The 144179-nt window shown below is 39.5% G+C and overlaps 1 protein-coding gene across 6 annotated transcripts; it reads right to left on the bottom strand.

Moving 5' to 3' along the window:
- Positions 1–38257: 38257 nt before the first annotated feature.
- Positions 38258–97457, bottom strand: CPEB2 (cytoplasmic polyadenylation element binding protein 2). 6 transcript variants are annotated; one of them, XM_054581944.1, is made up of 12 exons: positions 95826–97457; positions 92842–93123; positions 91977–92066; positions 85499–85589; positions 71818–71868; positions 64323–64346; positions 57654–57824; positions 56800–56889; positions 49561–49679; positions 49165–49279; positions 45770–45951; positions 38258–42174 (listed from the first exon to the last, which is right to left on the bottom strand). In XM_054581944.1, exons 1-12 carry the CDS (start codon positions 97455–97457, stop codon positions 41947–41949), a joined length of 3075 nt encoding a protein of 1024 aa, XP_054437919.1. In that variant the 3' UTR covers positions 38258–41946. The 6 variants fall into 6 exon arrangements, with proteins under 6 accessions (XP_054437919.1, XP_054437921.1, XP_054437920.1 ...); XM_054581946.1 differs by lacking the exon at positions 91977–92066 and having other exon boundaries at positions 92833–93123; XM_054581945.1 differs by lacking the exon at positions 64323–64346.
- Between the last annotated feature and the right edge of the window lie 46722 nt (positions 97458–144179).

The raw sequence follows: 144179 nt of genomic DNA, 5'->3' as shown, positions 1-144179 counted from the left end.
CTCAGGAGCGGAGTCCTCTTGGGCCAGTTACTTCAACTCTCCAAACCTTTGTTCAGGAAGCGCAGGGGTAGTAAGGCAGAGGTGCTCTGTGAGTGAAATGAGATTTTTATTCATCTGTCTATTGATCTAGCCATACATATTATACACACAGCCCCCCCGTTTTTTACTCCCACAGCAGTTCCGATGGCGTCATCCACGCCCGCGGAAGTCTGTAAAGGCTTTGTAGGAGAGCCATGTGTTGCTTCCTCTAGCAGACAGGAGGGCAAAGGGAAGCTCTAGTGCTGGAGATCCATGTACAAAGTCAGGGTCAGAGGCAGGGAGAGAACCAAGCCTGCTCCTGGAATGGCATGTGCACCTGGAGCCCAGGTTTCCAGGGGGGCTGGGGGAGAGCTGGTGGAAGATGACCCTAGACACAACGTCGGTGGCCAGGTCAACACCGGCCAAGGCCCCCGCCCCCTCATTTGGCAGGCTGCTCCCCAGCTGCGCCTGCCCCGCGTTCCCGGTGCTGTATGATTTCCTCTCTGCCTCTCTGTGCAGCTCAGACTCACCTTTTGCATGTTGCTTCACCTGCGTAAACGTTCAGTACAGCTGCAGCGCCTCTCAGGGCTGGTCAAATGCCGCCTGTCACCTTGTCTGCCTCCGGCTTGTCAAGTCCTCTAGCATGGGAACCTCATAGAAGACCAACCTTGTAGCCACATCTCAACTACCGCGGCATCCAGAGGGAGTTCCCTCAATGCTTCGACAGGTTGACTTAATCAGCAGATGGGGAGCAGGGCTGGGAGGCAAACTCGGTGACAGGACAGCCGAACCCAGGCAGGGATCTGACACGCTTTTTCTGATGACTTCAAATGAGTCATCAATCCTTTGATCCTATCTTTTTTGTTTCATTGGTACCAGAGCCACCTGTTTCCAAGTAGGTTCCGAGAAGTAGGGAGAAGGCCCAGGGACATTGGGAGAAGGGAGCAGCCTAAAGGGAGCCTTTATTTGCCTGACTGGGGCTGAGAAAGAGCCTGTCAGGCTCATACTGGATTTCTGCCCCGAGGGCTCAGAGTTCCCCTCCTTCACTAGCCAGCAGAGCCCCAGGTGGGCTTGCTTTCAGCAGCCAGGGTGTGTTGATGTCAGACCTTGGGCCCCTGCATCAGGAGGTGGTTTGTGCAGTGGTCACTGGCATAGCTCTTGTGGGGACTGTCACAGGACCCTCGAAGGATGGAGTCTGGGCTCACAGGAATTGGAACCTGCCGTGTCTCATAAGTGACTGATCTGGGATTGAAGTGGAAGATTTCCTGACAACCAAGTCGATGCTCTTTTTACCATCCCACTCAGTGAGATGTCCATAGTGTAAAACCACATAGAATCAAAGAGCCCAATGGGAACGAATCACAAAGACTGGATTTTGCAAGTTTCAAACTTAAAAACTGTGGGAGGAGACCATAGAAAACAGGAAGAGGAGTGGCAGCCCTTTGGTGTGAGTGGGAAGGAGGGAGAGACTTGGTGTAGAGTTGGAGGTCTAGCATGAAAGTCTAGACCACCAGAGAGAGGAAAGAGAGGGACATTGGAGGAAGGCCATGAGCTGCATTCAAGGTTATGAATGATCAGTTATCACTCAGTAGGTACTTAGGGAGCAACCCCTGAGTACAGGTGTAGATCCTTTTGTGCAGCACCGACTGCACACAAAGCAAAACTGGGCTCCCGGCTTCAAGGAGAAGGAGCATCTCTCTCTTCCATTATGCTCACTATGTCAGGGAGGGCACCTGGGCATGATCGATCAGATCCCAGGAAAAAAAGTCCCTGCTGGTCATGCCCACATTAGGAGTCTAGCTGGGGTACACAATATGTCTTCCCTTTCCCATTTTACCTGTCCTTCTATACAGAATGGACCTAGAAGGGCTGCTGGGTGCCTCACCCTCTCTTGGAAATCCCACTTGTCCCTCCCGCTACAGCTCCTAGTCTTGGCATCCCAGAGCAGCTGCCTTAGACTCTGAGGTTCCCTGACTGCTCTCCCTCTCCAGTCTGGAGCAGTAATTTTGGATTCTTCAAGATCCTTCAAGCTTTATGCTTCAGATTCTTTACGGAGGAGCATCCACTGTGCAAACAGATAGATGTCTTGTGAATTTCCTTCCTCCTATTGTATAACTCCACAGTGCTACTATGCCAACAGAATCCCATCCAATTACTTGTGTATATTAAAGAACTCTGTGATGGGCTGAAACAATTCATCTATTGAAGCCCTACCCTCCAATGTGATGGTATTTGGAGACGGGGCCTTCTGGCAGTAATTAGGGTTAGAGGAAGTCATGAGGGTGGGGGGTCCCATGATACACTTAGTGCCCTTCTAAGAGAAGTAATAATTAGACTGGAGCTTCCTCTCACTGCCATGTGAGGACACAGAGAAGGTAGCTGTCTACAAGCCAAGAAGAGAGCCTTCACCAGGAACTGAATCTGCTAATACCTTGACGTCTTGGACTTCCGGCCTCCAGAACTGTGAGAAATAAATGTCTGTGGTTTCAGCCACCAATCTATGGAATTTTCTTATAGAAGACAAAGAATATAAGACAACCTCTCCTCTTGAAGGAAGACAGGAGAAAGGGAAAAAGGAGTTGAAAGGTAAGGGACAATTGAGAAATGGCAATTCTTGAGATGGGAAGACATGTGACTACCCGTTCCATGAAACCTTTCCAGATTGAGTTGACAGTGGCCGCGCCTGCCTGCAAACTCGGCTGCCACCCCTGCAATGTTGAATGGCATCGATCTGTGTATCAATATCCCTCTCAGTCGCCTCTGTGCTCCTACGACTGGAATTTGCGTTATTCGGGTTTGTTTTCTGTGCCCACTGCTGGCATATAATAGGGCCTCCATTAAGTGCCTGTTGAGTTGCACACTTGGCATGAGGCACTGTGGCATAAGTCACACAGGAATGTCATTTTAGGGCATAGGCATCTCCACTGTAGCACAACATAATATTGAAGAGTGTGGGCCTTGTATCAGAATGCCTCGGTTGTAATTCATCCTTTCCCACTGAGCTGCCTAACCATGTGCAAGTTATTGGGTTTGCTAAGTCTTAGTTTCTAAGACTATAAAATACAGGTACTAAGAATGCTTGCTTCATCAGGTTGTGGTGCATACCAGCTGTACTATTATCCATGTAAATAGTACAGGGCCCATAGTTGATACTCAGTAAATACCAGCTATTATTATTTTTCTAGAAGGTAGAGGGGAGAGGGAATGTTCTGTGTTATGGTCAGAGATATGGAGAAGGACACTGGTCTTGAATTCGCCTTAGAGGGTAGGGGTGCATAGTGTTGACTGTGTGGTCTGTGCTGGCATCTGGCATATGTTTGCTTATTTCACTCTCAGCACAAGTCTTCAGGGGAGGGGTTACTATCTCCTTGGTAAAGAGGAGTACACTGAAGCTCAGGGAAATTGTGCAAACTTGCCCAAGGTCACATAGCTAATAAATCACAGAACGCGAGCTTGAACTCAAGTTTACCCGACTCCAGAGTAAGGCATTATAGGCACAGGCGAAGCCCAAGGTCATCCAGACTCTGGCTCCAAGAGAAGGTTCCTGTAAAGGCAGAAGGACAGATGAGGGAAAGAACAGGCAGGCAGGGCTGGGGGTGGGGGGCACCCCAATGTCAGGCCAAGGAACTCAGATTTGTTCCCATGAACATGAGAAAGCCATTTCAGGGGCGGGTATGGGGAAGAAAGTTGATGCAAGGGGTGGAAAGAGATCTAGATTGTATTCTAGCTCCTTGTCACTTGTAATAGAAGATCTTAGCAGTACCAGGGCCTCGGGAGCAGGGGTGAGGAAGAGAAGCTTGGGGTTGGCTACTCTTTCTCTGTGTGTTCCAGAAACGCCCATCCTTTGTCTTGTATCCACTGCTGCTGTTTGTCGGATTTCCAACTCAAATTTCAGCATCTGGAGGCCCTGTGAACAGCCGCCAGGGCTGCCGGGGAGGGAAACGATGCCCATGAGGGTACCACTACAGAAACTACTGATCCCGGAGGGCCCTCTGAGCGGCAGCGCGTTGCTGGGCGAAGGGCTCCTGTCCCGGGAGCTGTGTCCTGGGATGCGGGGTAGCTCTCCTGGTATGGCAATTGCTCAGCAATGCAGCCTCGTCTCACCTCTCAGGATTCTGGTTTTAGTCTGTGAAACTGCGAAAACAAAGCACCATCTGCTCTAACTGTTCTGATGTTATCAAGTGAGCAAATTGTGAAAAGACCGAAATCAGTCTCCAAGCACTGAATTTACCCTCCTGATAACTTTCTTCCTCCTGCCCCCACCCCGAAGTACCATTAAGCTCAATACCAGCAACATGAATAAAGCACCAAGCAGGCACCGGGTATGCAGAAGAGAGCGAGAAAACTCTATCCCTAAATATTCCCCTTGTTAATAGAGGAATTCCAGATATGAGCAAATACAGTGGAGAGCAAACTGACATCATCTGAGATTCCTCCCAGTACAAGTGATGCCTCCATGAGCAAGGCACGGGCTAGTTTCCTTACCTTTGTTTTATTTAATCTTTAAAACAGTCTTGTCTCAGAGATTTTACAACCAAAGCTCATCAAGAAAAATGTGCCCAAGGTCACCCAGCTACTAAGTGGCACAGTCAGAATTCTAACCGCGGCCCCAGACCTGGATACCTTTCTTCTGCTAACTACCCTTACCATGAGCAAATATCCCTTCTCTCACACCTGCTCCCCATCCACACAGCAGCTTTATTGCAAGACCCCCCACCATTTCTTATGGAGATGAATTAAATAACCACGGTCTCCCTTGCTACGCTCCAGTCCATTTTTCTTTTGGCCACCGGAGCGAACCTGCTCAAACGTAAATAAAACTCTAAATTGCTTCTTTTGTCCACAAGATAAGATCTAACATCCCTGATGTGCCATGCAGAGCCCTTTCTGATCTCACTTTTGCAAACCACTCCCAGTGGGCCCCTGGACACTCTAGCCAAGCCAACAGGACCACAGCTATGGCCCCACCCATCCCGCCTTCCTTGGGTTTCGCTGGTGGAATTCCATTCTTCTCTTCATCTCTCTAGGAAAATTAGACAGAGGGTTCCTTTTTATAGAAATCCTTTCTGAGCCATCCTATGTCCAGTTAACCAATCCACCCTTTGGACCGCCTACCGTTCTTTCTTCTATTATGAGGAAGTTGATCTGGTGAGCAGTGATGCCCCTAGAGTGAGGTACAAGGAGACGGGCATTTCTCTCTCTACACTTGACTGTGTCTTGGAAGAGGTGGTACTCGAGCTGGATTTTGAAGAAAGGACTGGATGCATTTAGCTCCCCATGCCCCGAATTCTCAGCTGTCACCAAGGAGAATGTCAATATTGAAGCCTGTCAAGTAAGAAGAAGACAAAGTCCCTTAAATAAACCATGGATGGTTGGTGTCTTTTGTTCTCCAGGTTGAGCCGCTGGCTGGTGGCTTGTCTGGAAATGAGCCAGGTGTCCCTCAGCACTTTGACATTTTAAGAGATCTAGTGCAAGTAGCAAGTGTGAGTGAATCTGATAGTTACTAAGACTTGTTCCCTCCAGAAATATCAAGTTCCAGCCATCAGGGAGGGGGCTGTGGACTGTGGATGTTATCATTTTACTGACTAGGGATGTCTTTTGTTGCCATTAGAAAACAAACACCAACCTTTGCCTTGAGCAGCCCTGGGACTCTCATAAAACAATGTTATCTGGGGTAGATTTGCTAGGTAACCAGAAGCAGCTTCCTTGAGCCCTGACTTGGCCAGTCCGAGGAAAAGAAAAAGAAGCAATCATTAACATCATCATCATCTTCTGCATCTCCATCACCACACTCCGTATCTTTAAAAAAAAATTATTAAATTTACTGGGGCGACATTGGTTAATAAAATTATATTGGTTTCAAGTGAATAGTTCTATAACACGTTATCTGTGCACAGATATAACACGATATCTGTGTTATCACTCTCCAGAGTCAAATCTTTCTTTGTCACTATCTATCCTCCCTTTTTCACCCTTTTTTATCTACCTCCCTTACCCCCTTTCCCTCCGGTAATCACCAATCACCATATTGTTGCCTGTGTTTGAGAGTTTTTTGGTTTTTTGCTTAATGCCTTTATAATTTCCATCCAGCCCTCCAACTCCACCTCCCCTCTGACAGCTGTCAGTCTGTTTTCTGTCTCTATGAATCTGTTTCTCTTTTGTTTGTTAGTTTATTGTGTTCATTAGATTCCACATTTAAGTGAAATCATTGTTATTTGTCGTTCTCTGAATGGCTTATTTCACTTAGCATGATATTCTCCATGTTCATCCACGCTCCCTCAAAAGGGAAGCTGTTCCTCTTTTTTACAGTATTCCATTGTGTAAATGTACCGTAGTTGTTTTAATCCACTCACTTACTGATGGCACTTGAGCTGCATCCAAACATTGGCTATTGTAAATAACACTGCCATGAACATAGGAGTCCATATATTCTTTCAATTTAGTGTTTCAGGTTTCTTCAGATATATTCCCAGAAGTGGAATTGCTGGATCATAGTAGTTTCATTTTCAACTTTTTTAGGTAACTCCATACTCTTTACCACAGTGGCTGCACCAATATTCATTCCCACCAAACAGTGCACAAATGTCCCCTTTTCTTCAAATCTTCACCACACTTGTTTTTTCTTGATTTATTGATAGCCCTTCTGACAGGTGTGAGGTGATATCTCATTGTGATTTTAATCTGCATCTCTCTGATGGCTACTGATGTTGAGCAGTTTTTCAAATGTCTGTTGGCCCTGTGCATATCCTCTTGGGGAAATGTCTATTTAGATCCTATGCCCATTTTTTAATTAGATTTTTTTTTTTTTTTGGTGTTGAGTTGTAGAAGTTCTTCATAAATTTTGGATACTAACCCCTGATCAGATGTATCATTAGAGAATATATTGTCCTATTCATTGGGCTGTCTTTTCATTTTGTTGATGGTTTCTTTTGCTGTGCAAAAAATTTTAGTTTGGTGTAGTTCCATATGTTTATTTTTTCTTTTGTTTTCTTTGCCTGAGGAGATATAGCAGAAAAAATATTGCTGTGACAAATGTCCAAGATTTTACTGCCTATTTTTTCTCCTAAGATTGTTATGGTTTTGTGTCTTACATTTAACTCTTTAATCCATTTTGAGTTTATTCTTTTGCGTTGTATAAGAAGATAGTATAGTTTTACATTTTTACATATCCAAATCTCCCAATACCATTTGTTGAATAGACTATTTTTACCCCACTGTATATTCTTGCTTCCTTTGTTAAATATTAATTGACCATAAAGGTGTGGGTTTATTCCTGGGCTCCCTATTCTGTTCTATTGATCTATATGTCTCTTTTAATGCTAGTATCATGCTATTTTGATTACTGTGACTTTGTAGGATAGTTTGATATCAGGTAGTATGATTCCTTCAATTGTGTTCTTCTTTCTCAAGACTGCTGCAGCTATTCAGGGTCTTTTGTGCTTTCATATAAATTTTTGGAATATCTGTTCTAGTTCTGTGAAATACGCTATTGGTCTCCTGGTAGGAATTGTGTTGAATCTGTAGGTTGCTTTGGGTAGTATGGATGTTTTAATGATGTAAATTCTGCCTATCCATGAACACATTATGTGCTTCCACTTGTTTGTATCTTCTTCAATTTCTTTCTTCAGTGTCTTATAATTTTCTGAGTATAGGTGTTTTACTAAGACCAGTATCATTGGTTACATTTATTTCTAGGTATTTGATTTTTCTTGATGCAATCGTGAATGGGATTATTTTCTTAGTTTCCTTTTTGATAGTTCATTATTGGTGTATAAAAATTAAACTGATTTCTGGATATTTATTTTGCATCCTGCTATTTTACTGAATTCATTGATCAATTCTAGTGGGTTTTTTTTTGTGGAATCTTTAGGGTTCTCTACATACAGTATCACATCATCTGCAAATAGTGACAGTTTTCCTTCTTTTTTTCCAATTTGGATGTCTTCCATTTCTTCTTGTCTGATCACTGTGGCTAGTACCTCCAGTACTATATTGAATAAGAGAGGTGAAAGGGGACATCCTTGTCTTGTTCCTATTCTTAAGGAAAATGCCTTTAGTTCTTGCCCATTGAGGATAATGTTGACTGTGTCTTTGTCATACATGACTTTTTTGTATGTTGAGGTATATTCTGTATATTCACACTTTGCTGAGAGTTTTTTTAGTCATAAATGGCTGCTGAATTTTATCAAATGCTTTCTCTGCATCTCTTGATATGATCACATGATTTTTACCCTTCATTCAGTTTATGTGGTATATCACATATATTGATTTGCAGATATTGTAGCAAGCTTGTACCCCAGGAACAAATCCTACTTGATCATGAAATATGATCTTTTTTTAATGTATTGTTAGATCAGTTTGCTAATGTTTTGTTGAGGATTTTAGCATCTGTGTTCAACAGGTATATTAGTCTATACTTTTCTTTCTTTGTAGTGTCCTGGTGAGGTTTTGGAATTAGGATAATGCTGACCTCATAGAATGACCTTGGAAGTCTTCCCTCCTCTTGAATTTTTTTTTTTTTTTGGAATAGTTTAAGAAGAATAGGAGTTAGTTTTTCCTTAAATGTTTGGTAAAATTCACCTGTGAAAACATCTAGTCCAGAACTTAGGTTTGTTGGGAGTTTTTGATTACTGCTTCAATTTCATCAGTTATAATTGATCTATTTAGGTTTTTTTATTATTCCTGATTCAGTTTTGGAAGAATTGTCTGTTTCTAGGAATTTATCCATTTTGTTCAGATTGTCCAATTTGTTGGCATATAGTTGTTCATATTTTTTTCTTACAATCCTCTCTATTTCTGTGGAGCCAGTTGTCAGTTGTCCTGTTCCATTTCTCATTTTCTTTATTTTCTGGACCTTCTGAGAGCCTCTGTAAGATGGCTGAGAACCATCTCCTCTCTACGTTCAAGCATGCCGAGTAAGGACATCCTTAGTCCCAGGAAGACAATTCTCTAGTTCTACAATTCACATTTGATTCTTATTTAACCCATATTTTTATTTCACTTTCTAAATTTCCACCATGTACCTCCTATTCCAACCCCTTAATCTTAGTCTGCATGAACACTTACATTGTTGTGTTTTACGTATTTTGAACATGCATAGTCTATAATTGTACCTTTTGCCACTAAACACATCTTTTTTTGAAGACTAACATTTTTAAGGTCAGCCTCTTCATTCTCTCCTTTTATTTCCAGTACTTCTGCTCCTATTAGAATGTGGGTCTTGCTGGAAGTGCTATTAATTCCCTGCTGCTGAGGGTGGATTAGGCCATCTGTCATGCATCCTCACCTGATAATGATAATATTAACAACAACTACCACTTATGATGGGCTTGATGCTGGCTGGGCATTGGATAAGACTCCTGACCTGAATTCATTCATTGCTACATCGACCTTGGTTGTCTAGTTTTACTCTCATTTCCAACTTACAGGTGTGGGTATGGGGCTCAGCGGGGCTCGGTGACATGTTGAAGGTCAGGTAATGAGCAACAGGACCTTCTTGCCTCCAAAGCCGAGGATCAGTGTCCCACACGATGTTGTGTCTTGAATTTTTCTTCATGTCTGTTTTTATTTTCTCCTTCTTGAAAAAATGCAAGAGATATAAAGAGAAAACAAGATTGGAGAGACAAAAATACTAGGCATCCTGAAATTGTCCTTACCCCTTCTCTAGGGCCTCCCAGCAGGGGAGAAATTCAATTTCCTTAGTTAAATTCATTCGAAACCCTGTTCAGGAGTTACAATTTGACAAGCGGCTGTAACCACACACTCCAGTGAAGTCTGGGACGCCAGTTGCCTCTCATGCCTGCCATGGTCTTATTTTGTTCCTCTCCTGTTTGCCTGGAGTGATTTGTCCTTTATAAACCAGCCTCATCTGGGAATAGTGTACATTTGTTAATTACCTTTACAGAACCAGCAGATGGTGCAGAAAGCACTGTATTGTTTGTGGACCAAAGCCAAAAAAGAGACAGGGAGAGAGGGAGGCATCTGTTTATTTGTTTAATTTCTTTGCAAGGAAATGGTGGGTATAAAAAATAAAACCAGGCATCACTAGGCATTTCAAAATGAGAAACACTTTTAGTGTCATGCAACAATGGCTTAAGATAAAATTCTCTTTCCATCCCCAAAGCCTTGGCCATCCAAAGAAGTATCTGAAACCAGGAACTGGCCATGTTGGACTCAGTGAGGGGCCATTAGCCAATCTTGGGAGCTTTCCAAATTTACCTGTCAGAGGGACACAAAACTGACCCCTTACTGTCCCAGTCCTATCCTGGGAATCAAAAACCACACAGCAAAGTGGGCCCCACACAAAGATTCTCACTATGTGCCACGTCTCCTTCTTGTCCAATAACCAAAGGCCAGGTGAATTTCAAGTTAACCAAGGATACTGGCCTCTCTTCCTAAAAAGTTGGGCGTAGGGCTCCAGAATGTAAGTCTGCACCAATATCCCTAGAAATGGAGACTGTTCCTGGTGGAAGGACCCTTAAAACCCCCCAGCCGAACCCCCTCATTTCAGAGAGTAGGACACCAGGACCCAAAGCAGGAAAGCACTTTATTCTAAGTCACCAAGCTTCTTAGTGACAGACAGAATCAGAGGTGGGGTGCCCACGTCTCTCTCTGTGTCTCTCTCAGCTCTGCCAGGTGAGCGGAAGGTAGGAAGGGCTGGGGACAGCCAGAGGAGATTCGAAGGCTCTGCGTGGGTTACAGGAGCAAAGCCTTAGAAACTGCCTGCTGCGCAGGGACCAGCATGTTCATGCCCATGAGATGCGAGAAATCACCCAGAGCAGCGATTTTCAACCTTTTTTTTTTTTAATCTCATGGCATGCATAAACTAATTACTAAAATTCTGCAGCACACCAAAAAATATAGTCTTTGCCAATCTGATAAAAAGAACAGGTACCATTTAGATTGATTTACAAAAAATAAAATAAAATAAAAAATAAACCCAAAAACCAAAAAACAGATTACTTACCCTTTTTTGCTTCAAAGTGACTTTTTGAAAAATCAGGTACCTATATTTGTGTATGAGGATTTCTGGTACCAAGAATTAACCAATCAGAACAAACCTTGTTATGTGACGTGACCGATAAAATGTAACTCTATTTTATGACCTATGTATTTATGGTTTAAGACAGCCCCTTCACACTGGATGGCTATTGTTGTGTTGGGGGTTGTCATTTTTTAATTTGCTAATCTAAAGGAAAAGAGGTCAGTGTCCCTGATGAAACAGTCAGGTATTGCAGGTTTTAAAAATTCTTGCGGCATACTGGTTGAACATTGCTGATCTATAGTAACAAGAGTATCCGGCCTGGGAAACAGGGCAAGGAAGGTTGTCTGGGGCCTGTGAAGGGTCTTATCATAAAGAAGATGTGACACCAAGACAAGACTGGAGCAGGGGGTGTCATCCCAAAGACAGGGGACAAGGGTCTGGCTCAGGTACTGGGGAGAAAGAGGTATCATCTCCTCTCACTCCACAGGGACTTCTTTAATTCCCTGTGATCTGAAGCGAGTCTAAGCCAGTGATCACTACTTTGACCTGACCTTTCTCGACAGAGCCACTAACTTTCTTCAGATACTTTCTTTCCATGACTCCACACTCTATTGGTTTTCCTACTTCTTTTTTTTTAAAGATTTTATTTATTTACTTTTAGAGAGAGGGGAAGTGAGGGAGAAAGAGAGGGAGAGACACATCAATGTGTGAGAGATACACTCATTGGGGACCTGGCCCGCATCCCAGGAATGTGCCCTGACTGGGAATCAAACCAGCAACCTTTCAGTTCACAGGCTGGGGCCCAATCCACTGAGCCACACCAAGCAGGGCTGGTTTTCCTGCTTCTTCAGTTGATTCAGCTTCCTTGGTTGTGTCTCTAAATGGTAGTGACCATAAGTCTGCACCTTGGCCTGCTCCCCTTCATCTTGACTCTACCCAGGGCTTTGAATATCATGTATGTACCAATAACTTCAAGTTTTCCCTCTCCAGTATTTACCTTTGCCTTCAAATTTACATGCATATAACCAGCAGCTTACCATTTAAAAACCAGATGGATCTCCAGAGTGCAGAATCAGATCAATGAGAATCCTCAGTTCATCACACGCTGTCATAGTTGATCCATATAATGAACACCCACGAGCCCACAGGACAGCTGTGGAGCTCGGACTTTGATGGAGCTAGAACTTCTCACACCTGTTTATATGCTTTTCACCTGTTTATGCCCCTGCCCTTTTCAACCTGAGTTGCTCACTCTAAATTTTGCATTTGTCATTTCCTTGGTTTTCTTTTGAACACAGTTTCATCACATATATATTTATGCCTAAAAGAGATATATTTTTGGTTTCTCTTGTTACTTAATTGTATTGGAAGGTATGACGCTATATGTGGTCTTCATGGAGGGTTACGTTACTAAGATCCTTGTTCTATGGAACTTTGTCCAATCATTTCCACTGCTGTACTACTTCCGTGTTGTCTAAAAATACCGCCAATTGTTTACCCATTTTCTCATCAATGGTCATCTGGGTTGTTCGTAGATTGCTATTAAAATCAGCACTGATTTCAGTCTCCCTTCACTCTGCCTCCGAGTTTTGACCCTCTCTCCTCGTGGCCTCAGCGTGTTAACAGTCTCCCAGCAGAAGGGTGCAAATGCGCTTGCCTCCGCAGTTCTGTTTGAAGTCAGATTTCTGAAGGGTAACCCACCTATTATCTGGGATCCCTTTGCTCTTTGATATCTTGGAAACTTGATTCAATCTCCATAATCCCATGGCTAGTGGAATTCCAAAGTCCTTCCCCACGTTCATTTATTTCAGAAGCGCTTACAATGTGCTGGGCTCCTTCCTCTGTCATGGGAGGCAGTATGGACGGCTTGTGGAAAACTTTGAAGGTGAAACGATTTTGAGTGGGAGAGACAATAAGGTAAGTGATGGAGTCAAAACTCCAAATGGTCTTGAGAGACAAAAGCCAAGGTGAGATCGAAAAGGAATGAACACAAGATCCTGCATCTCAAGGTTTCTTTTAAAGTAAAAGATAACACGATGAATGAATTTATATATATGTAACTATATATAGCTATGTTTAAATTTATATCTCTATGTCTGTGTATATATACACACATACATGTATACACACACACATACATACATGTAGCTATGCTTAAAAATAAGAAATGGAAACCTGTTTGGATAGAGGAAGATGATGTGTGATGATCCAGGCTCTCCCCAGCAGGGAGCTTACATGGGGCCAAACCAGGGGCATGTCAATCCAGGACACAGGGGAGGGTATAAGCAAAGTCCTATATTTTGGTTTTGAATTCAATTGGAAATAAAGCATTGAGGAGACACAAGTCCCTGTCTAGTAACAGATCCTGCTTTCAATTATCTATAGGTAATACACCCCAGCAGATAATAATAAACCTCTAAACTTCTATCTACTTTCCATTCTTAACTCCCTAATTGCTTTTCCCATGAATAAGCCAAGCTTGTAACAAAACAGCTATGTAGAAAGTTAAGAAAATAGGCAATATCACTAAGAGTTTAAGTTCCAGGTCAAAGGGAGCTAGCTATAAGCCTTCTTTCTTCTGCATTAAATTTTATCTGGAATTCATTCTGTGTCAAATTCTAGGCCTTTTGTTTTCAAAAGGACAACGCCAAGGTGAGGAAACAATCCAGCGTTGGGAGCTCACCAACCAATGCAGAAATGCGCCTTGCCAGACCAGGATACATTTTGCTCAGCAAGGTCTCCAAGATCCCTTGATTTCCATTTTCAAGTGTTTGAAAGGCTAAATGTGGGTAATAGAGCAGGCTTGATTCAAAAGAAAAACTTGGGCCAACCGGTGAACCTTGCAGGAAGCCAGTGTTAGCTCTGTGTAAGCACTAATTCACGCAGGAACTGACTTCTGGGAGGGCGTCCTGGGCCTGGGAGTGTTCACCAATGGACACATACTGGGCGTGAGAGACGTGATCCCATGTGAAGGAGGATATGAGATACTTGATCCATACCCTTCCCTTACTGACCCATCAGTAAGAGCCATGATTTCTTCGATATGTCCAGAAGTGCTGAAAATAATGAGAGTAGTCAGGAAAAAGAATATAAAAATATCTTCTTTGGCAATTTTGGCTAAAACCGATGATGTAAGGAATATTGTGTAAGAGGATTACACAAGAAAGGGATCTGCCATAGAAGTCTCTTACCTTTAATGTCATTCTCCCTCTTCTCCTAGCCAGCCACACTTCCAGGCAGGTGGTATTGACATCATTTCACAGAAAAGATCTAGGTAGAGAGAAGATTAAAGTCACTGACTCTAGTGTGTGCCAGCATCTCATTTCATCCTCACAAAACTGCGAAAAGGGTGTACTAGTGTCCTGCGGCTGCCGTAGCAAATTTCTGGTAACTTCGTGGCTTAAAGCAACAGGAATTTATTCTCTCACACTTCTAGTGGCCAGAAATCTGAAATCAAGGTGTTGGTGGGGACACACCTCTCAGCCCAGGCTCGAGAGGAGAATCTGTTCCATGCCTTTTCCCGCTGCTAAGAGGTTGCCAGCATTTTGTGACTTGCGGATGCATCCTGTTGATCTCTGCCTCTGTCTCCACATCTGCCTTCTTCTTGGTGTGTCTCTTGTAAGGACACTTGCTGTTAGATTTAGGGCCACGTGGATAATCCTGGATGAACTCACCTCAAGGTCCTTAATGTAGTTATACTTAAGAAGACCCTTTTTCTAAACAAGGTCACATTCAGAGGTTCTGGGGACTGGGGCATGGATATGTCTTTTGGAGGCCCACCATTCAATCGACCCTGGAGAGAATTTTGTTAGCCTCATTTCGCTAAGTCTCTGAGAAGTTAAGAACATTTCCTGAGATCACAAAGCCTGTAAGTGATTAAGCCAGGATTCAAACTTTTTTGGAATGTAGCACTTTTTTAAAAAAACATTTTTGGAATGTAGTATTAATTTGGAAAGTCTTTTTTTGTTTGTTTGCTTGCTTTTATTTTTTTAAAATTCGGGTTCACTTGGGTGTCCTCATGCAGAATCGAACACACAGGAACTCTTAATAGTATAGCTATGCATGATTGTGTGTCAGGCAAAGAAAGCTGAAATGTTAGACATGCTGCCATGACAACAATATCAACATAGGCAATTTCTCAGATGGTTGTAGATTTTAAGGACTACTCATCAACATTTAAGTTTATGATGGAGAATGTGGAGTTATAGTTAACTATTAATAGCAATTCAGCTTTATACTATGTGGACTCGTTTTATTGAAGAATGAATACGCTGAGATTCCAAGAGGAGTGATTTAGGAACTTTCACTCCTTTCCAACTATGGGTAGAAAAGAAGATTATTCAATTCTATGTGATAAAAACAAAATGAAAAAAGAAATTAAATTCTGACGCTTACAGAAACAGTGTGACTTTAATTTTAATATTTTAACTTTAATATTTTCTGTTAATTATAAATGACTCATTGCCTTTAAAGATGTGTTATGAGTTTTAAATAGTGTTTATGCTAGTGTATCATTTATTGTTTTATATATAGTTGCATATTCATGTTCTATGTAAGATTTCACCTGAGAACAAGATTTCAGTGCTAAACAAACAAACAAACAAACAAAAAACCCCGAAAACAAGCAAACAAAACCACTGGGTTGGTAAAGAGAACGTGAAGCTTAGACGTACATGGTATGGGGTTCGAACTCCGCCTTGCCCGGTGCAGCATGTGCCTAGGAGGCATTTCGTAAAGGCTCCCTAGGTCGCGGTGGCTTTTCCACGCTCCCGTCTTTACAAATTAGCTGCCTACACGTCTAGCTTTTCAACCTCCAGTTTCTGCTTTACCTTTTGTTTCCCCAAATATCTCATCTGAAGAAGATGCCCCCCTTCCTGTCAACATGGGAGCTATGCTCAAAGCGCAAGAAGAACCCAGACGGTGAGGGGCACTGACGAGAAAGTGCTGGGTAACCAGGCCCCCAGCTCTGTGCCCGGGCAGGCAGCTCAGCTCCTTAAAGAGTTTTGTTTCTTCAAGAGGCGGCGGGGACAATACAGGCCTTATGCTAAGTCAACTGACCAGACCTTACCTCCTGCCACCACCCCCGCCTCCAGCTTTGGGGACCGCCCGTAATCTTCTACCGTGGACAAAGTAACAAAGGCCAGTCTATTTCCCTCCACACTGGAGATGCCATCAGGGGAAACAGAGCATGTTTTCTTTATAGTCCAAAATATTCAGTTTTCGGCCAGGAGGCCAAACTCGTCGAACTGGGAGGGAGTGGGATCAGATGGGGGCGCTGGCAGCGTCTCCGACTTTGGAAGGCGCTGGGACTCGGGGAGAGCCGCGGTGGGGGCGGGGCGCCAGGAGCGCGCAGGGAACCTGGCCAGGGCCGCTGGCTCCAGCCGTGCACATTCTTGGCAGGAAGAGAGAGTTTTTGGATGAGGAAATCTCAAGAAACTGCAGGGCGGGCAGCCTTTTCCCTGCCTATGTGTTTGCAAAATCTTTAAGGCAAGCACATGCTGTATTAAACTTCAAACCAGGCTTCTGCGAAAACAAAGCCAACAAACAAAACCGAAATGTCTTCAATAATTCCTCTGAAAAATGTCTCCTTGGCGTCGACGATCAGATTTCCCCTCCGCGTTCCCCGGGCAGACCTGAGGCCTGTCCTGCCGCAGTGACGAGGCGGCGGCAGCGGTGGTGGCCGCCGCTCTGGCCCGAGGGCCATTTCCTTCGGCCTGCTCTGCGCAGGGCAGGCAGGGGGCCCGTTAGGTAGCATTTTTGATGATGTCATTCATGGCTTTAACTTTCTGTTTCTCTCCATTGCCTATAAAATAAGCTTAGGCCCTTGACCCTGCCATTCGAAGCACAGCCTGTCCCTGAACTATTTTTTCAAATAACGTGTTTCTCGATCAGTGTGGCTTTCTGTTTCCTTGCGCGCGTCCTGCTCTTCAATTCTATCCTTCTTCCTGCCGTTCCCGTGGCTCCTCCCCTACCCTGCCTTCCCACCTCTACGTTCTACCTACTCTGAGATGTACCTTCTACAAAGGCTTCCCAACAAACATTTATTGAGAAAACCATATTTACTCCAGACTTGCCCTTTCATCAACAAGCACGACGATTTGGGGCCAGACATGGGATTTCTCTGAGCCTCAGTTTCCCCAGCTACACAATGAAGAAAATTCACAGGACAGTGTGACATCGAACTGAGAAAATCATGTCGAGTTCTTAGCATAGTGCATAGCACACAGCGGATGCTTTAAAAGTCCACTTTTGAATTTACTTTATGCTTATTGCATCCTAGGTTATCTTACAGTAGCAAGAAATATATTGCTATTGGTTTACGCGGCCTTTGAAAGAATTCCTGCAAGACGCGAGAAAGCCTATGGAAAAATTCATGTAATCGATTGACAGCTTCAGACTTACATGTTTATCACCGCACGTCTCTCTGTGCTAATTCACATGTGGAACCCTTGTGGTAAGTCTAATTTGCCACAGACGTTTTAACTAGCCATTATATTCTACCTGCTTCCCGAAGGAGCTGTAAAATCAGCATTTATAGTACTGTAGAAGTCTTGCTCCCTGCTCAGATTTCCAGAACAGAGAGCTATCATCATTCCGTATTTATAGAGCATGTCAGAGCTTCCAAACTATAAGTCGTTTTGGCCACCACAACAATCCTGGAAGTTAGCGGTAATTAGCGCCAATTTACAAAGGCTAAGAGAGGAGAAAGCTTCACAGAGAGCCACCAGGCTAATGTCATGGCCAGTGCAGGGACACTTAAGTCATGTGGGCACAGGGTGGATGCTTGATGAGAGTTTACAAAATAAGTGATTGGATGAAGGCAGTGAACCACCTTCTGCTCTGACTGAGAAATAACAATTCACTAGGAGTTAGGGGGTAGTGATGTTCATCACAGGGTCCTTTAAAAATCTGGGGGACCGTGTGCGTTGGGCCATTTCAGTTTTGACAAAGATTCTACCTATATTTGTTTAAGGAAGAGTGAGATTTATTGCCTCCTGTAAATGGGAAGCACAAGGACCAAGCTGCCTCTTCAGAGTTGATTCAGGGCTCAAGTAATGGTATCAGTCTTCTCTCTTTCTCTCTCTCTCTCTCTCTCTCTCTCTCTCTCTCTCTCTCACACACACACACACACACACACACACACACACACACTTCCCCGACTCAGAATATAGCACAAGCACCCTAAGATTCACATCATTCCTGTTCTGTGGTCAGGATGATAGGAAGGGGGTAGGATGTGCTGGGCATCAACACCGCAAACAGGGCCCTGGCAACACTAAATTGAAGAGATTTTAGAATTATTTATGGGCTACCCAAAGGACAGTATGTATTTCCTAGACATACAAGCTTCTGATGGCCCAGTCCAGCACTGCCTATACCAGGACACTATAACAGTTCATTCCTGCGGAGCACTTCCCAATCGGCAGCTGCTGTTCTTTGTATCTATGTATTATCTTATTGAGTCCTTTGATCAACTCAGCAATACGGTTCCATTACTGTCTTCATGTATAGATGAGGAAAGTGAGGCACAGGTAAGGGAAGTAACTTCTCCGAAGTTTTGTAGCTTTAGGTGGTAGAACTAGATATCCAGGTCTCAACGGTCCAGCTTCAAAACAGCACTCACAACCATGCCTTTCAGTTATGTGCTGTGTGACTCCTCCATTTCACGTGGTTTAGTGAAGCCTCAGCTCCTTGTGAGTGACCTTACGTAATGGGTAGGAGAAACAGAGATTAGGAATGTATTCACAATGCATGATGCCGTGTAGGGGCACAGTAAATCTTAGTCAACACTCTATTCCAAGAAAGTGCTTCCTTATGAATCCTAGTATACCCCAGGAAGTCACAGGGACAGAGCGGGGCAACAGTGACCAGAGGAGCCCCTGACTTTGAGACCTTCGTGTTAGTAAGCGTACAGCTTTGACAATGGGGTTCTAATATTCTAGCCTGTCAAAGTCAAGATGGTGGACACTATTTGGTGGTGCAAGGGACAGCAACCTAAGTCAGACAGGCTTAAGCCTAAAAGAAGAATTTTTTTGTTCTCATAAATAAACTTGTTCTCATAATATTCCCTTCAGAAATCTGTCTTTATCGCCCAGTTCCACGCTCCTCTATGCTGGCTTATTTCTTCAGGTTGCCAAAGATGACCGATACAGACTGTCTCTCCACAATGCTCTTAGTCTAGCACACTGACCTCTACCTTCTTGCAAAGAGGGTCTCTCTTTCCTGAAACTTCCACCAGAAGATCCAAGGAAGCTCTCGTTGTCTGGCGTGTCACACGTCCATTCCTGAATCAATGTGGCCGTGGGGATTCAGTGCTCTGATTGGCCCAAAGCAGCTCACCCGGCTCACCCTCAGTTCCACAAAGAGAAATTAGGGTGTAGTTACCAAAAGGAGGGACAGAGAGCCAGGGCAGGCCAAAACAAATCTTCCCCCACAGAGCACTGTAAACAAAGGTGGAAAATTCCAATCACTTCAGTGGAGAAAGAGTTCTTGTTTCATTTGGAGAAGGTAAGCCTTATTTTAATTGGGGAAAGTCAAAATTTGGCCTCAATAACTTTTCACTGTATATTCTCCATTCATTCCATATTTGTTTATTAAGCACCTACTGTGCATCAACTGTGGAAGGAACTAAGGGTACAAAGGGGGACAAGCACACCTGATGTCTCCTATAGTCTCCAGTCTAGTGACAATTGTTGGGGTGGGAAAGACAAGAATGTTCATAGTTACCTTGCAGTTCTACACTCCAGAAGCAAAAACAATTTCTGGGTAGCATATATATTCAAATGTTAGGTATAAAACTATTCACTCAAAGAAAACAGAGTAATGTATTCATATAATGAGTTGAAACAAAATGTATTCACCAAAATCTTCTGGAAGACAGTAGTCTGTTTAGAAGCGATGCTTGATAACCTGCCTGGGTTGCAGGTGAAGACCTTCAAGAAATGCTTACATGACAAAAGATGGTTCATTAATTGCTCTGCATAATTGATAACCTTTTGGTGCTCAGCAGAGGGAGAAATGGAGAGGAGGTTTGGCAAGAAGAGAAAAAGACAGCAGGCTGGCTGTACTTGATGATGATAGGTCCTCATCATGGACCCCTCCCCCTCTGCCTTCCCCTAGTCTCCACAGGACAACCGCTGTGAGTGGCTTTATTGTGGAAACCGGTGAATGGGCTGGGCTCTCTGCACACAAAGCCTGTGACTGCTGATGCCACAGCTGGAGTGACTGAGCTGACATCTGGTTTACATTTACCTAATCACAGGGTGGGGATGGACTCTCAAAGCCTGACCCCAGAGGCAGAAGCCATAAAAGGGACTACAGCTAAATTCGGCTGCATCAGATGAAACATATTCTGAATGGTTAAAATATCGTAAGCAAAGTTAAATTGTCTAAGACAAACTGAAATGAATATTTTTTTGCACTATAAATGACAAAAGCTTATCTTTATAAGAATATTTTATAGCATTTAAAAACAAAGGCAAATACCATGATAGAAAGATAGGCAGAGAATGTAAACCTGTACTTTTCAAAAGGAAAAAAATACAAATGATCAATAAACATCAAAATTAATCTCCCCAATAGTGAAGTAAACACAACCTACACTAAAATAATAACAAAATACTGCTGTGTGCCTGTTAGATTGAGATAGAAAGAAAGAATGGTAACGCCTAGTATTTGCTATGTTGTGGAGAAATAGGCACCTTGAAATACTGCTCAGCAGAGTTAAACTTTCAAAAGAAGAGTTTGGCAGTATATTGTAAATCCTTAAAAGCTAAGAACCATATGATTTCACTCATATGCAGGACATACAACTGAAACCCATAGACACAGACAGACGTCAGCATGGCAGTTACCAGAGGGGCGGGGGTGAGAGGGTAGTAAAGGGTAAAGGGAGTTGGATATATGACTACGAAAGATGATTTGACTTTGGGTGGTGGGTGCACAGTGCATTATACAGACCATGTATCACAGAAATGTACCCTTGAAACCTATATGACCCCATGAACCAATGTCACCCCAATAAATTTAAGAAAATAAAAAATCCAAAAAATTTATATTATGTGAATTTCACTTCCATAAAAATGGTATTACTGGAAAAAAGTATGTATATCTTTAATGAAAAATTTTATTTCCAGGTATTTTGTCTTAAGAAAATATTTATACAAATGTGAAAAGATATGAGGACAGGGTACTCGCTGTAAGTTATTTATAAAAGTGAAAAGTTAGAAATAACCTAATATTCAAAGGTCACAGATTGGTTTTCAAAATTATGCTGTGAATTTTCAGGCAGCCATTAAATTTTATGATATTGATGGATATAGATGGACATTGGATGCGGTTCCAAAGTAAATGTTATGAAGTCAAAAGAGCAAACAAGGAAAGGATATGTATATTGTGAACCTAATTTTGGTTATGCACACAAATGCACACATGAACACATAAGAAAAAAATACTCAAAGGACATCTACTAAATGGTTTACAGAGGTTATTTTGGGATGACTGGTTTAATGTTGACTTCCAGTTTAAAAAAATTATTTAATTGATCTCTATGTTCTGAGTATCCTGAAAAGAAAATTGCATCCTGCATTCATGAAACAATAAATACAGAGTAATGGCAGCAGGCTGTGCCTCGAGGGAGGGAAGCACTCAGAGAAGTTCGATGACTTATCAAAGGTCACATGACATGGTTGCAGAGCTGGGATTGGAACATGGGTGTATGTGACTCCATTGGCACACATTTCTAAGGAGGTGTCTTAGTCAGCTCTGGCTGCTGTAACAAAATACCATAGACTATGTGGCTTCAACAACAGCTATGTACTTTCTCACACTTCTAGAAGTTGGGGAGTCCAAGATCAAGGTGCTGACCTTCTAGGTTCTTAGTGAGAGCTCTCTTGCGGAAGGTTGCCTTCTTGCTTCATTCTCACATGGATAGAAGAGGGTGAGCAAGTTCTCTGGTCTCTTCTTATGAGGCCACCAATCCCATCATGGCCTCCTCGTCATGTCCTCACCTAAAACTACCTCTCAAAGGCCTCTTCTCCTAACGCCACCTCACTGGGGCTTAGAGCTTCAACACAGGAATTTTGGGAAGACACAAATATTGAATCTATAACAGGAGGATCTTCCAGGGTCAGAAACATGTCACCAGACACCATGATCAAAATTCCTATGACCTCTGCCTGCACTAGATGCCTTGGAAATGAAAATAAACTAGAATCCTGAATGAGGGGAAGGTGTGAGCAAGCCTCCGTGGGGCTGCCAGTTTTCATGGCATCTTAATACTAGAGCTGCCCTTGAACATCAGGCATCCCTGGTCATAAAGCCCTGACCAACCGTTCATGCCCAATTCAGCACACTCTGAGCCAGGGCACCTTCATCACCCTGCTGATGATTCAGGCACCGCTGTGGGGGCCACATTCCAGAGGCCAGGGAATAGGCGGAGGTGGAGAGATGACACACAAAGTGACACTTCTCAGAAATAAGCCCAGAAGAAACTCACAAAAGCCACGTTTGCCTGGGCCTAATATTTGACATTCCAGAATAGCCCATCTGCAAACAGCAGGGTGGAGCCCGTGGCCATGGACACAGCCTGGGTTGAGTGCGGCCGCTTGCTCTTAATGGCTTTTCCAGGAAACCTGCTGTGTTTTGCAGACATCACATGATTTCTCTGTCCAGCCTCTTGCTTCTCCCTTCCCTCTTCTCCCGCCCTCCTCACACACAACACAAAAAGGCTTGAAAGGAGACGTTAACAAATTAACACTTATGAGCACTGGCCTGTTCTAGACATCATATTGGGTATGCAGTGATATTTTATTTGATTTTTATGATAATCCCATGGAAGGAGGTATATTTCTCCCATTGATGGCAAGAATAGCTATGTTCAGAGATGTTGAGTAGAATGCCCAAAGTCACACAGCCCGTAAGAAGAGGCAGTGGGATTAGAACTCCTGTCCAGCTGCCCTCAGACTCCTGCTCTGTCCACCTTGCCTCTCCAGTAAAAAGCTGAGACAAGGCAAAAACAGATACTGTGGGTGAGGTGTTGGGTCCATTTTCTGTATCAGAACTCGAAATGAAAATCCTACCTAGGAGCCAACGCCAGGAGCACAGTGCCTGTCTGCAGAACATGTGGAGCAGTTTGGGTGGGGACAATGTCTTGCCCTTCATTGTGCCTTCAAATGACAATTTCTGTGGTCCTCAGGACCATCTGTTTAATAAGTGAGGCTAGAGAGATTCAAGTCAATCATTTTTTACAAATGCCAACGTTGCTCCTGCCACTGTATTACTGCTGAGGGGGCGGGGGCGGTGGAAAGACAAACAAGGCTATCTCTGCCTTTAAGCTAATAATGGTAGATGCTGTTACCGAGCAATTAAAATATCATACTCCCTTCATATAGAATTCTCACAAGAATTCTATGAGGAAACCATTAGTATACCCATTCTATAAAAGAGAAAGCGAAAGTCAGGTGATCGTCCGAGACGCACAGGCGGGGTGGACACGGATGCCAGAGGCTGTGTGAGTCGTGCGTTGCCCGCGAGCACCACGTCTCCCCCAGCAGTGGCAGCGTCCTGGGTCGGGCAGTAAGAGGGTCTCCTCTCTGAAGATGACCTAACAACAGTACTAAAACGAGCTAAAAATGGTCTGTTTTTTATGACCACTATGCCCTGATCATGCTATACAATGTCAGTGATCAAAAGCTCTGAATGTTCTGAAGAAAGTCTTTTGCCACTCAAGGTGGTGAACGATTCTGCAGTTACCATTGTGTTTTAATATTCGTGCACGCTTCAGGTCAGCTCATTTCTAGTCCCTCTGCTTTAATACGTGATATGTTCTACATGGACATTAACCCAGAGGCCTCCCAGGTGTCCAGTTAACCCCCGACTCCCATGGTCTCAGCTCCGTGCTCAAAGGAAAGGAAATTGCAATAGTTTGAAATCATATGAACTCACTTCAGGGGCAGTTCATGTCTCCAACTCAATCTACTTCAGCTACCAGTGATTGAAAAAGGAGATTTAGGTGTTAAAATGTTAAAAAAAGAGTCACATAGCAAAATCGATCTCACCTGAAGCCTTAACCACATATTTTCAGAATACTGAGTTGGCATGGATTAGGCATCATAATTTTTTCTCAATTATTTTTTTAAGATGATTCAATATTGCATTTGAGTCCGATTGGATGGAATTCTCTCCTTGCCACAAATTAGTGTCACATTACTACTTAAGAGGGAATTTCTACCTGGGCCAGGTGAACCAATAAATGTCTCAAAGTGGCTTTGAGGCCAACAGGTGTGATGACAAGGCAGCTCTGAACCATTTAGAAGCAGATTCCACCTGGAGCTGCCTTGACCGGTTTGCTTTGACAACTCACTGCCAAATCTGCTCTTTCCCAGTGATTTCGCCTGGCCTGATTCCCACGCCTCAAAGGTGCCTCTTTTCATATTGAAGCCATTTAAAAGACCAAAGCCACCCAGGCCAAAGACGGTGCTGGTGGCTACGCGGGAGGCTGGTCAGGAAGCCAGTGAAAACAGTCCAGCGTAGAAATAACCCATCTATGAACTCTAGAGGGGCTCTCCGTGGTGGAATCCCTTCCTTCCATTATTTTTTTCTCAAAATACTGATTTGTATCTGGAGCAGAGGTAGGCACATTTTTTTTGTAAGGGCCAAATAATAAATATTTTATGCAGTGTGGGCCAACAGGTCTCTTGCAATTTCTTAACTCTGCCATTGTAACATAAAAGAAATGATTAACAGTAAACAAATGAATGGGCATAAATGATTGTGTTTCAGTAAAACTGTATTTACAAAAACAGGTGGTGAATGGGTGGGATTTGGCTCTGGTGCCATGGTTTCTTGACCTCTTATAAAGTAGAACTTTTGTTTTCTAAAATGTAGCTTAGGTGAGGTTTCTTTTTTATAAGTGTATTGTATTGGTTATAGTATTACAGTTGGCCTGATCTTTCAGTTGGCCCCTATACCTTAAAAGGTGAGATTTCTTTTCACCCTACATTCTGTTCATTCATTGTCTAAAGAGGGTTGCAGGAGAACATGCATATTACCTAGTCTCCCTACTGTAAGCATCAGACTCTTGAGCCCAGTGGTTAGGTAGAGCCTGTACAATGCAATAAAGATATCAGTAAAAATATCTAGAGGGGTTCTTTAATGGAGGCTTTATAAAAATGATAGAATTAGCTGTTGCACATGATCCCATATTCTAGAATAATTACTCCAGACACACTTGTATACAAAAACACAAAGAAGATTCTGTTGTTAGTCTCCTAAAAATAATGTTCTTAAATTTTAACATCTATTAATAATACTAATGCTTAATACCAAGTACTTGAAGTCTACATCATTAGCAAGACAAAGTATACACCCAGCTAAGGCCATGCTTAATGATGGTACACCAGAGTTTCTGCATGGAAATCAAGAATAAAACCAAGCTCCAGCATAACACTTAGTATTTAATTGTGTTCTACATGTCTTGGACAGCCTAAGGCTTAAACAGAAATAGGTGTTATAAGTATAAAAAGTGATACTCTTCTGTGAGGATGATTTGGTTTAGTATTATACAGATCCAAATGACTCAACCTACAGACTATTAGAATTAATGAGAGGTTATGAGTAAAGAGGCCTGAGAGAAGACAACTGTGTAAAAATCAGTGACATTCCTCTAAGCTAGTGACTATTAGTTTGAAAACATAAGGAAAATCAAAGAGCAGAATGGCGGTTAATTAGAAAATATCAAGCAATAATTTTGACCAAAAGAAGTATGCATGTTTATATATCTTTACTAAAATATCCCTATGATTTAAATAAGAATCTCTATGTTCCCCACCCAGGAGCAGAAAAGAGATTGGAGTTGAGCACTAACCCAGCAGGAACATCCTAGAAGTTTTTCTTCCTATTGGGTGTCACATTAACAGAAGGACAGAAGTCAGAACCTGGGCCATTCATCTTAGGTAACCAGTAGTGGTAAAGGAAGAAGATTCCAGGAATGTGAACAGATATGAGATGGTGTTGTATAATAAAAAATTTGTCTGGTCTTTGCTCACGGTTTCTGGCACAGAGCTTCTAAAACCCTAATAATTTCCTGAGTGATGGAAATGTCTTTGTTATTTATGAGTTTCATGGACCACACCTGAGTTTATGCTAATGAGGTGACTCATGGTTGGCCCCTAGATAATTTCAGGACAGGGACTGGTCAGCAGAAGGACCAACTGTGTAATCTGAAGGCGGAAACCCTGAGGCAGCTTGACTCTGGCAAAGGAGAGGGGGCTGGTGATTGAGTCCTATCGTGTGACTGACAATCTGACCAGCCATGCCTGCAGAATGACAGACCCCGCTATCGAAGCTGGGCACTGAGCTTGCTGGAGCTTCCTGGTTGGCCAAAACATGGGTGTGCCGGGGGAGGGACGTGTCCTGGTCCCATGGGGAGGGGCCACGGAAGCTCTGCATTCAGGACTCTCCCAGGACTTGCCCTATTTTTTCTTTGCATTTGGCTGTTCCTGAATTGTGTCTCTTATACTGTAGATAAGTATAGTGCCTTCCTGAGTTCTGTGAGTCATTCCAGCAAACTGCCAAATTAGGGGTTCATAGGAACCCCTGAATTGTAACCTGTTGATCAGAAGTGTGGGTACCTTGGGGACTTCCCTAGTGGCTGGTATCTAAAGTGAGGATAGTCTTGCTGGAGCTGTGCCCTTTAACTTGTGGGTTGTGCACTAATTCTGGGTGGTTAGTGCCAGGATGGAATTGCTGTGTACCAGTTGGTGTCAGAATAGATGAGGAACATGTTTCCTTAAGAAAATAATCATGTTTATGTGCCTGTTAAGCTATGTTACAGTGCAGTGTCTCCCAGCCTTTAAGAACAGTCCTCGCTCTCTTATCTGAAATTCTTAGGGCCAGAATTTTGTTTTGTTTCAGAAGTTAGAATGTATGGAAATGGGTGTGTAAGACTCCTAGAAGACTATGGGCAGCACCTCACAACCAATCACTAACACTGCTGCAAAGGCACATAGTAAAATCGATACTGAGGTCAACAAGGACCCTAGTAGCCCCACTTCAGTTCAAGTGAGGTGTTGCGGCCACTTAAGTAAAGGGTTGGTGAAAGATCTTCCTAGATTTTGGAATTGTGGATGAGGAATTGGGGTCCCCTATATGCCGTAAGGAGATATGACATGCATCCAAATTCTTCGTGAGAGAACGTACTTTTTGTTGGTGGACAGACAAAGGCAATGAAGAAGAAACAAAGTCTGAAATATGCAGAGCCAGAAGCTAATCTTTGGAAAACCTTTCCAATCTTGTCATGTAAAATCATGAGCATAAAATTCGGTACTCATCAATGCCTAGTCAAAACAGAAGGTTTTCTTCTGGGAACATAGATGATAATGTAGCCCATACAATTATTCAGTTATACTCCTAAAGGGGATCCCCTATAACGTGTGTCAGAATTACTGTAAGGCATAAGACACTAAAAGAAAGTCTGTGATAGGCAGAATCACCAAACACTACCCCCAATTTCATTTAGTTATGAAAGTGAAAAATTATTCTACACCCACACAGCTGGTCAATGCGTGTATGATGGGCTCTCATGTTCTGCTGGAGTGAATATCAATTGGAAGGACCTTTCTAGGAAACTGCTTGGAAGTTTGTAAAAAGAGCCTTAAGTAAATCTGTAGACTTCAATGAAATTAGTTCACTTTTGACAATATATCCCAAGGAAATAATTCTAAATATGTAAAATTCTTTATGCAGGCAGGTGTTTATTATTGTAATGATGAAAAATGGAAACAAATTATATTTGAAACAAGCAGTGGGAATTTAAGTCAATTAAGTCTCATATATTCTCCTTCTGTGCAGGTATTTAAAAATGATGGTTGTGAAGACTAAAGTAACAATGAGAAATGTCTATAATTTAATACAAAAATCATATAAAATTATATACAGTATAGTCACATCTTTGAAAAACAACAACGGTGTATGTAGGAAAATACTGGAAGGGAGTGTAATAAAATGTGAACAATTGTTGAATAGTGGGGTTATCAAGTTTTCAATCTTTTTTAACTTCCAAAATTTATATAAGGTGCTACTTCTATAACACATAATTTAAAAAATCAGAGCAGTTGCCTTCAAAAATGTAAAAGGTGTTGTATTATTCAGGGTTCTTCAGAAAAACAGAGATGTACATATATATATATATATACACATATGGCTATGTAGAGAAACATTTATTAGGAAGGGTTCTCCCCTGAGCTATGGAGGCTGAGAAGTACCAGGCTCTGCCACGTGCAAGCCAGACACCCAGGAAAAGCCTGCGTGTAGTCCCAGTGCAGGTCCGAAGACCCGAGAGCCCGTGGAGTGGATGGTGTATGTAAGTTCCAGCCTGGCCGCAATAGGAGACCCCTGACCTACTTTGAAAACACAGTGAACTTCCCCTTCCCTTGCCTTTTATTCTATTTGGGCCTCCGGGTGATGAGATGGGACCCACCCACAGTGGAAAGGGCTGTCTGCTTTACTCAGTCTACGGATTTAACTGCTAATCTTACCCACAGACAGCAGCACAGACAGACCCAGGATAATCTTTAAGCAAATATCTGGGCACCCCATGGCCCAGTAAAGCCTACGCATAAAACTAATCATCACTGGTATCAAATCTCTGGTCACAGTAGTAGGATATTAATTTCCCTTGATTTCTCTCTCTCCCTCTCCCTCCCCGCTCTCTCTCCTAATATGTGCCAGGCACAGTCGTGGGGCCTGAGAAACAGACAGACAAAATCCATACCCTTATAGAGCTTGCATTCTAGAGAGTGAAACACAGAGTAACTAGGAACAAAAAAAGAAAGAATAGAACTGTAGGTAAGAAAACACACTGTGAAGAAAAGCGAAGGCGACTACGTAGCAGGTGAGGTGCTATTTTCAATAGCACTGCCAGGGAAAAACCTCTTTGAGGAAATCCTGTTGGAGCACAAACCCGAATCAGGTCAGGACGTGTGCCCTGTGACAAGGTGGCCGGCAGATGGGGTATTACAGGGGAATCCTGAGGGGGACACGCTCGCCAAGATGGCCAGACCAGAGGGTGGCTGGGGTGCGGTAGGGAATCAGGTCACCGGCAAGCACAGCCTGTGGCAAGGGGAAGGGTTTGGGATACACTCCAAGCGCACCGGGGGCCGGCGAATGGCCCTTAGCCAGAAAGAGACTTGACCTGATTTATTTTTTTAAATGCTGGCTGGACAGCTGACTGCAGGGCAGGCAAGAGGAGACGCAGGGAGAGGAGGTCAGAGGCTGTTGCGGTGCTTCTGAGTGAGAGGTGCTGTCCTTCGCGGACAGGGGCGGGGGGCCGTGCCTCCCTGAGGCCGGGGCCGGGGCCGGGGAGCGGGGGAAGCGGCGGGAACGGGCCAGGGGGGCCAGACTGCGAGCCTGGCCTCTGTGCCTTCGCCACAGGGAGCAGAAAGGGATGTCAGCTGTCGAAGGGCAGAACTGGTTAGCCCAGCTTGTCATACACCCGCCACTGGCTGCTGGAGAAAAGGCAGGCATGTGCTACAGAGAGAGGGTCTGTCCCAACCAGTTCCCATAGTGGGAGGTGGGTCCGGCCTCCACCGCCATGCACTCAGTGGGGGGTTATTTAAAATGGAGTTTGGGCGTTTGCGGGTGGAGGGGAGAGGAGGGTGAGGTGCTGTGATAAAGAATGACATACTCACTTGCACAGTCAGCTAAACAAATGATCAATGTATCAGACATGGTTCTGGGCAATTTCTCGTTGATACGCGATGTCTTGAATGAACATCAGCTGTTCTCCAGAAATGCGTGTGGAATAAACTCCTTTGCTCCTCGTCTAAAGCCTACGAGCACCATAGGTGTGTTTAACATATTTGGAAATGACCCTCCTGAGGAGTAAGTGAACCCGCCGAGGTCCTTCAGCTGGTGAAGAATTATGATGAAGGGCTTGACTGGCTGGAGTCGGAGTCTCAGGTCTGACACCTGCCAGCGCTGTAACGCCGGGGTCGTTACTCTACTTCTCTGTGCCTCAGTGTATACATCTGTGGAATGGGGTCAATATTAGCACCGACCTCGCGGACTTGCTCAGAGGATTAAACGAGATTATGAGCAGAGCTGATGTTATGTTATTAGAACTGAGGTTTACCCCCCGTCTTTCTGGCTCTGCGTAAATGCTGTGTTCTCGGTACTTACCTGACTTCTTACACAGTTACGCCACAACACAAAATCAAATCAGCACAGTCATCCGACATTTAATAGGAGCCAACTTCTCACGACTCCCTTCCCCATAAAAGAGTCTGCTCATAACCGAGAACAGTGAGGAATTGCCCTTTCTTTTCCAAAGGACCTTTGTTTGGGAGAAGCATCCCGGTGTGCGGGGAGCCGCCTTGCCCAGGGAAAGAACACACCGCCGCTCTGTCTCTCCTGCCGGGGCTGTGCCTTCTGCTTCTTCCAAATCCCGTTTCCCTGAGGGTGTCATATGTCGCCCCGAAATGGACCATTGCTGCCTCAGAATAATGTGCCAACTATCAAACAAAGGGCCTGTTTAGGTCCTGCCGCTGGAGAGCTGAATCCAGGGTCACGCTCTGCTTCGGGTTTCGCCGGGTTGCATCTCTGCACTTTCGCACATTTCTGCAGAGACCTCAGACGACACAGCCGTCCCCACCCCACCCCCACCGCACGCGCTGCTGCGCCATCCTGAAGCTTCTCTCCCTCCACCATCGCTTGCAGAGCGTCCCATTGGCCGAGGGGAAGTCTTGTCCGTGGTGCCTGTTTGGAAACACCTTCCTTGCAAAGAACTGGTGCGCCTCTCCACGAGCTGCCTCCATCTCCCGGAGGCAGGGCATTTTCGTCTTCCTAGGGGGAAGGTGCGCCCTGACTTAGACGTGGAGGCGTCATTCCAGCCCACCTGGCGGCTCTCCGTTCTGAGAGTTCACCCTACTCAGCAGCATCACTGCGGGTACTGCTGGCTGGCTCCATTCTGCTTTAATTCTGCTCCATGTGCTCCCCTATACAAAGTCAAATTACCTCATTTTGAAGGCTCTTTGCACATGAACTAGGTGGCCATCGAACTTCCTGACAGCAGCCTTTGTATGTTATTGAATTAGATATTTGTATGAGAAGATGTCACAGTGAATGACATTTATTTATCTGGTCCTAACACAGCGGATAATAAGCTTTCAGGAAGCATTGTTTCTACTTTCCATTTGTCTCTCAGGTCCCCCCTTCACCCTCCCCGGCCCGGCCCTGTGACTGAAGAGGCTGACTTTTAGGGAGAATATTAGTGCCCTCAGCCTTCTGGTTGGTTTCAGTGAGATCAGGGGATGTCTGCTCCCAGGTTCCCCGAAACAGAATTCTGGGTTTACGTCCAAATAGTTCATTTTGAAAGTGATAGTAGGAAGCAGAAGTGAAGGACCAAGAAGATCGAAAGAAGGGAGGAAGGCAAAGTCAACAGAAGGACATCAGAGCTGGTCACCACAGTGGACAACCAGCACTGAACCCTGCTAGCTCAGTGGTCCTGAGAGGAAACAAAATACGCCCCAGCATTTTCCACCAGAGAGGAGTAGGGGAGAAGCAATCGACCACTGATTCGAGTCTCTGTGACCTGAGGGTGGCCTCACGGGCTGTTAATTGCCCCCAGGTACTTGTGTTTCTCATGGGTGGGCGGGGAGCAGGCTGTCACAGGAAACAGAGAAGACCTGGAGCAAAACACAGGGGTAGGACAGCAGGCGCAGGAGCGGATGTGCTGTCAGCCTGAAGCAGGTCCAAACGTGCATGGAGTTGTCACCAAAACTTGGGCAGGGATTACAGGTGAGGACAAGCATGTGCAAGTTGGTGTACTTGAACTAAAGAGGACACCGACATGGAGGGGAAAAGGAGGGAGTCACTTTAGATGGGGTAGACACCGGAGGCCTTGTGGAAGCTAAGATTCAAAGACTGAGAAGTGACCTGGCGGAACAGCACTGTAAGCAGAAGGGGAAGGCCCAGAGGAGGAAAGAGCCTGGCATGGTCTTGAGAAGCTAAGGGACATCCAAACAGAACAACTGGGTTTCATGTGAAAGAGTGTTTTACTTTCATGACTAGACTCCCCAACCGCACTTTACCCAAGAGCAGCTTGCATCATGCAAACCAACCCCCTTATTAATACGCCAGGCAGTGTCTGGCTTATGCTGGGGAGAGTCACACCGCAGGAGAAATGCCTGTATCACTTCAGACGTCCATCCTCTCCCACTCTTGGACATCGGAGCTCCTGGTTCTCCAGACTTCAGACTTGGACTGAATTGTAACCCTGGCTTTCCGGGTTCTCCAGCTTGCAGGCAGATCATGACATATGATCATGTGAGCCAATTTCCCTAATAAATCTCCTCTTGTACATCTATACATCCTGTGGGTTGGCCCTGGAAAATGGACTATTACATTTGCATCGTTAACAATAACTAAGTCAACCGATGGTTTTCCTTACTTGGCAAGTACTCAGTTCAGAGGTAATTGGGTGAGCAGGTATGTGCAAGATCCAACCTCACTGTTTGGTAGAGACTACTTTTCAAGTTTACCTTAAGACATTATAAAGTATTCAAAAGGGTCTATTTCTTAAAATCTAAGGTACCTATTGCTTCTGATTAAAATTTATTTCATGTTTTGAATCAGACAAACTTGTGCTGTTTTAGATACTAATACAATAGAAGTCTAACTTTAAGTTTGCTATAGTTGAAGCTGGAACCCATGGTTGTAAAGAATTATCATCTTTGAATCATACAGGGCTTATTCAGAGGCAGAACTCCCATAACTTACCATAGTACTATCTCTCTATTGATATTATTACCCTGTGACTGCCATTTGGTGCCTGATGCTCAGAGGTTGACATGCTGCAGTTTCTCCTTCAGTGTCAGGAGAGCAGAGGACAGAAGGCCTGAAATGATCAAATAAGAGGGTAGTGCTAGGGCTAGAACTCATGCCTCTCAACTTGTGTTATCTTACTCCTTCCTCAAACCTGTTCTGATAATTTTCTGCAACATAGCAAGCAGGCATTCACCTGTTAAATGCTTGATTTTCTTATGAGCTGGATTAGCCTTGTGGTGAGCACCTTTCCTGATTCTGCTGGATCTGGCACTCTGCTGAATGCTGGGGTTGCAGCCACTGCAGCACCCCATGTGGGTGACACAGGCACAGGCCAGCATTCAGGCACTAGGGACCTGCAGAGAGGATGAAAAGAGGAGAAAAGGGTGGACCCCTTCTCTAGGGGGCGAGGAGTAGAGAGAAAGCTAATTGGAAGGGGGCTTCTTGGAGGAGACGGCCATGGGGCTGGGCCTTGAAAACGTCCGTAAGTTGGCACAACGCGATCTCCAGTCTCACTGCCTGCCATGCCCAGCTTTGCCATTTGCCCCCGGGATGCACACAGTAGGTTGTTTCAAGCTTTGCCCAGATTCTTCCCTCTCCCTGAAATACCCATCTCACCTCTTCTCAACTCATCTCAGACTTTTGTGGTTGAGACTTACATATCCTTCATGCCGAATCTCAGTTTTCATCTCTTTCAGGAAACATATCAGGTTAGGCTACTTATTTTGATTTATTCTCTTGCCGCCCATTGCATACACCTCACCTTTACTTTAACATGTTATTGAAATTATCAGTCCGTTTCTTGAGTTGACCTTGCTTTTTTAATATTCATATCTCCACATCTATTATATATCTAATCTATCTTTATCTTTATATCTACTATTATATGCTTGGTAAACTTTTTGAAGTTGAACTGCAATACGACTGTATGCTAAAACTCTCCTTAAATGTACTGCGGGCTTGGTTAACGTTGCCTGGAGTAGACCTCTGTTCTGATCCAGAAGTGCTTGGAAAAAGCCTTGCTTTAGCAACCCCTGAACTTCCTGCTCTGCACAGCTGTTGCTTACCAGGAACTGAGGGCAATAGATAGGCTTAACAGCTTTTGTTGGTATGGCGATTGCTTCAAAGTGTTGTGTGCTGCCTCTGACTTCAGCGTGTTGAGTCCCTTCCTTCTCCATCTATGGATGATACACTTTTTCCAGCTATGCTGTTCTCTGCTGGTCTCCTGGAAGGCCATAACGTGGATGGGTTCAGGTAGATTGATGGTTGTTCTAGAATCTGAAGCAGTTGTTAAATGACAAGTGGATTTCACAGTTGTGTTTTTGCAAATGCAACTCTAACAGTAATCAAGACTGCAGTATTGATGAGAGGAGAGACACATAGATCAATGGACGACGATGAGAGTCCAAAAACAGATCCCCACTTAAATGCTCAATTTATTTTTGACAGAGATGCCAAGGTAATTCAGTTGGAAAGGGTAGGGTGCTTTCCAAATCGTGCTGGACTAACTGGATACCTGTATTAAAAAAAAAACCAAACAACACCTTGAACCTTACTCCCCAGCATACATAAATATTAACTTAAATTGATCATATACCTAAATGTAAGAGCTAGAACTATTAAGCTCTAGAAGGCAGCATATGAGAAAATCTTTGTGACATTGGATGTGGCAAAGATTTCTTGAACAAAACACCAAAAGACAGAAACTCTAAAGGAGAAAAAAATGATGAAATCAATTTCATCAAGATTTTAAAAAGTTTCTCTCTGAAAGACACAGCTAAGAACACAAGAAGGCAAGTCACAGACATGGAGAAAAGTTTTTGCTAAATATATGCATGTTTAACAAATGGCTTATAGTCCGAGTATGTAAAGATCACTCATGACTTATTAATAAGATAGCCAGGTTAAAAAAAATACTAGACACAAGACATGAGCAGACACTTCATAAAAGAAGATATATCATGTCCAATAAGCACATGAAAAGATGCTCAATATCACCAAACAAAATGCAAATTAAAACCATGGTGAGATGGATAACTCTTCACATCCACTAAACTGACTCCAGTAAGAAGACCAACAATACCAAAGATTAGAGAGAATGTAAAGCAACTGTAACACTCTCATACATTGCTCGTGGAATGCAAAATAGGACAGCCATTTTGGGAAAGAATATGGCGATATCTTGTAAAGTTACATACATTGATTATATATGACTCAGCAATTTCACTGTCAGGTATTATACAAAATAAATAAAAACATATATTCATACAAAAATCTTTGGACCTTGGTTATCATAGCCCCAAACTGGGGGAAACCCAAATGTCCATCAACTCATGAGTTAGCAAACAAATTGTGTGCCATGAAATACTGACCTGAAATTAAGAGAATGACATTAGTACCTGCAATAGCAATGAAGAAACCTCAAAAAACTTAATCCTAAGTGAAATCAAACAACATATTTTGTATCTTATGATTCCAATTAAATGAAATGCGAGCAAAGGCAGGACTACAGGCAGAGAAGGTAGACCAGTTGTTGCTGTAGTCTAGTGATATGGCACAAGGAGAACAACAGGCACGAAGGAACTCTTTAGAGCCAGGGGACTGTCCTGTGTGTCTTGATTGTAATGGCAATTATGATTGTACGCAATTTTCCAAATCATTAAGCTATACCTTTAAAAAGTGTGAATTTTGTACCTTTATAAAAAAACAGAAAACAGAAAACAATACAAGCTAATGCTTACTGGGAAAGTTAACATATAGTAAGGAGAAGAGATAAAATAACATGTGAAACAGCATATGGAAAGGAGAAAGTACAGGCAATGATATAACAGAGTGCAGCAGGGTGATCCTGGTTGCTCTACCTTCCAGCGCTATTTGCTAACCAAACTCTACAGCAGCAAAGAGGGAGAACTTGTTTTTGAAGGTCGGTACGTAGTATCAATGGTTCATCAGCTGGTAGAGAGTGTTAAAAACGCTGACACTACCAAGATTAATATTAATCAATTATTTACTTGCTTGATACATGTTTTACTGTGATTATAAAACAAGAGGTGGCATCTAACCAAACAATCTTGCATATAAATACATATTTCTTTAAATGTCAAAAAAAGACATCCAGAAGACCCAGTAGGATTTGGTCTTTGGGGTTGTCTTGTGCATGAAATTTCTCTAGTTTACCCATTCTTAATGGGTTTCTTAATACGTTTATTGAAGGGCACACACCATGTTATAATTCTAACACCGATCACACTATGCAATTTTTCCCAACACACCACCGCCATACTCCAACACCAGCTAGGTATCCAATTCAACTCAACTCTGACACTCTCTACGAGGAGATAGTATCATATCCTATAGAAGGGCTCAGTCCTGCAAGACTGTTTCCCCCTTCAGGTGCCAATTACCAGTCCAGGTGCTTCTGACCATCAGGCTAAGAGATCAGACGTTCCAATGACCCCCTCCTTGGGCTTGACTAATTTGTCAGAGCGGCTTACAGAACTCAGAGAAACATTTCACTTACAAGGTCACTGGTTAATTATAAAAGAATATAACCCAGGAACAGCCAGATGGAAGAGATGCATAGGACAAGGCAAGGGGGAAGGGGCGCAGAGCTGCCACGCCCTCTCCTGTCGTGCACCCTTATGTTCAACCTGGAAGCTCTTTGAACCCTGTCCTCTGGGTTTTTATTAAGACTTCCTTACACAGGCATGATTAGGTCATTGGCCACTGGAGATTCAACTTCCAGCTTCTTCCCCTCCCTGGAGGTCAGGGGACACAGGGCGCAGGGGTGCGAGACGGTGGGTACTGAAAGTTCCAGCCCTCTGACCACCTGAGGTTGGTTTCCTTGGCAATGAGCTGCCATCCTTAAGGTGCTTCCCCAAAGTCCCCTCATTAATGTAAACTCACGTGTGGTTGAGAGGGGTTTGTTATAAACATGAAGATACTCTTATTGCTCCTATCATGTAGGAAATTCCCAGGGTTATGGGAACTCTGTGCCAAAAATGAGGATGAAGACTAAATATATATTTCTTAGTTTAAATCACAATATTGCATGTCTTCCTGTTTCCTGGACATTTTGTCTCTTTTTTTTGGTGGAATCGGTCTTCAAGTAATTCTCTCAGAAATAATATGAGTGCTAAACTTGGAGTTCTTTAGTTCTTTGCTCATGCCAATATTCAAGTCAGACACTAACTCCTATGTGAATTAAGTATAATCATGTCAAAGAAATCAAATCTTTTCAGGAGAAAGTCCTTCCAACTACACTTGACACAGTATATTTTATCTTTTATTGTATATTACATTGAGTTTGAATTAGCCTGTTTTTTCACCTACCAGGCTATGAAATGGCCAGGCAACCAAGGATCCCATACAGTTGTTTTCCTACACTTAGTGTTCAAAGCTGATTCTTCTCTTACATAGCAAAGGGATAACGGAGCTCAGGAAGATGAATGATCTTCATGCCAGCAGCAGGGGTGAGAGTCAAGACAATGTGAAATTCCTGCCAAGTCTTAAAAATAAGCCAGGATGCAGACAGAGGAAGCTCTTGGTTTTGTTATGGAAGGGGTTTGTTTGGCAAAAAGAAAATAACAACTCCAAATAGAAAAACAGCAGCCTATGCCGATATCAAGTTTGCCCACTTAAGGAGCTTTGGCAATGTCTTGCAGAGCATGAAGAGATAACATTTTACCTTCTCTGGGATATCTATGTCCTCACAGGTAAAATGAAAAGTTGGTTGAGATCATTTATTCTTTAAAGATTTTCTAAAAAATCAATTGGACTTCTTTCCTTCCTCTGCCCCAGGATGGCACACCAGGTTTTAAGTAGAACTCCAACTTTGTTAGAGTTAACAGCAGAGCTGTTCTAGTTATAATTAGCATGAGGAACCTGGATCCCAGGTTACTTTTGCTATGTCTCTTCTTCCTTTTTCTACAGTGTGGTCACTGAACTCAAAAGGCTGTGCCGAAAGCAAGTAGAAAAACTTCAAGACAAGTGGCTTCCAATTAGAGGGTCTCTGAGCAAGCATCGCGGAAATTGTGCAGTTAGTAAAATGGGCAAGTTTTCCTTTTTTTGAGCGCAGCATCAACTGAGACATGGTCACACCGACTGTAATGACTGTGACAGCCAAGTTTCCGTGGTGTGTATGGGGGCTGAGGGTGAGTGTGGGCAGGGCTGATGCCAAGGGTCTTTTGGGCAGAAACACTGGACTAGACAATCTCCATGATTCTCTCCTAGTACTTGCTCTAAATGGAGAGTTGGCCTGGGCTTCATACCATATTTATGTCACTAAACTCTCTTAATACGATTTCACTGGTGTTGATGGATATTTTGTTAGATTTACAGGGAAGAGTAAGATTCCACAACTATGCCAATAACTTAATAGTTTATTAGTCAGTCAACAATATTACAAATATTTAAAAATTACTTAATATAAATAGTTGGCAGCAAACTATTCCATTACAGAGTTAAATTACCAGTACAACAGACAGACTGGAGATTTAGACACTTGGAAGATAACAATAAAATAAACTAAAATAGTTTAACAAAAAAATTTAAGCTGAAGGCGTTTACCTAGTGTCCATAAAATCATGGGTTCTCTTTTTATTTAGAAAAAAATAAAAAACAGCTTTAACACCCCATTAGGAATATAAAATAAAATCAACTGAAAATATTAATTTGCATATCAAAGAACCATTTATAATTACAATCCAAACACTCCATAAACCACTTGTGCGATTCTATACAGAAACTGGGAATTAGAAACTAGTTGCTTTAATATTACAAAGATTTCAGCTCCAAAAATAATTCAACATAAAATAAACTTTAGCAATTAGTGTCATAAAATTATATATTTCCACATAAAAATACAAAATAATATTAATGACAAGAATATGAAAAATTATTCCAAGTATTTTACTACTATTAAAATAAAATAAAACCCAAAAAAACAAAATAGAAATATGCATGAAAAAAGTCTCTCCTTTTGTTAGCAAAACACTATCCAAAATAACTACAATCATTTACATCAGTACAAAGATTTCTGGATTTAAAAAATAGTTGCAATGACAAAAGGGGTATCTTTTCTGACAGTAAAAAATGACACTGTGGATAAAATCTGCAAAATATGCAATGAAAAAAATAAATTTGCATTAAAAAGGTTTACACTGTTATTTTTTTTTTATACAAACATTAGAAACAGTATTGCACATCACAACACAGAATCGAGGTTAGTCAGCCTTCCAAAATGTGTTATATTCAAGTTCTGCGGCATCTTTGAGGAGAGGCTCTGTGCAGCCAGATGCAACAGGGGTGAAATATCAAGTGTTTTCCATACACAAATATATAAATGCTAAATGTTTCCTTCTTAACAAAAAGTGTGGATTTTTAAAGTATTTTTTTTCCTCCATAGTCATACTTTTGGGCAGCAATAAGAACATTTAGAGAACACAACTGAAGAAGCTTTGAAAATACAAAAATACAATCAAAATTAATAATTTCTACAAAAATAGTAAAATAAATATGATCTGTAAATTAAAAAAACTCCAATACAGTGTTCAACAGTTAGAAAATAAGAATGTAGTACATAAAAGGCAAAAAAAAAAAAAAAAGAGGTAGGGGTGAGGTGGGAAAGGAAAAAAATATTAGACTAACAAGCTTTAATTGTAACAGAAATGAAGGTAAACCAAACCATTCATTTCTGCCATTTTTACCCATGGTGAAGAGGGTATTCTATTACATTTCCCTTCATTCCCAATATTTATTTTTGTTTAAGAAGGGAAAGTGATTTTCAACATCTCCAATTATTTTCATCATACAATTTATTTTAGTGTTCATTATTTAATACATGTAAAGGCTCTTCAATTTTAAACACTAAGCAGAAATTATGAAAATAAAGTTTAAAAATCTGCGAAATTAAATATCTAAATAATTAACATTGCAAAACTACTGATTTCTTTTCTAAATTCCAAAAATTGAGGTATAGCAAAGGAGATGTCATCAGTCAAAAAAAGTGTGCCATAAAATAGCTGACTGTTGGAAAAATCTCTCACAGAGATATAAAAATAGTGCATAACAAATGTCAAATGGATCAAGGTTGGCAGGGTTAAGGTTAGAAAAGAATACTCCAAAAATCTGGAGGATCATGGTTAAGTAACAAATAGGGAACATCGACAAATAAATTAGTAAAAAGCTCTTCTGAAAACAGCATCAACTTTAAACATTAAAAACTTGAACCACAACCACAATAAAACAGCAGAGTTAGACATGAACCACATATTTTACAGTACAAAAAGCACACCATAGACAACCAATGTTAAGATCAACACTTTGCTCACATGAAGGATTGTCCCAAGGGGTTGCTCTAAGACAATACCCTTGTAATTTTCTCTCTTTAGAGTCAAGAATCTTAGTTCTGCATTTAAAAAAACATTTACCATTGTTGGTGCTTTGCTTAGATTGCAGAGTAACTTTTACATTAAAATATAGGGGTTGGTTGCATTAAAAATGCTCTAAAGAGAAAAAATGTCCCTAATGATATTCTAATAGTGTTCAGTACCGAGAGAAACTACCTGTCGCATGTTTCCATGCCACTTTCCCAAAAGCTGCAAGCAAAGTCATTACCAAAATTCCTTCATCAAAATTTTTTAAAAAAGCAATTAACCATTAAGAACGATAGTGTTCCATGCAACAGTGACCCCAGTTTAGACAGAAGACCCCAATATATATAGGTCAAACATGTAAGCACATTCAAGACAGATTTCACCATTGTCTTTAAGGTAAAATTGAATTTTATGCAACTAGCCATCTGTATATTTCCCCATCTCCATTTTGACTTTACTTAGATTTACTAAAGTTTTGCATTCTTTTATAAAGTTTATTTGTTTAAATATGGGCTTCTTGTGGGTCTTACATTTGGTGACTGGTTAGCAGTGTGCTGGCCATCTTTGGTTTATAAAGGATGTCTTAACCATGAACTATCAAAGGGGCTAAAATCAACTTTCTTTAAAATTCTAGTATTTCTCTTTTACTCAATCTTTTATCTATACTATATCACTGCACATGAATTAGAACCGCACATCACAAAATTGCACAGGGATTACAAATATTACATCCAGTCTGCATAAAATCGAATTCCACTACTGACCAGATCACAAAAATGGCTGCACTCTCTAATCTAAAACTAATTTGCATATTATACACATGTAGGACAATTTTTTAAACTTGAAGTCACAATAATGCATGCAAGTTTGCTTTTTTTAAACAAATTTTTATAATTTGTTCATGCTAACTAGATTCAAGAGAGCTTTTTTGAACATTTGCAATACCTCACCTCTTGTTAGTTAATAACTCTAGTGCATGCATATGGTGTATACAGGTAAGTAAACATGCATTTTTTTTTTCACATTCTAAAACTATGGCAGTTTAGGCCATATTGTGCTGCCTGCATTTTATCTGCAATGCAGTGTGTCTCTAACGTTTTCAATCCCGTATTAATAGGTGGCATTTACACATAACACCTATATAGCAGCAAAGCTAATACAGCTTGTGATTAAAAATGTTTAAAAATAGCTAATAAATCAGATTATCTTGAGGTATTATTTCTTGCAAGTCAAAATGGAGAGCAAAAAAATCAACCCTAATTTTAGTTTATGTATACACTGAAAATAGCAACAATAAAAATAAGCATTTGTAGCAGACATATTCCATCTTCACTATTATTTTGCTACCTTTGGTAAATTACTGGGGCAGATCTTGAAGTTAAAAACCCACGTTTAGAAATAAGTGCACGCTTCACCCACTATATAGCAGCAGACTGTTTGCCCCTTCGCAAAACATTCTCATATCTAATTTTAACTTTACATATAAAAATAACTTGGAGAAAATACAAAAAAACATTTTATTTTAACATGAAAATATCACAAAAATTAGTAAGCCTGAGATGTAGGGTTTTGGTGAAAAACAAGAGGCTTGTTGTAGTGTTTTGGCTGCTGATAAAGATGCATGTATTGGTAGCTGGGGTGAAAGCAGAAGAACGCACTTATTTCTTCTGCATGTCGGTATCTTCGGACACGGTAAGCCACATGCAGCCTTTCTTTCCTTGTGAAACGGAGGCAGGTTTGCTATTCTTAGTTCCAGCGGAAGTGGATCTGACGTGGGCGATCAGCACCTTCCTTTACCAATGGCTTATGGAACTCACGTCCTGCACGAGAGTGGATATTTGCCCAACAAAACTCACAGTAATACTGCAGGCAAGTGACATTGGCACAAAAAAAGGGAGCAAATTTTCCACCACAGCGTGCGCCCTGGCATTCATCACACATCTGGTCATCTAGCACATATGGCTTTACCTCTACCTAGAAAGAGAGAGAAAAATGTCTCATGAAGTCTGCTTCAGAAATCACCGTGGTAATACTGTAAAATGTGTTCTAGAGAAAAAAAAAACATTGAATGTTGAGAAAGTAGGCAGTTTCCCAGGGAAATACTTTACCATATAGTAGTAGGTTAAAAAAACCATTTTGTTCTTGCACTAATTATCTTTTTATACGATGTTTCATGTTCATAATTGACCGTGTGATTAAATGAGCACTTAGTTGAGTAATTTTTCTGTGTTTTTGGTAATGTAATCTTCAGAAGACTATAAACTAAATGGCATTTACTGTATTTTCCAACGACAGAAAATACGTTAAAATCTATAAAAATCTAATTGATTTGCAAAATATTCCACCCTTGCCTTTCTTGAAATAACACCTTAAAAGCACCTGTGTGTTAATATTTTCAGAAGTGATTCTGAGTAAAAAAGTAAAGGGATACAAGTAATTATGGAAGACAAGTGATTCTTACAAGTTTTTCCCCCTTCATTCCACTACCACCCGTGAGATGGCCGGGCCTCACAGCCACGGGCTGCGGCAGTGCTTCTCGCTGCCAGGTGAGGGTCGTGCCTTGCCTGGAAACAGCTGCTCCGGAACTAGGGCTGTGGATGATGGACTAAGGGCACGTCTGTGAACTTCCAGAATGGAGAGAAAGTCCCGCTGCAAAGGCCCAACTTGGTAGGAGACCTGGGACTCAAGCACTGTCTGAACGCTAAATCTCTGAACCTCAGCTGTTAAATGAGGGTAAAAGAACATGCCTAATAGAGTGAATCTTAGATTATGCAAGTAAAAGCATTTAAGACAGTGCTTAGCACACAGTAAATATTCCATAAATTAGCATTAGCTACTATTAGCTGAGATTGCTTTGCTTTTTTGCTTGTAATAACTTTATAAATGAAAAGTTACTACCTTTGTATGACTAAATAGTGGCAGGCAGCCTAAAATCTCAGCCTTTCTGTACAAAAGCAGAGAAAACTGAGTGTTTTAAGACCGTGCTTTTAGATAAAATAGTGTTTGCCTGCAGTAAAAAAGTGACCCAACACTGTCAACTATGGATTCTACTGAAATACTTGCATTTGTGTAGAAATTGAACATACAGGGTATTTTCTGCAGCATTATTTGTAATAACAACATGAAACTGAAAATAAACTACAAGCTGATAAAAACTATGCGACAAACTTTCATCGAAAGGTAATGGAATTATACTGTTATTTATATTTCATTAATTAGAATTGAGATAGAAACATTTTACATATATTAAACATTTTGCTTTTCTGAATTTTCTGTATCTTAGGCATATTTTCCCACCAGAGTTCAAAAATAATAATTCTTAAGCTCTCTTTTAACCCCTTTTGTTCCATTGGCCTTTTATTTTTAAAATAATCTTTGACATAAATTCTAAAATTTTTATGTTCAATCTTTATCTTTCATCTTTCCCCTTTATGGATTCTATCTTGATCACCAAGGTTGTTATTTTTTATTCAGTATTTTAATCGTAACTATAATTAAGGAGGAACTTTACTATGACTAAAGACTATATTAAGGTAGCATAGGAATTATTGGATTTCATTTCATTAGATGATAAATTCTGTGGGCTCAGGGGAAGTGTTCATTTGCTCAATACTCAGTACCTAGTGTCTAGCAGAACATCTAGCACAAAGCAGAAACTATAAATATTTGAATAGAAGTGGTACATTTACACATGCTTTCTAGGTTTCTTTCTCATGGTTATTTCTTGCCATGGATTTTAAGCAAACTGAAGATAATTCAGTGCTGTTTACTTTATTTCGACAATACCTCATAAAATGCTAAGAGCAAGTATCAAGAGTTATTATCAAACTATTGAATACAATTGTATTTATACAATTGTATAATTGTATACATGTATAAATAAATGATGTGAATCATTTGCATTTTTAAATTCTAGATATTATTTTATAAAGCAAATCTACTTAACTCAAAATCATAGGCTTCAAAGATGGAAAACTGGATTTAAAACTGTTTTCAATATCTATTTCTGATAAATATTAGTCTCTAACAATTAGCTTTTGTATGTGTGAAACAGTTTCATAAATTCTTCACCTTATTTTCCATAATACATTAGTAGCACACATCTAAAAAAAATAAACTTCTCTTAGGGATTTCAATGCCTTTTTACGATGGCTTGTGTTTCTTAATTCACTTGTTCCGCACCTGAGCTGCCATGGAAGAATCGATACTCTGCCTCAAGCATTGGCCCTTCAATCTTTGGAAACAAAGAGGCATGAGGTATGACAATGCAACAATATTTTCCCTTTGCCTCTGCATATTAGACAACCACAAATATATATAATACAAATAATTTCCTCTGTGACAGTATCACCTCTCTGCAAAAGCAGGGGTTAGACCACTGACGTGGTCTAACGCGTGGCTGCATATCCGGGTCACCTGGGGATGCCTGACTACTTTCCAGGACAATTACAGCAGAATCTCTGGGTGGGATTCTGATGTCAAGGTTTTTCCTAAAGCTCCTAGGTGACTTTAATGGGAGGCCAAGGTTGAAAACCACTGAATTAGAGAAATGCTAAGGTACAAACCAGTTCAAAAAAATTTTATATATTGCATGTCAGAATAAACGCAGAGCCCCTTCTCCTAATTTTTCCACAATATTTTAAGTAACAATGCAAACAAAAAAGTCACTTTGTATGTATGAACTGAACATGTGCTGTACTTCTTCTCTAAAAGGTATGGTTTGGTAATTAAATTGATGCCTCTTTTAAGAGTCTATGGTCTAGTCAATTAGCATTAGTTAATCAGCTCCCCTGCCTCCCAAATCGTCTTTTACTGTGCAGTCTCCAAGAAGAAGTGTCTTCATGACACTGTTACACTGGGGAAACAAGATCTCTCTCAAGTTATAGCTACTACTCTGAATATATAAAAGCTAATTTACCTAATATTCTTAGTATCTTATCTGTACTGTAAATGTAAACATACTTAGTTTAGAACAATTATTTTGCATATTTGGTTTATTTGCGTATTTATTATTGTTTATCTTTAGGTAAATATGCACAATGTGTTTTTACTTTAGATTTTATAACAAATGAAAAATAAATAACAAATAGCACTTAGCATGAAACTCTGTTCTCAGTGCTGCTACATATGTGAATTCATTTAATCCTCAAAACAACTGTGAGGGAGATACTGTTTTCCATTTTGGAAGGGAGGAAAAAGAGGCACAAAGAGGGCTAATCTGCCCAGGATTATAGAGCAAATGGTGGCAATGGCCCAGGTAGCTGACCTCCAGAATATGAGCTTCGAAACAAGCTCTGCCTCCAAAGTGAGAAGGATATTCAGACTTTATTGGCTAATACAAATTTTTGGCATGCCTTCAAATGTCATTTTTATATATTATATTATACCTAAAGTTTAAAGTACATTGAAAAATTTTACATTTCAGAGATATTTTGATATGATATATATCTTTCAGAGTTAAAAAGAGTATAAAAATATTCGGTGTTTGAATTACATTAACTCATTATTTTCCTTATTATTATCAGCACCTTATTATAGGACACATGTGATTTCCCAGTAGGCAACTTACGCGTTTATCAATATCGCCATGCTGAAGCTGGACAAACCGAGCACTGATGGCAGCGATATAGCTCTGTTGGTTGGAGAAAGCAACTCGACCAGCACCTTTTGGGTATTTTAGCTCAGGGTCTGTATCAATTCCTGCGTAACAAACTCCACCATACAGCCGGTCCATGATCATAGCAAGTTCCACTTCAAAAGAAAAAGTTCCCGTCAAATGTGAGAGAACACAGTAAATCAACAACTTTTAAGTGCTTTTTTAAAAAAGTAAAAGTCAATTGGATATACAGTTTCATGCTCTTTTCTAAATCCAATCTTATCACTTGCACACTAGATCTCAATTGTTCTCATTACAGAAGAATTATTTGGTTGGCCAAAAAGTCCCTCTAGTTTTTTTTTCTGTAATATAAAAGTCACATGTTTTATTTTCAGCAAACACTTTATTGATTTGGATATTTTGTGTGTGTTGGCTATCTCCCCCATGGAATAACATTCATTGTTCTCAATTATTGTCTCAATGTAATTGTTATCAGCTTCCACTGGTCCACTTGCTGTGGAACATCGTCAGTGAGAAATCTCCAGCACGAAGCCTCACAGACCACATTTGCCATGTTTGGTCAGTCACAGCACCGTCTCCATACATTGCTCAAACCTTTTTTTTTCATTTCAGTTGTGTTTTTACTTTTCGTGAAACATGACAGCATAATATGCCAAAAATGTTGTGTATTTCCCTATATCTTCAATATTAAAATGGCTATGCAAAAATTCACTAATTTGGATGTTATTTTTAAATGCATGCTGATATGACAGCTGTCACAATGCCATCTAACAAAATTTTTTTGAATGAAGTTAAAGACAACTAAGCACTGCCAAAGCCATCTTTCAGACAAAAACACGTGAAGTTTTTGGCGAACCAATACTTTGGCAATTCTCCTCTCAACTTCCTGTATCATCAGTTTTTCTCTCTGTACTGGATCTCTCCCCATATACTGTTTGTCCCATCTTAAAAACTCTCAACTGTTTCTTCCTCTCAGTGATTGCTTCATTTCTCTGTTCCCCTAATTGCTAAAATGTTTTTCTGTACTCCCTAATCCCTCTCTTCTCATTCTTTGTCCAACCCTTTATAACCAGACAGGTCACCTTCCTCACTATCGAGTTCAATGGTCAATCTCCCTGAAAGCAGCACTGAACGTAGTTCTTCTCTTCTTTCGCCTGAAATGTTTTCTCCATCTAGCTTCCAGGATACGTTATTCTACTAATTCTCCTCCTGTCTCATTATAATTCCTTCCTGGTCTTCCTTGTTAGTTCTTCCTCCATTCCTTGACTTTTCAATCAGAACACCCCAGGTTTCGGTCCTTGGCTTTCTCTCTACACTCGTGGCTTCAGTGACTTGATCCTGTGCCATGACTTTAATTACCACCTAGCTATTCTCAGCTACTACATTCCTCCAACGTGGGTCTCTTCCCTGGGCTCCAGACTCCTCTATGTACCTGTCTACTGGGTGACTCATACTGATATTTCACAGACACTGCAACACTCAGAGTATTCAAAATGGCACTCCTGGTTTCCACCATCCCACTAAACCTGCCCCAGCGATTTTTGCTGATTCAGTTAGTAAGCAACAGAAACGATGAAGTCGCCGAGTCAGGACCCTTGCCTTCATCTTTTTCCCACACGCACACACGTAATCCTGTGAACCTGACTTTCAAGACATATCTAGAATCCAATCACCTCACCTTCACTACTAACATCCTGTTCCAACTTTCATCTGGATCATGGCAGTAGCCTTATCTTTTTGCTTCTGATCCTTCCTCCTTCCAAGTTTACTTGCAAAAGAGCAGCACGTGTGACTCTCTTAAAAAGCATAGCAGTTTCCCTCCCTATCTGAAAGTAGCGGGTTCCCTGTAAAAACTTTGGTAAAAATTAGGACAACTTAAAAGCGAAATCCTCTTTGTAGTTCTTTTGGTTAGCTAAAACAAGTCCTAATGGAGGTGTTTTATACAGTGAAGTAGAGGAAAGTAAATCAAACTTTTGAAAGTCAGGGACGCCTGTATTAGATACTAATGGCTTAACTGAAGTTTCTACTTGGGAGCTCTGAAAGGTGTCACAGCTTTCAACACCAACACCCAAACCCTCCCTCCAACTTGCTCCTTCTCCAGGGCTTCGTAAAAGGTGCCTAGTGCCTTGATACTGAAAACAGAGATTCCGCCTTTGCATTTACCTAACGACGTCTGTTCACATAGCTCTTCCTCCACCACCGCCACTCATCCAAGCCACCAGGATCTGTCTCCTGGACCACAATAATAGGCAACTAAATTGCTCTACCAATGTCTACTCTCAACTCTCATGAGTCATTAGCTAAAGAGATGTTTCAAAAATGGAAATGTGATCATGTCTCCTTCTATTAAAAACTCTTCATTGGTCTCTCCTCTTGCTCTGATGATAGAGACCAAATTAGTCTATTAGCCCTGTATGTCCAGACTCCTGTTTATTTTTTCAATGTCTTCTTGTGTCTCTCTGCTCACTCCTTTTACCCTCCGGCAGGAGCTCCGGGTTTCTTTGAGTCCCTCTAATGTATTCTGCTTCTCTCCACTGAAGGCCTGTGAACATGCTGTTCCCTTTATCTGAAAACTCCTTATAACCCCCTCCTGACCACCCCCAAACTACTCCTTCTGTCCGGTCCTTGTTTGTCAGGTCAAAGGCAAGTATATTTAAATGGCAGATTATCCCACCTTCCCTTGCCATATGCTCTTCTATTTCCTATAGTCTTTCTTTGTAGCTGTTATGTCCTATTAGTATTTGTATGTGTGAGTAGTTCTCTGACCTACATCTCCCATACTGGAATAGAATGTTCTCAACAATGAAAGGGACCAATACACTTCACAGGACACACAGCATCCTAAAACGTGCTTGTACAGTGGCCATTTACATCTATAATTGTGTTCCTCTATGACATCTTCCAGTAAATCTCTGGTTCCTGGCTACTGACAACATAGGTTTATCACTCACTTGTCTAAAGAGCCATTTTTCTAAAATGCCACTTTTCTTCTTCAGATATCAGAATCAATCCACATAAAATAAACAGACCCCAAATTCTTGTATCTTGGTGAGTAACACTTAAGAAGTCAGGAGTATTTGAGTGGATTTTTCTTATAGAGTCTGCTTGGAGTTAGCTATTAAGATTGACAGATGAGTATTCAATTTTCCAGTTACTTGATGGTTTTAAGAACAGTTCTCAGAATCTGCCTCAGAATTCTGTAGCTACCAACTACTAGGCATAAAGAATCTGCCCCTCACCTGCCCAATAGTGCCATGAATACAATAGCTACCAAATGTTTTCTGAGATGATTAGTTCATATTTAAATGATTTTTCTTAAAACCCTATAATTTTAGCATTCTACTTACCAGCCCTTAGTGGCCTGGGAACACCTCCAACAAAAATTGTTTTTCGGGGATCCAGAGGCTGAGAGCCATCCATCACAAAATCGCTGTCACTTAAATTCCATGGACGTATCTGAACCTATGACGAAAAAGATATTACTTTATTGGGTCTTATTCCCTTTATAGCTGATGTTGTTTTGTGCCAGTTAACAGTGGTTTCTTTCAATTGTTTAAAATTTTGGATAGTTGGATTTGGAAACAAATTATTATTATTTTTTATCTAGGAATTATAAATTATCCAAATTTTTAAAAACCGAACTCTTAACATGGTGGTTTAATTGTTTTCCACTATCAAGTACTTCAAAACAGTTTTTGGAAAACTTGCATTTGTAGCTTAGAGTTCATGTAGAGTTTACTTACTGGTTTGTCTTTGATGGTTGGGCTGGAAACACACAGATAGAGTTTTCCATCTTCTTCAATACAAGCATCAATTAGTGCCTGAACTGAGCTTTCTTCTTGAAAGAGAAGGAATGCATAGCCTGTAATAGACAAGGAAAATGAGTCAATATGTCAAGGAAAGTGATTACATCCCAAACTTTATTACTGTTTAGAAAATACAAGTATTTTTAAAGGTGAAAAAAAACTATCAGATAAGACTAGAGTCATTATACTTTTTACAGGAGAACACGACATCCTATGGAATATACACAAAAACATACTCAGGAAATTAATTTGCTACTTTATATACAGCACTGAGGTATCAAGTGGTTAATTATTTGCTCAAAGTCAGTCACAGAAGCAAGTAATTGGCTCAGTAAATTCAAACTCAGGTCAGTCTCATCCTCAAACAATTTGGAAGGATTAATCAATCAGCTGAGCATATTAGGACCTGCCATATCTCCTACAGGTGTCTTCAGGGTAGAAAATCTAGGGCGTACTTTTGGACTACAGCACACTTGGAAAGGCCCAGGAATTTCCGTAAGTAGAGGGAAAATTCCACAGTCAACTTGACAACTTCCAAATGATATTAAGAAAATTATCTTAGGGAGGCTGGAATGAACAGGTTCCTTCAGGGTGGGTCAGAACTTGTAAATCAAGTCTCAACGTGGATACACCATTTTTTCAGGCTAGAGACTATGCAGACTTGTGCAAAAAAGCCAAGTTCTTGTTTAAATTCCTGTATCATCAGGGAATATGCACTTCCTCCTTTCCTTGTAACAACCAATTGTCAATCTTTAATCAATCATGCATCCAGCAGGCAGAGCAGACTTCATTATAAAAAGGCATCAGAATTCACATTCCAAGTTTAGTATCATGTGATTATTCCCAGCAGTTGATAACCTATAAATAACCTAAAAATATCCCTTTCCTTGACGAGATTTCTGCATAAACAAACATGGAGCACTGTAATCTAGTCCTAATATGAAGCCAGCAAGCGGTCTATGCACATCTGTTCCATTAAACAATGGGAAGTGTGAGGTCATATCTTACATAGAATTCAAAAAACACCGCTTGTTGCCAACAACAGCTTTTATTGCCACAAAGGTCTGATGTGACACAGAAGTACTTCATTTTAATAAAATTGCATTACTTGATTGCATAAATAAGACATCAAACCAACCTATAGAAATAGAAACTTCCAAAGGTACAATTATTCAAGATTAAGAAACACATTTTAGAAAATTTTTAATTGCTATAAAAAATTTAAATATGCTTGAAAATATTAAAAAAATGAAGACTGGTTTTCAAGTGAAGGCTTTAATTCTGATACAAAGCCAAGCATTTGAAAAAGCTATAATTGCTTTGTAATGATAGAAAGGATATAAGACTAATTTACTAAAATAGTATATTAAATTCAGTATTTTAATGCTGCTTACATTTTGTGATTTTTTTGGATATAATTATTTTCATATTAATTTTAAAACAATACTTTAAATTCAATATTTTTAATATTGTTTAATTATTTTTTTGTGATTATTAGGGAGGAAATGTTTATATCACAAAAATTAAGCAACATGGCAGGTAAACTATGAGCTTGCTAAGGAAAGCCATAAAACATTGCAATAATCTTACCAAACACAAACTATCTACAGTTTTCTAGAACTTATTAGAGTAAGCAAGTAATATTCACACAGGGTGAACCTCATTCACTGCAAAGGAAGTATATATACATGTGTGGCTCAGTAACCAAGGGCTTACTCAGGTCACTGCCTTACTTGCAAGGTAGCAACACCAACTGGATGCTTCTAAACCAGGGTTTTTCAAACCATGAAAAATGATGAATTACACCAATGACAAAAATGCTTGAAAGAACATGGTTTGGGAATACTGGTCTTTGGCAATTTCTCCAAGGAACTATAATTGTACCAAAAAAACTATGATTTGCCAGGCTAACAGACACACACACACACACACACACACACACACACACACACATTTTGTTTTTGGTTTGAGAAAATAAACTAATAACCCCCTCAAAAACCACGATTACAACAACGATAACATCAGCCACAAACACAGCAAGTATTCTGTCTCATTAAATTTGTGTCAACTCATCTTCCTAGCCTTACAGTCCACTAGCCCCGTAAATAAACAAGAGGCTCATGTAAAAAATGTTATGTGTCCACAGAAGCCAATTCTAATTCCTTTTTAAAATTATATTCCAATTCCTGCCTGGAATTCAACTTTAACACTTTTTATCTACTTAAATTGCACATTACCTTTTAGATTTAGTTCAAAACTTCTCAGTGAAGTTCTCCCCTATCTACTTAAGGTCAAAGTGATTTCTCTATCCTACAGCTTTTTATATTACATATTAGGCAATTATTAATCCATGATTACTGAGAATACAAAGATGAGTACAGCCTTACAGATTATTGGAAGAATCTGACATTAATAAAATAATTATGTATTTTAAAGTTGTAAAAATGTAATATTGCAACGGTAACAAGTGCAATGAAAGAGAACAGTGTTAGGACAGACTACCCTTTGATTTGACCTCAGAAGGTGGGTCCTGAAAGTTTCCTGTGAGCAACTGATATTTCAGCTAAGTAGGGGATTTTGATGCAAAGACACTGGAGGAGAGTCTTCAGGCCCAGGGAATGCCACACATAAAAGCTCTGAGGCAGGAGAGAGCAAGACCAGATTATGGGATCAGAAGAGAACACTAAGCAATAGTGGGAGAAGACAGTAGAAAGATGGGGAGGCTGGAGAGGCAAAAGCATTTCTGCCATTACTCTAGCAATAAAAGAAACCACGGACAGATTTTAAGCAGGAGAGCAAAGAGTAGCACCCTCAGATGAGTTAGAGAGACGACTCTAGCTGTACGAAGGGGTACAAACTGGAGAGAGCTACAGATGCAGATGAATAGTCACATACATGTCTGAAGTAGTCCTGGCAAGGGATGACGGTAACTTACACAGGAACATTAGATACTAAGGGGCATGTTTGGGGGAGGAGGAGAGGGGAGAAGGAGGAAAGAAGATCAAATATATGAACAACAAAATGGCAATAAATACATATCTATGAACAATTGAAAACAAACAACTTGATGAATAAGCAAACAAAAAGAGACTCCTGGTACAGAGAACATTTTGATGGTTGCCAGATGGGAGGGGCATTGGGGGGATCGGTGAAAAGGTAAGGGGCTTAAGAAGTACAAGTTGGTTGTTACAGAATAGTCATGGGGATGTAAAGTACAGCACAGGGAATATAGTCAATAATCTAATAACTGTATGGTGTCAGATGGGTGCGAGATTTATCAGGTTGGATCACTTAGTAAATTATGTAATGTTTAATCCCTGGAGTGTACACCTGAAACTAATATAATAATGTACGTTAACTATATTTAAAAAATAAAAAATTATAAAAAATAGTTAAAAATGTAAAAAAATAAAAGACAACAGCCAACATACATACACACAAAATAAACTTTATAAAAGAATAAGATAGTAAAACTGTGGACAATAGCAGGTTAAAACTAAACTAACAAACATCTATATGGACCTAGTTTTTTATCTAAATCAAGGATTTGGGGCCTTCAAGTCTCATAAATTCAAAAATCACATAAAAATTCAGAGTATATGGAAAGAGGTCCATAGCTTTAAATTTTCTTAGAGGCCTAGGATCCAGGATCCCTGCTCAAAAGATGTTCTTGAGCCCATAAATACAAGATCTAATGACATAAAAAAAAAAAATCACTGTATTATGATATTTCTTTAAAAAAATTACATGAACTAGCAATGGAGGTTCTGTAATTCTCAATGACAAAAAGTAGAGATGGCCCATATAGTTCATAACCAGAAACCCTTAGCTAATCTTTGTGCACTAATAATCATGTTCCCTTTCCCAGAGCCAAAATCAGACCATTCAATAGATCTATGGGAGTCTTTTCTAGGCTTGAAAATTCACTCAGCTATGAGAATAATAATGTGTTTTTTTCTTTTCTAAAATTGTATTTTAATACTACTTAAAGAAAACTCTTAGTCCTTCAACCTCCCCCTTTTTTCACTTTGGAGAATCCGCCATTAGGAATCTAACTGACTGGAAAAACATTCAGCTATTTCTCTCTGCCTTCCCTGATGACTGGGGCCAAGGAATCCTTCCTCCCTTCTCCCCCGACTGATGGTAGTCTTGTTTTGCTCAAATGAATGTCAGCATGGTTTGTGATTCTTGTAATCTGGTGATAGGCCACAGCAGTATCCTAGCAATAAGTGACTAACACAACTAGACATTTTCTTTATATCTTATCTCTTTATACAATTGGGTGTTTGTTGTCCAGATACTTTCTCCTTTATCAGAATTCACCAACAGAGTATATGCTGCTTTCTGGTAATCTGTGTTATCTGGAACATTTAAGTAAATTTTGCAATATTTAAACTACTCATAGGTTCATATTTTAGTATCACATCACACAGATCTTAATTTTGCTGAGTAGAAAGGTGAGGTGGCTTTTTATATGTTTGTACTCATGTTACTTGAAATGACACTTTAGAGGATTTTCAGTCAAGATGGCAGTGTAAGCAGACATAGTTTGCCTCTTTGCACATCCACATCAAAATTACAACTAAAATATAGAATGACCATCACTCAGAACTGTCAGAAATCAAGTTGAACGGAAGCCTGACAACTACAGAATTAAAGAAACTTTAATTCTTTAAAACTCACAACTTCTGGCTGCAAAAACCAGTAGAGGTTGAGGTGCTAGAAGAAACTTCTGGAGTCCCAAGCAGTTCCTGTTAAAGAACCCACACATGAAATCCCTACTGAGACTCATTCCCTTTGAGCTCCAGCACTCGGGTAGCAGCTTGAAAGGTACCAGTGGAATACAGGGAGAAACTGTCTGGCATCAAGGTGAACAGAGGCCATTGCCCCTTTTCTAAATCCTCCACCCACAGAGCCACAGAGCCACAGAGCCAGTAAGCTGATGCCATATCTGAGATTCCATCAACCTGGCTAACAGTGACCCCCACTAGAGATCTTCAGGGACACAGCCACACCCAACCTACAGGCCCACCCAAGGTGTTTTTCCTTATGAATAGCTAGTCTTGGTTCATGCTGAACAACTTCCTAAATCCTCTCAAACAAGCAACAGCTGGCCTCAGTGAGCCTCTGGACTGGCACTAGCAGCAGCCTAGAGTCACAGCTTGGCTTCACCTGTGAATCTCCAAGCCTAGCAGAAGTAGTAGCCATCTCAGATTGCTTTATAGCTCAGGCAGGGAGGCCCCCAGCCAAAACACTGGCATGGGCTTCTTGCCCTGTACCACCTGGGAAACTCCAGGGCCAACGCACCCAGTGGACTGCTACAGATGTTGGAGCACCACCACCCTGCCCCTGCACAGCTGATGCTCCACAGAGCGAGGAGATTGGTGGTCAGTGGTCACAGCCGATCCTTGCAGCTGACTGGCCTGGGTATATTCCCTCCCACTGATCTGCCAACAGCAACCAAGGCTCAACTACAAGAGGAGGTTGTACTCAGCCCACACAAAGGGTGCTACTTGAGTACTCTGCTTGGGTGATTGGGGAGGCTGTGCCACTGGACCCTATAGGACACTTACTACATTAGGCCACACTCCCAAGACAGGGAATCATAGCAGTTCTACATAATACATAGAAACAAACACGGGGAGGCTGCCAAAAGGAACAAAGAAACATGGCCCAATTGAAATAAAGGACAGATCAAAATTCCAGAAAAAGAAATAAACAAAATGGAGATAAGCAATTTATCAGATACAGAGTTCAAAAACGCTGGTTATAGGATGCTCAAGGAACTTAGCAAGGACCTCAGCAGCATAAAAAAGATCCAACCAGAAACAAAGGATACACTAATTGAAGTGAAACAACAATACAGTGAAACAACAATAGAGCGGATGAAGATGAGAATCAAATCAATGATTTAGAGTGTAAGGAAACAAAAAACAACCAATCAGAACAATTAAGAACCCCCCCCCCCACCACCAAAAAAATGAGGATAGGATAAGCAGCCTCTGCTTATACAGGGACAACTTCAAGAGGTCCAACATTCTCATCATAGGGATGCCAGAAGAGAAAGGACAAAAAACTGGAAATCTGTTTGAAAAAATAATGAAAGAAAACTTCCCTAACTTGGTGAAGGAAATAGACATGCAAGCCCAGGAAGCACACAGAGTCCCAAACAAGATGGATACAAGAGGACCACTCCAAGATACATCATAATTAAAATGCCAAAGGTTAAAGATAAAGAGAGAATCTTAAAAGCAAGAAGAGAAAAAAATATTAGTTGCCACAGGGCAGTTCCTATAAGACTGTCAGCTGATTTCTCAAAAGAAACTTTGCAGGCTAAAAGGTGTTGGCAAGAAATACTCAAAGTCATGAAAAGCAGGGACCTATAGCCAAGATTGCTCTACCAAGCAAAGCTATTATTTAGAATCAAAGGGCAGATAAAGAGCTTCCCAGACAAGAAAAAACTAAAGGAGTTCATCATCACCAAAACATTAATATATAAAATGTTAAGGGGACTTATTTAAGAAAAAGAAAGTGATCAAAACTATGAATAATAAAATGACAAAAATACATATGTATTAGCAATTGAATCTAAAAACAAACCAAGCAAACAAGAAGAACAGAGACAGAATCATGGATACGGAGTACGTTTTGATGGTTGTCAGATTGGAGACGGGTATAAAGGAATGGGTGAAGAGGTGAGGGGATTAAGAAGTACAAATCAGTAGTTACAGAATAGCCATGGGAATGTAAAGTACAGTATAGGAAGGAGAGTAGCCCAAGAACTTATACACATGACCCACGGACATGAACAATGGTGGAGGGATTGTCTGAGGGCATAGGGGGGTGCTGCGTAGAGGGGAGCAAAGGGGGAAAAATTAGAACTGTAATAACATAATCAATAAAATATAATTAAAAAAAGAAAAGATGACACTTTAGACAGAAAAAGTACTGAAACATTTAAGTCTTTAAAATTATTATCAAATCATTATAGAGAAAGCATAGCAAGTCTGGACTTGATATGTATTACCAGCCTCTACAAATTACATTGTTAATTTTTATAGAAAGAAGTAGTCATGCTCAATTTAAAAAAAAAATAAAACACAGAGTAATTGATATTGTGTCTTTTGCTCATATGTAATTGATTCTCTAGCAAATATTAATAATAAAAACCATTACCTTTTGGTGGAAAATAGGACTTGCTTTCTGCTTTATGAGGCCAGTCTACTACCAAAGGTCCAAATCTTCTGAAGCTAGCAGTTATTTCATCTTAAGAAAGTACAATAATATTAGAGATTACAGTAGCATTAGAGATTAGTTTTAATGATTCATTCTAAAAATCCTGTATTTATAAGTTCAAGATCCAATATTTAAAAGTACCAAATAGCCTAAGTTACAATATAAACACTGAAAAAACACATTTAATATCCTTATTAACACTGTACATAAAAACAGTTTTGTCCAAATAAATTCATTTTTAAGTAGCACACTGGCCAGAATAATCAATTCAGTATGACTTTTAAAATTTTATATAAAATTACATGGATAATAATTAATTTATAGTACAACAAAACATAAATGTCACTGGCCTGAAAAACATGCTAACATGCTAAATTAAATAGAGATCCACTATTGCTTGATAAGATCGTGTAGAACAAAAAAGAATGCAAAAGCAACATGTGAAACTCTGTAATACTCATAAACTTATATGAGCATCTGGCACATGCCAGGTTGTTTCACTGAAACACATACAGGTCAAATCCAATATATGTTCTAGGTAATTTCATCCCATCGGAACCTTATTATACTGATTAATATGCAGAATAATCTATCAGTTTATTGAATCATTGACTCATCTATTAGTTGTCAAAGAGAATAGCAGATTTTCCACAAAAAATATGTTCTATACTTAAAAATATAAATGGAATATCACCTAGGGTATGAAAATCTTATTTATGAAAAAAATGCCCACAGTAGCAATATGCATTATAACATAAAGAAATCAACTTTAAAAGCCCAACTTATCAACTTACCTTCATCAATATCTGGAGGAAGACCGCCAACAAAAACTTTTCGAGAGAAGCGTTCTATTCGTTCTCCATTTTGATGAGCTGGGTAACATGTGGGTGAATTTAAAACACCAACCTGATCATTATGACCGTCATCTAGCAAGCCATCATCGATTGGAAAGAGGGAAGAACGACCTAAAATATAAGAACAAATATGACTTGAACCTCAGATCTTAGAAAATGATAAATTAAAGCATAAATAGAGTTATGACAAATTCAATGGCTTAATAAATGAAGGTGATATATGCATAAGAGAAGGTAGGGAAAATAAATCTATTAGAGAAATAGAGTGGACAGGCCAGAAAAGCACTTTGAGGTTAGTCAGAGTACTCAGTCAGCCTTGAATGCCAGGATAAAGGAGACATTTTATTTAGCAAGTAAAGAAAATAACAATACAGGGGTTCAAGCAAGGTACTAACTTTTTCTTGTACTTTAAGAAGACTTATCTTAGCAAGTCTGGTTAAGATGAGCGGAAGTGAGCAGATCAGAAGTCCTTCAAAAGATCCAGGAAGGACGGATGGCAGGGGTGACTTCAGCAGGAAAAAAAATATTGTAGATGGGAAACAAAATAGAGAAAAGTAGTGGAAAGAAAGAACTGAAAGGAGATTTTAGAACATGAATGGTAAGAATCACTAACTAAATATAAGGACAGTGAAGACCAGAAACCAGTATAAGTGATATGTTTTAGGTATGTGAAGTTTCATGAGCAAATAGGATGTTCAAAAGTAAATATATGAAGGTTGCAAATGGAGAAAGGAAATCAGTCAGCTAGGAGTGAGGACCCCACCCCCCAAAAAAAACTCCCTGGAATTTATTTATAAAAAATTGGGTATTTATTCTTACATGTTGAAACTTCAGTCACCTTCAAAGCACTCTCCATTTGATGCAAATACCTATCAAGACTTTTCTTTCCTCTGCTCAAGACAGCTTTCGAACTTGTCAATTTTGATGCCTTTTAGTACTTTTGCCATGTTTTTTTCACCTTACTTCTACATCAGCAAAATGTTTCTCTTTGAAGACTTTTTTCATCCAGGAAACAAAAAAAAAAAGGGAACTGGGGGGAGATCAGGTGAATAGGGAGGGTGGGGCATGGGACTCATGCCGTTTTCATCACAAACTGCTGAACGATCAGCCTGGCGTGGGCAGGTGCATTGTAACTCACCCATCAGGAAAAGGGCAAACATGTTGAAAGAGTCTTCAGAAAAATTCACTGAAGTGGAGCACAGCCTCTCACAACACCACCAGCTGGTACAGCTAATACAGATGGGTTCCTGGAACACTAGCCTAGCTGGGGGAGCCTGTACTCCAAGGGGCCCAGCCTCCAGAAGGTAATTCTGATTCTTTGGGTCTCCCCTAAAGGGAGTCAACTCAATAGAGGTTGATTGTTTAAGGTTCTTGGCAATATCACAGAAGAAAACACTCCAGAGAAAAATGATGACAGTTTTTCAGAAAACGTACAAAAAATAAATAGAATATTCAAGGAGAGAGAAAAAGGAGTGCTAAGAAAAGTAAGAGGAAAGCTAAAATATTATTGTGATAGAGTGCCAATGAAAAATAATGCAATAAAATAAAAAAAGCAATGAAGTAACAATGTGAGATGTTAAGATAATGATTTTTAAAAATGACAACAGTGTTTGAGAACATGCATGATCAGTTTTAATAAACTTGGGTGGAAGTCACAATGCATGTAGAGCTTTCTAAAGTGCAGATATCAGAAGATGATTCTTTAGAAGTTTATTAGAAAAGGAAAAAAAATAAGAATGTAGACAGGTTGTTTTTTGTCAAGATGGAGTGAAAGATTTTGTTTTTGGATGCAGAGACAATGTATATAATAAATAAATGGCATTTGCCTTAATATATACAAAGTAATAAGTATTCAACATAAATATCATTATCATCTTGAAAAATATGACACATAATGATGCAAGTGATGTAAACAAAGACAGTCTGAAATGTGTCAGCCTGCATAGAGCTGGGGTTGGGGCGACAAAGAAGGGGTTACGTGTTTGTGAACTATAGCTAGATAGATGTTGGAAATAATAATTTGAAGTTTATAAGACATAAAAACAAGGAAAAAATTCATACTGAGAATAAGAAACAAGAATTATTCCACACATTCAAACTTAATTTTAATAAGTTATTCTGGAAGATACTCATGTGTACTTAGTAGCTTCGTAACTGTTAACTTCCCCAATTCCTTTGCTATCACAAATAAGGACTATTTGTGATCAAAGGAAAGAAAGCTCTTCAAAATGAAACTATTTTACTTAAACTGAACCTCATCAAGATCTATTAAAAACAATATTAATTGTGAGTAACTGGTTCATAATAAGTAATTCTATATCTAAAAAAGAAATAATATGAGGTAGAAAAGCAACATACATCCTAATTTTTGATTTAAAAAATGACAGATCCCAATTTTACAGTTATTTCAGATATGCTAACACTTTGGAAACTTTTTCACTTTAAAGTGTCCTAACATACATCCAAATTTAGCAGTCCCATAAATACAATAAAGTCTTTCTAACAGATACTTATCATGAGAAAAAATGCAGATTATAAATATTTAGGGACCATGAATGCAGTGACTAAGGAAATTGCTATATAAGCAATGTCAGATACAGAGTTGGCTCAAAACGACAAACGTTTTTATTAACTATAATATTGTAAATATAATTATAACTCCATTTACAATTATTCCATATTACTAAGTATAATAATGTTCTAACTATAATAAGTAAAATATTATAGTTAGCAAAATAGCAAATATCTATAATCTGTTAACTAAAGTTCAGCTGAACAAAGGACATAATAAAAATATTAAGAACATATCATATGCTAGCCATACTAACAATAATCTTCATTGCTAAAAAATAATGATCACCTTCTTTTAAGACATAAAAGCTATATAGTTATTTAAAAGAGAAGTTAACTGAGTAAATGCCACCAACAAAAATATTACTTTTTACCTTGCCAATTATCCTTTCTATATAACCCAAGTTAACTTGATTATAAGAGGGGAACCACTAAATAATTATGTTTTCCATGTACAGTATACTTTAAGTATACATTCTAAGAATTATACACATATATGTTTAATGCAAGAAAATGACTTGGCAATAAAGGTAAAATTATATGTGCTGAGAGTAGTAGAATTTGATTAAAATCTGATTTGGACTAGAATATTTACAATAGTTTTCAGCCAAAATTTAATTACCTTTCTTCTTTTTTGCTCCAAAAGGATGTATTTTTAGGTTCTTACACCCCAAAAGAGTGAAACTGAATTATAATACAAACACAATACAAAATTTGTGGGATGTAGCAAAAGCTATATACTTAGAGGGAAATTTCCATATTTAGAGGAAAATTTATAGTTTAAAATGCGTATTAGACAATGAGAAATGTTTGAAATAAATAATCCTAGCTTATGCCATAAAAAGACAGAAAAAGAATAGCAAGTTAAAAACATAAAGTAGGATAAATAAAAAAGACCATAAAACAATGACATAAAAAAACAGACTAAGAGAAAGATAATCAATAAAGCTAAACGTTGGCTCATTGAAAACTACAAAATTGATGTATCTCTAAGTTCACCAAGAAGGAAAGAAAACTCAAATCACCAATACTAGGTATGAAAAAGAGGGCTTCAATCAACATAGAATCTACAAGCATTAAGAGGCTAAAATGGGAATATTATAAATAACTTTATACTAATAAATGCAACAACTAGAGGAAATAAACAAACTGCTTAAACAAATAACCTTTAAAAATTGGCACAAGAATACACACATACACACACACACAATACATAGAACTAAATAGATACAGAACTGAATAAATATAGAACTGAAGAATTTTATAAAATTGCTGTTCTTTGTTCTTTAAAAGTCTCGTTCATTCACCAGTAAAGCCATCTAGACCTGAAGATTTCTTTGTGGAAAGTTTGTTTTTAAGTTATAGATTTTATATTTTTAATAAATGTAGAACCACTCCTACACATGCGTGTAAACACGCCTAACAAACACACAAGTGAAAGGCAAATCAAAGTTTTGCAATAAGAAAAGGTACAATTAGAAAAAATCAGAATGTAATGAGATTAGTTGTAACTAAGATTACAATGAGATTCTAACTCTGTGGTGATTATGCTAATATACCTGAATATGCTTGACTCTGCATATTTTAACCTTATTCTAGAAGCCCAGTAAAGACACTTCCCAACATAACAACGGGGAGAAGCAGGAGAGAAAAAGTAAACATATGCACAAATTAGTCAATTTATAGCTTGAAGCTAAGTATTGTTCTTTGATCTCAATGTGTCATCCTGTTCTTTTATTTACTGAAAGTTGTTCTAAAAATAAAGGCACAAAACATATTAATTAAGCATAAATAGGAATATTCTTTCCATTTTATAAGACCCAGCAGTCCTTCTATTAGGGTACATAATCCTCCAGAGTGATATTTATTTAATATGCAAGGATATACAAAAAAATCTACCAAAGCAGAATAGGTCCAGGACTGACCTCTGTCGAACATCACCGGTTTAATCAAACAGAATCGCTGCTGATGCATGCTTCTCCAAATAACTTAGAATGAAACTATAAGGTACACTTAGTACTATAAAATATTTTGACCCAGTAATAGGTTTGTCCTTTTCTCACACAGAATGAATAAGGTATGTAAACTAAATAGAAAAGGGGAAATGAGTAAAAAGTAGTAAGAGAATCAGTTTACTTCTTGACATTTCTGTGTTATTGGTTTGGTATGTTCTTTAAAAATGTCTTATTATTTATGGTCAAAATATTTTCACATTCCAATAAAGTCTCTCAACAGCTATTTCCAGTGGTTATACTTTTCATTTGATCACATGAAAATCAAAATTTTAAAAGCAGAGTCCTAATATTCAGGGTATCAACTAAAAAATTATTAATGCCACATATCTTGAGAGGAAAGTAAGTGTGACAGCTGTTAGTTCTGTCCCAAAGAAGGTCTACTTTAAAACCACGTGAGAGTCTCCCTTCTTCCAATACCGGGAGGCAGCTCTGATCAGAGGAAATCTTTATGGCTTCCAGAGGACAGAGATATATAAGAGTAGTAGCAAGTTCCTATCTAGTATTATAATCATAGTCTATAATTATAGAACTGATAGGAAAGAAGATAAATAATGTGACTTTCTGTTAACTTCCTCCTAAGAACTTCCTAGATCATGACATATACACTGGAGTATCTCAAATTAGATTAAACATAAATTGCTAAGGTTAATAGATGAAAAGTGCATATGAAAAATCCTAAATTGCTCTGTAGTTTTTCAGGAGTTCCTTAAAATAACAGTTTGGTAAGTGGGTTTTTTTCCCCCCAAGAGAATTGAGGATCCACATTAAAACAGCACAGTGAAATGAGATAGTCCATAGATCTGAAAATAGATCCTAAAATTCTAAATTTTCCCTCTCTTTTTTCAGTTGCTAATAACAATCTTTAGAAAGTTTTTAGTTTTCTATAGGTCTAACTTTTTAGTTTGGAAACTAAAAGATCAAGAAATTCAGTCAAGCATTTCAGGCAATGTAAAATATAAAGCTGAAAATACTACTTAAGAATACAAAATACCAGTTTCTGCCTTCAGTGGTGGCGAATGCTTTTGTTTTCAAAGTACATGCGCACTCAACTAGATAAAAACAAACTAAAGCACTAGCACAGACATGTAATATTTATCAAAAGTCACTATTGTCATTGTCTATCCTCCACGGCTCAAGGGAGATTTTAGGGGTCAAGGAAAACATCTTCTATTTAGTTTGGCACTTATAACAACTATATAAATATCATGATGATCACTCATTTAAGAATAGTAGCATAAAGTTACTTTTGCTTCTTCTCATACCATTGACTTTTCTTCCTCTCAAATTTTGCACATAAAAAAAAAGAGGCAAAGTTTAAGTCACAGAAGATGTCAGCTGTCCTAGAAAGTTTAATTATTCAGCAATCACACAGCCCTAGCTTTTTTCTTAAAATAAGAAGAATCTTGAGGGAAAGACTATGTGAAGAAGAGAGGGGGAGGAGGGAGAGCGAGAGAGTGACAGAGCGAGAGAGCGAGAGAGCGAGAGAGAGAGAGAGAGAGAGAGAAAGTGAGTTAGAGAAGGGGAGACGAGGAGGGAAAGGATTATAATTTTAGAAAACAGAAACATTAGCAACATGATTTCTAGATATCAGTGTTAATTTGTTATTTTCAACTTGGTCAAACATAAAACTAATAAACTAGATATGTAAATTACATATGATAGATAAGACAATCAGGGATTTAGAGAGTAATCATATTGCATGTTCTTTCACTAATATTTATTAAACATATTTCTTTAGCAAACTGTAAATGACAGCTTTATTTTAAAACGTATAAAATAAATTTAAAAATAGTTAAAATCTGGACAGTTTAAAAAGGAAAATTTTATTAAATAACCATATTAGTATGAAATGTTCTTTAAAGGTTAAGAGATTTAGAATTCAAAAATTTGACAAGTACTCAAATCAAAATACAATTCTGTGAGTTTTCAGACATTTCATAAGTGATCTGTGATAATTAATATAACATTGATCAGTAAAATCCAATTAGAAACAATTATACCATAGCAAACAGAAATGAATTACCTCGTCTTCTCCCATAACTCCTTGCTGCATGTAAACAAAGGACAAATTGTAAAATGTCAGAACTAAAAATAAGCCCACATATACAAATATTTTTGATATGAAAAGCTATGTGGGCATCTGGAAATTAGTGCTACTTTGTTTACAGAGCTATAATAATGTTAATATACGACATCTGCATGGTATTTTACCATTTACAGAGCACATTTATTACATATATCATCTGAACTGTATAAAAACTGTGAAATTAACAGGAAATATACAATTTATTCTCATTCATGTTAAAATTCATGAATATTTGTTTCATCAGATCAAGATAGGAATATGTAACATTTTACACTTAAATAGTATCACAAATAATTTTTCCAATGAATGGGAACAACTTGAATTGAATCCTTATTTTCTACTTATTATAATGTGATACAGCATATATAGTCTAACAAATAGTTACTCAGATCCAATTCTCATCATACCAAACCATGCATGGAAACAGCACTGGAAGACACAGTAAAGGAATCAGTCCATATTCAGACTTGTTTAGAAGAAATTATTAATGGTAATACTATAGCTAATAATTCTTTCTATTCTTTTAGTACATTTTATAACATCTAAATTATGTCTCTACCTTTGGGATAATAGGGATTGGGATATGAATTATTAGCATCATCATAGAACAATAGGTATGTTAAATACTGTAAAAGTATCAAGCAGTAAGGCTAATTTTAATCTGTTATTAGCAGTTTATATAATTTCTTATGAAGAAAAGATACTGCAATTTATTTTCATTAAGAAACTACCAGTTTGATAAAATTCAAAACTTGTTTTTAAGTAACTTCTCCCCCAAAATCTGAATATACAATGAGTACTTATACCCTGGAATTACTATAAAGAACCAAGGTAGTAAACCAAAAATGATTGTTAAATTTCACGTCTTATATCATGTTTATAGTGTGTTAGGCCTGGGAAAAATGGATATTGAATAAATTGCAAATCAAAATGTGTATTAAAAGTTGTCAGAAATGTCTCCAGAAAAAAAATGAAACTTAAAGATCAAAAGAAAACATTTCATTTCTTTAAATACAGTCTACTTTGAATTTTTAAAAATATATTTTAAATTTTATACTAAGACTTTAATAATAAATGTGTCCACAAGTTGATAATATAGCATTAGTTCCCCTATAATAAAAAAGGGGATAAACAAACTAGTCAACTCTCTTAGTCATTTACAGTTCAAGAAGTAAAAAAAAATAAGGCTTAATCAGAATCTTTTATAGAAAATAACTTCATTTGCTACCTGCCAATCTGCCATTCTACTGTCTTTATTTAGCTGTCTATATAATTTACAGCAGACTTAACCTATCCATGAGTGTTAATTATCTCAAAGCTCTACAGATTTACCTGACCTATGTAGCTTGACTATATGTACACAAATGTATGTTTTATGTGTGTATATATAGTTACATATATACAATTACATATGTGTGTGTGTACTGGGTGGGGCAAAAGTAGGTTTACAGTTGGGTACATGAAACTCAATTTATTCTTGTGTTATTATTTTCCATACAAACAACTGTAAACCTACTTTTGTCCCACTCTCTGGATTTAATTTACACAGAGCTTACCTACCTATATATTAGTTTAGGGTGAGGATAGAGGTGGATGTGTCATTTAGAATTTTATTCTCTAGGTCTTCTGAAACTTACAAAGGTCTTAAAAAATAAGGTCTCAAAGAGATGGGACATCAAATGTGGAAAATCAGACAAATAAAATAGGAATTTTAATAAAGTTATCAAAAGCAGACTATAAAAGAGTGAATTCCTTTAAGTCTTTAATGCTGTATTAGGCCTGGATATGATCAATAGACCCCAACACACTTCACAGCACAATCTCAGGAATTGGGCTTCCTGCTTATGCCTAGGCATGGTCTAATCATATTAATCCAGTATAAATTTGCTTTGGGGCATCTCGTTCATGGCTGTAGAGGGCCAAACATTTATAAAGCAAATAAACTATTCTCATCAAATTTAAAGTCAAATTACGAATTAGGATGAAGTCATAATGTCGCACATAATTCTTACCCTGAGAAAATTAATAACACCATAACCACTTTATGTTCCTAGAGGTTTTGTTCTTAGCTAAGGCTACTCAACACTAAAATAGTAAAAATAAATACAAATGTTCACAGCATCTTAGATTTCCATCTCATTCCTAGGCAGGAACACAATTATTTAGAAAATTTCTCCAACTATCTCATACCTGAGGAATTTTAGAATCCTATGAAGAGCTATTCCACTTTTTTTTTGACAACTCTCAGATTCCAAGTTTCTACATTACCAAAAATAGAACTGACTGCAGATGGAGCTAAACCATGTGAAACATTTCCTATTCCCTGTCATGGAAATAACCAATCTGTCGCCATCAAACTAAACAATGATGGGTGTATACTTACTTTCCTACAAACGTTTCTCTGTGAATTTCTGGGATATGTTCTGCTATGTCTTTATCAGTAATCATTAAATTACTGTTCATTATGTTTTTAAAAAGTCTTCTTTAAACAGTATGCCCCTCCAAGCTCATTCAGAATATGATTTAGAAGAAGAAGTGAATAATTTTTGTGTTAAAAACTGTATTTAAAACACAAAATTTCTGGTATATATATTTTACAAAACATTATAAAAATACCTCATACAAAAGTGAGGAACTGGCTATTTAACATACATGTGTAAGTATATATATGTGTGTATGCATATGTATGTTAAAATGTATATTATATATATTTATATATATCTTTTCTTTTATGACGATAATAAGAAGGCTATGAGAAATGCCTGAAGACCTTTTCTATACAAGTGGCTTTACAATTTGGTCCTGGGTTACCAATATTATTATTAGGTTCTAACACATAGCTACAAAAAATAAAAATTCTAACATTCTCTTTAGGGTCTTTTTTGCCCATATGTACTGGCTCTCAGCTCAGCTGTGGTACCTGAATTACTGCAGCTGGAGGAAGTGACAGATAAACATACCAAATCAGCTGGAAATGCTTAGAGGTTAAAGTTATCTTGGTGTGAAACTAAAGAAATTCTTATTTCTTACTCTAAAACCTTGAGCCAAAACCCAGGAGAGAAATGTGCCATCTCTCCTGCCCTTCACTCCCATCATAATCCTTTTCAAGATCCAAAATAAATCTCATCTACTCCACTCACTTCCATCAGCATAAAAAAAGAACTGACTGCATACTCAAGTTTCCTATGGTCATGACTTAATATAGTATATTTAGAGTTTCTGCCTTCAGAAATAGAATTTCATTTCTGAGTAAATTTTCTTAATTAAAAGATACACATAACTTCTTCCCTTACAAAAGCACACAAAGCTCTTGATTACAAACATGGCTGCATGTGGTTAATAACTGCAAATTTAAATTTCAAACTAGGTTGCTAATACCATCCTCCCATACTTCCGCTTTATCTGTTCTCCTTTTGAAAACCATATGTACTAATAAAAATACTATTTTTATTGAAAGGGGGGACAAAGGGGAAAACATTATCCAAATAGAAACAAACACTTGAATGATACAGCTTTTTGCATTGTTTCATACTACTATGAAAAACAGTATTTCTGCTTTGTTTTGTAATTCTTTTACTACTGAAAATAAAAAGTGTAAGATTTATACACTTATAGAAATATAAAACATTCAAGCTGTCATTCTAACTTCAGATAGTAATCAACCTTTGACTTTCAGACAATCTACCCATTCCACTATAATGTTAACTTTTCTAAAATGCCTTGGTATGTTAAAGTTGGACTCTTTTATAACATTTGAGTTACTCAACAATGGCAGTCTCCCTTGATTTCCACTTGATTTGATAGATATGGTCTACTCAGAAGTAGGAGCTACTTGCAATTTTATTTCTTTGACATTTTTTGTTGTAACAATTTTTAAAAAATTGATAAACAACTTCATGAATCATATGGGTATGGGATTATACCTCCTTTTCTATCTCTGAGTTAACACAGGCTCAGAGTTAAAGATTTGCCAGAGATACACTTCATAGTTTTACCTAGACCAACTTCCTGACCTTTATCTCATACCCTGTTTATCCCTTACTTAAAGGAATATTTAAAAGTTTAACCATAATGCTAATTAACTAGGAAGATAGGATCTTAAAACCTTTATAAAATTTGCCTATTTGCATAACAATTATACTACTACTTACATATTTTTTTTAATTAAATGAACACAAGCCTAGTACCACTGTAACATTACAGATTTCTGCCAGTACTATATTTTCTATAGAATGACCTTAAATTGTAATAGTCATGCATTTATTTTAATGTGTACTTGTGTGCCAACAAAAGTCATTTTCAGTAACACAGGGCCAAGCACACTATACTTAGGAAACTGCCTGAGTCATTTTGCTTTTATTGACCCCAAATTTGTCCCTATATAAGCTTCTTCCAAATGGTTCTGGTTTGGCTTTCTGCAATAATATAAAACAAGCCTTCTTTGTTCACTACATGTAATGCCCTTTACATGATTGAAAATATCAGTTATGTTTTCTCTAATTTTATATTATCCAAAGTAAACAGACCCAACTCCTGTATCTATTCACAGGACATGATTTTTACTCTTTCAAAGTGATTTTTGTCACTGTTCATCATGACCCTCTGTCATAGCTAACTTTTACTTCCAGGAATTGTTCCAGATATATACTTAACATGAATGAGTGCATTCACCTCTCCCAACAATCCCCCAAGGGCAGGCAGCATGCTCTCTCTCTGACATACAGCTGAGTCGAAGTGAAGTTAGGTAAGCCGCCCAAGTCACACAGCTACAAAGTGCAAACCTGAGTTTAAACTCAGAGAAGATGACTTCGGAGTCTGTGATACCAACCCCTCTGCACTATTGTTAAATTACCACACAAAATATTCTAGTGTATTATCAAATACTGATTTTTAAAGTCAGTAATATCAGCTATGCTTATGGTTAAAGAATACAACTTTATTTAATCAATTGCCTAATAGTGAGTTAAATCTATGACATACTAAAAATGTAATAATTTAAGAAGCAGGTCTATGTATGAAGGTGCTACAATTTCTTTAATTAAGTCAATAATATTTAATAGTAATTTTACTATAAGTAGAGAGGCTTATTATTAACATCACTTAATTTCCACATTTCTCAGGGAGACAATGTATTAAGAATATAATTGAATTACAAGCAGCTAAAAAGTAATTCAAAAAAATTTTCCCCTTACTCCTTAGTGCCCTTTGCCTACTTCTCTCTTTAATAAACTTTAAACTGTGGAGGTCTACAAAAAAATAATTAAATCTTTAATATTCAAATACTACTTTATTCTATAAATATACCCAATTTTGATTCTTGCTTCCGCTCTTAACCAGTAATCTCAAATGAGCAAAAGAAGTGTTTTCTTTTGGTCCAATTGTCTCTACTGACCTAAACACATTTTAATGTCCTGGTTTTATGAACTTTTATCTCCCCAGTTCCTTACTGAAAAAGTTCAGAATCCCCAGGATGGCTTACTGTATTGAGTATGTATCATGGCCCTAAAGTGGCAGACTAGGAAGATTGCTCACATGATAAAAAAGATTTGTCCACAATATTCAGCTTTTTCCTGAAATAAAATATGCTTGCGTCTACTATGTGATGTAACATTTTCAATCTAATATCTAGATTACTTATAAGGGATTCAAGCAACTGATGAAATCAATAAGTTTAGTTATGTTTAGTGTAATCAAAAGTATAAGTTGTAAAAAAAGTACTATTTTGGCAACTAAGTTCTTTGCTCATATATAACTGACATATTCTAATGTGATTACAATATATTTCTAAATTATCCTCGTTTATTATGCATTTAACAATCTAAGAATATCTGTGAATGATCTAAGAGATTATCTCAGATGGATTTTTCCTTCTGATAAATTTTAATAGAATTTTCAACTGAATTGCTATGTTTTAGAAGTTAAAACATAAGTGAATCATCTTTATCAAAAGAAAAGTATTTAAAGAAGTATGGATCAATAGACCAATAATTTATTGTAACCTAAAGCTATCATTATTTTATAATTCAAGCCATGAGAATATGAAAAGTTATGATTTATTTTCACTTTTGCAAACTCACTTCAAACAATATAATTTTTAGTCATAGAAATTTAGAGGTCAGAAACCAGCTACTCAAATAATTTTTTTTTTTAAAATTTTGTGGTAGGAAAACAGTTGAATAAAGTCCTGGAATGTAATTTCTAGTAGCTTTCTGGTCAAGGTCTATGCAAACACCGTGATTCACTTGGCCTGCTGGGTTGTTGTGGGGGGTAGCGCGGACATGGCTTCGGCCTTGAGAGCATGGTCTCGCTCCAGTGCTGGGCCTTAACGATTCTACCTGTACCTGCCCTTAAAGGTCTTCTCTAATAGATAATCCGGTGCTTAGACTAAGCAGGAGTGTGGTGGACAAATCAATACATAATGGTCAAACACTTAATGAGTAAATCGCCTCACCTAACGCTTCAATTATCTTCTCGTTACAAAATCCTATCCACCTTGACAATCTCCCAGGTAGCCAGGACTTCATTCCCATCTTTCTGTAACTATATAGTCTATACTTAATATTAGTTCACATGGTCTAGCTTTACATTTCAGTATTTGCCCCCCAACTTCATTGCCCTCTTTTTGCAACAAAGCTTTAGCTGAAAGAGTTGAGCTATTCTAATAATTATATACTTCTAAAGTAAATATTATCGCTGTTATTACTTCTTCCTACTTCCCGCTCATCATTCTCCCTCTGATTTAAAAATACCTTTGTGAAGGATATTTTAATCCTCTATGTCTACTTCCACAGTTACGGATGTGTTAAGTACCGTAACTCTCTGAACACAATGTTTGCCCAACAGAAAGGAAGCAAACTTTAATGAATGTTTATTCATTCTTTTTCTAACTGTGGTGAACTTCACATTATAAACTTTCTAGTTTGAGTAAATTAAGTTAGCGTGACCACCATAGTTACAGAATCACTAATTTACTCCTTCACACAAGTGCTATACTAATTAATAACAAATAAACACAAGTGCTATACTAATAACAAATTCTATGCACTTTGCAAACACCTCATTTAATTCTCCTAATAAACCTTGAGATTTTATTCCTATTTCACAGGTGGAAAAGTAAATAAAGCTCACAGGAGTTACTTGATCAAAGTCACAGCCATAAACTGGAAAGCCAATATTCAAACTCATGAGTGTCTGCGAAGTCTGTGATCATTGAATAAAATCGTACTTTCACAAGTACACTTCCATGGCTGCTTTGCCAGCCAGAATACACTCAAACTCCCAATTCTGCTTTCTGTTCAGGAGGAGTTGCAGCTTTATTTTTGTATTTATAAAATGATGACTACTTTATATATAAGGGAAGATTTAGAGAAAGGTATTCAATTATCTTTACGTAAATCAATTGGAAAAATGAGAATGTTTTTATACAACTTACCATTTAACATCAACAGATTGTCAGTTCCTGGATGTGGATAGCTCAATCGACCTTTAAAAAGACAGAAAACAAAGATTTGAAGATTACTGATCTTTTCAATTTGCAATTGAAAAGAGGAAAGGGGCTGAAGAAGATAATTATTGAGCATAGCATATTTCTTAAGAATTAAAAAAGTAATGTTAACTCAAAATATATAAACTAAATTTATCTTTGAAAGTTGAAAACAAAACCAGTTAACCTGGGTTCCTAGATGATAAAACTACAAGATTTGGGAACAATCCCTATAGAATAAAAACTATTTGTTTTTGAAATGTAAAAACAATGTGGGTATCCAAGTCTTTCAAACTTAATAGAGAATGTATGGATTTCTTAATATTACAATGTTTGTAATTTTCTCCAAGAATGAAATTTGAACAAAAGTAATTTCTATTCCTAAATAAACAACTAAAACACTAAAATAACAAGCAGTCAAAATTCATGAAAACTTGCCACTTAATTCAGTATCACTTTATATAGTTGTAGTTGAAGAAGTTTAATGAAAACATCTTAAATGTATTATTAGAAATGTTACTGGAAATCTAACTTGTTCCAAGTTTACAAATGATATAAAAATAAAAACATAAAAAATGAAAATAATAAAGCTTAAGAGCATAGCAGCAAGGTACTTCCTTTGAGTCATCCTTCATTTAAGGGTTTTGCACTGACTAAATGCAGAAATGAAATACTGCTGTGCAAGTGGAAGAAGGTATTCATGAACACACTGGGTCATTCAGCATTTCTACATTCTAACACGTGTTTGACAAAATGCCAACAGCAAGCATGATCACTGTCTTTAGTCCACTACAATACAGGACTTTTCTCTAATGCCTGAATCTCTGATAGATTATTTGAAAGGTACATTAAAATCCATTTAGAAATCTGCTAAAATTAAATGTCTGTGAGATTGCATTTTAACAACTTTCAGCACAGTCCCTTTAAAAAGACCTTATAGTAACAAATAATGTATTGCCACCGGAAGGGTGACCAATAAAAATCTGAATGGATTTGACATGATTAGTTAAGAGTACAGACTAACTGTATTACCTTTACCACTTCTGCAAGTAATCTACATTTCTATGGTCCTTTATTCTATCCAAATATTCCACACGAGACAGATTGTCTTTGGCTTTTGATTTAATTATAAAGTTAAAAAATCTGATTATCTACCAATGTGAGAGAGGCAAAGATAATTCAATTTTGACATTAAAATACATATGTATTAAGTATACATACAGATATAAAAACATACATATATACATACACACACTCTTCATCAGAGCTCTAACTTTACTATAGCACACTGTGTTTTCAGACCCAACACAAACAAAATAAATGTTATTATCCTTCAAGGGACAATTTACCACTTCCTATTACTCCTCAGTTTCATGCAGCATGACATTAGTTAACTAAATGATCTCTTAAATAAAGCTGTCATAATCTAACAACATAGAGACACATTTATTGTTGCCATACCTTAGTATGTACAGAGAATACAAGACACAAAGAGTTAGGAAGCAGAGCTTTCCTAAACAGGGTTTTAGCAGCATGGAGCATTACTTTGTCTGAAGTATCACAGCTTATTTTGGAAATGCTACTATTTCTAAACATCTTGCTGCAGATGAGCAAATTTAGAGAATTAAAGGCCATGAAAAAATTACTGTTATTTCTGACTTGAGAATAAAAATCAAAACTCTGAAAGGGACAACCTGTGTTGCTGCTGTTCAGAGTAACAAATTCCTTAAGTCTTGCATACTGATAGTGTGTAGGAGGCTGAGAATACAAATGCGAGTAAGATACAGTCTCTGCTTATGATGTGAGAGTGAATACATATACAAATTAAAATTTCAATGAAATCTCCCAAGTGTGAAAAGAATTATGTACAGTATATTATATATATTAAAAAAACAACATCATAAAGGAGTATTTAACCAAGTACAGAGATTCAGGCAAGACATCCTAGGAAAAAAACCTTAAGCCCTGCTCCACTTCCAAAAAAAAAAAGAAAAAAAAAGAAAAAAGAAACAACCCACTCAACCTTCAATTGCCACATAATTATCCTCTAACAGATTCCATTGTTCACTTTATTTATCCCAAGACACAGATAATAAGATAGTTTCATTGTTAATAGTCTTTTGACTTCTTGGCTCTGAAGGGACTTAAAAGGCACACAATGTGTGTGTGGAAAGTTCAAAAGATAAGTACCTATTTAAAAATGGATATATATTTGTATTTATATTCTAAAATATAGATCTCCAAACAGGAAAATCTGTACTTCAGTGAAACTGTTAACACATCTTTACAAGTTGGCTTTTACAGTTATATTTTACTCGGTATCGTATTAAAACTACTTTCACTTAAGAACCTGCCAATTTAATAGATGAATGAAATATCTCACTTCATTGTGTGAACCATGAGTTCAATCAAAAGCATAGCACCTAGGTCTGTTCTACATATGGCACAGGAAGGACATTCTCTAAGTAAACGAAAATATTACAGAACGAGTTATCAGTTCATTCTAAACCCCTTTAGTATGGGGAGAAGAGGGAGAAAGACAAATTCTGCTCTTTCTTCTTTGCCAAGATAAATTTTCTCCTTCCGTATAACTATTTCCTTTCCTTTGTGAATACTGATGAAAAATTATCTCTAAAGCCGCGATATTCATAGTTTATGATGCCAACTCATTCCTCATTAGTGATGAGAAAATGGTAGAGAACAACACCACACGTTCTTCTGACTCCTTTTAAAAATACATGTATTGGGGTGACATTGGTTAATATGATTATACAGGTTTCAAGTGCACAGTTCTATGGCCCATCATCTATATATTGCATTGCGTACCCACCACCCGAAGTCAAATCATCCGGTGGCACCATATATTTGACCTCCTTCGCTCTTTAATACTCCCCGCCTCCCTTCCCTGTGGTAACTACCATACTGCTGTGTCAAAGTGCCAGTCAGATTCATAAAGAGCTTGGATTAGAATTAACATTAGACCAATTAATAAGATAGGTAGTATGGTACAGTGGTTAAAACTTCAAACTCAATAGCTACTAAGTTTTACCGCTTACGAGCACTGAAACTGGGCAATTATTATTAATAAGATGCACCTAACTGTAAATTAAGAGTAAATACCTACCTCTTAGTTGTGAGAATTAAATAAATTAATTCATACATGTACAGTCCTCAGAACGGTGGCTGGCATACACACACACACACACACACACACACACACACACAAGTGCTCAATAGATATGTTACATACAGTGCGTGTTATATATATATCACACACAAATATAAACAGTCTTAAATGAAAAGACCTACTGCTTCTACTTCTTTCTTACATGCTTTAAATAATGCATTTCTTCCACTGGTTTAGTAGACTTTTCTAATATTTTTTCCACAGGCTACATTTCACCTTATTTTCAAATTCAATTAGAAATAAAAAAAAAAAAAAACTGGTTCATAGAAAGTCTGGTAAAATCCACTCAGAATGTGGTCATTACCAACCTTGAAAACTCCAATCTCTGCTCCGATCCAAGGGGCAGGACAGTCATTCCTGACCTCACTCCCAAACCTCAATGCATGCCTCATAAAAGCCTGAGAACAAGATCATACAAACGCAGAAAAGACCCTTAGATCCAAAGTACCAGATATCACAAGAGAGCAACAGAGTCATTCCTTACCTCTGTCTAATAAAAGCCATCAGTCTACTTTGGTTTCCAGGAAAATTAATCTAATTATTCACTCTTAAGTCAGGATCCCATCATATTTTTTTCACCTAATACTTATTTACAACTTTCAAAACTTTTATCTAATCTATAGTAGAAAAATACTAAGAAACATCAAGGAGCATAGAATATCAGAAGTTTGTTTCATATAAAATACAATAACAAAAGAAAGGCAATAACAAAAGACTAAACTGAAGTCATTAATCATCTAGTAAGATAATGTATTACAACAAAAATGGTACTAATTAAGACATGCAATTAATATTAAAATAAAGTTGAAATACTGGTTGCAAAACTTTATACTGTAAAGGGGTTTTAAATGAAAATCACATTAATAGCAAATAGGCAACCAAATTTGCCATTGGCAGTATAAACTGGCATAAAACAAAAATAAGTTGGCAATATATGCCTAGAGCTTCAAAAACAATCATATTAACTCCTACTTTATAAAGACAAAGACAAAAAAGCTCACTAAATTTTATTTAAAAATTTGAAACGTCTGAATGTCCAACTGTAGGGGAATGGTTATACAAACTATTTTACATGCATATAAATAATTATTAAGAGTTCTAAATAAATACTATTGAAAAATATGACTAATTTTGGAAAACGTTTAATCATTCGACCACTAATTTATTAAGCGCCTTCTATTTGCTTGACACTTTGACAGACGTTGACCAAGGCAAAGCCAAAGCAGACGTTGCCATAGGTCCCATGACATAATACCCTGTGAAAGATGCATATAACATTGAACAAAAACCCAAACTACTGAACCCAACCCCCAAATAAGAAAGGTGCTCTGATTAAAAAGGACTGTATGACTCTTTAACATTCTTTAAACAAAATAATCTACTATTGACCAAGAGTTTTAGGGAGGCTTCCCTAAGGAAATAAGTAGACTAGGGGTTATAAAAGAGAAACTTCTAACTGAAAGTGGAGGATTAAAGTATATGTGTCCCTCACTGTTGCTTTTTGAAACTCCTAAAATGACAGCACAAGATTGTTAAGGAGGCATAAGCCCATCAGGACAGAGAAAATTGAATAAGACCACAGAAGAAACATGTCAACACATTTTTTGGAGGCTGTGAACATGTACAGTTGAGTGGCAACTGACTTTGTAGACCAGAAATCACTGAAAACAATGAAACCTAAACAGGTGTGTGCAAGGGGAGGGCTACCAAGAAACAAGCTACTTACTGCAGCAGATACCTGCAAAGGTTCAGAGATAAGAGGCTCTGGTTGTCACTGACTGTAGATGTGGGGTGGAAGTGAAAACAGGAGGGCTAATGACTGCTAGTTAGTTTGTACATGAATCAGAGAGACACACAGCCTCTTCCTTGGTCCTTCTAACAATGCTAGCAGCCAGGCCTGCAGCTCAGAGACAGAATGCGAAACACACATCCAGGTCCATTTCCCAAACCAAAAGAAAAGACCAGGAGATGCAGACATGTGAGAGTTCCATCTGACTGGCTCACAGCAATGTTCACCAGTAAGCCCCAGCTATATACAGTGAGCTTCCAATTACCTTTCTGTCTTTTCTTTAAAAATGGATAGCAAAAGACCATAAGATATTTAATGAAAGCCTCCAGCATGAGCAGAAAACAAAAACAAACACAAAGAAAAGAGGAACTTAGAAGCATAAACACTATAAGAAATTAGAAAAATAATCTTCAAATACTATAATATAATGTTTAAAGATAGACACTCCAGTGAAATAAGATCAAAGAAGAATAACAGGAAAAGTCCTGAGAATTTTTTAAAAGAAAATCTTAAAAGTTCTTCAGAGAAAAAATTTTAACAACAACTAAAAAAATGGATAGAAAGGTTGAAAAATAAGACAGGAGGAATTCTCTTCAAAAGTGAAACAATTGAAGATCAAGCAACAGAAACCAGAAAATAGAAAAGCTGATGTTGAGAACAGGAGGCTTAGTATTTGAAGAATGGAAATTCCGGAAAGAGGTAATATAAAAAAGAGAAGGAAAGAAGTTATCACAGAAATACCAAAATGTCTAAGAACTGAAGGAAATTAACATCTGAATGAAAAGGGACCACTGAATGTGCAGCGGAGGAAATAAAACATAGAAATGGAAGAAAGGCAGAAAGGCAGGCTGAATCCTCCCCTTCCCCATATGCACACTGAAAGACCCATGTATTTCATGTATATAAAATTTCAAAACCACAGGCATCAAAACATCCTAAGAGCTTCTAGAAAGAAAAGCAAAAATTCAGAAACACAAAATAAGCATCAATCATAGAAGTAAATAGGTTTCAGATGGTATTATATTAACCCTGGATATCATGAAGCAATGCTTTCAGTATTATAAATTACTAATACGTAATTCCATACCAACCTATCATCTTTGGTAAACATGTTTTCATTGATATAGGGTCAAAATTTATGTCTCACCTGAGGAAAGTACAGTAAATCATGTCCAGTAAAACAAAGACCTAAACCACTAAGAAAGAATATGGAATCAGGACATGGATCCCATAAGAAAAAGGAATTCCTAGGATTAGGGAAGTCCCAAAATGATAGTTAAGTAGGGTTACAAATAGTATGCCTTTGATGGCAGCAAAAAAAATCAATCTAGATAATTACTTAAAGGTTTTACATGTATAGAGGGAATCTTTAGAGTTCTATTAATAAATTTTGGGATGATTTAATGACAAATACTTAACAAGAGACCATAATTAATGCTAGGAAAAAGATATATTAAAAATATATGTTATAGCAGTGATTTTCAACCTTTCTCATTTCATGGCACACATAAATTAACTCCTATATTCTGCAGTACACCAAAAAAACATATTTTTTGACAATCTGACAGAAAAATAATAGGCATAATTTCAATTCATTCACAATGGATGTCTATTGTTGTGTTGGCCACTGTCATTATTTTATTTGACAATCTAATGGAAAAAAGGTCAATGTCCCTAACTAAATAGTCAGGTGTTGCATGTTTTAAAAATTTTTTGCAGCACACCGGTTGAAAATTACTGTTATAGTATAAAGAATATATGGTTCATTTATGAATATTATTGAGGTTTTTGCATTATCATAGTAACCTACTGCCTAATTTAAACAAAAATGGTCCTATAATCAATTTGAGAGGACAAATCAGAGAAAGTGTTAGGGGATAGCTAAGTCAAAATAGACAGTTAACAAATAATACCTAAAATGTAGGAAATACAAGTTGAAAGTGGCTCCCTCTAATGAACGGGAAACAGAAGTAGAGAACGAGTGAAAAGACTTCTTTTGTTATATAGGCCATATAGTACTATTTGACTTTTTAATCTATGTACATATATTTTGTTAAACTTATTTTTTTAAGTTAACGAGGTTGGAGGAAAGGTGAAAATTTGAGTATTACCAATAACTTAATCTTATATACTTAAAAAAAAGATTAGAAAAATTATTTGCCAAAATTTCAAATATGGTTATTTTACTTTGTGGAACTCTGGAATTATTAATAATTTTAAAACTTTTTTCTACTTTTTAAAAATATAATTTAATGAATACATACTACTTTTTGTAATAAGAAAACAAACTTTTTTTTGCCCTGGCTGGTGTGGCTCAGTGGATTGAGTGTTGGGCCTGTGAATCAAAGGGTTGCCGGTTCGATTCCCAGTCAGGGCACACGCCTGGGTTGAGGGCCACGTCCCGTGAGGGGTGTGCTAGAGGCAACCACACATTGTTCTCTCCCTCTCTTTCTCCCTCCCTTCCCCTCTCTCTAAAAATAAATAAATAAAATCCTAAAACAAACATTATTTAAAAAAAAGTCCTATATTCTAGAGGAAAAAATCTTTAGATTTTCATATACTCTTCAAAAACTATAAGCAGCTAAAATTCATAGGCTTAATTATCCTATGCACTCGCCTTTATCACTTCAACCTCTATATAAAAATATTAGTTTTATTGCTTTATCTTCAATTTAAAAATAAGTTATAAGCTGGGGGTTGGGGACTGGATGGAGGTAGGCAAAGGAGGAGGGTGGTAAATGGAGACATACGTAAAAAAAAAAAAAAATGAACACGTTATAAGCCCATATTTAAAGTCCTAAGAAAGATGCTTTGTGGCAAATAATAGGCTTTTAATAAACACATGTAAGTTTTAAATAAATAAATATGAGTGAAGAAAATCTGCTGTGATTTCTGCCTGATGTGTTTCAGTTGTTTTTTTTTTTTTAACTGCAGTCCATTGTAACTCAAATTGTCTAGTTAAATATTCAACAAAGCTTAGAAGAAATAATTATGTTCTCAAATTTAGTGTCATTGTTAATTAAAACAATTATCTAAAAATAAAGTAAAACTTAAAAGTCACTAGACATGATAACATATTTTAAATGTTTTCCAGAACAACTTTTCCAACCACATTTTCATAATTTCCTTTTCAATCTACAGATATTCTCACTGGTGACAGATGTTAAACTCTTATAAACTGTACTTTTCTTAATATGAATTAAAGTCTGGTAGGTCAGACAGTCACATATTAAGGTAACAGGTATATAACAACAGTGATCACTTCTTAAAGTTAGAATACAGTTAATAAAGTGTATATGGCTTCTACATCCATATAATTTATTCCAAAGTTAATAATGATTTTTTTCCTTCTTATTAAAGGCCAACAGTGTACAGGAAAAAAGGGGAAAAAACTCAATGAACTAAAGGGAAAAGAATATATAAATTCTACTCATTGTTTTTAATAAATGATTTTCTATAAAAACTGAAGGCGCACACAGCAATTCCTCCTTAATTTTTTTTTGTAGATATTCTAATATACACTATTTTCATCCATACTTTTTCGGGGCGCTTGTGAAAGTATTGGCCCTAGGGAACATAAGTGACTAAAAAGTACAATTAGCTCTGAGAAGTGCAGGCTCCTTCTGTCCGAGAGAGTGAGGCAGAGTGAGTGAGAGGGGTGCTGTAACCGCTTGATACGCCCATCACTGGCACGAGCTTTATTCTGCACTTGGTTGCATTTTAACAACTGTTCTATCATTTTTACATTTTTTCATGGATCTCTTTGATTCTGTTCTCCTAGACCAGAGTTCCTCCAACAGCAGGCAATGCACGACCTCTAGGAAGGGGCCCTGAGACCTGCATGATAGGCATGCTCTCCAAGTGTGAGAACCTCTGTCCTGCTACAAAGTGTGAGGCCTAAAATATAAGTGCTTGCACCAGAGATTTTCAGAAATTCATACAGGCACTTCAGTTTTACATTAAGTTCAGGCGAGGAGAATTAGAGGAAAAAGAAAAATGGAAAGGAAGAGGCAAGACTGTTTGCCACTACCACAACAACTTAGCACCTTACAGAAGTAATTCCTTACTTTCGCAGAGGTTATTTTTGTTAAAAAACAAAACAATACAGAAATTCTGACTTCAGAAGCCTTAGAAAATAGGAGTTTAGAAGCAAAATAATAAAAATGAAGCTAGGTATATAAAGACACATAATCAATGAAAAATGTTTTAAAGGCATCCACTTCTGAACATTTGTTGGCATAAAAATCAGGCTCTAAATCCTTTTCCTGAATTCCCTGTAATTGTTCCGGGACAATGGTAATGGCATTGTGACTCGCTGAGACAGATCCTCCCAATAACTGTTACATAAACTGCATTTCTTCCTACAATATTCATGTTAACTTCTATGAGCTGAAATTAAAATTTTTTGTTTGCCCTTATACTTTGGGCAAGGGGTAAGCAATTTTTGGTATAAATGCTTACACAGTAAGACCTTTTTGGAAATTGCTGAGGCAGGAAGAGAAAAGAGCTTAACAATAATCACTGTCTTGTTCTTTTGTTTAAAGTAGAATGAATTGACCCACACATACATAAAAAGATCTCAGATTATTTCATATAGGTATGAAAAGACAACATGGCAAAATCACAAAACTGCGCTTGGCAAAGCATGATGTATTTTAACCATTTGTTTCTTTGAAAAGGAGAATATTTGCCAACAATCAAAACAGTCATAAGGAAATGGGATTTAATGGCGAGAAACCCCTGAATAAAAAAATAAAATATCGGTCAGTGCCACTCATACTGAGGAAAGCATAAAGCAGTGTGCTCGTGTTCACGATCCAGAGCAAAGGACAGCACGCGCTCCCCAGCGCAGGCTGGGCAGCGTTCCACCCAGCCAGCATCAGGCTCCCCTGAGGGAGCTCTGCCAGGACCCGTCTGCTTTCAGTTCCTCAAGTGAGAAACTCTTTGTTAACACTTTCCCCCCCAAATTTTTTCATCCTTGTGCTGCGTAAGGTTTCAGGTCTCAGCTTTCTTTACTCCACAGCTAAATTAGGTACCTCCTTCTCCCCACTTATTAGCTCCCTAAGCACCTTATAATCCTCCCTCTATAGTATTTCTGACACTGTAGTTATATGCATGTATTATATCTATGCATTACATTAATATGTTTATATGTGATACCTATATATTACATTATATTACATTATATTAGTATACTATACACGTAACTATAGACTCTTTCCACAATAGGCTATGCGTTCCCAGAGAACAGAGACCATGTCCGGTTCCCACACACTGTATGCAGCCAGAGTCTTGGGCACTACCTGGCCCAAAAGTAGGCACACCCAGTGGAATAAAGTAGGCATGCAAAGTGGAATGCACTTTGGCTGCCATTGCTTCACATCCATAGAGCCCCAACAACACATGACCCTCCCCAGCTGATACGCTAAACCATAACAACCTGAACACTAAGTGATGGAGGTTCCCTATTGACCTGTAGCAAACACTGGAGAGGGGAGAATGGAGACAAGCCGTAGCAATGTATTTCAGGCTTAAGTGGGGATGGGAGGGTCCTTCTGTTAGTACAATCAGTTTTCAGCCAGGCCAGTAATCTGCCATTGACGTTCTTTGGATTCCAGAGATCTGCTTGATTGCTATTCTTTCTGCTGACGCTGACTCTTACCTTGAACAGTTTCTGTCTTTTCCTTCAGAAAAGTAGAACTGAATACAACAGACAGCTCCTGCCTTCCAGCCCTGTGGGAGCCAGCCTCCACGATGGCCTCTGCTGAGCCCCGCTGCCTAGGATTCTCATCTCCTGAGCAGCAGAGCCTTTCCCAGTTGAGCAGCGCTGACATATGTAGCTAGCAGGATGGTGTGAGTGTTCTAACGCTAGGCCACAGACACACTGGGGCATTCCCCTTGAGCTTTACCATTCTCTCTGGGGGAACAAACAACTGCACTACGCGGACACTCCAGCGGTCCTCTCGTAAGTCCACACGGTGATTAACTGAGCTCTCTTGCCAACAGCCACATGAGTGAGTCATCCTGGAAAGGGTCCTCCAGCCCTAGTCAACCCTTCGGAAGACTGCAGCCTCAGCCGGCACCTTGAGATCCTCAGCCAGAACCAACCAGCTAAACTGTTCCTGACTTCTAACCCACAGAAGTTGTGTGAGATTAATGTTTATTCTTGTTTTAACCTGCTAAATTTAGGGATAATTTGTTATGCAGCAATAAATAAATAAGTAATAGCTCTCATCACTCAAGCTCACAAAGATGTTTTTTCAAGGAACTTTCACCATCAATATAATGAGAAACAAGTAATTCATTAAAAAATTTTTTCCCTACCACTCCCTTCTCCTTTTTTTACTACATCCCCAAAGGAAGACCAAGTAGCTGTCTGGTAATTTGAAAACACGTAAAAGGATAAAATAAGATTCATCCTATCTTTTGGAAAGAGGAATTTCCTTGTATCAAACAGAAGACAGAATTTTCTGAATGGGATTAACAGATAGGATAGAAGAGATAGGGTAGAGGTAAAGCGCTGTCCTAAAAACCAGGAATGGGAAGAAGGGAAAACAAAAGCTAGAAACTGGTTTCTTCCATTTGTCACAACTGTGCTTTAGCAAATTTTACTAAGGTCCAGCTGCTCCCAACTTCCCCCCCCCCACACACACACACTTACAATGATCAGAGTGTGGGCAGGAAAACATACAACATGATACCGGAAGCTAAAGTCTGTGCTAGTGAGAAAAGCAAGACAAAACTTCAAGTGGCAGCACTTAGATATCAAGATAAAATGAAATGGGTATATGACAGCAATCTGCAGAAGTACTCGTCTTACCCCTTTATTCTATGTACAGAAGATTTCTCAAATGCTTTATTTTCTTTTTATTCCCTGTCATAATAAATGTGGAACATAAAATGCTCCAATTAGAAACAGATTCGTCACTGTGATTGCTAAAGATGGTGGTGAGCATGTTCTCTTCCCTTCTCATGGCCTAGGATAATTTTTCTAATAAAAGAATTTTGAATTTGCTTGATTTATTTTTTTAAATGCCTCTTAGCCTTGTACTGCTTCCATTTTCTTTTCAAAGTCTTCCTTTGAAATGTAGGTTTCCCTCCACTTTTATTATAACAGGCTACAGAAAAAGAAAGACTAAGGTAATTAATAGTGCAACAGAGAATGTTTTCTCTGAACATCTTCAACAGGCCTTTTTAAAACAGACTGGGAGGAACAACAATGGTAAACTTTTCATTATTCATTGGTAATAGTTAATGCTGGCTTTATTTTGTATTAAGATGTCCAAGAGTTTTCTTTCTGGACAGTCAAGGAAATAGAAATTCTTCATAATCAGAAGCTACAGGATTCTATTCTTAAAAAGTTGATCCAAGACAAATGCTACTGGAACTGTCAACATCATAGTGAAAAACAACAGGACCCCAATACTATACAAACCCTTTTAAAAACCAGCCCATATTCTGGTTAGAAGAAAAAAATATCCACACCGAACAAAGTACGATAACTGCCTTCATTAGTGTATGAGGAGAATTACCACTGCCACATGTTGTCAATAATCACTAATGATTCCTTCAGCTTCTCAAGCTCCTTGCAGATAAATTAGAAAAACGAGAAACTCCTTTACAAGCAAAATCCAGACACAAAACAAAAATGTTTACATATCTGATCAGTACTGCCCAATCAGCCCTGAGCCACTCCCTTGCTGCCAACATTGAAGTTCTAGAGTTTTTAGGTTAAAGTGTGAAAGAGAATTATTACTTGGCTTGAAAGAATTAAAAATGTGGAGAGATTACAAAGTAACTCATGGTTTTCATTCCTTGAGCCAAACCAACCAGTTAAGCTCCTGCTGAATTTGTGACTCACAACAACTGCATGAGGTAATAAATGCTATCGTTGTTTTAAGCTGCTAAGTTTTGGGACACTTTATTGTGCAGCAACAGATAACCAATATTTCTTGTCACTCAACTCACAGTTTGCTACATTTTCAATATTAATACAAAAGGTTAATAAGATATATGTAAAAAGAAATCTAAATTATTACTAAAAAGAAATGAAAAAAAGAATGTTAATAAAATTTCTTCAGATACAGTTTACAATAAGGCTGTAAGATCAGTGGGGACATTGTTTTTCCTAATTTGCCCCAACTTTTGAGGAGCTGTTTTCTGCTTCAGAGGAGCTACTACAAAATATCACCTTTCAAAATTCTTATGATATGAAGCAGAAGAAAAATAAGAAAGGAGGTTAACCTAGGACAATTCTAGGTTGAAATCACTGCAAATTGTGAATGAAAGTACTCTTAAGAAACTTTAAGAAATTCTGTATTTGGTAGAATTTCAGAAAAGTGACAATACTCTATACTTTTAGATCCATTCTTTATCCTCTGGTGAACTGCAGAGTATCTCTCAAAAGTTATTCTTTCTTAAAAAACAAGCCCAGAGAGATGGGTTTACATTTCTCCCTGTATAAATCAGCATAAATCGAAATAGGCTACAAAGGAAAAAGTATGACATTTCACCAAGACAAAGATTCTCATTAAAAGTTACAACAGAATTTTATAGGTGGCACAGGTGCTACTTAAGCTCTGAGCTTCTTTCATATAAAAACGGTAAGATAAGCAAATTGGTGGATGATAAGGATATTTTTTAAAGTCACCTACCCTTAAGAGGATCATGCTCTGCTCTCATTATATCAATAAGGGAATTTTCCAAAGAGTGCATATTCAAACTGTCATACATTCTACTTCGATCCTAAAAGAGAAGGAAAAAAAGACTCAATATAATCTATGCAATTTTTTTCAAAAAGTGATGATAAATACACTAAATTTTCTAACATAAAATAGAACATCTGATTAATATTACTAAACAGTTTGCATCCTAAGACAATGCCAATAACTAAGGATCTTGTAAACTATAATATCTCTCATAGTGAAGAACAATATATTTAATAAATTTATTTCCAAGATCACACATCAAAAGCAATCTTATTTCACTGACAGTATTAATGCAATACAGTAAAACAATCTCTATTGCTATCATTCTCAGCTTATAAAGATTTCTGAAATATGATACATGTGGAAAGCATTTTTAGTTGTTATTTAACTTCTAAACTTTTTTCATATACCTAGGAAGACTGGCACTTGAAAATAATATTTTTGGGGAAAGGACTTAATTCAATTGCACCATGCCTTAAACATCTATAAACATTGTATGTTATTTGACTTAGTCAGAATTTCACAATAATGAATGCATAAACATATTATACAGTAAAAAATAAAAAGCATGAAATACCAGTATCAAAACAAAGACTAACACTTAAAATATTTATATTCAAGTCTTGCTCTCTAAAGTCCTCACATATTTGTCTCTGGATTTCTGACCTTCCTCCCATCTGCCGCCTTTGCAAAAAAAGTCGGTGGGGGAGCAAAGCAGTCTCATTTCATGAAGCTTCCTTCTTCATCAATTCTCAAAACAAAGTCTTCTGTGTTATTAGAAGACTGTTTGCTGAATGTTAAATCCCTCAGCTTGCCTAGCAGATGCTTTAACGTCCGTGAATTTTATACAGTATTCTGATCAACATACAATCAACGCACTTGAACAAATCCATATGGGGCACCACCACAGCAAGCTCTGGCCCCTGCCTTCCAAATCACCGGGGAGGTTTTTACCAAAATATGTCATTACTAACCCCCACCCATTCATGTATATGTGTGTGCAGGCTTGTGCAAGTGCGTGAGTATGTGGGGGAGGCAGGCCATTTTTAACTCTCAAAAACTGATTAACATGGAAAAAAAATCATGAAAGTGGAAAAGAAGCCTCCATGGAAATCAGAATTTGGCACTTCTTAGCCAGAGTCCATGAGCTTCAAGAAGGATCATGAAATCTGAGGTTATATACAACATTCTGTATGTGCACGTGATTTTTTTTTCTGATGAAAAGTTCATGGGTTTTTCATCAGTTTTCCAAAGGGGTCTACAATCCAGAGAAGATTCAGAACCAGTCTTTTAGAAAGCTGAAGAAAAACATAAGCTTTCCTGAGAATACATTGATCTATTTACTCTATTTTGATGTTTAAATTGGGGATGCGAGTTTTTTAAATCTAGGGGACTGGAATCAGTATTGCATATCAAATAAGTTGCTGCCAAGGAATTTAACTGTGAAAAGTAACACTGAATGATGTAAAAAATACTAGACTAGAGGCTCTTATTCCAACTTTACCACCGATTAGCTATAGTTTAACTCCTCATTTTAACTTGGACTCCTCAGGCAAAACACCACCCATCAGTAGCACAGTTCACTAGAATGGAGACCTTGGTTGGCGAGGGAGGTCCAGAGGAGCACTGAGCTATACCGGAGGTTCCCAAGTGTGAGCAGCTTCAGAATCATCTGAGGGCTTGTTAAACACAGACTGCTGGGACCCAGCTACAAAGCCTGATTCAACAGGTTGTATCTGTGACCACTATAACCCAATCAACTCTGACAATTGTTATATTACAAAAATGTTATATGTACAATAGTATTAATAACTCCAGCTTTAATGCCTACATCCAACTGAAAGGAGAGGCCTACTTGTAAGATCTCTTATTTTCCTTCCCACACAAATCTTTCATCAGTCCTACTGATGAAACAAAGTCCCACTTTAGTAAAGAAAATAGCAAAGCTATTTAAAAACGATTAGCTTAGTTTTACTTTGTTACTCATCAGCTGCATCCCACATGACTTTTAAAGCACCAAACACAAAATAGCCTTGAGCAGGCAAAGAGCTCATGACATCCCAAAATTGCTGTTTGGATTTAATAAGACCTACAGTTCCATGTTCAAAAATACAGATAATTTCATTGAATAAAATGTGGGGAATCAAGATAATGACTTCTAAAAAAAATTAAAAAAGAAACAAATGTGATTATAAAACAAACATTCATGCATCCTTCTGAAATACAATTATTAGAAAAATTTGTGTTCACACAAACTGCCACTTGTTTAAAAACTAAATTGGAATCCTGAAACCATTTTAAAGTAACCATGAACACACCAATAATGATTAGCATAAATGGGAAATCATAGCAATGTAACTTACACTTACATGACTATTTGAAAATGGCCAAGACATTTCACATAAGAATCTCTATGAAGAAGTTTACTCCAATCTATTTAAATATAAAAACTAACTGGCAAATAATCAACTAAATGGGCTTTGAGAAACAGATTATATAATCCCACAACAATGAACGGTCAAAAAGTAGAATGCATTAGTTGAAAAACTGTAATATCTTATATTCTAATATTTTATTGCTTTTTTTGGTAAACCAGACATTTGCCACAAAGACCTATAGAAGTGACAATGAAGTCCTAAAAAATTGAAGAATGCCAAAAACACAAAGTAATCCTAATCTTAAAAAGGATGGCCCAAGAAAAGATTATACACACTGAAGAATAACTAAGAAAGTCAATGATATTACGCTTAGTACAAAAGAAATTCCAATTTAATTAAAAGGGAACTTTTTAATGGGATGTCATATTTTTGCTTTGATATATCCAAAACCCTGTTCTATTTAAAAGAAGGAAGTGGTCAAGTAGAACCTTTCCCTCTTGACAATGAAGTAGTCTCCCTAAGAAAAAGAAGATAGACGATAGAAAAACCCTACATCCTTATACTTGAAGATATAACAGATGCTTGAGCATGTATTCTTATGTCTAAGTAGAAAGATGAGCTTTTACAGTACAGTATTTTTGTGTTTAGTTCTCCAGTTTTAAAATAAAAAAGCAAAGTTGTGTTAGTATTTCCCTCAGTTTTCAGAGTGATTATCACGCACGGCTTTCGCACTGCTCTGAGTTAGCAGCGTATGCTCTGCCGCTCTGCCTTACTACACAACCAGCACTCAAACTCATATTCTTACATTCCCCAGTTGTTCCAGGGCGGATACCCCCCCTCTATCCCACTGGACTTTCACCTTTTCAATTGTAAAGAACAGTGTTTCCCCTCATATATCTCAAGGGTAATTAAACACGACCACATACATAATAAACATTCATTTCTTAAACTTCCTTTATTATTTTGATCCTCAACAAACTGCTGTAACAATGATTCTGAATTTTTTTTTTTAAAGGGTCCAAATGGCCAAAAGTATTCTAGTACTCAGAAGAGTTAAAGAAAATGGACAGGCAAGCAGAAAATATCGGTGTAAGAATACATCAAGCACAATTAAAGGACGGAACACCGGGTAGGAAACATAAGGAGAAATTCAATTTTATTTTATTTTTAAAAATATTTTATTTATTTTAGAGAGAGGGGAAGAAGGGAGAGGAGGAGAGAAGCCTGGATCGGTTGCTTCTTGCACGCCCCCTAATCAAGAGCCTGGCTCCCAACTGAGGCATGTGCTTGGACTGGGAATCAAACTGGTCACCTTCTGGTTTTTGACATGATCCCCAACCCACTGAGTCACACCAGTCAGGGTAGGAAATTCAATTTTAAGGTAATTCAAAATTTGCATTTTTGAATGTGATTTCTTACAAGGGTAACTAGGAAGGGTAAGAGTTTTACATAAAAGTAATTCTTAGCCTTAAAAATATTGAGAGATAGCTAATACTCATTTTAAAGTTAGAAATAGGCATAAAATTTATAGTTTTTAAAAAGTTTTGAATTTGAGCCTTTTACATAAAAAAGATTATTTATAAGAATATGCCAACCCCCCAAAATTTACATACATCTGAAATAAAAACCAATCTATAAAACTATTTCTCTCCCATTTACTGAACTCAACTATAGGTAAGGCCTGAAGCAGTCAACTATAAAAATTAAGATTTCAGTTCTAGAATTTAGTATTTTTAGGCCTAATCAATTTGAGACTAAAGGAAATTAAAACTTAAATGTTTTAAAATAATGTATTTCCTAACTAAAATTTTAGTATTAAAATGTTATATATGATACAAAACAATTAGAGATGAAAATAATCTCTCCAGATATTCATGTGCTTAAGTATTTTCTATAATTTTAACTTTGTCAAATAGTGAGGAACTACACAACGTGTTAAGATACCAGTTGCAGTTTGTAGTTCCTGTTGTATTTTTAAGAACCTCAATTTCAAATACCTCAACCTTTTATGGAGAAACACAGAACAAATTTTGTTTCAGTACCCTTAGGGTACTGAAAGGAGACAACAACATTGTTTTCAAGACCAGGTGACACAGGTCATACACCCCCACTACTTGGGATCAATACCCATTCCTTCCCTCTAATAAACCAAGAAGATGGCTGGGATTCTAAAAATAAGGGATAGGGGTGGGTAGTAGGGGGAAGGGAGCAGAAAGGAGGGAAGAAAAAACATGGCCAAAGGAGATCAGAGAAAGTGTAAGAGCTAAAAAGTCCTCACGTGACCAAGTTCAAGGCACTCCTTGTATGATGAAACTATGAACCAAACAGATGAAGGCCCGTAAACTGTGTCATACAATGTCATAAAAATTGTGAGAGGAAGCAGAAGGCGATTCAGGTTTCAAACCACCTTTCCTTATAGTTTTGTTCACTGTCACTATCTTATTTTTTTCATCACTGTCTTCAACTTATCACATCACACCTCTTGCTCAAGAGTCCACAGGGAATGCCAGTATCTCAGCAATTTACAAACCAAACGAAACAAAACTTTAATCAACAAAATGAATTTGCCTAGAACCCTAGATTAAAAAATAGGTAAAGCAGAGCAGCCTTGATTGAAGTGTAAGTGGGAGGGTCAGAGGCCCTCACCCTGGGGCCACCCCAGGGGCACCTCTGCAGAGCCCAGTTTGCTAACTCCCTTTCTTTATCTCTTCTACTCTCTAGCATTTCACCAACTGACACCATCTCAATAACCTAATTTCTCAACATAAGCCCCCCCCCCCCAAACCCATAGACCCTTTATATGGCAGCTAATTTGTCCTTTTTCTTCTGTGGAGATAACGTATCTCTTCTCTTAAGTGTTTGTCTCTTCTTTAAAAATACATCACTTGCCGCCTTCAAAATAATTATTATAATTTTTCACTTCCAGCATACCATTTCCTAGGCATTTATATATTCAATCTGAGTGACATTAAAATGCTACCACAAAAATGACACTAATGTGGCTTAACAGAACCAGGGTGAAAAAGAGGCCAGAAATAGATGGATAGCTAACGTACATTAACAATAAATTACAAATTACATGAGATAAGTATTTATTTCTAAGTGGAGATCCTGGCAGGACTACTTTGGTAAATAGGTAGGACTTGCCTAAACTTGCCTAAAACACGTGCTAATGGTTGATTACTGAAGTTACTGCTAACCCTGCAGATTAGAACACTATTTACAAAGGTATTATTAATCTATTTATACAATTCTTGTAAAGTCATCTCATGTTGATAAATTAACTAAGGAAAAGCCTTAGCTAAGGATAACATAGCTCCATCCAATGAACTCCCATAAGGTCAACTCTGTGCTCAAACTTGGGTTCTGGAAAAAAGAACCCTCATATGTAAGGACTGGGTTTTTGCATTTTGTACCAAAAAGCGCTTGAGAGTAATTTAATTAAGACTGAGTCCCTGCTTTCTGACTCAGGGTTTTTCCCTAAGAAAATGTTTATTGGAAAGATGACAGTATATAAGAACAGTAACAAAATTTAGAAAAAATACTGTATTATAAACTTTTTTATCCAGCTGAAACAGCTCAAGTAAGACAGGGCTTTTTAAGAAACCTATCTCAAGACCAAAGCAGATTTCATGAAAAAAAATATACTAAAAGATTCTGAAACACATTGATGAAATGTAAAGTTGGAGGTTAAGTAAACACACGATTTGTATCTAATTGCAAATAATTCTGGAAGGAGATAAAAATCTGTTCCATTCCACTGATGTTTAAAGCCAGGTGCTCTTGGGTATATAATTCCTTTTCCCAAAAACCAATTTATTATGCTTTGGAAATATAAAATGATTATAAATTACTTTTCAATATAAAAATGAAGCGTTTTATATTAAATGGTTTATGTCAACTGACCCTATAAAAATAAATTGCTTTCACATTTTCTGACATAAGCTTAAATAGGTATAATCGGAAAGTAAATAAGAAATCCTCTGCAAAATATAAGTACTAAACTCCTAGCCAAAATCCTGAAAAATATACACTGTGCAGCCTACCTGGTCTATTCTGGATGTTCCGGCTGCAGTGCACCAACTATCTTGGAGTGAATCTGAGCCCCAAGCTGGCAACTGCAAACTAGATCTCACCTTCAATAGCATAGAAGTTTTCATCAGAAATAAGCAGTTCTCTTCCCCAAACCCATCCACAAACAAACAAACCAAAAAAAAAAAAAAAAAAAAAAAAAAAGGAAGAAAACAAAGAACAAAGTTCTTTCTATTTTTATTCTGTCTTCTAAAGATTTTAGAGAGGGGAAAAAGAGTCTCATTTGAAATAGCTATAAGGGAGTTTCATTAACCTGCCATATCAACAAAATACTAAAAGGCCTGAAAAAATGTCAATCATCGTAACTATTAGGCCACATCTGGGAAAAAAGTCATTGAGCCAGCGAAGACAAATTTTAATTTGATGTAAAAGCCCTAATATTATTTTGCCATAATCACAGCTGTACTACGTCTATTCTAATACATATACAGCTGATCAGGTATTAGTTGAATCTATGCAATATTACGAACATATTGTAGGAGACACTCATTTTGGTGGCCCATTAAAGATTAAAAAATTAAGGCATTCTTAAGGAGCTGCCAATTAAAAGCTTAACATGTATTTAATAAATATAACAGATTCTTCTACATTTTGTGAAGCTTATTTTCTACAGTATGCTTAAAGAATTTTTATAGTGTCAATTTTCTTCATATAGGTATTCTAACCTTTGATAATAAAATCATATACGCTTAAAAACTAAAACTTTCTCTTTTTTAATCTGTTAATTTTACCATACTACTGCTACTACCACCGCCCCCCCCAATTTCCAATTTTGAAAGATTAACATTAGAAATAAGGCCATTTACATACCATTCTTACCTGTAAGGGCAAGAGAGTATTACTATTGTTGTCTGTTCTGAACACATTATCTTCAATCCAAGATTTCGGCGTCAGTGATGGAGTAGAGCGAGTAAATTTCGGTGGTGCTATGACATTACCAGAAAACGGTTTTTTCAGTGGAGATATCTGACTCATAGTTCCTGGAATTCCCATGTTTCCAGTTCTGCGATGGTCTCGGCCGTGCATCGCTCCCCAGGACATACTTCCAGTGCCCCAGCCACTGCTTTGATGGTTGCTCCAAGGAGATTGTTTCAGAAGAGGCTGGGAAAAACATATCTATTTAAATCACAGGCATTTAAAGAGTTTATAATTGAAATCAAATTTTAGACCTGAGCTAAGAATTTACAGGATCTTTAAATACCAAAATAGAGAATATACAAGAATACATCCTAAACTAGTTTACAAAGAGTAGTAAGCTTGAGATCTTGCTATATTAAAACATTCATTTAATATGAGGCAAGTTTTCATCTTCTTGTTCATTGTAAATTATTATGAATCGAGCATGTATTTCATGACAATTACTAAAACATAAGCATGCAGTTTACTTCTTTTCCCTACAGAGAGATTCATATACATGATAAACATAAAAAAAAGTACACTTAAGTTGAAATTAACTTTGAAGGTCCTTAAAGATACACCCTACATTATGATCTTAGGTGCACAACTAAAAACATAGTCTTTTTTAAAGTCAAAATATACCAACCATATGGATGAAATACTTAGACTTTTGGTTTTCAAAATAAGTTGTATCAGTTTGAAAGTGAATAATAAGGTTTGGTATTATTCTGTTGTACAAATTTAAAAAGGCCTTTTGGGAATAGGGACAATATAGGAAATATGTCCTTTTCAGCACTGTTTACTGAACTCTTAAGCTCTTATCCCAGTTTTAGTGTAGTTTCTTGTAAAGAGTTTTTGTTTCTTTCACTTAACTATCCATGAACTGTTAGGCAATTATCTAATGTTACCCATAGGTGGATCCACTGAGATATATAAACAACTGTATGCTTTGATTATTCTAGTAAAGATCTTAATAATACAAGTCTCCATTAACTTCATTCATTTTCAAAAGTAAATCCTATTCAAAACCAGAACCTGTGGCAAAAAAGTTATGTAATCAAAGGATGGAAAACCCACCGAAAGCCGCCTATAGCTGTGGGTTTTTTAAATGCATTAATTGCTAGAAATTCTATTATCGATAAGCTTACACTTGAATAATTCTATGCTAACATGTAGCTCAAACACGCATGGACCACGCAGTTACTCTAAGTCAATAAATACAGCACCCTTAAAATAAACCTGCTTCTTACAAGGCCCAAACAAACAAACTAACAAACAAAAAACCCCCACAACACCCCAACCCTGATAGATAGCGCCTATGTAAAAATTTTTCAAATGCTTAGACAACTCTGTACCCTGCAGGCTCGCCCTCCACGCAGGCCAAAGGCACAGCTCAGCGGGGACCGAGGAGAAACCGCTGCCCGAGGGCCCTGCGAGCTCAGGACACGGCGCGCCCGGTTCCCCGCGACCCCAACCCGGTGACAGCGGCGTGACCTCGCGCTCCCCGGCCCGGTCTTCCGACACAAGAGCTCCCTGCTCACGAGGGATCACGGTAGAGCCTGTCTTTAGGAGCTGAAAATCACCCGTCACGGCCGTGGCAAGTTTCCAGCGAAAAAACCGAAGACCCTGCCACGCACAGGAGAGTCGCTCACGATTATGCAAATCGTGGACAAGTGGAGTGTCATTTCCAAATCCCCCATTTGCGATCCTCGTAGGCCACCTTCTCCTTCGTCGGGGAGAAACCAGAGATTCAACAAAAACTGGTAACTGTTACTCTGACAGATTGAAATAAACTGTGAACTCTCACTTCGGTTAACTTAGTTATTCACCCTTTGGAAAGGTTAACCTCTGGGAACGTCAGCAGGTCGGTGGGAAAAGTTAGGACCGAGCGAGCACCGGGTGAAGTCCGGCTCCGCGCCCCTCGCAACCTCCATCCCGAGGACGGCCTGACGCGGACCGTCGCTCTCCAACGCGCCGACGGGGTCAAACAGGACGAAAGACGCCGGCGGCGCTGACCCGCCGAGCCGGGGGGCCCGCTCCCACCGCGACGCCCGTCCCGCGGGGGGCGGGGGCCCCCGGAACGTGTCCTCAGGCCTCCCCCGGGCTGCGCTACGCTCGCACCCCAGACCGCCCGCCAAGCGCGGCCCCAAAGTGAACAGCCCGGGAACGGAGGCCGCCCGGGCGCGTCTCAGTGCAGCCCGGGGGAGCCGAGCTGCCCGCGCCTCTCTCCGGGCGTCTGACAGCCCGGAGGGCGCGGCCCCGCGGGCCGGCGGCGGCGGCAGCGCAGCCCGGCCGCTCCGCGCCCGACGCCGCTCCCGGCCCGCCAGTCTACGCCGCGACGCCCCTCTCCGGCCAATTAAGAATGAAACCCACTCGAGACAAAACGCCTTTCCGCGGATCCTCTCACTGGACGACTCGCGCCGTCTCCGGGAACCATCTCCCTCCCCAAGTTCGCTTCCCACGGCCGCTCCTCCGAGGCCGCTGCCCGAGCCCGCCGGTCCCGCGTCCCCCGCCCGACCCCGCGCGACTCTCCCCCGGACCGCGGCTCCAGGCGGGGGCGGGGGGTGGGTGGGGGTCGGCGGGGCTGAAATCGCGGGCGTGGCCCTCTGTGAGGGACACGAGAGACCACGCGCCCGCCCGCCCGCCGCCGGCCCCACCGGCGCTCCGGGCATTCGAGGGGGCGCCGGCCGCGGCTCCGAGCTCGAACCCGCCTCCGGAGCCGCCCAACACGCGGTGGCGCCGCCCGCCCGCCCCGCCGGGGACTGGCGTCCCAAGTCCTGTCACCCTTTCCGCCCTCGCAGTCCCCCTGTCACTCGGGCGAGTAAGCCCTCCCGGGCCCCCAGGGGCCGCGCCAGGTCTCCGTGACCCCCGCACGCGCCCTCCCGGCCCCGCGCAGCCCGCCGCACCTGGTGGTGGTTGTAGGAGTTCCTCTGCTGCAGGAACGCGGCGGCCGCCTGGTGCTGCTGCTGGAGCTGCGGGCTGACGGGCGACCTCCGGCTCGGCGGCTGCGGCGGCGCCGCGGGCGGGGCGGGCTGCTGCTGAGGTAAACTCATGGCGGGCGGCGGCGGGGGCCCGGCGGGCGCCGAGAAGGGGCCGCCGAACCCGCCGCCGCCGCCGCCGCCGCCGCCGGCCGGCACGCTGAGCCCCGCGCAGCCGTGCGGGGACACGGGCGAGAAGCTCGGGAAGAAGGCCGGATTCATGGACGACGGCAGCCCGGGGTAGAAGCCGTTCTCCGAATCGGGGCTGGGCGGCGGCATGGCGCTGAGCGAACCTCCGCTGCTGCCACCCGGGGTGGCGGCCGACGAGCCGGGCTGCGGCGGCTGCTGCTGCGGCGGCTGCTGGGGAGGCGGCGGAGGCTGCTGCTGGGGCGGCGGCGGCGGCGGGGGTTGGGGCTGGGGCGGCGGCGACGCGGTCTGCACGGACCAGGGGGTGCCGAAACCGGGCAGCGGCGGCGGCGACGCGGAGCCGCCTCCCCCGCCGCCTCCGGGAGGTCCCCCGCCCCCGCCGCCGCCGCCCGGGTGCGGCAGGTCCGGGCTCTGCAGGCTGCTGAAGGCGCCCGCTCCGAGCGCCCCGCCGGGCAGGAGGTTGCTGGGGCTGTTGAGCAGAGGGTGGTTGGGCGACTCCATGGAGTCCGGCGCGGGGTTCACCGGCGGCGTCGAGGGGGCCAAGCCCGCATCGGGGGGCTCGGGAGCGCTGCCCTCGCCCGCGGCCGGGGTCTGGCGAGGGCTGCCCGCGCCTCCGTGGCGGCGCCGCGGGGCTGCGGGCGGCGAAGGCTGGAGCTGCGGGAGCGGGGGCAGGTCGGCCGGACGCTGCCGCGGGGCGAGGTCCTGCGGCGGCGGGAGGCGCTTCGTGTGCGGGAGGCTAAACTGCTGCCGCTGCTGCTGGCACGGGGCGAGCGGCGCCGGCTGGAGCGACGGGCCGGGCGGCGGCGGCGGCGGCGGCGTGCTGAACCGGCCCGGGCAGTGGAGCGGCGGCGGCTGCGAGTCCGGAGGGTGGGGAAGGCGGGGAGGGCTGAACTCTTTCCTCTTCTGGCTGCTCAGCTGCTGCTGCTGCCGCTTACTGAAGTCCTGCGGGGAGGAGGTGCGGCAGCCACAGCAGGAGGAGGCGGAGGCGGAGGAGGGGTGGTGCAGACTCGGTTTGAAGTCCTGAGAGGGGAGGAGGTGGGTCACACCCGCGTTCGTGCCGCCGCCGGGGCGGTGGTTGGGGAGTTTCTCCGCGGCCGCCGGCCGCTGTGTCAGCCCCGGCAGCAGCTCATCCTGCATGGTCTGCTGATGCGCCAGGAGCGGGGAGGAAGAGGAAGCGGCGGCGGCCGAGCGGCCCGCGCCGCCGCAGCCAAGGGGGACAGGGGAGGGGGAGGCGGCCTCCGAGAACCCGGTGACAGGCAACGGCGGCGGCGAGAGCGGGCCGAAGGGCGTGGCGGAGGGTAGCGGGGCGGCGGCCGCGGCGTAAGGGCGGTACGCTCCGCCGCCGAATAAGGACCCGGGGCTACTGCTTCGAAGCGGGGCGGTCTGCAGCACCCCAAACCCTAAGTCCTTCATTTATCAGGCCGGCGGCAACGGGAGGAGGCGCGCCCCGTCCTCTACCCGCCTAAGAAGCCGCCAGATCTGGGGCGGCGCGGCCCTGGTGGAAGGAGGGGGAGTCAGTGAGAGAGGGACACCGTGACTGAGGCTGGGGCACCAACTTCGGCCCCGCCACCCCTCGAGGCGGCCACCGCCGCCTCCCGAGACCGGCTCGGGCGCCGCCGCTACCGCCGCCCTCGCCGCTTAAGAATCCCGGAACGTGCGTCAGCGCCACCTCACAATCGCGCCGCCCCCCGCGGTGCGTCCCGGCACGCGCGGGCGCGAGGCCGCCGCGCCCCCGCTGCCCCGCCCCCGCCCCGCCCCTTATTAATATGCAGGCTCGGCCGGGGGCGCGCTCTGTTCCTGGGAGGGCTGGGGGCGCGGGAGCGAGCGGTGTGTCGCCTTACGTCCCTTCCGAACGGCCGGTTGGGGCGGCGGGCAGCCCAGGGGAGTCTGAGCGCCGGACGCGCGCGCGAATGAGGGCGAGCAGGCACGGCAAGCGCCGCCGATTTCGGGGCAACGGCCCCTCCTGCTGCTGGTCGAACGCGCCCCCTGCCGCTCCTGCCCGGTCGCGCTCGCGGCCGCGCCTCCTCCGTGTCACCTACTCCCCATCCTTGGTCATGTGAGGCCTGGCCGCGCAGACAGGGGCTTCCCTGGGATAGGGTCTTCCCCGGATGGGGCTGGCCCACGGGAGAAACTGAGGCGGGGAGAGTGACCGTGAGCGGTCCCCCGTCCAGGCGGAGCAGGGACCCGACCTCTCTGGCCCAGCTGGCTCAGCACCGGGGTCCTATGGCCAACTCGCTCGTGCGGGTCCTGCCTGCCCTGCAGAGGGCCGGGCGGTTCGCCTCCACCCTTGGCCCCACCACGGCTCCGACTTGGAGCCCTGCTGGTTGCCCTAGAAAGCGCTTTCTCTGGCTGGTTTCCGTTTTTAGCCTGTCGCCGAGAGCGCGTGCCGTCACCGACCTTCCTGCAGCCAGGCGAAGGTGTTTTCTGTAAGGGTCAACGTGAAGCCTCCGCCGTACAGCAAACATTTTCACTCCTGGACCCTAACACGGTTCCCTGTGGTTTTTTACACACATATATGCATATAATGAGCTCCCATGGCAACCCTGGGCCAGCTCCAAGTCTTTCTATTTCATAAAAGCGCTTAATGTGCTGTCATCAGGGCTGCTGTGTGGGGGACTCCTCCCCACCGCGTTCAGGCGGCCATCCCCACCCCTTACCCCTAGGGAGGCTCTAACATTTCCGAAGCTTTATGAATTCGAGGGAGAAAGATTTCTCACACCAGGGGAAAAAGGAGGTTCTGACTCAGCAGCAGACTTGTTGAGGCTTGCAAAATGGAAGGGGGACCGAGCTTTCCACGGCAGGGCTCTTGTTGGAAGCAGTAGAAGAACTAACCTTGTATATTTCCTTTGGTAAAGAAAAACTTTACGTACAGAAAAACAATTATATGAGGGTCGAGATAAAAAATAGCAAAGTGATTCATACTACATAAAAAATATCGATATTTTTTGTTTCTGTTTTGCAATTGTAATGTTTTCTGGGCACTTAGATAAGTGAAACTACTGAATGAATCCTAGAATATAGAGCACTCCCAAAGAAATAGAAAATGGATTCACACTGTACTTGATTTTGCTTAAAACTGGGCTAAGATAAAATAGTGTCATAAATTAGCATACACTCACTGATGTAGGCAGGGAGTACATTTTTATGAGTCCTCATTCTCTTAGTTAAATTTCATTTCCACTTTTGTTACTCCAGTGCTTCAAATTTAAATAAATCAGAATAAATACAGTAGAAAGAGAACAACATTGCAAGGGGAAAATAAGTTTTATGTATAATGTATATATATGATATTGCCTTTTACAACAAGGAAAATACTTTAAAAACTCATAAATGATTTAGAAATTAGGTACATAGAAAATTATTTCAAGTTAATAATCTCAAAACCATTTTTAACAGGCAAAATATAGAACTGGAGAAGTACTTTTATTATTCTAAATTATATTGCCTAGAAAATAAACTGAGCTCATAAGAATTAAAACTATAAATGGCCATTTCTACAGCACCTAGTGACACATTCTTAACTATTATTCATTAATGTATTTTAGAGGAAAAAACTTTCAGCAGTCAAGACATGTAAAGTCTTAAAAATGAACACATTCTTTTTTTCCTAAGTAAGGCTATATTTGATTGGAATCGACTGCAAATCCAACAGTAAATCTTGAAATAGGGAGTATAGGCATAAACCTTAGCTCAATCACCCAGTAAGATTGCAGAGAGTATGCATTTAAAAGCTAACTGGTGCCATACTGGACTACAGTTTGAAGAAGAAAAAGATTTCTTGGTGTCCTGATACTGGTTTTGTTTTAGAAGATTTAGAGCTCTTCAAATTGAAGGAAGCCATCATGTTTGCTATTACATAATAAGGTCAAACTTCACAGCAAGTACACTAACTCCCAGAGTCCAAATGCCAGACCCTCCACTCACTGCTTTCGCTTCTCGGAGTGTGCGCATGAAGGCCCCATGTTTTTAATAAGAGGAAAACTACATTCTGAAATCTACAGCCTTTGGTCTGGTAAGCATCCCATCATTGACAATATTCAGCCAAAATCTTTCCTGTGGTGGGAAAGTAGGAGCCGGGGGGGTGGGGCTGGTGGGGAGGGCTTGTGGTCCTCTAACCCGTGTAATGTCAAGATCTTATGAGTCTATATTATAATCATTCTCATAGGAAAATGTGAACTAGATGACCCTGAACTTGGTCCCTGCCTTTAGGTGACAGTCCCTTGTTCATTTCTTCCCACTGTCCTGGGACAGTGTTTTTTTTTTTAAAAATCCTCGGTGAACATGCTTATTGATTTTAGAGAGAGGAGTAGGGAGGGAGCAGGAAGAGAGAGGGAGGGAAACATCATTGATGTGAGACAGAAACATTAATTGGTTGCGTCTCGTATACACCCCAACCATGGACCAAACCCAAAACCTAGGCATGTACCCTGACAGGAATTGAACCCGTGTCCCTGCTATTTGCGGGATGATGCCCAACCAACTGGGCCCCACTGGCTAGGGCAATGGGCCAGTGTTTTTAAAAATGTTTTTGCTATAACCCAGCTAAGACACAAACACACAAACCCACTCATGCAAGTACACAAACATGCAACTGAAATAAAACTTTTATTAAGCAATTCTTTTTAATTCATGCAACAAAGTCTATTTTTTAATTCTATTTACTTTTATAAATTACTAAATTGATCTCAAATCACTAAGCTGATTTTGAGACCCATGATTAGGTCACAGGCCGACACTGAAGAACAGTGTACTAGGAGAGTATTTCATACCTTCTACTTCATCTTAAAGACTTCTCTCCTCTCCTCATTCTCAGCTACTGACCTGGCTTTCTGTTAAATGGAGAGAAAGAAGCAGCTACAGGATAGCCCCCACAGTCCTCACCGCCCCCTTTTTTAGTCACTCTGTCCCTGTGTGCCTCATCTTCCCTCCTGCTCGTGAAGGCACTGTCCACGCCTCATGCTCCCAGCTAAGGCCTAAGGCCTGCCTCTCCACTGGAATGCCAGGTCCTCCCCCGCCTGCTTAGGGCATGTCTTCGCAGATATCCCAATTTCATCCCAGATTTCACATGTCTAAAATTGAACACCCCCACCGCAAGCCCCATTTCACCCCATTGTGCTAGTTGCTCAGGCCAAATACCTTGGGGTCATCCTTGACTTCTATTTTTCTTACAGCATATCCAAGCCATCCTTGCATGCTGCTTGGTCTACTTTTAAATTACATCCAGAGTCCAAGAACTTCTCACCACAAGCAACCTGGTCCAGACCGTCCAGGATGGACTAACTCATTGACAGAGGAAAAGATCTAGAGTCTTCTCCTGATAATAAACGATAGCCCTTAAACATGATTAAATGTCTTCAGGGTACTGTCACTCTTTGTAGTGCATGGGGGATTGGACAGTCCGGTTCCAGTACTGCTGCCTAAGGCAGAAGCCCTAGACCTCTCCAGTCATTCCTTCCACGACACTCATTGGGCACTTGGGTAGGCTGCCGTAATTGTTTCATTGCTTCTTGCTTTTTTTTCTTCAGTGCTAGTCAACTTGACTAGATTATAAGCCTCTGAAGGCAGTGGCTATGTCTTATATATTCCTTTGTTTTCCTAGTTCTTAATTCATTTTTTGAATCTAGAAACTATGTATCACGCGCCTACTATGTGCCAGACACTGCTAGGGGCTAGGGATACCACCATGAAAGAAATAGCAGACACACGCCACTCTGCATAATCAGAGAGACTGGAAATAATGGTTTGCTGTCGATTCTAGTTATGATAAATCCCAGCCCCAAATGTCTAGACAGAGTCATAAATAGTGAGATTTCAGGCTGAAATGGACCTACTAAATTGGAGTCCTACATGCTCCAACAAAGCATTGCTGGGCCGGTTGCGGGTGGAGCTCCAAAATGACTGGGGAATATTAAGGTAAGGCAAATCCAGCAGGAAAGCAGGAGAAATTACATACTGAATCACTGTAATTCTAGCTTGAAATGAGATTTCCATTTATTATCTCCTTCACTTGTTATAATATGCTTTGTGAGTAGAGAAAGAAAACAATATTCCTATTTATAGTTAGAGAACCAAAGCCTAGAAACAAAGTAATTTACCTACATAATGTGTATAGCCTGGGCTTAATATCCCTGTCTCCCCATTTCTCACTCTTCTGCTCCATAAGTTGTCCCTCAGGCTATCAGCAAAGATGTGCAACATATCTGAGCAAGACACAGCCACAGTGAAGGGCCCTAAAATCAATGGTTGCTACTTTTATCCAAGGATAAGGGATAGCAAGGATAATCCTCGAAGCCTTCTCCTCTCCGTAACACCTGACTAAATGAATAACAATTGGCTGCCGTGATCTCAGGGTGAAACCATCTTATTTTTCAAAATACATATCCCACAAAAATTCAGAGGAACTCGTCGAATGTGCTTACTCATTTTTCTCCTGTTAGAAGAATGAGTCCTGGAGGTATAGAGAAGTTATCTTGCGCTTACTTCTTTTGTTTTACATTCTAAAAAGCTAACTCCTTCAAATGATAAGTTAGTCTATGCAGAGAAAAGTGAAGATGCATTTTGACTAAATACTAAATGTTTAGGTTTTATGTAGGTAAAGAGTATTGCTTCTGTCAAATTTATCTTAATATTTTCAGTATCGTAAAAAGATGAAAAGTTTTAAATGTTTATTTTGGAGAATATGAATGTTCAGTAAAAAAAAAAAAAAAAAAAGATCAGGAAGTTTGTTCGATAGCAGGAATTATCCCCGGGGTTCTTACAAGGACTGACTGAGTGTAAAGACGAGGGGTGAAAAGCATTTTGAGGAAAGGTGGGTGTTTGATTTTAGTCCAGGTTAGTGCATCGTCCTCCCTGCTATCAATTCGCTCTTACTAATCTCTACTTTGGGTATGATGCTTTAAATAGGACTATGGGAATTTATGTCTTCTTGACATCCAAAGTTCATTTATCAGTGCAAGTCATTGTGTTAAGTTTGCGGAACTGAATGGGAAATGACCATAATCCATAATAAAATATTTTATTATAGCTGAATGGGGAATGAGTGTTGGGCAGGAAGGTTGAGGCTGGAGGCACTGACAGGCTTAGGAAGCTCCTGCAATGGTCAAGATGAATGCAGTAAATGTGTATAGATGTTGAGAAGTGGAGCGTAATGTTTCTCCAGCGGAATTGTCACGGTTTGGTCAATGATTAGGTTGAGGGATTAGTTGAAGGAGGTGTAGGTTCAGGAGTGGGGGAGGGGAGGGACCTACATGGAGATTCCCTGCAGTGAGTGGGGAGTTCTGGGTTATGAATTTTAGCTCTGTTGGTGCCCAGTTGATAGCAGAAGCCATCCATGAAAATAAATGCGATTACAGGGAAATTTATCTCTGGAGAGCAGGGAAACAGTAAGAGCAGGGGACAGAGCAGGGGATTAGGAATGAAGCTGTGCATTCCCACATTTTATCTCTATAATAACACTTGTTTACCTGTTGTCCACCCCTCACGAGTCTGTGAGACCCCCCAGAGATGGGTACTGGACCCTCTCCTCCTGCATCCTCACAGCTAACACATAATCAAGTGGTAGCCACTTAAAAAAAAAAAAAAAACCCTCGCTGGATCATACCCTAACTTTTATTGAATGTTTCCCAGGTTCCAGTCATTTTTCTAAGTGCTGCCCTTTCATTTTATATTCTATAAATGAGGAAATGGAAGCACGAGCTTGTTCAAGGTCAAAACTGGTGAATGGGAGCCCGGCTTTAAACTCAGACTGTCTACACCAGAGGCCGCTGGCCCCTAACTGCCACGCTACGGACTGAGCAGTCAGAGCAACATCTGTTTGTCAATTTACAGTTTAGAATTACCTTCATTGACAATTCTAATGTCCTCAGAGTGGTTCTGTGAGAGGGAGGGAGGGAGGGGGCAATATTATTATTGAATAAATGAAAGCTAAAGTTAAGTGAATTCATGAGGAAACACAGCTAGTAAGTAGCAAAACCAAGTAAAAGGACCATCCTCTGAGTTATAGCCCTGTGTTCTGTGTCTGTGTCGCTCCCTGTGAGTCTGATTGTCCACTCCATTACTCAGGAGGATGGACTGCCTCAGTAGGTGGCTGGGGAAGGAAGGATCTGGAGACAGAGGCCATGGAAAAAGCAGGAAAACTTTTGACGAGCAGGATGTCTTCCCTGAAGGACTTTGGAACTCTGTTCTGGTAAGACCGTAGGGTGTCTGTGGGTTGAACTTACTTGTGAATGCTAACACAGGCTCTTTTATTAATAATCATGAATGCTCAAAATTTAAGCACAACCTGTGTGTCAAAATGATTGGTTATTATTGAAAGATAACCTAATGACTTGTTATTTATTCATCGTTTTGGGAGACATAACCTGGATCCCATCTTTAGACATAATGTTAGGGATTCCTCTTTAGAGCTCTCTGTAGTTCATGTACTAAGGAGGGTAAGACTGGCTCTCTTAAGAGGAGAATGGAAAAGAGAACGACAGATACCAGATTTCTACTGGCACTTGTTTAACCGAATTCCCGATCACACGTAGATCTTCTTTGAGGACTAGTCTTAGTTGGGAGAGACTCGCTGAAGACTTCAAAGGAACTTAAAGTGAGGCGGGTGATAAGCTTTATGCTTGTATTTAGCTTATTCCGATTTAGGAAATCAAAGTGTTCTGGTGCATCTGATAGATGACACCTTGTTTGGATTTAAATGAGTCATAGGCCAAGGTGTCCTGCCATTTCTCTGCCATTATACAAGATTGGTCATCTCGTCAAGTTTCACCATTGCTACATAGACTCAGAAGTAACAAATACCACAGGATTTGTAGGTGGAAAAAAATCTTGTTTTGTATTTAATTTAAATGTAGGCTTGTTTATTTATACAGAAGGTGAATGTATATCCTCAATATGACCAATGCATTTAACTTCTAAAATAAGCAAAGTTATGTTCATTAAAACAGAGACACCTACATTCGTCCTGTTTAAGGAAAGATAGAATGAAGGAAGGGAATTGAGTAGTTCTTGTCTATAATATTAACTAACACGTACTATTAATAATTTATAATATCAAATATTAACATGGATTTTGCACTCTTTGCATGTCAGGAGCTATTCCAAACATTGACTCTACTTTACGACTCCGTGATAAGTACTATCACTGTCCTCGTTTCACAGGCTAGCGAACCAAGGACAGAATTAAGCAGCTTGCTAACGCCACAGAGCCAGTAGTAGAGTCAGAATCCTGGAGCTCCTGCGCTTCGTCTATTGCGCTCCAATTATTGTGAGTTGTAGGACTTTGTCTCTACTGAACTGGGAAGACTTCCAAGCCGTGGTGGAGCTTTAGAGAATATTTCAAAGATGGGAATAAACTGACAAAAATAGAAAGCTAGAGAAATGGCAGTGTTTGTAAATGAACTTCATGGTTCAGGTTGGAGGGGCTCTTCTGCTGCTGTCTCAGAGCCCTGAGTCTGGCTGAAACCGGGACTGCGTCTCCCCGTGCAGCAGAGGCATGGCGCTGTCTTAGGCCTATGAGGGGCTGAGGGCTTAGTGCTGGCATGGTTCTCCTGTTGATCTTACTGAAACCACCGCGGTGTTCCTCCCCACTGATGGCGCCTCTCCTCACTGTCAAGGACCAGACAAGTGGATGCCATTTCTTCTTTCTTCCCTCCCTGCCTTCCTTCTATTTTCTGAGTCAGTGAAATTAAACTACGCAGGCTCTGTGCCAGGTGCGAATCCTTAAATAAATACATATGTAAATAAATAATACAAGGGTTCTGGTCTTTAAGGAGGCTCAAACATGGTGTTAAAAAAGGCCATCTGTTCATGGGATAAACAAGTGTAAAAAAAGGGGATCACTACTTAAAGCTGGGACATTGGGAAAAGCTTCATAGAAGAGGTTGGTATTGGATCTGAGTCTTAAAAGATGTATCAGCTGGGAATGGGATACGTCAGAGCAAAATGAGAAGGCCTTTCCAGGAAAAGGCATTGGCAAGAGCAGCCAAGACTAGGCGGGGAAACAGTAGGAAGGGTGGGAGGAAGTGGAGAGAATGTTGTCTGCATGAGGGGGAAGGACGTGAGGTGAGGCCATTAGAACAAAGCTAGAGAAGCAGACAAGGGCCAGCCCAGGTGAAACAAAGAGAGGGCCCGTCACTGAAAATCTACCCCCAGGATCTAAATCCAGTATAGCATTTGTAGATGGTGATTATGCTTTAAAAATTCTCATATAATAGCTGATCTTCAGGGCTTCAGGCATACTGAGCACTTGGACTAACATACTTTGTGGTGTCTCAGGTCCCAGCAAGATTAACACGTCATCTTCCTTGATGAGAGACAGCTAGTTTGAACTGAGGATCAGTGTGATCTTTGATAGAAGGTCTAAAGAATGTTGTTTTTGGTTTTGTTTTGTTTTGTTTTTAGCAATAATCCCACATCCTGGCCGGCGTAGCTCAGTGGGTTGAGCACTGGCCTGTGAACCAAAGTGTCACCAATTCTATTCCCAGGCAGGGCACATGCCTGGGTTGCAGGCCATGTCTCAAGCTGGGGTGCATGAGAGGTAACCACACATTGATGTTTCTCTCCCTCTCTTTCTCCATCCCTCTCTCTGAAAATAAATAAAATTAAATTAAAAAAAATCATCCCAGAGCTTTTGTACGGCATCTATTTTTCAGTACTAATTTAATGCAAAAGTATATTACTGGAATTCAATATTAGCAGCATTATTTTATTCTGAATATTTCCATATGAACATTTTTAAACAAACATAGTGCCTACTATGTAGCAGGCATTGTTCTAAGCACTTTACAAATATTAAATCCCGCAATGCTCTGACAACACAGTGAGAGGGAGGCACCGCCATTATCCCCAGTGTGCAAGTGAGGGGACGGCCTTGAGCGATTTACCTGAAGCTGCGAAGCTTTAATAAGTGGTAGGGCTGGGAATTGAGTGCAAGCTTCTTATTTGAGGTGCTAGACCATTGCTTTGTTCCTACTGCCATGTATCTATTATTTATTTATTTTCCCCCAACCTGAATTACTAGACAGACTTTGAAAATCTTTTGACTTGTTTAATCGGTATCGCACTATATCGTACAGCTATAACCCAATACAAATACTTCATTCCTATATTTTATACACAATAATTTATTTCAGCTTGGTAGTTCTGCACCCATGCTACACATTAGAATCATCTAGGGAGCTTTTTAAAAAATTGTTGTTGTCCAAAGTCCTACCTACAGATTTTCTGATTTAATTGGTTTGGATGAAGCCTGGACATCAGTATTTTAAAAGCTCCCTAGATGATTATATATTCATCCACCATTGAGAACCTTTGATATTGATCAATCATTTATTGATTACTTAAGGCACTGTGCTACATATTTTACACACATCATTGTCATTTCTTATGGCAAACAGATTAAAGAGGTGTTATAATTATCTATGTTCTACAGATGAGGAAATTGAGGAACTGAGAGGCTATATAATTTGCCCAAAATTACATAGCTAGCAAATAACAGAAACAGGATGTGTGATGTGAAACCACATTTTCTTAACCATAACCACCGTGCCTCCCACAGCATAAAATTTAATTAATCTACTGTGTCATAAATGGATAAGCATTCTAGAATGTATTTATTTTATATGTAGGTGCTAAAATGCTGTAAGTCTGAATAATTAAATTACCTTGACATTCAATTTTAAAAAAATACTTTTTAAACTAAAATCGTGCACAGATACACACTTTTTCTTTTACATACATATATTTTTATATTATATGTCATGTACTTATGATAATAGACTTTTATCTTTATTCTTTTGTATTTCCACATATGAATACATAAATGTTGAATACTAAATAAGTCTCCAAATCATGACCAGCTTATTAAGACTACTAGATGTATTGCTGTTGAGAAACAAATGACAGAAGGGCAGTTTGTAGTAGGAAAGATTTGTGTTACATTGTGCAAAGAATGTCCTAACCATAAGCAGCATCCTATAGCTAATATTTTTAAGCACATGTTTGCTACATGCCAAGTGAAGCATCTGCTACTTTCCACGCATTATTTCATGTAATGCATTTAATACATTAATTCATCTCACCCATCTCTATATTAACACCTCCCACACATGTCTAGCTCAGGAGCCCCTTCTGACATACGAACTTGTTTGTCCAATGCCCGATGTGGTGGCTCCCCTCAAATGCTTTATAGCTGTCTCAAACAGAACATGTCCAAAATGAAACTTCAATATCTCTTTCCATTTTTTAAAATGCCCCCTTTCTCCCCCATTTCAGTAAATGGCCCTGCCATCTGTCCTGTTGCTTTAGGCCAGAAATCTAGGTCTCATCCTTGATTCTTTTTGCTGTCCTTCATAATGGTCTTGTTGGATTCTACTGCAAAGTGTGGCCCAAATCCATCCAAGTACTCAACACAGCCATTACTACCACAATAGTTCCATTCATCAGGCTACCTGGAAAGGACCATCACCGTAGCCTCCTGACTGGCCTTCTTGCTTCTTCTGCTCTCTTACAGCCCATTTTCTATCCTGCACCCTGCAGCAAGTACTGCATTCAGCTTCACCATTCACTTGCTTAAAATCTTTCAATGGCTTCCTTGACGTGGCCTATAAAGTCCTGCATGATCTACTGTTGACCAATCCCACTCTCCCCCTCACTCACTATGTACAATGACAATGGTCTTTCAGTTCTTCACCCCCTCGAAGACTCTTTCTTAGCCCAGCACACACTTCTCCTGGCTGCATGGCTGGCTTCGCATCTTTTGTGTCACATCTCAAAGGTTACTTCCTCGTAGAGGCCTTCCTGGACTCTCTGTTCGCTCTAAGTACCTCCTTTCTCAGACAAACCTTTATTTCCTTAATAGCACTATTACGAGTTTATAAGATTTGATTTATTCATTTATTTTATCATTTATTTCATTGAGTGTAAGATCCACCATAGACTTTATCTGCCTTGTTTTGACTTACTCTCAGCTGTTCCTTAGCATATAGCACAGGCTGGGCTCACAAAAGAATATGTTTTAGTTCTGTTAAATGTGTAAAAATGCCATGAACCTTTGATATGTAATAAAAAAAAACACATTGATTTTTTCTTGAGATTTTAGAAGAAAATGCTAAACTAGTGTTTCCCAAACAGTATTTTATGCAGTGATAAATTAAGAAGAAACAAAATAAGAGCAAAAATTGTGTTGCCAGGATTTTACCATAATTGTTGAGTAAGTCTAATACAAATAACAACAAAAAAGCCACTCTGTCTATGTCCTACTATCATCCTACCAAACAGAACAGCAGAGGGCTAAAGGCATTCCAGGGCAAAGACATTCTGAAAGCGTAGAAATGGAAGTAGTACGGTGGCTTTGTCAAAAATCAGTAAGATTGTTGGAAGAGAGTGACTCATAAAAAATTTGAAAAACCTGCTAGGTTTAGATGATGGTTGAAAGTTTTCTGTACTTTGCAGGCTCATCTGGACTTTATCCTATAGGGAATGAGCGACTCCATAGGAAAATGGCATGGTTCAATTTGCATTTAAAAATGATCATTTTGTGGTCAATGTAGCAAATGGCCTGGAGGCAAAAGAGACACAAATCAGGGAATCCAGTTGGAAGGCTGTTATAATAACTTATGAGCAAGATGTTGGCTCAGGCTCGAAGTAAGGCAATGACACCGAGGATGATGGGAAAGGAGCAGGTCTTTGCTATTAGCTATTCCCGTTTCTAGTTTTGGCTTGTATCTTTTACCCAAGGGCTTTAGAATGAATTTTCATATTATTTATCTGTTGACCTTATAGCTACCTTTTTGGATGAATATATATTTTTAAAAAACCACTAAACTATAGAGCCTTCATTGTGAGGATTAAAATAATAAATGGATATGAAAGCATTTTGCAACATACTACACAAATGGAAACTATTTTTATTACCAGTAAGTCAATTTAGTTTGCAAAGAGAAAAATCACTTTCCCACATGTAAGCTCCCATAAGCAAACTCCCCAGGCAGAATGAATCACTCTTATTACTATAGCACTTTTTCGTACTTCTATCATAACACCTCCATTAATTATAAATTGTTTATGCGTTGGCTTTTCTTTGTAGCTTATAAATCCTTTACAGGCAGTGAGAGAGCCTTATGAATCTTTGCAACCTGGTTTGTGGTAGACAGTAAGTGCTCAGTAAATGTTAATTGCATGCATGAATGAATGATTAGTTTGCAGAAAAGGATAAAGGCAGGTAGTAGGGAGCTGATAGGGACTTCAAAGTTAAAATAAATAATAGAGTAAACATGTTAAAGTGAAAAGATTCAGAGTAATTGATGATCATATATTTTATTTTAGTCTAGAAGATATACATAGATGTACTATACTGTCAAAATACTATATCAACTTGATCTTAGTAAAATTAAATATTTTGTAACACTGATATTTTAAAAAATCCTTTTGTAGTGTATTAATTTATGCATTCATTTAGCAGATCTGTTTCCAATGGCTAATAAGTACAGAGCCTTGTACTATGGGTTTTAAATAGACACGCCCCTTCTCTCATGAAGTTTGCTACCCAGTAGGGACTGAAGAATGAACCGGGCGGGGGAGGGGGCCGGGGGTAGGAGGGGGCGGTCTGCTCCATGCCAAACAGCGTCCTAGGAATTTTACATATTTTATAATAATAATTAGAGTTTACTATCTTCCATATCCATGACAACCTTGTAAGTAAGCATTATTATGCCCATTTTGCAAAAAAGGGAATTTTATTAATCTAACTGAGCCCACAGAGCTGGGAAGGGACCAAGGTCAGCGGATTGATTATGATGAAGAGCACCAAGGGTTATTTTTATTTCAGAATCTCGAGTCCCTTGCAGCTATTGAATCGAAGCTAAGTCAATGAATACTAATGGAGAACCAACAAAGACAGATGTATAAAATCATAATGGAATACAATAATAAACTTCCCACCATCATGGAGTTTTGGGTTTGGTGGAAAGATTTAGGAAAATGACCGTAATCATAAGGTAGGATTTTAACTAAAGGCTGACAGCTCTTTCGCGGAAAATAACTCTCCAGAGCTGAGCAGCACCGAGGTGTGGTGTGAAAATGCCCTGGGCCAGGAAGTCAGAAGACCGCCATTTAAGACTTTGCCCCTACCTTGGCTAGTGTGGCTCAGTGGATTGAGCATGAGCCTGCAAACCATAGGGTTGCCAGTGGGTACGTGCCTGGGTTGTGGGCCAGGTCCCCAGTAAGGGGCACTCAAGAGGCAACCACACATTGATGTTTCTCTCCCTCTCTTTCTCCTTCCTTTCCCCTTTCTCTAAAGATAAATAAAAATAAAATCTAAAAAAAAAAAAAAGCCTCTGCCCCAATCCTCCTATATTGGGGACTGAATAAAAGAGTTAAATTTGGGGGCCTCCCTGCCCTCATTTGTTAAATATGAGCAATAACAGGTGATGTTTCTACCCTATTTTAAGAATTAGTGGGTTGAGATAAGGGAAAGCAGTTTCTAAAATGCAATACAGATTTATGATAAAGAAATTCAATTTCCTAGAAACATCTTTCTGGCATAAGAGCCATCAAATAAGAGAAAGCATAGAGAAGTGATTTATAAATTCTTATCCCTAGTACATAATGTGGTACCTGTCACACAGTAAGTGCTTAATAAATACTTATCGAGCTTTGTTCCTGAATGGCTGAAACCAATTCCTCTCTCCTCTCACTAATGGAGGAGACGTATTGTACCCAACTTCTCGTGACTTTTTCAACACATCAAGCCATTGTCAATAAATATATTAGTTATAACCAAAAGTGCCTTTAAATTGGGTATTTTTATATGTTCATTGGTTGTCAGAGATGTATGTGTGTCACTATGTATGCGTGTCTAAAAGAACATACTTGAGGGACATGGTAAACTGTCCTCATATCTGTTTGGTTCTGTTAAGTGTCTGGTTGCTCCTCTTTACTAGTGAGTATGTACCACTATTGGGGTCTAGAATAGTATCACATATTCTCCATGGATGTTTGTATTTCAACCCGTCTTAGAGACATAAGCTAAGGAGATAAAGCTTAAGCCTGGTAAATGCTATGCACTAGCCAGAGAGAGGGTTTATTTGGGGAAGACTGGCTTACTTTGCACCATCAAACCACACACCCAAGGCAGTTATCTATCTGCCTACAAGGTAGCCTATAGCTGGGATCACTGGCTAGATATGCACATGCCTTTCCCATGGACATGGACAAATAAATACCACCTGCAAATCTTAATCTTGTAGGTAATTACAATGTTACTATTAATGAAAATTATGAGAAGTCTTTTTCCAGTTTTGACATTTTATTTAACGTCACACAATTTTTTTACAATAAAGTGTTATGAAAAATTAATATTCAAAACTTGAATATTGAAGATGGAATGGATGATTTTTCCCTATTCCTCCCACTAGGTACCATTGTATAACACAAACATCGAATATCTGAAAGATAGAGAGAGGAAGGCAACCTGTGCAGGGACCTTGAAACCCAAGGAGCAGCAACATGGTGAGGTCCCTGGGGGATCTTTTGGGGTACATATGCTAAAATTGGCTCTGGACAAGCTAGCACACTAATAAGAATGCCAATCGGGGCAAACAAAAGAGGCCCCAATAAAAGCCTGCTGCTTGTATAACTGAAAGACCAAAAAAAGGGAAGTCTTGCATCACAGAAAACTTTTAGATGATAATGGCTCTCTTCCAGGCAAACGCCATGAAAAAACTTGTGGCTTCACTCCATTCATATCAGCAAAGACAAGCAGGCAGCGTAGAGCTTCGCCCTGACTAGGAGGTAACAAGCGGGAGGGGGTGTCAGAGCAGGCCGAGTAGGGTGCCAGGGCTTTCCTTCCCGCTGAGTAGTCACCAAGCTCCCCACTCCATCCACAACGTCCGGGGAGACCACGCGTGAAACCGGGACTCCCACCTGCACCCTGCAGTAATGAGGTTCCCCTGACTGTCCCCACCTGGCTGAGGTCAGAGGAGACCCAGAAGAGAGTCTAGACTTACACCAGTACACAGTGGTGATGAGGCCATACAACCCCTGTGGTAGCAGTGGAGGACACGTGGGGACCAGGAATGGGCACTTGCACTCCTCCAATTCAGGGGGCATCAGAGGAAGCCTGGAGGGGAGCCTGCTCTGCTCTGCGGAGACCCCTTGCCCTCCCGTGGCGCTCCTTAGCGGCCAAGTGTGCAGCCTGGGCTTCTCTCTCCACCTGGCTGTGAGGAAGCAACGCACCCTCTTCCCCTGACAGAATAAGAGTGTAGGAAGGCAGTCAGAACTTAAATAAAATCTGGAGTTTCTAAACAACCCAAAAAATGTCTAGCTGAGCTGAGAACGACTCATCACAGCAAGAACCAGGAAAATTTCAACATGAGTGAATAAAGGTGATGGATGTTAACATCGACATGACAGAGGTGTTAGACTTGGGGGAGTCTTTAGCCATTTTTTTTTTCCAGCTTTGCCCTCCGTTTTCTCTTCTTTCCATATTCTGGTTATACAAATGCTAGAACTTTTACTATAGTTATGCAGGTCTCTGAGTGTCTCTCTGTCTGTCTCTCTTCAGCTTATTCTTTCTGTTGTTCAGATTGGGTAATTTTTATTGTTCTTTCTTTCAGTTCACCAATTCTTTTGTCTGTCCTTCTGTTCAGCTAGAAAAACTTTAAAGCAACCATCGTAAAAATGCTTCAATGAGCAATTACAAACATGCTTGAAACAAATTACAATATAAAAGCCTCAGCCAAGAATTAGAAGGTACAGAGAAACTTAAATTTTACTATGTTCACAGCAGCATTATTTACAATAGCCAAGATCTGGAAACAGCCCAAGTACCCATCAGTAGACAAGTGGATAGAAAAGCTGTGGTATATTTACACAATGGAATACTACTCAGCTGTAAAAAAATGAACTCTTACCCTTTGTGACAACATGAGTGGACCTGGAGAATATTATGCTAAGTGAAATAAGCCAGTCAGAGAAAGAAAAATACCTTATAATCTCACTCATATGTGGGATGTAATGAACAAAATAAACTGATGAACAAAATAAAACCAGAGGCATGGATACATGGAACAGACTGACGGATCTCAGAAGGGAGGAGGTTGGGAGACTGAAAGAGATGAGCCAAAGAACACATATGCATATTATGCATAACCCATGGACATAGAGAACAATGTGGTGAAGGCCTAGTGTTGGGGGCCGGGTGGAAGGGGGCAAAGGGAAGGGGAAATTGTGGACATCTATAATAGCATCAACAATAATAAAGAAAAAACCTCAAATTTTAGAACTTCAAAATACAATAACCAGAGTAAAAATTCAATGGATGGACTCAACAGCTGACCAGAGCACTCAGAAGAAAGACACAGTAAACTGAAAGAAAGAACAATAGACATTATCTTAATAATGAGAGAAAATAGGCTAAAGTAAAAATGAGTGGCAACTTAGGAACTTGTATGACCATGAAAAAAGACCTAACGTTTCTTTCACTGGAGAGCTGGGATGAGAGGGGAAAGATGTTGAGACTGAAAGAGTGTTTGAAGAAATAGTAGCTGGAAACCTTCCAAATTTGGCAAAGGACACTAACATATGGATTTAAGAAGCTAAGTGAATGTCAAATAGGATGAACTAAAAAAAAAAAAATTCATGCCACAACATGTTATAGTTATACATGTAAAAATTAAAGATGAAAATAAATCCTGAAAGCAGTGAGAGAGAAGCAACACATAGTCTATACAGGAAAAACCATTCAAATGACAGCAGATCTCTCATCCAAAATTCCAGAGGCCAGAAAGAAGTGGCATAACATTTTTTTTAAGTGATGAAAGGAGAGAACTAGCAACTCAAAATTCTCAATCTGTGAGACTATCCTTTAGGAATAAAGGGGAAATCCATGGAAAATCAAAGGACCTGAGATTGCTGAAACACAAGTGAAAAAGAAGACTGAACTATGAGAAATCACTCTACCCAATTTTAAGACTTATGTAGCTATTGTATCCAAGGCTGCATATTATTGATGGAAGGAAGACAACATAGATCAATGGATCAGACTGGAGAGTGAACCCAGAAATAGACCACACAAAACTGATCAACTGATCTTTTGACAAAGATGAGAAAGTAATTCAGTGGAGGAATGATAACCTTTTGAACAAATTGTGCTAAGACAATTATAAGCTACAGGCAAATAAATGAACCTCAACCGAGACTTCACACATACAAAATTTAGCTCAAAATGAATCACAGATTTAAATGTAAAAAATAAAACCATTAATCTTTTAGAAGAGAATACAAGGGAGAACCCTTGTGACCTAGGGTTGGGTGGAGAGTTTTTAGATATAACACTAATAGCATGATCCAGGGAAGGAAAAGTGGATAAAATGGACTTCATTAAAATTGAATCCTTTGCTGTAGGAATGACATTCTTACAGGGGTGAAAAGACAAAATGCAGACTGAGAAAAAAATATTTGCAAACCACTTATCTGACAAAGGACTAATATTTAGAATATATAAAGACTTTTCAAAAACTCAACAGCAAAGAAACAGATAATCCCATTACAAAATGAGCAAAAGTCATGAACAGACATTTCTCCAAGGAAGATAAACAGATGGAAAATAAACTTATGGAAATCTGTTCAATATCATTTGCTGTTAGAGAAATGCAAATTAAAACTACAGCAAGATGTCACTATGCAATTATCAGGATGTCTCAAATAAAAAATAGTGACAATATTGGTTGGACATCAACCTGCAAAGCAAAAGTCACCCGTTTGATTCCTGGTTAAGGCACTTGCCTGTGTTGTGGGTTTGGTCCATGGTCAGGGCCCATGCAAGAAACAACTGATCGATGTTTCTCTCCCACATCAATGTTTCTCTCAATCTCTATCTCCCTCCCTTCTGACCTCTCTAAAAATAAATAAATAAAATAATTTAAAAAATTTTAAAAATAGTATGAATGCGAAGAAACTTGATCTCATACCGTTGTTGCTGGTGGGAATGTAAAATGCTACAGCCACTCTTGAAGCAGGTTGGCAAATTATTTATAACCTAAACATGCAACTACCATATAATTTGCAATTCCACTCTGGGACATTTGTCTTAAGGAAATGAAAATTTATGTTTACATAAAAGTCTGTACATGAATGTTAAAAAATGCTTTATTTGTAATAGGCAAAGCGGAAACAGCCTAGATACCCTTCAATAGGCGAATGGTTAAACTGTGGTACATCCAGATGTTTATTCACCATCTGTTTGGTGTCAGGATCTTACCAGGTGCTTAAATACATTTGTGACTTAAATCTTGGAAGGTAAATATTATTATCCTAATTTTGTAGATTAGAAAGCAAGGTTCAGCCAGATTAATCCCCTTATTCAAAGTTATTCAAGGTTATTCAAGTCAGAGGCTAGAATTTGCAACCAGGCTTTTTTGATGTTTCAAAGCTCATTTGCTTTCCAGTATAGAGACTGTCATGGTCGTTGGGTGAGGAGACTATGTGTGTTCGTTATTCTTTGTGACCTGGAAGGATGTAACTAATGGTGTTACATCCTGTCTCAGGCCTGGCTCTGTCAGCCGACTTCCAGCATAAAGCTGTTGCCAAAGAACAGACTTTTCTTTTCTGTAGTCCGTGTCCACTGCCTTTACCTGGGCCTCTGCAAAGTCATGTCATAACATTTGATGAGCCTTACTTCTCCAAGAAAGAGGGTGGGCCCAAACAAACTCACCTCTGTTGACTCATTTCATCACCTAAAAGAACTAATGCTTGTTCTTTGTCATAATTAAGTTTGCCTTTGTGGAACCTAGAATACTCAGTTGCTCGAATGACTGACTGAAATGACTTTGTTTTAGAATTTTATTTCTTTCCTTCAGAGTCAACTGAAACACAACAGTTGATATCCACAATTATCAAGCAGGCATGGCTGAAAAAGTTGACACGTTATATTTTAGCAATAGAAGGAATCAGCATTCAATTAAACAATCATTTTATAGAGAGGCAGAATGACTGGTCCAAGTCACACATACGTGGTTAAAATTATAGCACAAGTCTTAGATTTCCTGTGAGGCTCAGATACAAGTGTTACCAACACTTCTTTCTACACTCTGAGTTCTACTTGCTACTGGTTTCAGGTTTTATGAGAGCAGTTCATGTTTTGTGAATTAACCATCAACAAAATATCTAATAATTTATTTAAAAACAAAAAAACAAACAAACTCCAAGGTCCTCAAATTTAGAAGAAATGGCAGTAACTAAGTAAAATGGGAGTAAGTAAAATCTTATGATTAGATGATTCCAGAAATTTCAAAGATGGGGTAGCTGGAAAAGCCCAAGAACTGGAACTAGCAGTCTTGAGTTAGATGACTAATGCAAACTACCTATCTGGCTCTTTGTCCTTAGCCATACCTCTTTTTTTATATAAATGTATATATATGTGTGTGTACATATATACACACACATATATATTTATTTTTAGAGAAAAGGGAAGAGAGTGAGAAAGAGAGGGAAACATAAATGTCTGATTGCCTCTTGTGTGCCCCATACTGGGGACCTGGTCCGCAACTCAGGCTTGTGCCCTGATTGGGAATTGAACCAGCAACCCTTTGGTTCACAGGCTGGCACTCAATCCACTGAGCCGCAGTAGCCAGGGCCATACCTCTTACCTTTGATTCCTCCAACAAACTCTTACTTGGTGCCTTCTTTGTACCTTGCATCTTGTTTGGTTCTGGAGATTCAGGGGTGACCAAAATAATAATGGTGCCTGCCTTGACCTAAGTCAGTTTTGGTGCATGAAAGAAATGAGATAGTAGATATGAAAGCTTTCTGTGAAGTGTACAATTCTATAAAAATTAGACATAACCTAATACCATTTCCAATTGCAAGCGTATATGGTATCGCAAATGGAGCTTTGAAGATAATGAAAACTCCCTGAGCATAAATGGAAAATACATTTATATTGTGAGATTGTGAAGCCTAGAAACTGAAATTGGACAGAAAGCTTCATAAACAATTGCAATATGCCAATCACTTGCTTATTATCTGTGTGTTCCCCACTCAAATATAAATATATAAAACTTTTCTTTTACTACTATTATTCCAGCTCTTAAAAGAGTGTAGTATAGGCACATAGTATGCACCAAATATTTTGTTGAGTAATTTAAACAGTTAATCCTTTTTTGGTGTATATATGTTAAATGTTAGGGTAAATAGCTAGAAGTGGAATTAGTAAACATAAGGTTATATACATTTGGTCTTGATAGTTATTGCTAAATACCTCTTCCAATTGACTATATCAAGTTATCTTTTAATTACCTAATTAATTTAAAAAGATATTTCGTGCCTTTGTATTTTGATCCCTTTTATATGTGGCTAGCATGTTTTACTTCTAGGAATAATGTTCCCTTCTTCTAGGAATTATGCCTGCTCTTGTCCCGCTGGTGGGAGATGCCAAGGAAGCACATCTTCACCTTCTGATGAACTGGACTGGGGCAGGAGTGGGCCAGGACCAAAGGAATTCTGCCTCTCTGGCCATCAGTTATTGGTCTAGGCATGGTCACTGGTTCTAACCAGGGCCAGGGAGCCCTTCCTTAGGATGTTAGAACCGGGAGGACCCGAAACTTGAATCAGTCATTTTTTGTTCATTGGAGCTGTAAGACACAGAACTCAGAATTTGCTGGTTGCCATGTTTTCCGCCAAAGAGAGAAAGCCAAGACCAAAAAGGAGAAATCGGAAGCCAATCTGTAGAGGAAAGCAGAATTGATGAGTCCAAACGCAGTTTGAGTGCCTGGTTCCTATCTTTCTGCAGTCATACTACATGAGCTTCAGGAACTACCCTAACCTCTTTAACATGACAATAGTAATTCTTTTCTTTTTTCCCTAATTTATTTCAAACTAGTTTTCCCCCATATTTGGTACCAAGAGTTATAGCAGTGAAGCCTACTACACAACAGGTACCTTGGCTCAGTAGTCTCTCACGTAGCAGCATATGAAAGTACACATTTTCTCATGTGTTTGCCTATAAGGGATTTTATCAATATTTAATACTTTTTGTCATTATGGTGGGTTAAAACAATGAAATCATCTTATTTTTAAAATCCATGTTTCTTAAGGACTAGCTAGGCTGAGAATGTTTTCAGGTCTTTATTGGCTACTTGTAATTCTGTGAATTGCTCATATATGTTTGGTCATTTTTCTGTGGAGTTGCATTTTTCTCATTAATTTGCAGGATTCATTAAATACTATGGCTATTAATCTTTGATACATATACGTATAAATGTATAATATATATTTGCAACTATGTTTTTCCTCATCTTTTTAAAGACTTTGGTTTATGCTATATGTTATTAGATAGAGGTTAATAATTTCTATGTATTAAAATCTATTATACTTTCAATTTATGATTTCTGGATTTTTTCACATGTTTAAGAGGACTTGTCCCACATCCAAATTCTTTTAAAAAAATCTAAATTTCCATTTTGCATGTGTATAAGTTTATTTTATTTTACCTTGTTCCAATAGTTTTTGCCTTTTGCAGGTATAATTTAACTCATACATTGCAAGATGTGTTTTCCTCCCTTTTTAGATTACAATGAGGAGAATGAGTCTCATGATCAGGTGGCGCCTGTGGTCAATACTGAGAATCGTGACGGAAGTTTACCCTCTTTCAACCTCACCGTGCCATTTAGGCGAAATGTAGCTGAGCAAGTCCTTGGTAATTACTGGAATTTCCCTTCTTTATCCTTTCATTCATTCCCAAAGTGATCTGAGTTGACTACTACTGCACATTAATACAACAAAACAGATACTGTGTCAGAGACCTGAGGTTAGTACAAACTGCAATCTAAGTGCATTCTGGGCTTAGCATGTCCTCGATTAAGGACGGGGAGATGGATGAGTGAATGGTAGTGGTGCTCAGGGATGGGAAAGCAAGGATCACAGTGACCCCGTCTGCACTGGGAGAGCCCAGGTTAAGCCAGAAGCCAGGCATGGAGGGAGAGGAGGGAAAGGCTCACCGCCAGGCGTGAGCAGCAGCCTGCTCTGCTAAGGCAGACCTGGCTGTCCGAGGGCCTCACTGCAGTTCCCATCACCATTACGTGTGACTCACTCCTCTGGATTCTGACGGTATCTCTAAACACCACTTACAGCTTTTCTTTGTCCTCGTCTGCTCACCCAGTAGTCTGTGTCCTCCCCGCCTTGTCACTGAGGGTGTTCTGTGCCCTTCGTGCCCGCACAGTGCCAGGTCCAGAACAGAGGTGCTGTCAACACTGCGGTGAGAGCCAGCTGGGGCTGCCCAGCTTTATACTCTTATTTGTGATCTCATTTCAGGAGGGAAACTAGAGAGTTACCTTATTACTGACATTCTTCAAGAAGTCTGAGCACTGCCATACAATTTCGGTGGCTAAAAACAATGCCAACTTTTCAAATGACATTCTTCTATTCAATAAAGGAGGTAATTTGAGTTCCAAGGAGAGATATATTTTATGTGGAACCCAGTAAGGCTATTTTTGTTTTGAAGGAAAGAAATGTGGCTTCTAAACACACCCCTACATGCACACACACACACATATACATACATGCATACCTATGTACTATTCCTGAATTTGCCTTCACGCAAAAGGTGGTTGCTCACCATTGGAGTCCATGCTTAGCAAATGCCTAAAGCAGGACGGGTTCGATGCATTAGTTCCCAGACACATGCAGCCATCCAGGCAATGACTTTCCTTCTGGATGGGTCTCACCACGGGGCCAGCACTAGCTTCAGCTGCCTCTGCCTGGCTGGTCCCCAAAGAATAGTAAGGTGTGCGGTAACACCTTGTGCAGTGTTCAGTGGACAGTGCCTTCTGTGTGCCCTTCACCTGCATAAATGAAGTCACAGGGCTGTGGCAGTCATGGAGGTGTGCCACCCAGGTCTTCCTTCAAGAGACACTAGTGTGCGGGTCAGCTGGTGACAGCTCTTGGGCTTTTCATATCTGAATGTGCCAAGGCTGTGTTTCCCCTGTGCTCCTCCTGCCCAACACCTGGGCCTGGCAGGTGCACCAGAGCCAGGCCCTTTGCTGCCTGACATGGGACTCCTCCAACAGCGGTGTCTGTGCATGGACTCCCTCTGGCCGGGCTCAGACTTTGTAAGAACTGCACGGTGGTCTGTGGCTCTCCCTAGCCAGTCCTCCTTCCTTCCTTCTCTCCTTTCACAGGTATCTGACCTGTCTCAGGGTCCAAGTGCTCTCCCTGCCCACTCCTGCTCCCTTGTCCTTTATCCCACAAGGGTTTCCTCCACTAAATCCCTCGTACTTCTATTCTTGGTGCCTGTCTGCAGTTCATCAAAAGGGAGGGGGAGAGAAAAGAAGAGTGGCAACCAGAGCAGGCAGTTTGCAGCGGCTCTGAGATGGGGAGAGATGGGGTGAGCAGGAGAAGCAGGTCCACTGCTCCCTCAGCCAGGTTCCATTTGTTTCTCTCAGCTCTCAATTTTTTGTAGCGTAAATATTTTGAGGCACTTATTCCATGCCAGGCAGAGTTCTCAGCATTTTGCATACACTGAATCGTTTAGCCCTTGCATCAGCCCCGTGGTGAATTATTATTTCCATTTTGCAAATGAGAACACTGAGGTACACAGAGATTATTGTAAATTTGTCCAACGTCACAGCGCTATTAAGTGGCAGGGCTGGAATTTACTGCCACTGCACTATGCTGCCTCTCATGTCAGGCGTTCTCTGCTGTGCTGAGATTGCAGTATCTAAAGATAAGTATTTTTTAATAAAATATGCCCTCTAAACTTTAGTCCATTACTTTGCATGATAACCAGCTAAACAAACAGATTTTTTTTTTCCTAATGCTAGAAGAAAAACTGGCTGCACTGTTTTTGCTAAGAAAGCCTTCCATGTGGCAATTTCCTAAGGGAAAAAAGTGCTCATCACACACACACTATTTTTCTGACATTAGAACATACCCCAAACCCCTCTCTCTAACCCTGCAACTTCACTGAAAAACCTTGCCTGGATGAAACAAATCTGTGAATTTTCCCTCTAAACAGCTGACTTCTCCAGTCTGCTGGGAGATAATTATTGAGCAAATGCTAAACTCTGGATAACATACAAGGTAATGTGCATGCATCTAATAATTTAAACCTCACACCACCTGTGAAATCACTACCCATCTTAGAAAGAAGAAACTTGAACTCTGTATGTTAAATAAATTGCCCAAAATCAGAGCTAGGAAGTAGCTGAGTCAAATGAACACCCAGTCTTACTGATGAGCCTATGGTTTTGCTTATCTGCTTTTGTTTTTGTCTTTTTAAACTTTGTCAGCTCACTAGAGCTTATCTCTCTGAGCCCCAAAGCTTAAAGGAAAAATAGCCTTGCTTTGATGGAGCATGACAACTCATGTCCACGTTAGCTTTTTCCTGACATTGTAGGGACATCTTTATGAATCATAATTACTTTAATGTTAACACTTGGGAGGCTATTTATGATTCTAGATAAGCACATCTCTGTGTGTTACTCATTTTTTCATACAACGAATGTCTGTAGAACACCTTCTGTGGCAGGCAGAGTTCTACGGTGGGCCTGAGACTCCCTCCCGTGTGGCATACATGTTTTATATAATCCCCAGGCTGTGTATATGATGGATTTAGATTGAGTTCTGTTACTTGGCAAGTTAGAATTTAAGATATGGAGATTATCCAGGTAGGCCCGATTGAATCACATGGCTCTTTTGAACACAGAGAGATTTCCAGCTGGTTATAGAAGAAGAAGTCAGATATTCAAAGCACAGGGAGGATTTGATATGCATGCTGGCTTGAAGATAGACCGGACCACACGGTAAGGATGGTGGGTGGCCACTAGGAGCTGAGAATGGCTTCTGCTGACAGTCAGTGGGGAAATAGAGACCTCAATCTTACAGCCTCGTGGAGTTGGGTTTTATCAACAAGCTGAAGGAGTTTGAAAGCAGATTCTTGTCCAGAGCTTCCAGATAAGAACTCAGCTTGGCCAACACCTTGATTTCAGTGTCTAATGCCCTGGCCAGGTTGTAAAACCCAGCCAACCTGCACCTGCATTTCTGACTTCCAGGGCTGTGAGCGAATTACAAATGTTGGTGTAACTCACTGGGATGATGGTAATTTGTTACTCAACAGTAAAAATTAATTTACCCTTTATGTGCCAGGCACAGGTCTTGGTGCTGGAAATACAGTGGCCTGCGCAATTCATAGAGTTTATATTCTGGGAAGAGGATGAGGGATGAAGGAGATGCAATGAAGAAAAGCCAATAGAAAAGCACAGAGTGAAAGATCAGATTGCAGTCAAATGCTGTGGAGAGCATTATGATGGGGTTTGAACCAGAGTGCTTGGGGTGGGGGTGGTCTTTTAGCTTCCTTGGTCAAGGGGAGGCTCTTTGAGGCAGCGATGTTTGAAAAGGCTTTCATGACAGGAAGGCGTCAGCCAAGTTTAGTCCAGGGAAAAAGCTTTCCAAACAAAGGAAGGACCAAGGCAAAGGGCTTCACGTGCGAAAGGACTTGTGATTGACCAAGAGACAGAAGGGCAGCTTGGCAGGGACCTGGATGGTTCAAGGACCTGCTGACAGAGGAGGTCAGAGGACAGATCAGGTAGGTCTCTGTGTGTCGTGATAAGGAATTTAAATTTGATTATAAACGTGCTGGGAAGACATCGGAGGACTTTAAACAGGCTGTCATGATGTACATTTTCAAGATGTATGGTGTGAAGGCACTATGAACATTTCAATTAAAATCAGGAATGCAGCAAGACTTTTTCTTTTTTATTAAATTAAAATATTTTACCAGCTGTTTATGCATAGGACATGTTTAAATTTTTAATTCAGTCTTTGTCTCAGGGATATTTTACCTTTTTACTTATTTTATTGCTCTTTATCTTCCCTTCTCTGTTTTTCTTTTTATTTTGAAGAAATAAATTAGAAAAAATTACAGAAAATAATATCCAAATATATAACCAAGAACTGACATTATAATATATTGACATGTTCATTTACAGTTATTATTTTTAATAAAATAAGGAAATACTATGTATAAAAGTAAAGTCTATTTTGTTCTTCATTCATCCCCTATTTTCTTTCTATTAAGTTAATTGTATCATAGACTTTGTATATATCCTTCTAGGCCTTTGCTGAATTTTGACTTTTTACACATATCTGTATTTTTATTCTTTGATTTTTTTCTTAAAAATGCTATCTTTTACTTATTTATTTTCCTTGAAAAAGAAGGAAATTTTTTCATTATCATTCTATTATAGTTGTCTTAATTTTCCCCCATTGCTCTCCCCTGTCCCACCCCCATTCCCCCACTCCCACAGTCAGTCCCTACCCTGTTGTCCTTTGTCCATCCCTGGCTGGTGTGCTCAGTGAATCGAGCACCGGCCTGCCAACTGAAAGGTCACTGGCACGATTCCCAGTCAGGGCACATGCCTAGGTTGTGGGTCAGGGCCCGATTTGGGGATGTTCGAGAAGCAACCAACTGTTGTATCTCTTACGCATGGATCTTTCTCTCCCTCTCTTTCTCCTTCCCTTCCCTCTCTCTCTAAAAATAAATAAGTTTTATAAAAATAAAAATGCTATCTTTTATATATTATTGTTTACATGTCATTAAATTCATATAAAAGTTGTAATAAGTGTAAAGAAAAAGATTGCCTAGGCCAACAGGTAACCAGGACAACCAGTTGGGAGTTGATTGTGGATATTTAGATGAGCAAAGATGGTGGCTTGGCCAACGCAGGTAGTGATGGACAAAGAGGGAAGTAGGCAAGTTTTTTGCGGGGCGGGTTGTGGTGAAGAAGACGCTTTATTCAGTGCAAAACAGCTCAATGGTGGTACAGCATGACCCAGAAAATAGCGTCGCTGTGAGGCAGCCCTGGAGCCAGAAGACAGATTTGAGGCCTGCTTCAGAGGTAGTGTTGAGAGGTTTTGCTGATGGATTGGATGTGAGAAAGGAGGGGAAAAGAAGTCTTAAAATAATTTCTATGGGTTTTTGGCTTCAGCAATTGAGTGAATGGTATTGATTAAAATAGAGAGGACTAGATTAAAATAGGGAAGAATCAAGAGATCTAGTTTGGCCATATAAAGTTTGAGATACCTATTACACAGTGAGTGGGAATTGAAATATGCAGTTGGGTTTATAAGTCTTGAGGTCAGAAAGGAGGTTAAGCCTAGAGATATAAATGTGGGAAGAATGAGCAAAATGAACCCTACATAAAACTTTGAGATGACCTTGCTTGGGAAAGACTGTAGAGAAAAATAATGAGGACCGAACTCTAGGGTGCTCCAAAATTTAGAGAACAGAGAGTGAAACCAGCATAGAAGGCTGAGCAGAAATAGCCAATATGTTAGAGGAGGACAGGATGGCATGGGGTCCCAGAAGCCAAGCGAAGGGAAAGGGCTGGTCAAGGTGCGAGATCAAGTCCGTGACTCCATGTAGCTTTTTCACTTCTCATTCCCACGTTGACCATGTGCAGTAGGCAGCAGTAGAGTTATTGTCATTTCGGAGATACAGATCGGCGCTGAGAGACGAAATAACTACTCCTAAGTGACTGGCTAATCAAGGCCCTTCAGAGTGTGTGGCTTCTGCCCCCTGCCCCATGAGGTAGAAGCAGCAGCTGCCCTGTCTTTTTCTATTGGGTTATATTATAGTAATGTCCTGGGGACTATGGTATATTAAATATCCTATGCCTGTAAAAAAAAAAAAAAAAGAATGCTGGGGGTTTATAGATATGTGACCAACTTTTGTGGTTTTCCTGCTTACCTTGACGTTTGTTGTAAGGATTTCAACTATCACTTCACCCTACCCTAAATGCCCCTGCTGGGAGCCACCCTGGCCTGCTGTTTCCTATTTTTTTAATTTCTTGAAAACTTTATGATTTCCACCTGAATTTCAAATGTGTGACAGATACCTGAATTCTCCATAGATGATGCTAAGTATTGATTAGTAAAAGTTCTTTAAGCTTTACAGCATGTTTGCCTTTGTTTAATAATTTTTAACACTAGGTCATATGAAGCAAAACAGAATTTTAACCTGGAGTTTTGGAATTCTAACAAAAGTGTTTAGGACTTGGAATAAATAATAGTACTGAATTTTCTTTATTCTTCCATGGCAAGTGAACTTTAGTAGAAATAATCTCTTTATTGCTAGTTCTGGAAAAGTACTCTGGTTTGAAAGTGGCTTCAATCTCTGGGAAGAGAAAAGTGACTGGGATTAAATGACCTCAAACCCGTTATTGAGAGTGTTATTGTTTTGGTTGTTGCTTGGTTTAAGGAGCACTCAGCTACTGAGAAGCAATACAGAAAAAAAATTAAACAATGAAAATCACATAGAGTAAGGCACTAGGAAAGAAAAAACATTTGCAAGGTATGGAGGTTGAGTTTACACACGATTTGGTTGATTTGGTAGTGTATAATGAAATTAAAAACATTTGTTCTAAGTATAAACCTCAGCCAAAGTTCATCAGTAAACTCAGTGGACCGGGATTGCTTTTTAATGAAAAACTTTAAGATGCTAATGTGGATGTTCAAGTCAAAATAATTCTTTCCAAAAGAAAATGCCACTTCTTTGTCATCTTGTTACTTACACATCTCCTTGATTTTCTGCCTGTTGTAGAAGGTTGCCAGATTATAATATTAAAGGAAAAAGATACCTTAAAACTGTAAAGTATTCAGAGGCCTACTTACTCCTTCTGTGGGGAAGTACGTATTCCATTACAAGGAAGCAAGAGAGCAAGGAGACTCACGTGTTTGGAGCCCCATTGCACGGCAGGTCATATAAGGAGTTTCTATGTATATCCCTGTGTTTTTTGATTTCAGTATTACATATCATTTCTTAAGACAAAAAAACAGAGAAAAGTTAATCAGCTGGGCCCAAATCATGCAGCTCGTTAACATCAGAGCCCATATGTGGACAGGGAGAGTACACAGTGCAATATGAAGACCTTATGTCACAGAAATGTGCACTTGAAACCTAAATGATCTTATTAACCAATGCTACCCCAATAAATTTAATAAGATATTTTTAAGAACAAAAGAAAAATAAAATATCAATTTAAAACAAATAAACAAGGTGGTCTGTGTGAGCCTGTCAAATAGGACCTAGCAGGGAGGTATCCGTGGAGAAGGAAGCTCTTGTTCCTGGGGGCAGGGATTTCAACATATGAATTTCTTGGGGACACAGTTGAGTCCATAACAGCCAGACATCTTTAGTTCATTAACTTATTAATTCATTGGCTCTTCACACCAGAGCAGATACTGCTCAGAATGAAAGCATTGAGGTAGCCAGTCCCTTAACCTCTATCGGGGAAGACAGAGAGTAAGCAAATGATTGCAATAAAATGTGAAGAGGGACGTCACTGGAGAATTACAAGGAGCTCTAAGGGGGACTGCAAGTTGGCCAGACGAGGAAACACAGGGGAAAGTGTTTTCAGACCTCCCCCATGGACAAGCTCCTGGGGCAGAAGAGCATGGGCCATTCCTTTCCCCGAGGTTTCATGCTCTCTCTTTCAAATCACATATGCATTTTACAGTCTATTTTGCATACACTCATGTTAGCTTATATATACAATTAATACTTTAAATCCTTTACCACCAGGAAAACAGGCTGGCCAGAATGGTACGTCTCCAGATGCTCATTTTACCCGAGTGGGGAAACATGGCTCTGATCAGTGTAGCTTTTACCCTTGGATTAACACAAGGCACTGGAGAGTCGCCTTGGTTCAGACTAAGGGTCTCAGAGCAGCCTAGGTTAAACTTCTGTTGGTGTTGGCAGATGTTTTAAAACGTGCTCTTATGTATACTGTAGGAATGCTATGGACAGTTCTACAATATTATTTAATGATCCTTTTATGAAAATTCCTGGGAAAAATATTTTCTCTCGGGACTCTGACCCAGAAAGAGCTTCGCTCTTCCACAGGATACTTTGACTCTTTCAGCTGACCATTTTTCCTTCTTTGTCCTGGCTGCTAGGAAGCCCAAAACTAAATTATCATTTTGTCTTTAATATTTGTGACTTTTACTGTTTGGAGTCTATCAATTGTTTTTCCCATTGTTCTTATATTACCAGTTACCTTAATTATCCCTTGACCTTTATTTTCATATATAATATAATATCATGTATTGTTATATAGTATATATTATGTTCTATACCATAAGATAATAATATTATAATATTATTATATTATATAATATTATAATACCATAATATTATATATGATATCTGGTATCACTTTTAATGCGTCCTAAATTCAGTGGACACTCCTGTTTGTAGCTCCCATACCCATATTTCCCTTCACCCTTTGTAAACTCTCGCAGCGTTGATTTACTGATGCTCCCCTTGCCACCACAGTGCAGGGAAGATGGCTCCATCCTCAGCCCCAGAGGTGGGGGTGAGCCATGTCCTCTGATAAACCCTTCACTACTGGCACAGTGGTTCAGGGTCCCGGCCTAACACTGTCAGTGCCCAGCAGGTCCCTGGTCTCAAGGGCTGACTCATGAGTGGACACATGACCCAGGTCAGGCTAGAGAGACACGAAAGAAAGTTTCTTAGAGCTCTCAGTCAGATATTTTCTGTCTCCAAATAGGAAGCCACTGGATGTTGGAAGGACATAAATACACAGAGGCAGGGATGACCACAAGACTGCGGAGAAACTGAGCTAAGTCTCTGGGTTAATGAATTCTGAAACCTAACTGGCCCCTAGTCTTCTCCTTACCTGAGCCAAATGCCTTCCCTTATTATTTCAGCCAGTCTGGATTGTTGTTGTTCTTCTTTACACAAACGACTTCAAATTCTTTTGAGAGCAAGGCAGAACCTAAGTAAACAAAACAAGACTAACAAGTGAAAGCCCGCATCAACAAGGAGTCACTCAGGGTCGGAGCCCAGTCCACTTCGCCAACCTTTTCTCCTTTGTATGCGTTTCTTTTCCAGCCCTGTCCCAACTCCAGAAGGACTGGCTGTTCTCGGGATGCCTTGTGCCTTCTTAATTGTGTACCAGCTGTCACCTATCGCCACGATGTCTTGTTCCTGAACATCAACAGGAATGCATACTTCTTAAGGAAGCTAGACCCGAGCTTGGTTTTTCCTCGTGCTTACTGGGCATCTTACACATCATGCCTCCCTAACTGCAGCCGTGCCATAGCTTTGTAGCTGCTTACATGCCTCCCTTAGGCAGGAGGTTCCTCGAGGGCAGCCACTGGGTTTCTTCACTTCAGTGTCATTACTGTTTAGTGTGGCACCTGGCAAATAGTGCTCACTCAATCTATTAGTATAGTTTGTTGTTTTTCAAAGTAAGCAACTGAAAAATGAGAAACAAAGATGCATTGGGTTCTTAGGGATAGAAGAGATTCAATCCCTTGTGTTGAACTGTAAAAAGAAAAAAAAAAAAAAACCCCAACAACTCAGAAAATCCAGGTAGGATTCTATCATTTGAGTTTTGGAACCAGGAGGATTCTTAGTTTAACCTTCTCATTTTGCAAATAAGGAACTGATTCCCAGAATGATAAGGTGACATGCTCAAGGCATGTCGATTTTTAGACTCAGGGCCAGGAAGAGAAGCAGCCCTCCTTTCCAGATTGCTGCTCATCCATTTACTTTCTGCCACTCTATGCACTCTCAACCCCTTCTGTGACCTTGATTTTAGTCACCTAAACCTCGCTAGGTCTTTGTTTTTCCCTTGCAAGACTTATTTTCACTGGATTACTAAGTAGAAACAAAGGATATAAACACTCGAAAGCCCTTTGAGAAATATAAACGCACCATCGAAATATGAGGTTTCATCATAGGATGCTTCTCAGCCCTGGATCTTATGCAGAAAATGTCAATCATTCCCTTCGGTGACAGGAAACATTTTAGAATCCTGCAATGTGGTGAACGTACAAAGAGGGAAATTTAAGACATTACAGAGAGCATCTTTTTTCCATTTGTCTTAACAGGCATTGTTTCATTCTAATAACCTGTGACAAAACGTCTAGCTAATAAGAAAGGCAGGATAAACGCATGAGGTAAACAGAATACAGTCATCCTTGCAGGCTTCTCCTGAAATGCTCTGCTAGCAACCCTTTTGCAAGGGGGCGAATCGGTGCCGCTGGGGAGGCTCCCACGGAATTTGCCAGGCTGGGAGATTTGTGAAAAGAGTTGGAGTCAAATTGGGTTGTTTGTTCAGTGCTGCTCAATATGCCTAGTTTATGAACAAGAAACTTTGTTAAAAAAAATAAATAAAAGGCTGAACATGAACTATATTGAGGCTTGTTAGGCTTTGAACATGAAATGAAAGGCATGCTAAACCAGTTGTTTTCTGTTCTTCCCACTACCTCGTTTGCTTTTAAGAATGTTTAGTTGGAGAATTTAAGCAGCTTTCGTTTATTATCAAAAACTATTGTGTTCTAGATACTCCAGTAGGTGCTGAGGGCACAGAGGAGAATTAGACCCATTGAGTCCCCCTAACAGCCATGGTCTCTTGTGGGGAAGAGATGAGCAGATAAAGAGAAGTTTAAGATAAGAACAAGGCCCCTGTAGGAGAAAGTAATGGGCACCTCATTTTTACAGCGGATCGAATGGACTCTGAGAGTGCACCTCCGGGCCAGTTTTTAAGCCTTTGCCATTTAATCTCAACTTGCCATTTCTGAACTTTCAAGGTGCCTTACTTGTCCTACTCTTATCGCACATAATAACAATGATAACAAAACTGCTGCCATGTAATACGTACTGCTGTGACAGGTTCTCAAGTAGCACCTTACACAAACACGCGTATTTAGTTTAATTGTTCAAATAACACCAGTTTAAGTCAGGAAACAGAATCCAACCTGAAGCTTTCATTACTTTATAGCTGATTCTTCATACAGTTTTCTTTTCTGTTCATCTAAATCATCGTTGCCAATCTTTTTAGCCAGGTTTTTTCCATATTGTATACTTGTGTAGATAGATCCTGCTGCTGCTGCTGCTGATGATGATGATCGTTTACATTTATTTGGTGCTTTCCATTTTGCTAAATAGAGTGCTAAACTCTTCATAAAGCATTGCCTCATTTAAATGGCTCAGTCTGCCTCAGTTCTGAGGCAGGCCCAGTTATTCTACATAACAGATGAGGAAATGGAGGTCCAAAGAGGGTAAAATTTTGCATCTGATAGATGCGTAACTACTAAGTGAGAGGCCAGGGATGAAGTCCATTTCCTTCCAGACCCTGAGCTTGAAAATTAAGTGCTATATTATTTGATGTCTTTTCTGGAGCAGACAGACGGTCTCATCCATGGGCAGATTATTTTTGATGTCTGCTAGAAGACCGCTGTGTAGCACTCTGCCTAGACTGCTCTATTTTCCTCCCTTGGCTTAACCCGTTGTTTCTTCCAAGTTGATATTAGGCTTCTGGTTAATCATAATATATTGTTGACACAGGTTTATCTTTTCTACTTCCCCAAACCCTTGAAATGGTGGAAGAAGAGTCAAGAGACAAATCTGCAGGGACAAGAATAGCAGAAGAGACAGTAATGAACAGAGGGATTCAACTGCATTGCTGAAGATGGGAAGCAGATTCAGGCGTGGCAAACAACACAGCACAGTGGAGAAAGTTCCCACTTACATGCCTGCAGATGATTTGCCCTTGGAGCCTCTGAGTGGCTCTGCAGAAAGGGCACCAGGGAGAGTGGACCCTCAAGGGGCACAGGCTAAAGCTGCATGACCGGCAGACTCCTAGGTCCCTTCCTCATCCTTTGCAACCAGAAGAGTTTTTACCCGAGCCTTCTGAGAATTAACCTAGCAAAATTCTGGTTTCAGGGACACCAAGATCTTGGGAGAACAAGGTAGTGTGGCACTGGGTTACAACAGAAGATTAAGGATAACCTCCATAAGAGGAGGCCCTTCTTGACCCTCCTCACCTTTCCCCTTTGCCTTAGAAGGTCAGCACCCCAAACGTATACGTATCTTCCCCACCAAACCTTTGTAGCAGCAGATTGGAAGATTCTTTCGTAGAGAAATGAAGTAGGTCCAGAGAAAAAATTTCCCGAGGTGGACATATGGAGTGCCCTTTCAACAAGGATAGCATGCCCTTTTATTACCCCAAGTAAAACCCAGAAGCCAGTCTCTGCCCATGCTCATGGTACATCAGATGGAACATTTGGTGCTTTACTCTTTAAAAAACAAATGGACAATCCAGGATAAGTAGTTATTTGAGGAAGCATTCCACATGAAAGACACGTGAAGTCAAAAACCCAACCAACCAGTGAAATAAACAAACAGAGAGAAAACAACAATGAAAAGAAACTCAGTGGAAGAGAGACAATGCTGGCAGCAGAGGAGAACTTGACAAAAAATCTGCAACTAATATTTTCTGGAGGATCAGAAAATTTGTTACATCTATGGAACACCAATAGGATGCATGGGGAAAGAAAACGTCAGAACAATAAAGAGCTCTTGGGGGGAAAATAATGATTTTATTTCATTCCCTCCACAAAGAAATTTAAAAGCACATAAAAGTTTTGCAAAATAACTTTGTTGTTTAATAAAAGGGAAAATGATGGATAAAAAGGAAGAAAAGATGAGAAGAGTAGAATCTCAATTCAGGGATTCTCATGTATATGTACTAAGAGATTCAGAAAGAGAAGATAGAGAAAGTGAAAAGGATGAAATTATCAAAAGAATAATGTAGGAATGTCTCCTCTCACTGACCAATGTAAACTTCTACACTGTCAGGTTCCCAGATTGATCAGCACGCTGTATGCCCAAGCAAGGATCCCCAACTTCTGGTCTGTGGACTGGTACCACTCTGAGCCTGTTAGGAACTGGGCCGCACAGCAGGAGGTGAGCTTGAATGTAACACACTTGAATCACCCTGAAACCATCTCCCCCAGGCTCCCCTCTAAGACCATGGAAAAATTGTCTTCCACAAAACCGGTCCCTGGTACCAAAAAGGTTGGGGACCACTGTGTTAAAGGACTCTACAACCAAGGCACATGATTATGAAATTATAGAACACTAACAATAAAAAGAGAGACAGAGAGAGAGAATGAGAGAAGATTCAGAATCCACAACAGCTTCAAATTTAACCATAGTAACACAGCACTGGATGCTAAAACAGAAGAGCAACGTTTTCAAAATATAGAGGGATAATTATTTTCAACCTAGTATTCTATATTCAACCAAATTATCAATTGCAGGTGTAAGGTAGTATACAGACATTTTCTAACATGAAAGGCTCATACTTATTACCACTACACGTCTTTTCTTAGGAAGCTGCTAAAGGATGTAATTGATAAAATGAGTCGGTCAAGAAAGAGGAAAAGATGGGATTAACAACCTAGGGCATTTAAAGCCTGGTGTAGAGGAGGGTGGAGGCAAAAAGGCTCAATGGGAGAGCTGTCCAGGAGTCCCGGAGATGACCGGGCCAGGGTGGGAGCCGAGGACTGAGGCCAAGGGAGAGCAGCCGTGGGGTGCATGGCAGGGGAAGGGAGCGCGAGGGACAGACGTGGACTGTGTGTTGCAAACTGTGGTTGGCATTCGTGCAAATTACCGATAGATTTTGCAATGTCTGTTGAGGTAGTTGTGAAAAAAGTAGAATGAGAAAGTAGTAATTTGTTCACTTAAAAAAAGAACAAGTGAAAAAAAAAGTTGATTAATAAGTATAGGAAAGACAGTAAGTTCTGTGAGAAAGGATGTATAATCAGTGCATTAATTCCTTTAGTGATATATAACATATATATAATGAGGCCAACACTGCTTATTATTAGACCAATATTTGATTTATAATTAAAATGTTTAGAATGGTGTAAGAAACTTACCTTTATAAATAAGAAGTCAATATATAAGGTTTTCAATTTATTTAAAAAAGATATAACAATATAGGCATCCTATTTAGAGATAGGAAGATAATTACCAAGAGAAATAGAATAGTTGAAAGAGGCTGGATCCAGGGGTAAGACTGGGGATTTGATCATGAATGGGGCAAGCAATTACCACTTTTTAGTAAAAAGTGGTTTATTTGATTAAAAAAAAAAGCATTTATTATTTAGATAAAATGATCAGCCATAACATTTATTCTTGCTGTGCAGCTTGTCTCGGTGCCTTCCATACAGTCTAACTTACGTGTTCCCCTCTTCTCCCATCCCAGTGCCACCGACCCTATTTTGTGGTTATCTAGATTGTACGGTCTATTATGCTGGTTTCATCGATTAATTTATGGTCTAGCTTTTGCCACTAGATGATGAGCCCTTTGAGTGAAGGGACTATGTGAGAAGTTTCCCCAAATCCTTTGGTTCACAATGACCTTATGGTCCAAGTAATTTCTTTATGGGGTCCCTAGTCTAAACACCTAACATGTCTGTTTATTGAATAATGAGGTCCAAGCAACCGAAGATTACTCTTTATAAATATAAGTGTTTTGATGGGGTGCACCACGAGCGTACAGTGCATGTTTTTCAAGCTGGAGACATTCCAGTTCGTGTCCCTCAGAGCAGGAGCAGGCTTCCCTACCTCAGGGCTTGCTTACTTGGCTAATGCAACAATAACAGACATCAAGCATTAAAAAAGAAAAAGATGAACTTGGAATTCTGCCAGTCAAAGAAATCACGTTTTAACTTCTTTACAGCTAGTCCTTGTCCACATACTGACATATTTTTATATACTCAGTGAAGATGCAATGTTGTGTTGTAATTTATGCATTCAATATTTTATCACATACAGTTTTCCTTGCTGGAACATGGTTTTCACAATGGTTGTTTTAAGTAGCTGTGTATTTCTTCACATTGTACTTATTTAACTATATCCCAATAAATCAATATTGATTTAATTTTTCTTACTGTACAATGACATCTTCCTACACATCTATCCATTATTCTTTTTTATTATTTACATAAAATAATTTCCTAAAAAAGGCTAAAATGGACATAAATTCTGAGAGTTTTAGAACTTAAAACTGGAAGAGAAGTTGCTCTGTCAAATCTCAGATTCAAGGCAGAGGCACCTTCTAAAGCAACATGTCTCTTCCTGGCTCCTTCCAATAAACCTCACTTTCTCACTGGAAGTTCATCTGATTTGTTTAAAAAAAAAAATCCTTACTTTTTGGAGCCCAAAGCGGCACCACTTACTCCTCTTGTTTGTCATCATTCTGACCCCGGAGCTGCCCACAACTGCTGAGCTCTCTCTTCCACGGGGTAGCCCGTCAAATATTTGAGGATGATGATCACAGACAAGTGACCTTTGCACAGTCTTTCAACTAAAATATTCCCTGTCCGTGACTGTGAATCTTCCTCCTCATTCACCTTTGCCATTTTCTGCCCCAATTACCCAAACCTCTTCTCTGCCTGCCAATCACCAACAGTTCCCCCACCCCCTTCATAGCTGTCTTTCAAGGTCTGAGCCTTTGCATTTGGTTAAAGCAAAGATGCCACTGACTCTAAGATGCACCACTACTTTTATGTATGATAAGAAACAAACAAAAACCACTGCTGATTATACTCTGACATGACGTCAATCATAAGGCACACTTCATTTTAAGAAATGTTAAAATGTGACAAAAATGTATGTGTCTCAGCATCAATGAAATACAGCAAGCCCATTGTTTCTTTCTGGGTCAGCTTCAGGCTGTCAATACGCACAAAGCTGGGAGGCCCCTGGGCCTGGGCATAGCATTCCCCGGGTGGCTGGCTTTTCCTGATTGTGGTAGCTGTTACTGCCCAGGCCTATCGCAATGTGTACCTAAGTAAACGGGCCAGTGAGGCATTTTCTAGGCATGTGTGATGCGGTTTGGTACTCCATGCGCGTATGTGTGGTGTGTGTGTGTGTGCATATCAAAGGCATGTCCTTCTGCTCTAACTATAGCAGTACAGTTCTAGTTGCATAATCACTGGTAATAAGATGAACAGAAACAATAATACCGAATCACTTCATTGCAAAGTCAGAGTTCAGGAGTAGAGAAACTGAAGTCAAAGTACGGGTGATGGATATTGAATTGGATTAAAAATAGATCAAGTCTGAAAACCTGCTGAATTTATGGTCACAGTTCCAAACACAAATGACATAGACTTTGATAATGTTGCAATAATAACTGAGCACATTCAGGGTGAAAGGTGGAGAGAAGATGTGTGTGTGTCAGGAAGTGAACGTGTTCCAGTAACCCCATATCACAGAGTCCGTGAAGGGTAAAGTTGAAGCATAGTTTTAAAAATATGCTGACTCCAGCCTCTTGGTAACTTCAAAATCATTTTCATCCCTTCAGATTTAATAATCTAGAGGCATCACTAAAGAACTGATATTTTTTTGTTGAGAAAAGAATTGAATAAATTTCAGCAAATACTTTAATTCTACATGATTTATACTTTTACTGTTAATTGAAGTAAAAGTAAATTTAGTATTTTTATTAATTGTAGCACATAAAGCATGATCCATTAAAAATCTTATTTCTAAGTTTTCTAAAGTACAGTCACATCTTGAGATCCATGGTAGTTATGCTCTGTAAAGTCATTGAAAAACTTAATTAGCAAATACAGAGCCATTGCTCCTAGGGGAGGGACAGGGTTAGGCTCCTGTGAGCCTCTGATCACAGCATCTTCATCAACTGATCAACATACAACCTTATTTTACGTGTGTGTCTATTTGAAGGCACCTTATTGCATACAGCATGTTGTTGAATCATTGACCGTCAACTCATAGCCAATGGCACTATAACTCATGCCAGGACATGCTTATCTAACACATGTATTGTCTTCTTGAGGCACATTGCAGCCTTCTCATTTGTAAAAACACTGGATAGCACTTTAGCACCTCAACACTTAGGGCCAATTTAAAGAGTGAAATCACAATAGAAAGCTGAACAATGCAAAAACTTGGCACTAAACAGACTGCACAAGGAACGTTTATTTACTCTGAAACAGGAAGGCAGAGAATTGCATTGCTTAATGTCAGTTGGGAACGTGCATGCCAAGTGACTCAAATTTTTTGTCACTCTGTGCATGTCAGGGATTGACTACTTAAAACACTAAGAATATTGATTTTGGGATTACCAGTAAATTATTTTTAAATATTTCTATTTAATAACTTTATTTTTTATTTTAAGTATATTTTATTGGTTAGGCTATTACAGTTGTCCCATTTTTTTCTCTCCTTTATCCCCCTCTGCCCTGCATCCCCTCCCACCAGCATCCTCCCCCTCCCTTAGTTCATGTCCATTGGTTGTACATATAATTTCTTTGGCTTCTCCATTTCCTATACTATTTTTAACCTCCCCCTGTCTATTTTATGCCTACCAATTTTGCTTCTTATTCCCTGTATCTTTCCCTGACATTCTCCCTCTTCCCCTCCCCACTGAAAATCCTCTTTGTGATCTCCATTCCTGTGATTCTGTTCCTCTTCTAATCGTTTGCTTAGTTTTTGTTTAATAATTGTAAATCAAATGCAGTTGACATGTATAATCCTTATGCACAACATAAGGATTAGATGGTTGTATATATTGTGAAATGATCACCACAATACAGCATGTAGGCAAATTTTTAAATACAAAATCCACAAATAATGAGAATTGACTATTTCCAAAAAAACCTTATTTCACCCTCTTCCTTCTCTTCTTCCCTAACTTCCCGTCTGTCCTTAGAGATTTTTTTTTTTTGTAGAGAGATATCTGGAATTGTATTCAGCAAGAATTGACAAAGACTACTATTAGATGGTGGAATTTAAAATTTTTACTTGAAAGCAAAAATATAATAGTGCACATGTTTACAAATATAATAAAGTCATTATTAATATTGATATTAAACTATAGTATTACATATTTATAAAAATAAAATAATAACAACACTTTGTGTGTGTGTGTGTGTATGTGTGTGTGTGTGTGTGTGTGTACCGCATGGTATTTGTGCTTTTTTCTCCCATATTGCAATTTGGTATGTCATAAGAATGTGTGGAAATAGACTATTATACACTACTGGTTTCAGTGTAAATTAGGGAAAGTTTTTTGAAAGAAAATTTGGCAAAATACATCAAAGTCTTCAATGATTTTAATTCCCTTTAACCCAGTAGTAATTCCATTTGGATATTTCACCCATGGAAATAATGACAAAAAATTTATTAACGGTATTATTATAGGTGTAAACATGTAAATCAAATCAGACCCTTAGACCATCAATAATAGCTTAGAAGAAAGAAATATAGCTTTTATGAGTCATGTTCTTTAAGCTTTTGGGTAACATTATCAGCATAAGGACAAGTTAAAATACCATATACATTGCTCTGCATGTTAAATAGACTTGAAAACTATATAACCAAAATGTTAGATTTCTAGGTAACTTTTATTTTAAAGATATTTACCTCATAAGTTACATAAATGCCTAATCACTAGATTGTACACCTGAAACTAAAATAATTTTGTATATCAGCTATTATTAAAAAATAAAAAAATATTTTGAACATATTTCTATGGACATTTCACAATTTCTATGTAATAAGCATGTATCATAATGAGGATAAATATTATTTATAGGATAATAAATATTGTTTAAAAAATTATACTTGACCTCCCATGAAAGCATATCAATGATCAATGGCATAATTTGCATAAATGCAGATGCCTGCTTTTTTTGTCTTTTTTTTGTGGAGGAAACTGTACATGATTGACAGGCTCATAAACATTGTATCATTTAAAGCAATTTGCATTATAACCTTGTGAGGTTGGTCCAATTATTTTCAATTTATGGATGAGAGTATCTAGATTCAGAGAGATTATATAAGTAACCTAAGATCTCCCAATTAGTAATTGGGAGCAGAATCAGGACTTAAACACAAACTTTCTGACTCCCGCCTACAAAAGCCGGTGTCAGAGTTCTTTTGAGGCCATTGTCCTGTGGAGACCAGCAGAGAAGTCTGCCATTTTTATGGCAAAAAGAAAGACATCTTTTATAGTGTATCTTATTTAAACCTCCCAATAACTTCACGCATAAATGATAGTACTACTAAAGGTGACTTTTTATATTATTAGAAATTATTTCAGTCAGGAATATATGCTGTTCAATACATCATTTGTTCATTGAACCAACATATCCCAGGAGCCTATAACATACTGAGCACTGTTCTAGGCCCTGATGATACAGCAATAAACAAAACAAGGCCCCTGCTTTCAGGGAGCTTCAATTCTTGTTTAAAGAGACAGATGCTAAAAGTATGAACATATGGCATGGAAAACGGTGATAACTGCTGTAAATAAAAGCAATGTGGAAAATGTCTTTCATGACCCTTCTCTATTCCTGGGTTTGGGGCTTTGAGCAGTGTGTGGTTCTTTGGCCTGAGGTGGAGAAACTGGGCGAGGAGTGGTTTTGGAAAATCACAATTTTACCTTTGGGATGTCTATGAAGCACCTAATGGAGATGTCAAGCAGGCAGACACACGAGTGTGGAGATTAGGTGAAAGGTCAGATCTGGAGATGAAGACGCAGGGTGCACTGGCTTGTAGATGGTCCTTAAAATCATGGAATTATTTGCAATTATCTAGGGAGTTGGTGTCCTGGAAGAGAGGCAAGAAAGCCCAGGACACTTGTTATACAGAGATATATGGAAGAGCCTCCCACTGACTCAACCAGAATGCAGTCATTCTGCTCCTAGTGTTGTGCCTCCTCTGTTATTGAAGATTTTGATGATGCCTTTTTCCTTTTTAGGCTTATCATTTTTGTCCCTAAAAGAGTTATTTAAATAATCATTGAAATGGTAGATTTGCCAGGCGGTAATTGCTAAAATGACTTTCTTTACTCTTTAAGTCTTTTGGGCACTATTCCAGTTTCCTGTAACCTTCAAACATATGTGTAAATAGTTCAGTGAGTTCATTATCTAACTCCCTGAACAGCAAAGCATGATATCATCAAAAGCCAATTCTCACTCCCATAAAATAGAGCAATGAACCATTTACCTCAAAGGACCTTCACAGGAGGGCCTGTAGACTTACATAATTCTTCAAAATTCATGCTTTGTTATTTATTTTTATTTTCACGTTTTTAACTTTCCATAAGGCATAACCTTTGTATAATAAATTGAACTAACCTTAAGCTCAATGACTTTCTACACCTGTGTACTCCTGCCTGCCCACTGTCCAGATCAAGGCTGGGAAACTTTCCGGCACCCAGAAGCTTCCTTTGTGCCCTTTCCCAGACCAATACCACACCTCTGTCCTCCCCCATCACCGCTCTCATTTCTGTTCTCATTGCCTGATTTTGCCTGTCCTTGAACGCAACATGAATGGAATTTTACAGTATTTTCTTTGTTGTGCTTGACTTTTATGTAACATAATATCTGTGAGAGACATTATTCATGTTGTTGCGTGGAGTTCATCCTTCCTTAAATTTCTCTGTAATGTTGCATTTTATGTTGGAGCCCCAATTGATATATTCATTCTTCTGATGATGGACATTTGAGATGTTTTCAGGGTATTACGAATGAAAAAACTATGTACTTAGTTCCCTTGATATTTCTGTAGGACTGAATTGGTGGACATGTGTATGCATTTAGGAGTGGAATCACTGGGTCATAATGTAGGCATATGTTTGTTTGGTTTTTTTATTCTAGCACCTAAGAAATGCATTTAAAGTAATGAGATACCATTTACTGCTTATGAAATTAGTAAATATTTTCATATATAGAATATCCATCATATTCCGTTCTCACTTTTGTGCACTGGTGGCGGGAGTATAAACTGGTATGCTCCTTTGAAAGTCCTTTTGCCAGTGTATAGTATTAATAGCCTTTAACATTTTTATACTAATTGACTCAGGAAACTTTTGTTTCCTGTTTTGGAGCTTATTGTAAGGAAATAATTGTAAATATTGTTAAAAGTTTATGAACCAATATATTTACTGGGGAACTATTTGTAGTAGAAAACACAGTGGAAATGACCTATGTCCAATAATAGGGAATACTTAAAGTAAATTATGTAACAACCTCTCAATGAGCTATATGATGTTTTATCTAGGAAGAGTTTATAATGGCACAGAAATATGATTTACTACAATGCTAAACTTAAAAAGCAGAACATGTTTCTAAAGTGTGACCATAACTTTGGGGGCAAATAATATAACACAAAGAGAAAAAAAGGCCCAGGAAGAAATATCAGCGAAATGCTGATATTGACCAACTGAGTGGCAAATGACTGGGTAATTATTTCCTTTTCTTGATTTTGCAAATTTGCATCCTGTTAGTGGCAGGATGGTTAAGAGTATGGTTCCTGAAGCCATATTACCTAGGCTCAAATCCTTTAGTCCTGGTTTCATTGCTTACTGGTTGTGTTGCCTTGGGCAAGTCTCAGCTCCTTTTAATTCACCAAGTATTTATTGTCTAGATTGTGCCAGGCACGGCTCTGCAAACAAATAGGTACAATGCCCTGTGCTTAGGGAGCCTCCCATCCAATGTGCGCCATCTGCAAAACTGGCATCAGCCGAGAGGACCTGACACGCAGGGTGGTCACGAGCCAGCATCAGGCCAGTGTCTCAAACAGGAGCGCTCACCAAGTGCTCCTAATACCGAGCGTTTTTACTGTCTTTGCAGAGTTCTGCCATTCCCAACTTCCTTTTCAGTTAAAAAAAAATTCCTCTTTGTGAAAGAATGGGTTTGACAAGGTCATTTGAGAGAAAACACCAATGACTCATCTAATTGGTACATCTCTGCTCTATGTCACGGATGAGGGCACCTGGCCACAGCCAAGGAGGGACCCAGTTTTCTTAATGCTTCCCAAGAATTCCTGCTTCCCCATATCCTTCCCAGGGATAAAGTTATTTCTTAATGTTGCGTTTTCCAGTAGTTTAATATTTTTATCATTTTCAACCAATGGTGCAATTATTAGTTTGATGCTCTGAAAACTCATAGTGCTTTAGTTTCCTAGGCCTGCCATAATAAAGGATCACAGATGGGGTGGCTTAAAACAACAGAAACTTACTCTTTAAGAGTTATGAAGGACAGAGTCTGAAATCAAGGGGCCAGCAAAGCCACACTCCCTCTGGTCTCCAAGGGAGGAGATTTCTTTCTCTTTCCTGGCTTCTGGGAACACTGAGTTTTCTCTGGTGGTGATGGCATAACTCTAACCTCTGCCTCCACGTTTTCTTATGGTCTGTCCCCTAGTGTCCCTCTGTGCCCACTCTTCCTTTCATAAGGACATCGCTTACTGGATTTAAGGCTCACCCTAAATCCAGCATGATTTCATCTTAAAACCCTCAACTAATTACATTTTCAAAGACCTGATTTCCAAATAATGTTACACTTTGAGATTCTGGTTGGACATGAATTTATCCAACCAGGGAGTAATAATAATATTATCAACAATAGCACTCTTGTGGTTTTTAAGTCATTGAATTTAATATAGATGATAAATAGAATATAGTTTCCTTAAATGTTTGCTGTTCGTTGTCTTCTTATAAAAGGTGGATAGAACCCAGATTTTGTAATAGTGTGATTTTTGAGCCAGAAAGGGTGGGGAACAGTGTATCCTAAGATGCCTTCAGCTCTGATTTTGTCAAGCTTTGGGAAGAGTTGTATATCTCCCCAAGAACTGAGATCTGAAAAGGCTAAGGGTTGTGTCTCATGTGAATTTACTAGAAAAAACAAAACATGAATGAGGCACCTGAACATTGGACAGAGATTTTGTTCTTCTTTGTTATTTTTCTTGATGATGTAGAAATTCTGACAATCCATTATTCACACTAAATCCTTCCGTGTGTCAACCTAGTTGAATTTTTTTTAACTCTTCTGTTGGAGGTAGAAATTGTTTTCTCATTAACTGCAACCTTTAAATGCTGATCCCTTAAGTGGAGGCAAATTACAAAAGCCCTTTCTGTATAATGAACATTTAGGGATTAGTTTGTGGTGGATGTGCATTTTGCAGTGTTTTATAGCTGTGTAAATCAGGCATAATAAAGGAAGGCTTTAGACCATAGGTGTCTTTATGCTGCTCTGATCAAACAATGACACCAGTGTTTAAGACAATAGCAGAGAAAAAAGGCTAATATTCAATCACCTATTTTGTCACTTTTTTTGGTTTAAAGTTACATTTTTGAGATTTATTTATCTTAATAGATTTAGTACTTGTTCATTCTTATTGTTTGTAATTTATTATAACATTTAATAATTTCCTATTGAACACTTAAGTGGTTTCTAACATTTTCTTATAACAAAACATGGGTGCAGTGAACATTTTTGTAGAGATCTTCTTTTCCACTTAATGCTAGGATTTCTGTTGACTTTGATATGTGGCTCTTATATCCTGAAACCTTATTAAACTCTCTTTTTAATTCTAAATAGTTTTCCTATAAATTATCTTGGTGTTTCCATGAGAAAATTCTACTCTGTGAAATAAGAACATATTATTTTCCAATTTTTATACCTCATTTCTTTTCCCTATCTTATTGCATTGTCTGGACCTTCAGTACAATGTCAAATGGAATCAGAGAAAGAGAGCATTGTTATCTTGTTTCTTTATTTAACTAATACTTCTAACTCAATATTATTATATATGCTATTTGCAATTATTTTAGGTTAATGAAATTCTTTTTTAATACTGTTTGTTTGCAAAGCATTTTGCCTTGAATAAATTTTGAGTTACATTGGATGCTTTTATTGTATCTATTGAGATTTTCTTTTCCTTTCACATTTTAAATATGGTATATTACATTAATGGATTTTTGAATTCTCCCTTTTTAATTTAACTTGATTTATTATATATTTATATATAATCTACATAATCTAAATATTTACATATAAAATTTCTTTTGTTTCCTGCATTTTGTCTATTTTGTTTTTTATAATAATGTTGATCTGTTTATTATATTAGAAGTGTTTCTTACTAAAGAAACTAATTCTTCACTGTTCATTTATATTGTAAAGTAAGGCACCTAAAATCTAATAGAAAGCCTGACACATGATGTCAGGCCTTTTTGAGTGGTGGGTTTCATTTTGGGGCAATTGAGCAACTAATCAACTATTTCCCTGCAGAATCTTTAATTGTCCAGTGGCTATAGGCCTTTTTACTTGGGTTTATTGGTTTTCTAAGGAATTCTAGTATCCTCTAGTCTCTCACCTGTTGGTATAAACCTGACAAATGGCCTTCTGCGAGTTGAGTGAAAGGAAGGTGCTGGCCCTCATTTTTAGCTCTGTACCTTTTCCTCAGTTGTGCCTGGTCTTCCTGAGTCCAGAGTTTTGTGGTTCAATAAC

Source organism: Pteronotus mesoamericanus, unplaced genomic scaffold, assembly GCF_021234165.1.
Source record: "Pteronotus mesoamericanus isolate MK-2021 breed Mesoamerican mustached bat unplaced genomic scaffold, CSHL_Meso_final contig_68, whole genome shotgun sequence".
In the NCBI taxonomy this organism is placed as follows: domain Eukaryota; kingdom Metazoa; phylum Chordata; class Mammalia; order Chiroptera; family Mormoopidae; genus Pteronotus; species Pteronotus mesoamericanus.
This window is presented reverse-complemented; position numbering and strand designations above follow the sequence as displayed.

Excerpts from the sequence above, each read along its gene's own strand:
- CPEB2 (XM_054581944.1), bottom strand. The coding sequence starts at position 97,457 with ATGAAGGACTTAGGGTTTGGGGTGCTGCAGACCGCCCCGCTTCGAAGC. Across the intron at positions 71,869-85,498 it reads AGAGCATGATCCTCTTAAGG|GTCGATTGAGCTATCCACAT; the intron begins GTAGGTGACTTT and ends GTCTTTTTAAAG. Across the intron at positions 45,952-49,164 it reads TCCCAGGCCACTAAGGGCTG|TGGAACTTGCTATGATCATG; the intron begins GTAAGTAGAATG and ends TTTCTTTTGAAG.